The sequence below is a fragment of the Coloeus monedula genome (assembly GCF_965178545.1).
Source record: "Coloeus monedula genome assembly, chromosome: 3".
In the NCBI taxonomy this organism is placed as follows: Eukaryota; Metazoa; Chordata; class Aves; order Passeriformes; family Corvidae; genus Coloeus; species Coloeus monedula.
In genome coordinates this window covers 104,699,227-104,805,190 of record NC_138783.1, presented here as the reverse complement: position 1 = coordinate 104,805,190, position 105,964 = coordinate 104,699,227, and the positions used below count along the sequence as shown (strand labels likewise).

Genomic DNA, 105,964 nt, shown 5'->3' with positions numbered 1-105,964 from the left:
CTGAGAACTCCTGACTCACCTCCCTGTTAGAGAAGGTAACTGAGCAACTGACTGAGCAGCAATGGAAAAATACAATTGGGAAGGATTGCATAAAAAATGTAGAGGTTCTCTTTTTTGCATTTTCTTTTTAAACTAGCTTTTATCTTCAGTGGAATTAGAAGTGCCTGTATCTCTATTGAAAACTGCACCACAGACTATGGTACTGGTTACTGTCATAACCACAGGTAGATAGATCTGAAAGTGTTTGGGAATCTTAGAGCTAAGCTTCAAAGGTGTGATTTATATCTGCTGAATCTTGGCTCAGAAAAGTAAATTCTGGTATAGAGGGTAGGACATATGTCTCATACCAGAAGGACTTTCAAAGGTGTACTTGCTTGAGCTGTGAGGTTCTGGAGTTATTTCTAAGTTCATACGTTTAAACAAAGTATTTTTCTTAAGCCTAATCAGTCTGAGTGTTCATTCTGCAGGATCATTTGTTCATCCTTTTATTTAGTTGGCTTGCAGCCTTTCTTCTAGGGAGGTGCTTTCTGAGGAAATAAGTGCAACCGCTGGAATAATTTAATTGTTGTTATTCTGAGGCTCTGTCTGTCCCAGCCCCATTTTAAACTCCCTTTCTGTGTCTATCTGGATTTGATGGGTGGACTGTTTGGTGGAGGAGAAACTGGTTGGATGCTCACATCTAGAGGGCAGTGTTCAGTGGCTCAGTGCCCAGATGGAGAACAGTGTGAAGAGCTGTCTCTTGGGGTCTGTACTGGGACCAGTGCTGTTTAACGTCTACATCGATGACATAGTAGGGTCAAGTGCACCCTCAGCAAGTTTGCAGATAACACCGAGCTGAGTGGTGTTATCTCACCACGCCTGAAAGATGGGATGCCATCCAGAGGGACCTGGATGAGCTCAAGGAGTGGCCCATGGGAATCTCAGGAGGTTTAAACAAGATCAAAAGCAAGGGGCTGCACCTGGGCTGAAGCAATCCCCAGTATCAACACAGGCTGGGGGATGAACAGATTGAGAGTAGTCCTGCTGAGAAGGACTTGAGGATACTTGTGGATGGAAAGCTGGATGCAAATGGGCAATGTGCAACTTGCAGCTCAGAAAAACAACCATGTCCTGGGCTGAATCCAAAAGCAGTGTGGACAGAACAGTGAAGGAGAGAATTTTGCCCCCCTACTCTGTTCTTGTGAGACCCCACCTGGAGTGCTGCATCCAGCTCTGGGTCCTCAGCACAGGAAAGACATGGATCTGTTGGAACCAGTCCATGGGAGGGCCATGACTACAATCCCGGGGGTGAAGCACCTCTCCTTATGAAAAAAGGTTGAGAGAGTTAGGGCTGTTCAGCCTGGAGAAGAGAAGGCTCTGGGGACACTTTCTGGACAAGGGATGATGGTCCTAAAGTGAAAAAATTTAGTTTTAAATGAGTTATAAAGCAGAAGTTTTTTACAATGGGAGTGGTGAAACACTGGAACAGTTTGCCCAGAGAGGTGGTGGATACTTCATTCCTGGAAACATTCCAGGTCAGGTTGAACAGGGCTCTGAGCAACCTGGTCTAACCGAGGATGTCTCTGCTTATTGTAGGGAGGGATGACTAGATTATCTTAGAGTTCCCTTCTAATTCAAACTATTCTGTGATATAATCAAAAGCACTATTTATTTGTCACTGCCTTAGTGTCGGGAACCCCTGAAGTCACAGTTTTCTGTCTGCAATATTTAAGACAAAAGAGTCTTCAGCTTGATCTTCTAAGTGTGAGAAGTTGAAAAGCCCTTCCATGGCCAAGTACTCACTGTCACAGACTGGTGAATAGGAACAATGGTCACCAGGGGTTCAAACAGCACCAGCTTTTACTGAACTACTGGATCAGGTACTGCATGAGACAAGTGCAGGCTGTCTCGGTTTTTGAGACAAAACGTCAGGAGGAAACACTCCGGAATGAGTGTTCCTCCCCTTTTCCTCCATCAATGAGACAAATGGATCACAAGAAATGAAAGTGGGAAAAAGAAACCAAACCATTTAATAAGATGAAACAAAACAGGATAGAACAGGATTTAAAAAACCCTCAAAATACAACACATTCCCAGAGAGAGAACAGACACCCGGGCTCGGACCAGCCGGGGCCACCCTGCGGGCCCACTGGGGCCACCCCCGCAGGCTCCCCAGACCGGCGAGGAGGGAAGGGAGGCAGTGAGGCAAGGGGAAGGGAAGGGAAAAAAGAACAAGAAAAAACCAACAGATCCTTTTCCCAGCTAGCTGGAACACAAAGGAAACCCGAAAGGCAGCACAGTGCTCCCAGCGCACTCCCTCCCAAACCCTGCTCAGACCCTGGAGCCGTTGGGCCGAACCGTTCAACGCCCCCTCGGGTCCTGGCTCCGGCCCCATCTTAAAGGCAGAGCATCCTGGGGCATTGAGCGGATGGTTAAGGAATAAAGCGGCTTTATAACATCACCCCAGGACAGCAGGTAAAAGGACATTTCTACTGCTTGGACCTCAAGAAAAGAAAAAAAAAGGAGATCAGACATAGTGTTCCAGTCCATCCTCAGGTACTTCACTTTTTCTCCCCAGGTGGAGCACTTGGCACTTTCCTTTCTTGAATTTTATAAGGATTCTGTTGACTCATTTCTGCAGACTGTCAGAGTCCCTTTGAAAGGCAGCACACTCATCTGATGTTTCACCTACTCCTCCCAGTTTTGTGTCATCTGCAAAGGGTACAGTCTGTGTCATCATCCAGGCCATTAATGAAGATGTTAATACTACATAACTCCAGGGTTACACCACAAGTGACTGACCTCGAACTTGAGCTCATGCCACTGATCACAACCCTTTGAGTCTGGCAGCTCAGTCAGTTTTCAATCCACCCCACTGTCCATTGATTTTGTACACATTTTATCAGTTTCCCTACAAGGATGTTATGAGAGACCGTTCTGAAAGCCAACACAGATAACACCCACTGCTCTCCCTTCCTCCACCAGGTCACTTACACGATCTCATCACAGAGAGGCATAATCTCCACTTTGTAAATCAATCCTCACTACTCCCCAACACCTTGTTTTCCTTCATATGTTTGGAAATCATTCACATCACTTTCCCAGGGTCTGATGTGAGACTGGCTGCCCTGTACATTCTTGGATCCTCCTTTTTGCCCTTCTTGAAGAAAGCAGTGACATTTGTTTTTTTCCCAGTCCCTAGGAACCTCCCATGATCACTGGCACTTTTCAGAGTGATTAGTGAGAGTGACCTCACAATGACATCAGCCAGCTCTATGCTGTTATAACTTACATAATTCAAATCTAGAAGAAGCAGCACATTCCATGAATTGCAGAATTTGCAGGGAGGAAAAAACCTCATCCTTAGTTGTACGTGACAGTGAACTTTAACCTTTGCAATTAAGGTAAGTTAATGTTTGATTAATGTCATATGTTTACTCAAGTTTTGACATGTATGACAAATATCTAAATGCAGCTCTGTAAGACTTCTGTAAAGTTACATTATTTTATCTGCCAGGTACGTGGATTAGGTGTATTCCATCAGATACATTCTAGTTTTAATGTCTCCACTATGGCTGCTCTGCTCCTCTCGTTTGGATACATCATGTCCTACCATCTCTCCACTGAAACTTTGAATACTGAACCCAAGATCTAATCCACAGTACAAGAAAGGATTCAGATGTATGGCATATATGGATCTATACTATCCTCCAAGAGCAGGGGGTAAAAGATTCACAGTTCTAAACAAAAGACAAGCAGGTTACTGCTCCCCCCCCAAAAAAAAAGTAAAAATAATTTCTTTTGGTGGTGTTATCAGTGTGGGAATCTACTGGGCTGAGGTGTTATGGAATCAATACAGTTCACCACAGAATATGTCTATGTATATCAAATAATTTCCTACAGAACAAAGAAGTTGGATACTACTTCCATAACAGAAGGCCAGAGAGAGGCTAATTACTATTTGTTTCAGATACGCTGGAAGGAGCAGCTGAGTTTGTATTTAGATTTTAATGTAGTAGAGGCCTAAGTCAACTAAGTTGGAAAGGTGAATGGGTGCCAGGGCAAGGGAAAGAGGGATGTGGAGCAGAAGTGTGACTTGAATGCCTTTCCTTAGCGGAAGTCTCTTGCTACATTTCTAACTCCATAAAGTAGGTTGGTGAGAGGTGTTGTCCCGGTTAGGTAACTCACCAAGGTGTTTCCCATATATTGAGTCTTCTCTCTCCAAACAGGCTAGGTGACAATCTTTTACCACTACTCATTAAACCAAGCAAGTTAATAAATAGATTATTTTAATAGTAGGCTTTATTAATAAGATGTGAAGACCTGAGACCTGCTGCAAGATCATCAAAATGTTGGTTGAAAGGTACCTCTGAAGGCTGTTTTTTAGTTGGACCAAGTCAGCACTAGACTATATCAATCTTGGCTTTGCCTGATTCTTGAAAAGCCTCAGTGACAGAGATCCCTCCTCTCCTCTGGACAATCTATTCTAGTGCCCAGCTACTCACTCGTTGATTTTATTTCCTGATGCTCAGTCTGAACCTCCCAAGTTGTAAACTGTGCCAATTGCTCTGTTAGACCAACTGGCAGTGATAAGAAAAGTTTGGCTCCAATACTTTTCAAATGATCCTTCAAACACTTGTAGGCTGTTATGTTACTTCATAGCTTCCTTTCTACCAGCTAAGTCCAGCACCTTCAGCCTCTGCTCAATAACTTTATCAGTCCTCCACTGAACATGCTCTAAACTTGCCCTGTCTCTCTCAATCAGAGGTATCCAAAACTATTTCAGGCATGGCTTCACCAGTGCCCAGCAGAGATTATCAGCAAATTCCCTTTGATGTGCTGGCCATGGCTGTAATGCACGTCCTTCCAGAAGAGCTATGGGTTTCTGTTCACCCCGGTGTGTGCTGTGACCCACAGGATTGTGACTTCGCCAGCCACTTCCCACTCTGTACCCATACATGGGGCAATCCCAGATGTTCCAGGGGCAGAACTTCATACTTATAAAGATCATGACGCCTCTATTTAATCCTTAAGCTTTTCAGGGTCCTTCTGGATTGAACCAGCAGCTGCTCCCTGACCTTAGTGTTACGTGCTCAGAATGAGCTCTGCATTGCAGCCAGGTTATTGATGAAGGCACTGGATATGGGCACGAGTATTGAGCCCAGAATGCTTTGGTGATTAACAACCAAATATGGAGTTATTGATTGCTACCCTTAGAGCTTCCAATTCATCCATACAGGTGGCTTGTCCAGTCCATGTTTCTGCTGTTTCCAGATGGGAAGGGTGGGAAGGTGGTGTCAAAAGCCATATTCAAACCAAGGTATGTTGTAGCCACCACCCTGCCCTTGCCCACAGGGCCGGACATTTCATCACAGCAGGCACTCAGCAGGTCAAGCATGGTTTGCCTTCCTGGGCTGACTACTGCTGATTATTTGCTCCCTGATCTTTACATTGACTGAGATGTGGCTGACTGGCCCATCCAGAGGGCAACCCTCCAACCCTTTACAACCCCTTCCAACCCAAACCATCCTATGATTCTATGATTCCCAAGTCTTCCTTCTTGCCTTTTTTTTTAAGGATGGGGTTTGATAGTGGCCTCGCAGTCAGGCCCAACAGGTCTCCCAGTAAGCTTGGGGTGATTCCCATCCAGCCCAGTGGATCTGAATACATAGAGCTTCTCTAACCTCTTGCTCCTCCATTGCTGGCTGCCCAATTCCCTCCCCAGTTGTGTCTGTACAGGTAGGAGTCAAGGAGCTGGCTTTGGCTCCGGAGACAGAGGCAGAAAAAAGGCACAGAGTTCATCAGCTTTTTTGTCAACACCTGTTGTCACAAGGGGCCTCTGTCAGCAGAAGACCATTTTCCTTGAACTTGCTTTTCCAATTAGCCATCTCCAGAATCTGCTTTGTTCCAGCCAGTGCCCCTCGGCAGTCTCAGCTCCATCTGGACTTTGGCTTTCCTGGTTTTGACACTAAGTGCCTCACACTGTGGGTGTTTTTGTCTGTCAAGTGGTAGTGGTTTACTTAGGACATTAAAATACTTTTTTTTTTAGTTTGGCTAATCTAAACCACATAGGAGAGATGGTCTTTCTGACTCTTGGACACTTTTGTTCCAGCAGGTCAACACTTATGAATGAACATGGAAAAATTGTTCCAACTGCAGAAGCAATTGGCAGCTAGCAGGAAGACATGGAAAAAATGTCTGAAATTATAACCCAGTTAAATGTGATTAATACAAATATCAATAAAAACTGAATGGAATTCTTTTGTTTTTTAAAGCTTTAGAAGGAAGATGGAACTAGACAGTGAAGACCAACAGATGACCCTATAGGAAGGCTTAGGGTTGATCTGCCATTGGGAAATGTTCTTGGAAGAGGATCATACACACACTCACAGAGATTAGTTTGAGGTCTGGACTGGGGTCAAGGCTAATTTGATTGATAAAAGCTTAAATTTTAAAGTAGGGAACAAAGCTGGGAAAGGTTCATTTAATCTGCATGATGATAATGTAGTTAGAAAGGAGTATCAAAAGGAATATCAGAGGAATGAAAGTGCCAATACTGATATGTGGAGTGAGAAACTGCTGGCTAAAAATTAGCCCCTTGTGGTGGCCAGCATGAAGTTATTGGATTGGTACCAAAAAACAGAGGATCCAAAACTATTGTGTCAAAATGCAAAACTAGCTAGTATGGAGACCTGTGGAGGATTAGCAGTTGTGGCTGGAATAATAGGATGGAATTACATGCATAATTTAGGGAAGATGGAGGAGAAAAAAAAGACGGTGAAACAGCATTATACATTAATGACTTCACAGAAGGGGAAGGGATGGTGTGAATAACAGGACATTCCAGTAAAGATTGTTTAGAAAAAGTTAGAAAAAATACTGTACTGTACTGGAATATCAGAGAGCCTGAAGTATCCAAGAGAGCCTGGGAGCTGGATTTAGATAGGGGTGTAGATGTCTGTCATGTCAATTGGAAAAGAAAATAAGTACCTTTAGTTTCTCTCTAAATATGGAGATAAAAGATTGTAAGACCTATTCCTAAGTGTACTAACAGACCACTACACTGCAGTGAGAAGATATGCAAGAGTGCTATGAAAACTTTGCCATATTGCTAGGAAGAAATTTGTAGAAACATTAAATATTTTTAGCTACAAGTAAGTAATTTCCATTACTTCGATTTGAAATAAAAAGGAATTCTGAAATGTCAGAATTCTCATTGAATAGAAACACTGTTTTTAGCCATCATAATTTTCCCCAGTTAATTGTGGTAGTTGCGTCAGGTTGTATCCTCAAGTTGAGCTTGAAGACAGAGTAAATGTCTTCTCTCATAAGTATCACAAATTAATTTAAACACAAACTTTGAACATTCTAATATGCAGTAAATATATATAAAAGAGGAAATTTAGAAAATACATACTAGGTGTAATTCTGATTTTCAATGGGGTGAGAGGTAAAGCTAAAGAGATAGAATTCAGAAAACACACAAAATGGCTACAAAACCAGTACTATGCATTTGGGACCATCCTCAACATTATTTCCACAGAATCTCTCATCTCAACCATCTCAATCAGTTATTCAGTAACTAGCAATTAACTGGGTTTTTTTATTTTGGTCTCTCTTATGTTGGCTACAGAGGTTTATGTACATGTACAAAATGCATACACTCTATTTGCTGACTTGTAATTCCTATGAAATTCAAATCTAGAGGAAGCAGCATGTTCAATGATTGGATTGGCAGGCAGGCAGAAAATGGATCCTTAATTGTTCATGAGAGTGATCTTTAAGCTGTGAAATTCAGGTGAGCTAATGTTTGATTAATATCTGATGTTTAGTCAAGTTTGAAACACGTGACAACCATCAAAGTGCATCTCCATGAGATTCCTTGAAGTTGTCATTTTATCTTTTTAGCATATCTAGGTAGGGTTTCTTTATCAACAGGTTACACGTTATAAACTGAAGTAACTGGTTTTTCTCTTCAGAGACAGACTAATTTGTTGTAGCTGTGTTGAAGTCAGTGAAGCTTAGCCTGAAAATCCATTTCATTCTTGATGAACAAGTTTTATCAATAGACCCTCCCCTTTTGTGTTAAAATGCCCAGTATAATATTTTATACTAATTGATTTCAGATTCAGCTCAACCATTTTTCAAACACTACTTGCTTAAAAATTATTGATCTCCCTTTAATCACCAGGAGGCCTTCAGACTGTAACCATCTCCAGGCACAGCCTGATTTATCATGCTTTGAAGGAACCACAGAATCACTGTGACCAGCATTGCTTCCTCTGTGTCTGAGTGTGCCAAGTCACATGGCACACTCCTTGTCTGTGGAAGTTAAGGAAGAATGAAAAATTGATTACAAGAGTAAATATAATCCTTACAATGTTCTTTCTCCCTCTTTCAACAAAAGCAATTAGAGTTTGACTTCTACTTCCCTATGCTGGGCATGTATTAAGTATATTCTTAAATTACATCTGGGTCTGTCATAAATTCCTAAAAGATAAAAATTCATGAATGTTTATGATTTAAAAAAGAATTGAAAATTATTTATGAAAGCAAACCTAAAGCACACTGACTTCTGTCCTAGAATTATCATGTCTCTCCCAGTGTTATCTCATGGATAGCACTCAGAGAGGCTGAGGCACTGGACTTACCAGGCATTTAGGAAGTGGTGAGCATGGAGCATGCAAATGGTCTCACTGTGACTGTGAGGCAGAGTCTGGGTGTGCAGATGCAGTGCTATTCCTAAAGCTATGTAGTCACAAGACCACACAACTTCTTGGAGTACCTGGTCTATATGTTGCAGAGATTCCCTTCTCTTCAAAGTGACTGAATTTATCATACTTGGGATGCTAGTTTAACCAAAAAAGTAAAAAAGTAATTCTCTACTGACTGACTGACATCTGATGCAGTATAATTATTACTCAATGATAACTAAACTTAATTCATTTAATGTTATTTTAGGCATTCAGTCAGAGTAGAAACATCTTAGGATTTGATATTCCATAAACTTGAGAACAGTTCATAATCAATCTGAGGTAGGAACATTCCTGCCCATGCTTCTCTCCTATATAACATAATCTTCTCCTGTATGTTTAGATGAGGTACTGCTGGGGGAAGAATGTTCCACTTACTGGCAAAGTATCCTGGTGCAGTTAAACAAAAGTATTACAAATAACTGCAAATCCTTCAGGCAAATATCAATCACTTCAGCAGGTGGTGAAGAGAAATGGAAAAATGTTTCTATGGCTGCAGGGCAGACATTCTTCCCTTCTGAAGCAAGACTTATCTTCTCCTGCCTCTCCCAGCAAAAGCTAAGACTGTGTCACATCCTCTTAAAGCATGAAAAACTGACACAGCTTTTGCCTTTTCTTTGCCTATTGCTGCACAAAATAACTTTTAGCTGTATCCCAGAATCAAAAGCAATCCAAAACTCATCAAAATCTAACTTGTTCATATTCCCCAATGATACCTGCCCACAAATCTGCAAAGCAATTCATAACACAGCTTTTAAGATTCAGGACTCACAAGGTTTTGAATCTGGAGGAGAATAGCTGGTATTTGGTGGCAAATATTTAAGGACTTATTTACAGGAGAACTGGAGATATAATATATATCACTCTTACAATGAAATACTGATGAAAAAATATTCAGTTTATATCAGTTTAAATCAATGTGAAATAGGTTTCTGCTGCATTCCACTACTGATTATCCCATTACCATGCTCAGCAAAGCAGGGTGTGTATACACGGCTATGTTTGTACATGACTTAAAATGCCTCTGCTGTCAGTAAATAACAAAGGACAAGGTGATGAGAGAGTTCCTCTCTTGCTCTATTTTCACTTATTTTTGTGAAGATCAACCCTGTTAGTGCCAAGCTTTTCCAAATCAAATAGCTATGACTGAACTTCAAAAGACGAAAGTGTGAGGCAAGTGAAAATATGCCCCTAGTTCAAGGCATTTGGGGAGTACAAAAAATCACATATGGCCTAGGATATTGGGGTGTGTGATTTAACAATTTAACATTTAACAAGGTTAAAAAAACATCTACTTTCACATGAAGGAGAAATAATACACTTTTCACACGTCAAATAACAAATACAAAAGCAATCCATTATGATTCATCCTAAAAATTATTTTAATATTGGGCTGATATTACTCACTGAATGACAGTTCTTAGATATGTAAAGACACAAAAATAAAGCAGACAGATGTCGTTCAAGTTTTTCCAGACTGAGTTGCACATTGTTCCTGGTCTTCAATCAAGGGAACCTAAAAAGACAAGTTTAATGCTTGTGAATATCTGTGGCTTCTTAAACAGTGAGAGACAAACAGAAACGGAAGCCATTTCACCTGGGCAAATTCAACTATTTTTTATAAAAATATTTTTGACTAAAAGGTAGAAGTCCTTCAGAAATACAACCATGAGTTTTGAATTCAAAACTGTGATTTTGAAACAGAGCACCATTTTGCAGTTTGTATCTACCTTCAAGACTGCTACCACCAACACATTTTATAGAAAGATTTCAAGTGACTGGAAAAAAATATTTTCTCTGTTATCACAATGTGCCTCAATTTATTGACTCAGTGCCCATGATATTTTTAAGTAAGATTCATCTCTCGTGAGGAAGATTTCTTATCAGTCAATTACACCATGAGTGTTTCTGTCATTTGAGTTGGTTTGACCTTTGAATTGGAAGTTTGAGTTGGAAACCTTTTAGTTTGAGTTGGAAGAAACCTTTTAGAGCTCATCTAGTCCAACCCCCCTGTGGTGAGCAGGGGCACCTTCCACTAACCTGAGTTGCTCAAAGCTTCATCCAGCTTGGCCTTGAGCATTTCCAGGGATGGGGCATCCACAGCTTCGCTGGACAATGTGTTCATGTACCTCACCACCCTCACAGTAAATATCTTCCTAATGTCTAATCTAAACCTGCCCCCTTTCAGTTTAAAGCCATTCCCCCTTGTCTTACCCCTACATGGCCTTGTAACCTATTTTAGGGCAATGCTAAAGATTCCCCTAAAATGCTGAGTTTAAAGATGATGAGTTAATATTTCAATAATCAGGAACAACTATATTTAGTTATATCCACCACCTTACTTCAGTCTCTGATACATGTGCTAAAACACTCTTTCCAACTTCTGAGTCATGTTCTGTTTATCTCAGAGAACACGAACTTACCTGATGAAGAGGAGAACTTCTCCTCAGATGAATTTGCACTGCTTATAAAAATACTTTGGTCTGAGCACTTAATTTCACCCAGAGTTTGTGAGGCACTGGACTTCCAGGAGTTTCAGAAAAGGAAGGATGATTTTGAAGTTAAAGCAGACAAATACTGCCTAGGAGAAGTGGATTTACCATCTCTGACACGCAGCGTTTGCGTGACACTGGGCCAATTGCTCCAAGTGAAGTACCCCAGGCAGCCATTCTACTTGCCTTACTTTTTTGGGCACTCAAATTCTCAGCTGTTGATTCAAAATAGCAAAATACAGCAAAAACTATGGACCAACATAGATTTGTAACATTGCAAATTTGGCTAGTTTGCTCAGAACTGACTGTTTTCCCTCAGAAGCATTCTTAGGGAGGGATGGCTTTGGTTGCATAGATACAACCATCTCAAAAACACTGAGAAAAGAAGTCAAGATTTTCAAAATTAGTTTACACTTTTGACAGTTTTTATTTGAATGTCTATTAAGGTGGCAAAATTATCAGTCCCTCCAGCTTTTTTCTGTCTGCATCCTGATCTGACTTTAAGACTTTACTTCTCTGCAGATTTACCTCTGAGATTTTCACAGGCTTAGGTTCACCACCACCTGTTTAAATACAGCATCTGCTGGAAATATGTGGTAAGAGAGGAAAAATGTTTTCCACAAAAGAAACCCAAAGTGGTGTTGATTTTAACAGTGTGCAACACACCATAAAAGAAGGAAAGAACAACACTTTAGAACACAACCATCTAGAACAAGTATTACCAGAGCTTCATTCATAGCAGGACAAACTGGGCTTCAGATGAAGAAAGCAGAATAAGCAAAGTGTCTGCAATAAATGTTTTCCCAATTGGAGTGCTCAATGTGATTTGCCTTACAGAGATTGAGTCGTGTGTTGGGAAAATTCCTGCACTGCTTTATAATTCACGCCAGAGAGCTGCTGATAAGAGACCGGCAATGCCCAGCAAACACACAGCTTCTCCCTGCTGTCTCATTGCCCTTGCAGGCAGGGCTGTGATAATTCACATTCCTGGCCCTGGAGGTGAGGAGAAACTTTCTAATCCCATCCCTCAGCAATCAAAGGCTATAGGACTGTCAGGTGGTATAATCCTTCTCCTATCACTGAAAAGCAGACCCTCGCATTCCTCCTGGTGATGTGCAACCTCTAGGATGCTTTCCTTCTGCTGATAGGAAGGGACATTAAAGAAAGGTGGGCTGTGGAGAGTTAGGGGGGAACACGGTGACATCTCCAATTCTGAGCATGCAGACACTGGCCGTAGTCCCACCACAGCTGGGAAGGCCCCTTTTGCTGCTATAGTCAAGAAAATAATCTTGTTATGTGAAGTATGGGCAAAATTAAACTGTTCTTAACTTCCATTTTAAAGGTTGAATATGAAAAAATTTCCCAGAGTTCCTCTATCTGTCATAAAGAAGGATACACAGACATGCCTGAAATCAGCTCCTGACTCCCAGGTGTAAGTGCATACCAAAGCTTTGTAGACTGTAAGTAACCCACTACATCCAGTGCTTAAAGATCTATAAAGTATTTAAAGTCAAACCTGAGCAAGAACAGTTATGCTCTTGTTTCTGAGGTGCTGGTGGATGCACACTGTATTAAATCCACTATTTCCCTCTTTAAAACAACCTTCCAGCCTCCACAACATTAAAGAATTAACAAACCACTACAGACAACCCCAGACACACTACCTTCCATTAGCTCTTCCCTGTGTGTAAAATATGATAATAGTACTACTTCAACTTAGAAGGCTGTACAAAGTTAAATTTATGAATGTTTTGAAGGAGTTATGAAACTACCACAGCAAAGTCATCATGGAAATTAATTAATGTGCCTTCAAGGCAGGGTTTGAAGAATGACAGAGAATATGACATGAAAGATTCCGCTTTACATGATGAAAATGAAGGGAAACATTGAAGAACTATACATTAATTAAAGACATCCTTGTACTGAATGAGGCAGGAGTCTTGTGGAAAAAACCACTCTGCAAAGGTAATTGAAAAACTGATTCATATCACATGCAACATATAATACTGTAGAGGAGGGCTTTGTCTTTGGAGCTTTCATGTTTTCTGTATAGTTTCCTTAAGATTTCTTGAAAATCTCTTTATTTTTTTTCCCAACTGCATGACTCCCAGTCTGAATGCTGTGAACCAACTATCAGAGGAAATTACAGTTGTAGAAGAACACTTCTTTCTCCATGTGACATGCTGTGCTTGTGGGCTCTACGACCACTTGAGAGCTAGCACTGATAGGCTCATGTTCCTCGGGGCAGATTCTCCCATGCCCCCATCCATCCCTCTCCTCCCAGCCACTGGCTACTGCCTGAATACCCTCCGTGTAGATACCCTCATACCCCTTTCTCCAGCTTCCAGCCGTAATCCTCCATCTTTTCACACCCCACATCCATTCTCTGCTATCCTATTTCCCAGTCCTGGGAATCCATCCTCTCTGTTTCCTTTCCCTCATCACTAAACCCATGTATCTTGCACTGAGACCAGCCACTCTTTCCCATGTGTTCATCAGACAACAACAGGCTAAAGATTAATTAATATTACAGAAGATTCTTCCTTCTTTTGGTTTTGTTGCCAAAGGAGACCCTGGAAATTAGGAGGCACAGCTACAGTAAGACAGGTGGGGTTTTTCTTCGGTAATATGACCAAAACTGTGCAGTTGAGTCTTTAGATGGGTAGAATATTAAGTGGAGCCCCTTGACGTAAGGTTAGCGTGGGAAACAGCTGAAATGAAAACATCATTTGACACTTTTTCGATTTGGCAGAGTTATAAACAATGAAAATTAAGTATTTCATTGATAAGGCAACAGTAGGAATAATTATTACTGTATGCACCAGAAACCCTAAATCTGTGTAGCTAGACTTTTATTGAGGTGTGTGAACCCAAACATGAGAACACCACTTGAATGTGTAGATGGAAAGATTGTTGCCCAGCACCCCAACAGAATAATTGCCTCTTAGGAAATAGTGATTTAGTAGGAGACACATCAGGAATACCAAAGTAAGTGCTTTCCTCCTCCTTCTTATATTGACTATGGCCTTTCAGGTAAAGTTTATAAAGGTGATATAATTCCTTGGCAAAAAGAAGAAAACAAAAGGAGTAAGAATGGGAAGTGGAAGGATTAAATATATCTTACATTTAAATTTTGTTAAATTGGCAGCGAAGATGAGTCAGTGCGGTGTTTGGCATCTAACACCAGTTCTGGCAACGTTTTGAGCAGGAGCTGCCCGAAAGCCACAAGCCCCGGGGCCGCGTGCGCTCCGGTAGCACTGCTGTGTCTCAACGTGCTCCAGAAACAGCAAAGCCAGTAAGGGGAGAGCAAAAGAAGAACTCAAGGTGTGTGCTAAAATTTTGGGGAGGGGAGTTCAACCACTAGTATGTGAGTGATGAGGAGGAACAAAGATTATGTTTATTTCTCCCCTTCTAAAACCGAGTACTAAGTGGTCCTGCTGCTGCAGGGCCAGCCCGGCCTGAAGGGAGCCCGTGGGGGAAACCGCGACCGCAGCTGGATGGGAGGGACACGCTTGTGCCTTTCCCCGGTGCCATCGATTCATCCGAGGCCACAAGTGGCTGCAAACAGCGCACGCAAACACCTGGATGGGAAAATCTGGGAAAACGGCAGGATCCGACCGGAAAGCCGGAGGGTGCGTGTTGTTCGGCTCTCGGGGATAACCCGACTGAACGCGCCCGAGCACCAAAGGGCCGCTCGGCCGTCCTTCTGTCGGAGCGCAGCCCCGCAGCCGGAACGCGGACCCGCGACTCTCGGGGCGCTGAGGGCGGGGCGAGGCCCCACCTGGGCACCGGGCCCGCCCCGCCGCGCCGGGCCCGGCCGCGTCCCGCCCCTCCCCTCCCCGCGCCGTCAGGTGCCGGGGCGGGCACTGCGCCTGTGCGGCGGCCGCGGGCGCAGCCAGCCCAGCCGGCCCCGGCGGGACGCGGCGGCGGCACCACCGGCCGGGGAAGATGGCGGAGCCGGGGGCTGCGCGCAGCCACCCGCGGGCCACAGGTAAGGGATGGGGCTGCGGCCCCGCGAGGTGCCGGGGGACGGCGGCTCCCCTGCCCGCATCCCGTGGCTTCCCCCGGCGCCGTCCCGTCCCGTCCCGTCCCGTCCCGTCCCGTCCCGTCCCGTCCCGTCCCGTCCCGTCCCTTCCCTCGCCGCCTGGACCGGTGCTGCCCGAGCCCCGGGGAGGGGGCAGGTGGGGGTCGCTCCCTGGCAGGTGCCGCCGGTCCGGCCGCCATCTCGGAGGGATGGGGCGGCTGCTCCCGGCGGGAGCCGCGGCGGTGCCGGCGCCGGGCGGCCGCTCCCGAGGGGACACGGAGCGGGTCCCGCCCGCGGCTCCCGGCGAACCCCGTCCTTCCCCTTTGTGGTGCGGGAGGTGTTTGCCATGAGGTGGCTTTTGTGCCGCCGCGATTTCCCCGGCCGCCGGCGGCGCTGCCGGGGCGGGCGGGCGGCAGCTCGGCCGTGCCCCGAAGTGCGGAGCGGGGAGGCAGCGATTTGTAAACCTTGTTCTCGGCGGTGCCTGGGCCTGCCTGTGCCGGTGCTGCCCAGCCCGGGCAGCAAACTGGTTGAGCGGGTATCGAGCGTGAGCGCCGCACACAGAGCCCTTATATAGACACGGCTTCTGGTTAAGGTCCCTCCTCGCTGCTCAGCGAACGTAACTTTTAATTTCCGAGGGCGAAAAGGACGTGTGAGATGTGGTGGAGGTTGCTGCAGTGTATGGAGTAGCGCCTGACATGGGATCAGGTCCCCCAGCACCATGAGATGTTGGGGCCAAGGCTGGTTGTCGTGACCTTGGCTCTTGGCTTCACATGCAGGTGTTAGGGTGGGTCTGGCTGCGGTGTCTTCACATGACTTCCCCTGGGCTCGAGTGTGAGATGAGTGGTGATTAAGGTGTTATGTAGGTGCTCATTACACTTTTACCTTAATTATCTGGTATAGAGCCTCTGCTTTGTGGATGGTAAACCATCTAAACCTGATGCATAAGAGGGAATTAATTTCCCCGTTTGTCCTAAGCCACTGTAGTGACTAAAAGTAGCTTTACAATTGCTTTGGGAGATAAAGAAGGATTACTGTCCCGAATTTATGGAGTGGGAATCTGAGACTTTGACTTCTCTGAGGTAACACAGTGTGAGGAGCCAAGGAAGACGTTGGGAACACCTGCATTTGCTGCTCCTCACCCTTGTCCATGTGCTTAGCAGTTGTGGCTTCTGCTGTAAGGCTGTTGAGCAGTCAGGCACTTCTAGGGCTTGGGTTTCCATTTTTAAGTATTTCACACGGAAGACAGGAGAAAATTAATGCTTAGAAATCATATTTGTGAGGGTTTTTTTCACCTCTTTTCTAAAGTATGAGGAATTCTTCCCAATATTCACTTGCACTCTTCCCAGATATTTGTCTTTCTGTGTCTTTCTAGTTTATCCTTTCTAGCTTCAGCGGCAAGTGTTGTGAAAAACCTTCACTCCTTATATTGACCAGTATGTCACCTATTTTTCACCCTGCATGAGATTGGGAATCCACAGAAAAGGCAGCAGGTGCTATCATTAAATGGGCCATGTGTTGTAGAGCATGGACAGGCACAGACAGATGTAATCACTTGTGGCCAAGCATTGGCATTTGAACACTAATGCCCAAGCAAGGCAGCATAGAGTGGTCTTGGCCAAATTTGTTATGTTATTTGAATTGTCTGCTAGAAGATAATATATGATATGGAATAAAAGATTGTGTATGCGTGTTGTGTGTTACAGACAGCAGAATGGATGGGATTTGGATCTGCTGCAGCAGAGAATGAGGCTCTCTTTTGTGGGTCTTCCCAATTTTGTAACAAACACAACAGCTACTAACACGAGTCATTAATACAGATGTGGAAATGATGCTCTCTTGATTCACGTGTTTGTACATATGTCTTGGTCCTGGAGTCCTCATAGGGATAGGAAGAATCTTACTTCCATGTTCCAAAGTAAAATGCTCCTTCCCACGGTGTTGTCCCCCAAAAGGGAGACTGCCCCAACAACAGGCAGTGACTCTAACCACTGTTCCCCTTCCTGAACTTTGTACTTCTCTGGCAGCATCTGTGTTTTGATCTGTAGCATCCTCCAGTGCTGAGGGAATTGCTAGAATGGCAGTGCAAATGAGGCTCTTAAGACTGTCTGCCCAGACCAAACTGTAATAAACAAGCCTGCAATAAGGAATTTTTTTGCATCTCTTGGCTACTAGGGGAGAGAATATTGTTAGATTGTTTATAATGCTGCAAACAAGGAGCAAAATTCTGTGGCACAAGCAAATAATATTTGCAGAGCTCAATTATATCCCTTTGCCAAAAATCAAAGGCATGAGGCAAACAATAGCCTGAGAAGACACTGTAGGAATCTTTTTGTCAGGGAGAGTGTTAGGTGACCAAAATGTAGCCATTATTGCTGCTGCTGTCTATAGTAAAGGTAGTGACTAAAGAGCATTTGAAGGACAAATGGCTCAGTATTGAATCTCTCGTCTTCCTTTTTACTGCCCAGTGAGATTTGCTTAATGTATGTGCTGAGAGATTGAAATATTGGACACTTTGGTTTTCAGAGTAAAATGTGTTTGTTGGTCGGCTGCTTTTTTTCCTTATAGAAAACATGATCATGCCTAAAAGAATTTAAGAGGAAAAAATCATATGTTGTGCCATCTTAGACTGTATATCACTAAACCAGTTTGTGTGAAAGGAATTCATGTGTGGATTCCTTTAAAAATACTGTGTGGGTTCTTGATCTTAGTGCTTTTCCAAGTGATTTCTTATAGGCCAAAATGACTTAAACAACATATAGTTACACTCTTCTTTTTGTACTGTACTGTTTTCTCTCATATATGGACACTCAAGGTTGTTTATCCCCAAGGTTAATTCATGTGCTGCTTTTCATGTGATGTTACCATTTGCATGTATTTGCTTTAGTTCAGGGCAGTTTAATACCCTACATCCTCTCAAGGTTACTATTTCGGTATTTAAAGTATTGTAACATTGTCAGGCTTTGTCCTTTAAAAAAAAAAAAGTCAAACCTCTTTCCAAAAAAGTTAGTTAAACTGCAGTGAAGAAAAATGCCTTTGAATCCCAGGAGTAAAAGGAAGGTATATCACTTGCAGTGCACAGGTTAGGAAAGTGAAGCCTCTGAAAACTTTAGTGTTTATAAGACACCATTTTATAGTGTCACATACCTCCATCTGCTTTGGTAGCTGGTGTATCTGTGTAGCAGTGGAAAGGCATCAGGAATGCTTTTTTTTTATATTAAGTAATTATTTCTAGACATGCTAATTGAAGAAGCATGTGCATATTTAATGTAAATGAAACTATATGTCCTATGTGATGATATTGTATGAAGATTTATGTAGTAAGGCTTTTTTTAATCTCATGAATAAATAAAACACAATTATAACTTTCTTGGTTATCAGTCATTCAATGTATGTGGAGCAAAACTGACAGTGGAAATTCTTTAAAAATCTTATGTCTGTCATTCACTTGCAAATGCATTCTAAGGCTACAGAATAGAGCAAGGCTTTAAATTCTGTTCAATTCTGGACTACTCAGGTGACTGGGGAAAAAAAAAAACCTTACTTCCTTCTTGTGTGCTTCACCTTTGCAAGAAGGTCCCAGTGTCAGAATTACTGAGTAGCTTGTTTGGCTCTTCTCTTTTAGTTGTCTTGACTACTCCTCATGAAATCAGGTTTTTGCAGCAGCTCTCTGATAGGGCATTGCAGCTTTCAGCCCTTTGTTTGTGACTTACTTAAGATGTTGAGCAGATCCTAGAAGCAGTAACCCCCAGTTTAAATTCTATATCCATTTATGTAGTGCTTTTTTGGTTTTTTTTAAAGATACTGTTTTATGGAATTTTTATAAGTAACTGGACTGTACGGATTGGACAAAGATGAAGCTGATCAGGAAGCTAATGCAAATTTTGGAAATACTAACTGCATTTAATTACTTGTATTACACACTCAGATTTAACTTTCTTGTGGACATCTACTGGTTGAGAGGGAAAATCTGGATGATATGCTTAAATAGTGGAAGGAATAGTAATGCTCAGCCAAGGTTACCAGAGTAATTGAATGCAAAGGTCAGTACTGTAACAGGGGTTTTTTTAATCTGCCTGTCTTAGGACATTTCTCATAATTTCTGAGTTATTTTGCTGCAATTGACTCATGTTTGGTATTTTCATCACAACTTGATATATTACTGGTGTATTTTCTATGCCTGGAACTAGTGCATGTAGGAACATGGTATGTATCAGTTTTCCCATTATACTTGTGTTCAGGCAGCTTATCCAGTGAAAAAAGTCACTTGAAATCTTGGGTAGTCACATTGCCCTGGACTGACTTTAGATAGGCTATTTAGAAATACCTTTCACTGTGTCTTATCTCCTCAGTGATTAATGATGGTGATGTGTCGCTGTGTAAAGATAAGTGGGTTTTACGAAGTGGAAATCTAACTATTAAAATGGGGGAAAAACCATCCAAGATTATCGTTATATTGTTTAAAAGACTGTAATGCATCTGACAGACTTTGTACATAATACACTTTTGTTTTTCTTCATTTGTATCATGAAGCTGTCAAGATCCTAAACCCCTAGTGCTCTCTGTGGGTCTGAATATTGTAAGAATTTTAGTAAAGTACTTCTTGTTGCAGTTTAATAGGAATCAAAATGTTTCATATGGAGTTACTTATGGTTTTGAGTTGTTTTCTGTGTATGTACATACATAAAGCATGTACATTTCAGGCTTTCTACAGTTGTAATGAACTAATATATTCAAATGCTTGTTGGTCACTTCCTTAGTTTTCTTAATTTTTGTCTTGTAACTCTTAAATGCATAATCCACAGAAGTTACATGTTCCCTTAACTATTTAATATCTATGTCCTCTGTGATCTGAAGTTTTGTGAAGTATTGTGCTTCTTTTCATTTAATGTATTATTTGTGTGCGTGTCATCTTTGTTTGCCAAATGCCATATCAAACTGTTCTGCCCTAAATTCTGGGATGTTAATTTCACTTTTGCACTTGAATACCTGAAGGTTTTTGCTATTTCTTTCACGTGTTTGTGTCTGTTTTCCTTTGATCAAGGGGAATCTGATTATTCTTGTGATATTGAGGTGCTGCAGACAAACGTCTACTTTGCTGAGATTGATAAAGCATTTCTGTGATCTTTGCATAAACTTCAGTCACGCAGCAGGTAGATGCCCGTTTGATTTTTTAGCAGCTTTTCAGTGAGAAGGTCCAAAGCAGTGATGAATAGAAGAGGTATTCCTGATGTTGTGCAGGGTTTGCACAGTTGTGTTGTGGTATCTGTTTGCTTTAAACTGTTTTTCTCTGTGTGCTAAAGTTTGTTTTTTCACTGTGTTTTCATGTTACTTTCCTTGGCATAAAGATACCAGTAGCAAACTTCTCGTATTAATGTTTCATTTTGTTAAATTCATTCCTTTACAATATGTAAAATGCAACTTTTAGTGTTCCAGTGTTACACGTATGTGCTTTTTGATTGGACGAGTTGGAAAAACAATGTTGAACTCAATTTCTTATAATAATTCAACAGAAGAGATTGTTTCCTGTGCATCATATAATATTTAACTTTTTGAGCCCTGTTTTTCCTTATAAGAGTAAATACATGTTTGGTGCAGTGTTGGACATTCAAATCCTTTTTTCTGGTTTGTGAAAAATCTGGAAACTCTCATTTGTATGTATTTTGAGTACAGAAATAGATGAAACTGTCCAAGCTTTCTAAGTCAACCCCTTCAGTAGTAATTACATCTGTTGTTTTGTAAAATCATTCCTGTGGGCTTGCATTTGCCTTCCAAGAGAACCAGTCCCTGGAATATGTATTAACTTGGTGTGATGTGATAAGCATTTTAGTCTGGGGTGTCTTCTGCATTGGTACTTTGTGCCAGAGTCAGCTGCCTTGTTGGTCTTGTGCATGGTAATACATCTGCTTGCACAAAAAGGAAAGTGGATTTTATGCCCTGTAACCTTATCATCTTCACAGGTGTATTGTGCATTCAACCAGTCGAGAAGAAAGTATATCTAGTTTTCTTTGTTGGATAGTTTCTCTGAGATACTCCTTTTTCCTAGTAGCAATCTCAGTAAATAAAAAGAGTGAGAATTTATCACTTCTACCTAAGATTTTGATAGGATGGGAATGAGTGTGTTAGATAAAAACACATGACACCATGTATCAATTTATGGATGCCACTGTAAAAGCATCTCAAAAAATCTTCAAGAAAATAGTAGTAACACTACTACAGTTGGTACATCTTTGTCTGTTTTGATGCCAGGTGCCGGAGGTTGCATTGTGGTTTTGTTTCACTTAGGGAGATCTGGAAGGATGCCTTGCCCAGTTCAATGCATATGAATTATCAAATTACTTGTCTCGTGCCAAGCAGAAGCCATCAAGGCTCTGCTTTATTTCAGAAAAATGCTCATTCAAATATTTATAGTTTGAAATTAATTTTGGTCGTGGGTGTGGTGGAATACTGAAATTCTTCATGTGGTTAAAAGAGAAAGATACAAACTTTCCGAAGGTGCTGCGGCATGCCTGGGTTTGTAACCACAGCAGGAGTGCTGAAAGGGTCCGGGCAGAGCTCTGCTGCCTTCTCACTTAAGCAATAGATCAAGTGAGAGCTGGAAGAATACTCTAGTTTGAATAAACTAGCCTTGATTGTTGAGTTGGAATAAACTTTCAATATACAATTATATTGGGAGTAAAATAAACTTAATTTTCAAAAAACTCTGGTCATGTGAAACAAAAATATTTTTTTATGCTCCTAAGTTCACTGCATGAAAAATCACCCAAGAAAGGCCTTTCCTTTTGTCCCAGAAAGGAAAATGGGACAATACTGTAGTGTTTATCCACACATCATTACTGTGACTTTTACATATTTTAAATTAAGGGATTTAGTTTCCCTTCCCTTGGGAGGGTGGTATCAACACATGGGAGTCCCTTTCCTGTTGCTGGTGACTTGCCTGCATCTTGCCAGTTTTCATTCCCTTGTTTGTGTTGAATGTGGCATCTGTGTGTGTGTACAGACCTGCTCAGTGTCAGGGGAAAGAGACCTCAGGGAGTGGACTGGAATGTGCTGTTGGGGCTCTTAAAATGTTGACAAACAGTGAGATATTATGGCTCCCAAAATAAATGATGGATGAGGTAGTTGTCCTTTCCCTCTCCTGAAGGGAAGGGAGAGAGTAGAGCTTTACTTTCATGCTTAGTTTCTTGACTTTTGATACCGTGCATCAGCCACAGGGCGTATTTTTCGCATATGCTTAATGGTCTATTAATAGATGTAAGTATTTCCATTATATTTCCTGGGTTTAGTGGTGCTAAGTGCTGTGGTTACGAGTAAACAGGACACTTTTCAATAGTCAGAGGAAGTGGTTTAATGGTGCAGTGAAATAAGAGGGTGACCTTCCGCTGGCACAAACAAGTTTTTGATGAGGTTCTGGATGTGAACGCAGTGTTGCAGGGTTGTGGGCCAGGATGTGTTTTGTGGCTTGTTGAGGCCAGATTATGGCACTGAATGAAAATGTTTGAGCGCTGCATAGGGAAGAAATTGTTTTGAGACAGTATTATGGAGAAAGGTTGGTGGTTTTTTATGGCATAATCAAGTGACAGAACTGAAAGAAAATTTGAAACAGAAATAACTGCACAGATTGAGGTATTTACAGATGATGGGAATAGCTTGGTTTTCATAATAATTTTTATATTCTAAGGGCAGTTTTGATCTCTTTCCTGCCTTGCAGTATGTTTTCTCTGTTTTGGGCTGGGCTTTTTTTTTTGCCTCTGAGGTTTTGTAATCTCTCTTCTTATAACAGAGGTACTGCCTTTATGCAATCTTCCTTTAAGTCTCACACAGCCAAAGGATGTAATAAAAGAGTAAGTGGCCTATCTTTGAATTTTAATATATTTAATCTGTGATGAAGTTGTCCAAATCACATGTGAATGGAACTGAAAGTTACACAGTACAAGCACATCCACTTTCAGATCCAATTTTTGTCATGACTGGTCTGTTTGAAGTGCTGAAGATGAACTGAATACTATAAAGGAAGCCTTCATGCAACCAGGGTTCCTTGTAATGAGTGCTCCCTAAAGCATAGTGACAAGCTTACAGGCCATGTAGCAACCAAAAAGGTGTTTAAAATAGCACAATGATGCTCCTGGAAGATCACTAAATTCTCTGTTGATGAAAACCCCTGCACTGCATAGAGCTTCTGGTGCCTACTTGCTGATAATGGTGCATCTGTGCGATTGATTAAATGATAACCTACTAGGAAAACTCTTAAGATTTTAGAAGTTGGCTTTTTTTTTTCTCTGTAATGGAGTTTTCTTCCTTCCCTATTCTCATCCACTCACTCCTGCCTACAAGGTCATAAGGCTGGCCACATTAGTGAGAGAAACAGTGTCTCTCTCACTGCTGTTCTCCCTAGTGTCTAGAAAAAGTCATTAAGGGTAGGATGTAAGATCACAGCAAGCATACAGTATGCTTCCTAGAGTAACACAGATTATGGTTACAGAACTTAGAGATGTATCCAGAAGATGTATCTTGGCTATTTCTTCTATGTGTACGTATTCCCATGATCTAGCCTGCTTCTTGCTCTAATTTTGCAATTACTCAATACAGTAATTCTTGCTCTTGGTGCCCCAGCAGAGCTCACTCCAGTCCATTCAGCCTAGGGAGTAGAGGGAGAGAAGCTTGATGGAGGAGACTGGGCCCATCAGATGGGCTCCAGCAGGAATTGACCTCTCACCAGCCCACCTGCCTCCTGCAGTGGGAGCCCAGGGGGCTGAAGTAGCTCTGAAAATTTTCTTGTGGCAGCTGCAGGGGAGGCAAAGAGACCATGAATAAGAAAAAGGTGGAAAGGAAAAGAAAATGCATTCCATGCAATTTAACCTCTGCTTCAGGCATTACTGTTCAGAAACAGCGAATCACCATATCAAAGAGCTCTTTGAAAGGTAACAAAAACAAATAGGTTAAGGAATGTTTTCCTAGTCTTCACAGAAGCTCTTGATTAACGGTGTTGCAGTGTGATATACTTTCTTATGTTATAGGCTTGGAAAAATAGAGGGGCAAAAGTCCTCAAGATGGTTTTCTGATGGCTATTCTGCACTGAAATGAACCCAGATATCTCCTAGTCATGCACGCATCTTGAGAAATTCTGGTCAAAACTTTCATAGTATAAGGTAGTACTTGGAAGATGTAATTTTCATATTCTGACCTTCAGTCCCAATGGCTGCGAACTGTTGGATCTGATTCTATGAGCAATGTTTCAAGCTGATTTTATTATACAATCTTTCATAAATTTGTACAACTAAAAAGTCCCAAGAAAGAAAACTCTTAAAGGAATATAGAAAACGGCTCAGCAGCTAAAAGCTAGCTTTAATTCCAACATTTTAGATTTGAAAGCATTCAGCCACCCCTATCTGTCTCCAGCTGTGTAATCTAGTCCTTTACTTTGTGCCTTGCCAGAATAAACCAAATTTGTTCTTCTTGGGTGTCATTTGGTAAAAAAATGTAGTGTCACCATTGTCTGACAGATGCCAAATGCTGTTATTAGGGAACAGTGAAATAAATATACTTTTTTTTTTGTCGGTAGAGTGGCATTCTTTGAGTATACAGTTTGGGGTCTTTGGGAATTTTCTGTGTAGTAGTTGACACAAACTGGTAAGAACTGATGGTGTCAGGTTTGTAGAGGAAAAGATTTTCAGTGTGCATCATCTAACACTGCTTTGAGAAGGTGGAACAGGATTTGGCTCCTAGTTCTGGATTTAATGAAGCATGTTACATTGAAGTAATCTGCCCCTGAGTCTTCAAATGTTTCATCAGGCACAAGAATCTCTTCATCTTCTGCTGCTAGCTGTCTCCTTTTAATTCAGAAATGTCCACTGCATCAATTAAAAAGTACTAAAAGCAAAGACAAAAATATTTCTTTCTTGCCAGTTAGATGGTCCTCTTGCCTATGCACAGAAGCCATACCAAAATGTTTGCTTGCTTGTTTGGGATAACTTAATTTCAAATCGCATTTGTATTCTCAGGTAAGAAGTTCGGACACTGATCTACTGAAAAAAAAAGTGGGATTTTTTTTGTTAGTTTTGGTTTTTGTTTATAGCATTAACCCTCATTGAGATAGAGGAGGTGGGTATTGTTGGCTGTTTGTGATGATACACTGTAATTTTCTTTGTCCCATTGCCTGTTAGTCCAGATGAATCTATTTTTCCTTCTACTGTCAGCTGAGGCTTAGAGAGCAGCCTTCTCGAGTGTGTGTAGACTTGCACTTCCTTCTTCCCGACTTTCTTCTTACATGCACAGGACAGGATGTGGCTTTTGCTGCATCTCCAACTCCTCGTCTCCTTTCCCAAAATGTTAACTGGTTTCTATTACTTCAGCCAACTCAACCTACTCATCTCTCTCCTCTTTTCCCTTGCTATGGGTTGGCAGATTTTTCAATCTCTGACTCTGTATCTTTTGATTTGTATCTACATGTGAAACAAAATTCTGGAAGAGTGTAGGATTCCTGTGTAAGGGCTGACTTTCAGCTGGAGTGGTTGGCGATCTGGGGCCCCACATTCAGCAGAGCTACTTTCTGTTGCCACTATCAAACAAAAGCCTTTCCCTGTACAGGTGTATCCTGAATTTTGTTCTGCCCACAGTTAGTCTGTGTCAAATCAGCCCTGGAAGGAGCTCCACAGTCAGCTGCCTTTGCTGAGAATCCTATGATGAATATATCTTTCCAGTGAGGCAAGGTTTGGTGACTGATAACCTCTGCTTATTAAACCAACCAATTACAGTCCAAACAAGGAAGGTTCCTTGCCCGTTGGTCTGAAGAAGGAGCAGCTTGGTTCATGATATGTGGAAGTGGAGAGCAGAAAACAGGAAAAGTGGTATAAGCCTTGAGGTTCTTGAGGCAGCAGCTGATTCCTGATTTAACAGACATGTGGGATGCTGTGGCCCAGCCTTTTATACTGGGATACAGCACCTGTGATCTTTTACTCTACTGTAGCTGTGCTGCAGGGCAACTACTGCACAGGGTGGTTCTATTCAACTCAGTTCAGGTTCTAGAGAAGCACTAGCCAAGAGGGTGGGAATGAAAGTTCAGATGTCTAATTTGCTTTGAAAAGTATTCTAGTGTGGTTCTTGGTTTTGTGGGGTGAATATTTGCTATTATGTTTCAAGAACTGACTAGGTGAAATTAAGACACATCACTTGGGGGTTAGAACAATGTGTGGAACCCATTGATGTATTTTGGTCTTTCTGTGCTTACATCCAAAACTACTTTCACCTAATGAAGCAACCCTGGTGAGTCATTTTATTAACTAAAGTTGTAATGGTGGAGTTCCAGATTAGCAAAGGAAAACAAACCTGGAGTAAAAAAGAAATAAATTTTGAAAATCCAACCCAAACATATCTTTCATGTCATTATGTTTTGGATGTATACTTCATGATTTTAAAAAGTAACTAAACCAAGAGAGAATTGCTGACATGTATCATCATTGTATGTAGTTTTCAGAGGCCTTGTAAATGCTGCAGCTAGCAATCTTTTGAATGTACTCCTGCAATAATTGCTAAATATTAATCAATTTCTAAGTCTAGTAAGTGCATTTTAGGAGGCAGGAAACCCTCTTTTTTCATGTACTGCTGTTAATTTGTTCCTAGGTTTTTCACCTAGGTTTGCACTGTATAGCAAAGATAAATGACACTACTGGTTCGCTTCCATGGCAAAACATGATGCAGTCTCCACTTTCCTGGTTTGAGACCTTCCTTTGTCAAGGAAAAATGTCAGATGAAAGCTTGCTGGAAGAAGTAAAAATGTCAGCCATAACACTTAGCAAGCTTGAATTTTTTGTTCTTGATAGAGTGGGATTTATTGCACCAGGCTGTGGGCACATCTGGAGCTAAACGAGCAGACAAGCATGTTGCTGTGACTCTTTTTGCAGGGACTCTGCTGTTATAGGCTTCTGCCATTTCTTTAGTAGAAAGGAATTTGATAGTGTCAAGTGTATTGTATCACTAAAGCAGTGGTAGCTTTGCTGTTTTTCTCTAAGATTTTTCTGGACGATGCCCGAGTTAGGAGAGAGTAAGAGATCCTGCTGCCACCTACAGCATCAGCATTTACCAGATCTGTTCTGAACACATACATGCTGTCCTTCAGTGTTTCAGGATTTAAGTTACTAAGAGAGTTAGGGATAGCAGCAGTTATCTGAAAAAGCACCTTTTCTCTTACTTACCTGAGCTGTGGTTCTCATTGGGAGCCAGAACTGGAACCTACTGTCAGAGCCTTACATGCCCAAGGGCAGATTTTTTTCAGCAAATTTGAGGGGAAGGGAATTTATGAGACCAAGTACAACTGCTTAGTTTCAGATTTAAGAGCTTTCAAAGTAATTATAAAAATTTTCTTGTTATTTAGCTTTGTTTTATTCGACTTGACAAAAAATTCAGTGCAATATAAATGGGGGAGGGGAATCAGGTCATGTTTTGAGTGTTATGTAAAATATCCTTAAATTTTTTTGCCTTTGGAAATAGGATATATTTTAAAATCCTATACAGATTGCCTGTTAAGTATAGAGAACTATCAGCTCTTAACACTTTGCTTGTAGCATGAGGGTGTGTGCTTTTTAAAATGGCTGGCAGAACAAATTGCAGACAGGAGGAGAGGGGGGTTTTTTGTGTACAGCACAGACGTCTAGGAGATGGAAAGTTAAACTTTAGAACAGTAAACTATTGAGAAAGGTGGAGATTTCCCTTATTATTTTCACGTCTCATCTTTTAAAATATAGTGAGATGAAAGGTATTGTAGTTTCATTTGACTGACAGAATGAGAGTAGTAGTCAAATGTGTTTCGGGAGAGGAGGTTTTTAAACTGTGTCCTCATACATGTGTGTGGAGGCGGGGGTGCACTACAGAGCAGTGTATGTTGGCAGGGATAGTATGAACAGCCCACTTTATTTTAGGAAGAGTTGGAAGGAGTAGGTGTGAAACTACATTTTTTTGAGAAGCTGCAGAAGGAATGTAAAGCTGAAGGTAGCTGTCTCCCTTGGAGTCCTGAATACTTAGGGAAGGTGATAGTAAGGAAAGGAACAACCCCAACACAGGCAAATATTGTGCTTGATTTTAGGAGGAGAGGAGGTATGGGGTATCTACAGTTCGAAGCTGAGACACTGAGCATCCCCATGTCTTGTGGATGGACCTTGTGTTGGTGTATAAGCAACTGTGAGGCAGCATGGGGTTAACCTCAACTTGTTGCAATTAAGGAAAGCTTTCAGTTTCAAAAACTTCTCTGTTTGAAATAAGTCATGAAAATTTTAGTGATCTGATTTTTATGCCTCTGTTAATACTACTGTAGCCTAAGTTGTAAATGATGACCAACATGTACCACAGTTGAGGTAGCATGCCTAGGATTGACAGCTGTGATGTCAGTAGTAAGGAAAGAGTCCATTTTTTCATTTTTTTCTGCTTCAGATATACTTAGGTAAGTTCTGGCAAGTTATTCAGTGATTTCTCTGTGCAGCTGCCTGTTCTCTGAAGAACATTGTCAATGAGGAAAAAATGGTAGGAAGCTCACACTGATGTCTTGTATGGGAACTACAGAAGAGGGATTATTTAGTGCTATTTACATGTAGTATGTTCCTTTGGTAGCCGATGCTACCAAGACATGGCTGTGGTTATGTATATGTTATCAATAATGAGCAATTGGTATTGTTTTCCTTTATCCTTCTTATGAGGCATTGATACTTTTTTTTTTCTCCAATGTTGAGTACTCTGCTGTAAAAAATCTTTATTAGCTGAAGTCACTAACTCATGACATTTGTTCTGATGTTTCCCTTTCTACTTAGTTTACTTATAGAGGTTTGAGTTTTGCAAGGAAGACACTTTTGCTAGTCAGTGACTGTAACTTGATCTCCTAAAAGGGCATAGAGCTCTTTAATCATTTGAGTTTTAAAAGGAAAACAAAAAGGTGTGGGGGAGGGAGAGGAGACAAGACATTGGAAAGCAGGTGGGTATGTTGTTTTGTTTTTAGAAATGCTGACTTAAAAGCAAGAATGAAGCTCATCATTTTAGTGTTGAAACCCTGAAAAACTGTGGGGAATAAATAATAAGACACTTAAGCTAAAATTGAGCAAACCCGTGCTTAATAAAGAATTTACACACATTAATTAAACAATAAACAGGGTCCATATACATTTTTATTCTGTGAAGAAATGTCATTAGGAGAGCATAACTCATCAATTTTCATCATAGTCCTGTTACATATTTATTTATAAATGTAAAAACGTAAGGGGTTTGAGTATTGATTTTTTTCTTTCCTTTAGTCAAATCTGTGCTTTTGTGAAAGAATATTTTAAAAGGAGCATCCTGCTTCTGTTAGATGATCCTGAAAAGAAAATCGATGTATGAGGTTGCATACCGGAACATCTACTAGATATGCATTGACTTAGTAATCTTTAATCCTGCATGTAAACAGAAAGAAAAATGCTGTTCAGTAAGACTGTTTTTTTCTTACTGTTTGTTATTTTTCATCTTCTGGTAATAGATTTAACTTCAGAAGTTTTTATGTGCATATATATATATATCTATACACACACACAAGAGTTGCTCTGAAGTGCCCTGTATGTATTTGTACTTAGAATTCTTCTTCACAGAGTGGCAGGAAAGCAAATGGTGTGCATCCCTGTGGTTCAGTGGGATTTATTGTCATGATGGGAAAAAGAATAATGGGATTAAGATTAAATAAAGGTCAAGAATTTTATGTTGGCATTACTGCAGTGCTGTTGTTTCCTAGTGACCTTTTACAAGCATTGCTCTTGCTGTGCTTTCATTAAAGTATGAAAACTCTGAACTCTCTTTGGGTTTGTTTCTTATCTCTGAGGTTAACAGGGCATGAGTGCTGTCTATTTCATGCTGCTCTGAGCATTCAACTTGAGCAAGTGCCGAACCTGGAAGTGTATATTGGAAGGCTGGTACTATTACTGTATTAATTGGTTGAAATTCTGTTAAACAGTACATGCTAATGAACATTTACACAGGTTTGTCACAGGTGAAGAAGATACTGTCAAGTGCAGATTTGTCAGCGTTACATCAGGAACTGGTTCACTTCATCTATTTTGGGCATTCTGCTTAAATGTTTCAGTTCTGATGAAATTGGTTTTGAGGCTGTGAAATACAGTACCCAATATTTCAGTCCTTTGCTAAGATGCTTTAGCTGGTTTCTTCCATTCTTCTCAGTCCTGCTGTTCTGTCCTTTCATTCCCTTGAGGTCTGTTCCTCTGACAATGTAGAAGTGCTGCCGTCACTCAGGAACCCAAAGGCTGATTGGTGCTGTGTAGAGTAATATGTAATGGAATTGAAAAATATGAACTTTAGATAGTCTAATTGTTAGAACCCCTGATTTTAGAGTGTGCTCTTTTAGAAGAGATCCTTAGCTGAAAACTGATGATTAAGTGTCCCTTCCCTGAAGAGATCTATGTTCAGCTGCTTAATGTTCTTCGTCATCAATAAAAATGTAGAGTTTTGAGATTCCCCTGCCAAAAAGGAAAAATTTAAATAAAAACTTCCTCCTTTGCTATTACATGTGCAGTGTCATTTTCCAGCTGTTAATAGCAGGCAAATGAAAACAGTTGGTATTTTGAAAATACCTGTAGAAAATCCTGCCATTCCCTGTATGTGCCCTAATGCCTCACTGGCGGGAGAGTGCACAAATTGCATTACTGTGCACAATTAGGTTCTCTGCAGGAATTCATCTGACATCTGTTTACCATGGTTGTCTTAGGCTCCCTTTGAGTAGAGTGGAATAGGCACTTCTAAATTCCTCCCTCAGGAGGAAGTGACAGGATTGAGAAGTACCCTACTCACTGTAAAGCGAGTGAGAGGGAAGCTGAGAGCTGCTGCCTCTCGAGGTGAGTGTCTGTTTACTCGGGCAGCTGAAGTTAGACTGAATCTCACCCTTCCTGGTACTGTAGCTGTCCTAATGTAGTGCTCTGTAACTGAGACGACAATCTGTGAGCTGCCGTCCACTTCATGATATGCTGACAGCTGTAGGAGTTGCTTCACTACCCACACTGCTCAGGCTCTCAGGATGCTCAAGAGGCACAGGGCTGGTTATGGCCCCTCTGTACACTGTTGGAGCTGCTGCCTGTGTGCCAGGAGGCAGGAAGCTGGGTGCTGTTTACAAGTCGGGTTTACCATTTTTGTTGTGAAGGTTAAGTGCCAGTCTGCTCTGACATTTTCCCCTCTGTAGCAGTGTGTTGCTACTGGTTAGCAGTTCATGGAGCCACTGCTCAGTCATGGCTTTTCTCAGAAACCTTTCACTGACTCACACAGATGTAGTCAGTGGGACTTTTCCAGTGGCAGCAGTTTGTTCTGAGCTGCTGTCTTCCTTGGTACACCTATGGCCTTCCCTGGTGTGTGACTTGAAATGCCCCATCTAGGCAAGGGGAAAATGCTTGTGATCTGTGTGACTTGTATGATAGTCAGGATGTGGCCAGGAGACTGTTGGTGCAGTACCGCTAAGTTGGTTGTCGGTAATAATTTCATTCAAACCACTTATCACTTCATTTAAGTCTCTTCTTCATTTAAGAAGGCAGGCAAATTTCATAGGATGTTCTATTTCAATTAGAGATAGGTTGATGTGTTGTGAAAATATTTATCATGCTCTTGCTTCTCTGGCTCTGAAAGCTTATTTTAATCATCAAAAGAATTACTGTTCCATATATACTGTATATCACTATAACTTTTGACCACTGAGGTTACAAGTGCCACTTAAGCAAACACTATCTGTGGTGTTTTAGCTTATTGCAATATAGTAATTAGAAATGTGGGATAGAGGTTATGAGAATTGCAAATCCCTGTTTTAGAAAAGTCTGTGTAAGGTAAACTCATATATATATGGATTCCTGTGTAGCCTGTCAATTCAGCAAAGCATTTGAGACAAGGTTTGAAAACACTTAAAAAAAATACTGAAAATTATCAAGCTTCAGGCTTTTTATTTGAGTTTTGTTTTGATTATACAAGCTGTTGATCCATGTAGGGTATTTTTATTGCTAAATTGAGGATAGTCATGAAGACTAAGACTTAACATACTGTTGTCTTGGTTTGAAAGACAGGTGTCTGCTAAGGAAAGCAGGAGCCCCCCTTGGAATGGCCGATGCAAGCCCCCTTCCCTCCGAGTTATTATAATTTTGAAATGAAGGGCTTTTAGGCAAAGATGTGGGAAATAGGAATAACAGTTCTTTGCTATTATATATCTGTATGTGTATAACCAGTCAAACAAACAGCAATAACCATGGCAGTACCAGCAAACAATCCCAAACCCAGTGCCAGCCTTCTCGGCTGTCGGGCCCTTTCCCCTCGGGTGCAGTTCCGCTCGCAGCCGGCAGGGGCGCTGGCGGCTCCCGGTGAGCAGGGCAGGTGCGATGGTTCCCCCGCGGCTGCAGGGGGCGCTCCGGAGCGAGCTCGGGGAGCACGCGGCACTGGCGGCCTGGGATCCCGGGAAGGGATGGGACAAAGGCTTCACAAACCCCTGGGCAGCTGATCCCGGTGTCCGGGAACAGTTCCTCGGGAACAGCAGCTGGAACGGCAGGGACGAGCACAAATCCCGGGTGGCAGACGAGGTGTATCCAAGCGGGGAACCCCCCGGAGGTCTGGGCAGGCAGCGCGAGCGCGGCTACAGCGCAGCGAAGGCTCGAAGCAGCGGCGGGGCAGGGCGGCCACGGCCCGGCTCCCAGCGGGGCAGGGAAGGCGGGCTGGGGATCCCGGGGCTTCTGCAGCAGAAGGAAAAGCAGCCGAAGAAAGCAGCCTCCCTGTCTGTCCGAATGCCGGAGACCGACTGCCCACACACCCAGGTGAAACAAAGTAGCCAGCTCTTCTGTTTTTCTGAAGTACCCAGCCATTTGTTCCCTTAGCAACACGTATGGGGGAAATTCCTTTAACAGAAAAAAAGCCCCCAGGAGAGCTCCTAAAACCCCAACAACTGTATTAATTCTGTTTATTGGACCTTGATATTGGGTACATGTTTTGCTTATTATGTGCTTCCTGGTGAATGTAAGAATACTTTCCAGATACAACTAGAAGGCCACAGACTTAGCAGGCTGTGTAGCCCCCTGCTTTGGAGATGAAGCCATTACTGATGCTCCAAAACTCTGAACAAATGAAACCTCTTTTTCTGCATCATTTGCTAAATACAGGTAGTATTTAATCTTTGACCAGTTTTCCTGCCAGAGCTGCCTTATGTAATTTTTAATGCCTTATTACTATTATAACTGTAATCACTGGGGGACAGGGACTGCTTTTTATCTTGTGCTTTTAATGCACAGTACAACTCTGAGCCAAATATTAATGACTTTGTGCATTTTCTTCCTACGATAGCAAAGAATATTTTTTTTCTCCAGAAGAAAAAACAAAATCTATCAAAATAATATTTTGTTTGAATTCTTAAAACATGGTTAAACAGCAGAGTAAAGGAGTATATTGAAAATAAAGGAACAAGTGGGAAATATATCCAAACTAGACCATGGAAGAGAGCATAATCTCTGGAAAGTTAAATTTTAAAATTGCAAGACAAATATTTTTGAGGAGCAAACTGGCAAAGGCATAAAAAGAACAGTGAACATGTCACCCTTCATACAGACCCTGCCAGACTTTGTGGTTGCTAAATGGTCCACGTGTGAAAGAACAGTCAAGAAACATAAGGCTGTATCACTGAAACTTAGTTACTTGTTTAGTGTTCTGTGTGGAGGAGCTTTAGGGTGCTTCTTATCCAAGTCTTTCTTAAAATGGAATATACTTTAATCTATTGCTTCAAATATATTTGATGCTAGAGGAAATTAGCCTTAATACAAAGGTTTAAAAACTCTAGAGAACTGAAGAATGAAAAATGAAAGTTTTCAAGCAGAAAACGAAGTAGGTGAAATATGATACACTGGGAAGAGCCTATGAGCTTTCTGTAAGGTAATATATTTTGTACAATTGGGCTTCTCACAAGAGGTCCACAAATAGGCAAGGTGGAGTGAGGCAGAAGGAGTATGCTTGGCTTGTTTAAAAGATGTTTGTAGACACCTTCATCAAAGACACTAAACATCTTGAAAGCTCTTTAGTATCTGGTGATTTCATGATTGATGTGAAAAAATGTGTGAATACTGTGATGGGGTTTCCTGTTGATAGGGTTTTAAGAATAGTCATGTAAAGTGTAGTCACTGAAGTTTTTTAGAAAAATGAATACCAAGTGACTGAGCAGTAAATGGCAGATAAATTCCAGTGTACATTGGTACAGGTGTACGTCAGGAGTAATGCCTGTGGGGTGCAATATATAAACAATGAGGTATTTTGAATTACCCAGTAACACTGGGGAGGGTGGTCTTGGAGGAGGGCCAGTTGGTGGAGGATGGACCAAACAGTGGGGGTGACAGTGTATCAAATGGGGGGATTACAGCCTTCCCTGCAGAAAGTCCCTAAGCTTGTGAGGGTGGGTTTGGCTGGGATTCCTGCCCGTGCCTCGTGCCTGTGTCTTTATGAGAAGGGAAGTTGCCTGTAGCTGGGAACAGTCTTTTGTTCTGAGTGGTATTAATGATCTTTCAGAAGCTGGTTTTCTGTGGAGGTTTTCTATGCAATACATGTGAGTGAAACTTTTTTTAAAACCAGTAATTAAGGGTTTGTGATAGAAGTATTTCCTAAATATATTATTTATTTTTAGAGAGAAACTCTATTGGTGATGTTAGAATTATTGATGATAATTTTAAATAATTTAAAAAACATGATCTCTCTACAAAATTTGGCATATGTGAAAAGATTGACTATTAAAAATGCCTTTAGCCATTGTTTGCACTGTGAAGTCTCAAATATATTTGAAAGGTAACTTTCTGCAGAATATATGCAACAAGGAAAACTTTGTCAAGCCTGTCTCTTGTAAAATCTACAGGTTTACTCTGTATTTTGTGGTTTTTTTCTTGTGCAGATTAGGCATCCAATTTCATAAATATGTGACCATAGTGTAGACTTGCAGAGATTTTCAATTATCTGGTATAGCTAGGAGTAATTTTGAGAATGAAAATTTAATTATATAGAAAGCGTTCTCGTTTCTTCCTTATTCAGTATTTTCTGTTTTAATCAGATATAAATGTAATCCTCCATACCAAAATGAATTCTTTCTTATTGGTTTACATTCAAAGGGACTTTATAAGTTGTCTTTTAAAATCCTAGGGTGGTTTTAATCAAGATTAAACAACTTTCTTTTTTCCAGAAGCCAGAACTTTTTTTTTGTTTTTTGAAGATTATGATGGTGTTACTATTAGTAGTTTGTCACAAAACATCTGCAGTAATGCTGTTTCTGGAACATACATTGTCTGTTGCTTCTGAGTAGAAAAGCTTGTGATTTGTCCCATAGATAATCAGATGATCTTGTAATTGTGTAGTGGTATAAAGTCAAGTCAGACTTCTTCGGTCCTGTTTTTGCTTTAGGAAGTTCTTCGGTCCTGTTTTGCTTTTTTTTTTTACTGTGTTGATGTTTCAAATAAGGCAAATGGTGTTTCTGGTGGAGTTAAAATATCATGGCTTTTACTGTAAGTGAGCCAGTTCTTAATGAAGTTCCAAGATAAGTGGAGCTAGTGTATTGAACACCATCCAACATTTCCATTTTTCATCCTTGATTTCCTGCCCCCCGACCCCCCACCAGTTTCCTGCATATAAATTTGCACACATGACCTAATATGCTTTTTCTCCCTCTGTCTCTCACCTTCAGGAATGCAACCACAGTATTGTATTTGCTTGTTTTTCATCCTTGTCAAAATGTCCACATCTTTATCTCCTCTCTGTACTGTTATGTATGTCCTAGTTGTCCAGAACTGGTCTCTGCAAAGGAAAGCAATCCATGCATGTCACTTCCATGCTTGGCTCTGTTGGTTTCAAGTTCAAATCAAGAGCATTGCTAGGCTGTACTGCAAATCTACGTGTTCTCTTTAAATTTTGAACTGTGTTTGATGAAGCAGTATCTTACTGAAATCCTATTCTTACATGTCTGTTAGATGGATATCTTGTTTTTCCTTCAAATATCCCTGTAGTGTACAGAAGTTAGCTTCTCATTCTTGCATCAATTGGACAGGATTGGAACACTGTGTAAAATGCTGGCATCTCTGACTACATTTTTGCTTGTTTTGTGAATGCCTGTTCAGTCAAGACAAGGAAAAAGGGAGATCCCTTCCCTACTTTACCACATCCCAGGCAGCAGCTTTTGGCACCCTGCTGGTGGTGTGTCCCATTTGTCTCCCTGTGCAGCCCTGAGACTGCCTTCTGCCTAGCCCTGGTTCCTTGAGCTTGGCTTTTATGCCTGTTTTGACTACCCTTAGCCTAAAGCTGTACAGTCTGCTCTAAGTTTGGCTCATTTCATGATGATGCAGACTATTTCTTGAGCTTTTCTTCTTTGACCCACAGAAGAATTACTGTTAACAACGTGCAAAAGTACAGTGATATCAAAGAACTGAAGTTTTGACCCTTGAAAAGGGGCACAGTGCTCTGAACCCCTCTAGGCCTCTGGGATGTGCACATTAAGGGAATTTTCACTGGATTACTGTAAAAGATTGACTGGCTTTGTAAAGTATTTTGAACTAGGGCTTGAGTGACTGCAGAGTATACAAACTAGAATTTTAAGAGCATGTATTAATTCCTCTTATAATACCCTAAATTTGTCTTCCCACATACACTATTTGCTTCTGTTTTTCTTTTTAAAAGCTTTTTTTGCCTCTGGAGGCTTTCAAAGTGATGCTCTTTCTTCCCTAGGTTCCATATGCCAAAATAGTTAGCTTGGTCTGGATTTTTTTGTGTGCACATGATGGAGGATGCAGCTGCATGCTTTATTAATGTGCTCCTCAGTGTTCCCAAACAAGTAAGATAAATAAGTAAAATAAAATGGTCTCAGTTACTCCAAGTAAAAGCCCTTCCTCCTTGCCCTGTAGAGCCATCTGTGTCCTGGATTTTGATTTACACAATGATGTTCTTAAGCAAAGACCAGGGCAGTGATTGTCCCCCTGTACTTGGCACTGTTGAGGCTGCACCTCAAGTCCTGTGTCCATTTCCGGACCCCTCACTACAACAAAGACATTGAGGGGCTGGAGCATGTCCAGGGAAGGGCAACACAGCTGGGGAAGGGTCTGGAGAGTAAGTCAGTGAGGAGCAGCTGCATCTCTTTAGCCTGGAGGAAAGGGAGCTCAGGGGAGACCTTACCACTCTCTGAAACTACCTGAAAGGACGTGTAGCCAGGTGGGGGTCAGACTTGCAGGCAGCCAGTGACGGGAGTAGAGGAAATGGCTTCAAGTTGTCAAGGGAGGTTCAGGTTAGCTATTAGGAAGAATTTCTTCACTGAAAGGGTTGTCAGACATTGGAACAGGCTCCCTTGTGAAGTAGTGGAGTCATCACCTCTGGATGGGTTCAAGGAATGACTGCTTTAGTTAACGGGGTAGTGTTCAGTCAAAGACTGGACTCAATGATCTTGGAGTTTTTTCCAACCTGAACAATTTTATGATTCAATGAAAAGGGTATACATTTGAGTGTATGGATAAAGTTGAAATACTGCAACAGATTTAACAGTATGAAAGAAATTAGTTTTCATACATACACATAGCATTGTGTTTAAGTGTATGATTAATTAAATAAATTCAAGCATTAGACAAAATCATAAATCAGGCACATCAGGTTGTGTGGATTAGGTATAAACTTCCCTAATTTAGGCAGGTCAACCCTCATCTCTTAGCTTTAAAGACCTATGATGTCACCTCCCTCTCATGGGTCAGACAGTTGCCTGCTCCACCTGTAACCTGCCAAACCACTCCAAGGCAGAGGTGATGGTGCAGAAGTGCTGTGGGGTTGGGTGTGCTGCTCGGGGTGTCTTTTACTTTCCTTGCACTAGCAGTGCACAGGGTGGCCCTCCTATACCTCTCTGCCTTGCCCAGTCAGTGAACAGTCCAGTCAGTGTGCAGTCATTCACCTTTCCAGGGCAGGCAGGAAGGTGAGGGATCTGCTTTGCCTTTGTGCAAACGTAAAACAGAAATCCCCAAACAGGATCTGCTGCTTGTCAGCTTGGGCTGTTTTGGTTAGGCATACTCTGGACTGCATGTACCTACACACACACACAATTTAGTAATTCTGTTCCCAAGGCGAAATATTTCTACTTGAAGCTATTTTGGTACAGTGAGTAGGATGAAAATTTTCTTACGAAGCCTTAAAAAGTAGTCAGAAAACAACCTAGTATTTTCAAATACCACACTTGAGTGTGTGACAGACTTGCTGGGTGAGTAATCTACATGAGTTATCTGCAGAATACTCATCACCATGGCATTGGAATACTAAATCATGCGTGGTGTAGATTCATAGACTCTCTAGGGACTCTGATGGTCTGTTCTTTGTTTCTCGGGTGCCCAGCAGCCCTGCAGTGTAGCTGCACATTGCTAGGATGTTATATGGAGTAGGTAATTCTTCCAAATACATTTCAGAGGGGCAGCCTGAACATGAGCCTTGCTGCAGCAGTGTGGAGGTATTCCTAGCTGTCACAGGCAGCAAGCCAGTCCTCTTTGAGACACAGTCTTGCATGTGGCCACTAATGGATTTCTGCACCTGCACAGAGCCTTCCTGATTGTGGCTGCGGGAATCCAACTGTACAGATCCATTGCAGGATAAAAGCACATAGCTATGTGATCCAATAGACCTCCCTCACTCCTGGAGTACATCTGATATGTCAGGTCTACAATGTAATGGCTGGTAAGTCTTTTTTTGCTGTAGAAGTTTTAAAGCAGAGCTGTGATACTTCAGGCTGCAACTACTCACAAAATCCCTTAATTATGTCTTGGTATGGTAATGTCTTAATTCCTTTTAAATAAATTGACTCCCCAGGAAAAGGTGTTATACTGAGAATGAGCTTCATTTACAAATAAGTGAATTTCATAACAGCTTGAATGCCTTATGTTGAGCTGATTATTTCTGATTTAATGAATAATGGAAGAACTGGAGGACACTTCATGGTGGGTTTTTTGTTTTGTTTTTTAATTGCATAATTTGATAAACCTAGTAGATTTTAATAATTATGAAATCAGAGACAAGCTCCTGTTGCCCAAATCAGTATCCCACATTTTGGAAATAAGTGGGTGCAATTCACACTTCCTCAAGCCAGTTGACTAGGGCATATCTATAAAATTATGAAGATCCATTGCACTTGCAAAAAAATGGGTATTTTTGTATGGAAATTAGATTCTGAGCACCAGAAGGCAGTTATCAAAAATACCATTTGCTCGGCTGCTGTAAGCTGGCCCAGTTCCTCTCCTGTGGCTTGTATCTTGAAATGAAAGCAATACAGTTACTTCTCACACTGCTGTGGTTCCAATCAGATATGTAGCTGTGCTGATTATCACTACTCAAATGTGCCTGGTTTTGGTTGCCCTATTGCCCTAGGAAAATAATGCCCAGTATGTTGGTTATTTTTGTTACTGAATTTGAAGCTGCTGTAACATAGAAGCAATAGTATCCAAATTATCTCCTCTGCTATAATTATGTGTAGTAGATGAGTGCCTAGTACTACTTACTGCAAAAGGGAATTTGTTCTGAAATTGACTGTAAAGTGCTATAAAAACATTCCTTTAGTAAAGAGGCAATTTTCTTTTTAAAGGACTGTGTGCAGGCTCATTCCAAATTAGCTACATTAAGGTAATCACAATATTCATGAAGTAAAATCAGTGTATGTTTTGTGTACAGATGCTCAAGGGCATCCTTTTGCGTTGAAATGATGGCTGCAGGACTAGTAACTGAAAGAACTCTTTTGTTGTGGGTGGGTTTTTTGGTGTGGTTTTTTTGTTTCTTTCTTTTTTTTAATTTTTACTCTGATGTTATTTATAAAGGAGCAGATCTGCAAAGTTGAGTGTGTTCCTTCTTGCTTTCAGTGATGTAGAGCGATAATGTGAAGCTTTTAATTGGCCTGTAAGTTGGGCCTCCGCTATGTGTGTGTTAGCTCCTTTTGCTCACTGAAGCAGTAATAAACTCCCTAAATTGTTCTGCTTGCTCAAGTTCTCACAACTGACAAGAAGAGCCTGCAGCGCCCACAGCCTGCCTGCAGGGACCCCTGAGCCATTCCCCTCTCCTGATCCCATTTATTGGGGAAAGTTTTTTTACATCTTTATAAAGCTTTTCTCCTCAAGCAAGCCTGTCACCCTCAGTTTCTGAGCATTGCGTTGAAGTGGCTGTGGTACCCAAAGATGTACTTTGAAAAGTGGTGTATGAAGTAGAAATTATGGTTGTTTTGTCTGTGTAGCATAATAAGATGTTGTTTAGAAGGTGGCAAATAAGGCTTTAAAGGTTAAAAGCAGAGAGACTTGAGGGCTCAGAAATGGTAACTTTACAGAATTAAATGTCTTTGCAGATCAATATAGGTGGAGTGAAAAAGGGAAGAAATATTCCTTAAAGGGGGTTCAGAGACTGTCAAGTCAAAGCAGCTTTAGCCAAGGATGAGAAAGTGAGGTGATTTTCCAGTATATCATAATTATAAACTTACTGGCTTGTTATTTCTGAATGATGTAATAGTTTCAATTTATAGTTTCAAAATTGTTATCAGTGATTTTTTTCTATTGAAACAAATAGACTGAACACTTTAGAAAGAAATACATGTTGGATTTGCTGATTGTATAAGTAGAAACAAACTGAGAATTCTTCTGTCCAAGCAGGCAATGAGCAAACTTGGGAAGATCCATTTGAAGTTAAGGTTATAGTTCTTGCACTTAAAAAAATAAAGTCATCTGCACCTTTCTACCTCTCATGGAAAACATAAAGCCAGATAGAGTTCTGAGTAATGCCACAAGATAAGCCAACTTTAGTCATAAAACAAAGGATTTCCAGTACATCATCTACATATCCTTGAATCCTTTTAGACAAAAACATACTGATGTTGTTCTAGTTTGGGTCAGGTCATTGCAAGGATATTCACATGTGCCAAATATTTTCAGATTACTTCTATATCATGTTGGGGTGTGTGTTAAGTGTTAAGAACTAACCAGAAGTACTTTGTAAAATCAAACATTGTCTTTGCTTTAAGGTAGTTCTGGTGTACTGACATTACTTTCTAAGTTTTTAAACTTCACTTTTACACTTTCCCTGTTTTTTAAGCAGTCAAATATCAATGCTTATATACACCTAAAGTGTAAGGCAAGGCTTGCTGAAAACACTTCAAGTTAAATTTTGCTTGTTTTTCTGATTGCCACATTCCCTTTAGCCAAATTGTTTCAATTGATCTTGCAGAGATGGTGCTAGTATTCTCTTTTAATAGCTCAAACTATTACAGTTACAAGAGAATTATTTATTGAAGAGTGTTTAACTGGGTATAACAAATTAATATTCTTTCAAGTATCCACCTATATATATTTTGATTAAGATATGACTTGGAAGCTTAAAAGTAGAGTCATATGTGTATTTTAGAATCAAATAGAACTTGATTTTATGGAAGTATGATATTGAAATATTGATGTGCACTTTTTATGTAGGAAATCACATAAATGATCTAGAATTTTGAGGCATAAAATTCAACAGATGGTTTCTAAAAGCTCTGTATGATTTAGGATCAGTTTGGGTTTTAATTTTGTAGCTGAATAATAATCCCTCAGTGAAGTTTGAGTGATGGGGGGGGATCATAAGGAGTGATTCTTAAACTTGGAGTAAGAACAGGTTTTTCACTAGAGGATTTATTTCTAAGTTTAGGCTATTTTTATTGAATATTTTATTATTAAAATAGTACTGAAAGCTGTATATTGACATCTGGGTACTGATTAGTAACTGACATTTTTTCCATCAAATATTTCTGGACTAATTTGGTTCAAAAAGAAAAACAGACCTATTTTTCTAGTCAGCTGAGTACAAAACATGTTTCTGATTCTTGTCAGGGAGCACCTAGATAAAGCTCTATAAAACGTAAGCTGTGAAATCTTTATATTTTAGTGCTGTGTAATTCATTTGTTTGCACTGATTCTCTGTTTTCTTCTGTTGGAAATCAGAGAGACTCTTAGTGTAAGGTATACTGGAGAAAATTATGCTTGCACCTCTCTTAAAATTGACAATAGTACCTAATCTAGTCAGCTAATGTAAGGAAACAAGTGCTCTTTTCTACTGTCATTTTAAGTCTGTTCTGTCTTAATACTGATGGGAAAAAAAATCAGCAGTGGGCTTTTGTGTTGTGTTACAAACGTGCAAAATTATGATAATTCTTAGACTTATAATTAGCACAGTTGCCTCAGATCATTTCGATACTCCTGACTAGGCTGCTGTCCTCCTTAAAATATACTCCAGGACCCTGCTGCAGGTGTATTCCTAGGGTAGTAGGAGAAGAGCATCCACCTCTTGTTTCTGCCCTTCCATCTGTGCTGCAGCCTGGTCTTCTGCTCACATCTTTCTTCTGCCCCCCTGGGTATCAGCAGGAACTTGTTTTTATTTTCCTGTTCTTCCTGTTGGAGACCATGCATTGACCTGGGAGAAGAGGAGGCTCAGGAGGACCTCATCACCATATTCCAGTACTTAAAGGATGGCTACAAAGAGGATGCAAATTCTGTCCTCCAAGTAGCCACATGGAGAAAGCAAAAAGGAATGGTACCAGCAGAGGCTTTACCTCAACAAAAGAAATAATTTTTTTTACAGTGACAACAATAACTACTGTAACAACCTCCCAAGGGACATAGTGGAGGCCCTATCACTGCATGTTTTCAAGATGGGGTTGGACAGGATGCTAGATAATCTCATCTGGGCTCCCTCTCCCGTGGAAGGTTGGACCAGATAATTTTTTGAGGTCCTTTCCATCCTGGGCAGTGCCGTGGTTGTATGAGCCTACAACCCTGCCTCACCTTCAAAGCACAACCTCTAGAAAGCAACAAGCAGATGACGTATTTGCAGTATCAAAACTGAAGTTTTGGAGTAAGAGCTGATGTATGATTTTTGTAAGGAAAGCCCATGTATGGTTTCTCTGTGAGGCCTGGAGCTGCTCTGGGTCAGGAGCAACAGCCTCATGGCTGGCAGGGTTTGTGGCAAAGTCCATGGAAGTGTCCAAACTACCTTCCCTTGTGAATGCAGTGGATGAATGCCAGGGAGAGACTTCATGGTCCTGAAAAATATGTCTGTTTTCTGGCTGTGGGCTTCTCAAGCTTCCCAAAACAGCGAGCACGTGTGGGGTGTGTGGGTTTGCTTGCAGCCGGTGTGCTGGAGCGTGCCAGCCACCTCTGACAGTAGAGTGCTGGTGGCACTTGCCCTGCCAAGGATGTCAGATCAGCCCCGGCAATCCCTCAGGAGCTTCCTGGGGCAGTTTGCCAATCAGGGGAGATGCCTGTGATGGTGGGGTGCAGGACAGGTGTGCTGAAAGCCGCAGGGCTGCAGGAACCAGTGTGCTGGATGTGGCAGATGGCATTCTGTTGGAGGGGTAAGGTTTTGAAGGGAGGCAAGAGCTCATGCTGATTTGTGCTGAGAAGTGGGGAGGTATGGGGCATGCCAGAGAAGGGGCATATATGCATAGGCAGGACCTGAAGGCAGGGAGCTGGTTTTGGCATAACTTGAATTATTTCAAAGAAGGGTGAAGGTAGGGAGAGGACATCTTTTTTTCTTGTTCTGTTTTTAATCATAAGACAAGAAAACTGCTTAGAATGAGGAGAAACTGCAGAACTCAGCATTCTGGTACTCTCTGCAACCAAGCTCCATAAAAGTGGAAACAGGTAATGATTCTAGTAACACTGAAGTGTCTTCTCAGAAGCATTGTATATGTACTTGTGTTGCTCAGGTGTATATAAATACAACTTTTTTTCTTTGCTAAATAAAGTCTATAAGTAAGCACAGGGTAACACTCACCACCACTGAAGCTTAATGTGTGTATTGTTCTTTACACATCAAAATTCTTAACATGGCTCTAACATGCTCAGTGCTGCTCATTTGGGCAACTCCCAGTCTGCCTTGCACAAGGAGGTTGTGGTAGTGGTTTTTCCACTGGTATTTGAGAGAACCTTCCTGCCTGTAACACTGTTTCCAAGCCAGGATGCTCACCAATTTTCAAGGTTAAATAAGCCTGCCATGAGATCTCCAATGAATAAACAAACACAAGAGGTGTTTGAAAAGACAGATGTTCACACAGCACTACTGTTTATCACTCTGCTTATAGAAAACACTTCCAGTTTTCATGGTTTTTGTTTTTCAATTTCTGTCCTCCCCCTTTGACCATATATATGTATGTGGGAGGAATCTTATCTATCTAGTCACACATAAATCTTTTTCTAAATCTTGCTGTTTACTCTTGATGCTGTGAATCAATCTAAAATGGCCAAGACAAATAAATGTAAGAGCTAATCCAGTCTTTGGCTCTTCGTATAACAGTCAACACTTCCGACAGAAAGTGTTGACTGCCATCAAGAAAAGTAATCTTGCATTAATGATGTGCTCACTATATGAGGTATATATATTTTTGTCTAGAAAGAGAGTATTTACAGAGTGCTACTCACTGATTCTTCTGTAGAAGTTAGCTTTGTATAAATCACAACAATCGACCTATTAATTTTTTATGAAGTATGGAAAGTATTTAGAAAAAACCTGCATCCACTTCCAGTGAGAGGAAGGAAGCTCAGTTGCCAGCATCACTAGCTGGAGATGTCTTTGTCCAAAGTAATTTTGAGTGCAATTGGATTGCCTGTATTCATACACTTTTTATATTCATGAGAGGAGGGAAACATATATGATCTCCTCAAATAGTGTTTAGGAGTGTTGTCTTTGAGGTTATCATGTTATTTGTTTAAGTGATTGTCAGAAACATCCTTAAGAGCTCCTTTTCAGCAGAGAGAAGGAAATCATTGTGGCTTGTCTGCGGCAGTGGCAGTTATAGACGAGACTCAGGAGAGGCTGTACTTTACTTTTTATTCAAAACAAACCCTGCAGAGTGTTTTCTGAAAACAACTCTTAGTGCTGGCTGTGGTATTACAGTTGAAAAGAAGAATGATATTATTTCCCTGCTGTTGTTTTTCTCAGCTTCACTGTGCAGGATATTGACTCCCGTATGGTTAGATCTTTATGATATTAATAATGAGAGTTGTTTGCAAAGCAGGCTGATATCATTTTCACCTTGACTGCTTCCTATTTTCAAACTGAAACCTTTCAGATTTCCTTCTGGCTCTTCCTTTATCAATTTCAGAACTTACTGTGCATGTTTGTATTGGGTTGTCCTATTTTGTTTTCATTAATATATGGATCTTTAACTGGCTTTTGATAGACCTATCACCTTGGACTTTTAGAGTTGCAGATTTTATTAGGCAAGTAGCCCATATCTTTTAGCTGAACTGCCATGATGGATTACGTAGGGTAGGAATCTGCCCTTCAGCAAACGTGTGTTCAAAAGACTCTTCATCCTAAGTCTTGTTTTTTAAGGTAGCAAAATAAAAATACTTGTATTTCATCACTCAAAACCTGATGATTCTCATTGACATTCCAACCTTTAGCTTGGGGAAATGTTGATAAGCAATATGACCAATAACTTAGGAAGAACGTGAGAGGTTAATACAAAGTGAGGTGGGGAAACCCTAAACATAGCTGTGTAGGTTTAATGTTTTCTTTTCCTTGAAATTGTTTTTATCTGATCACTTCTCACTCATTAAGCAGGAGTGGCTGCTGGTTTCTTGGGTTGTGCATTATGGAGCAGAAATAACTTTTCCTTCCCTTCTATTAGCAGCAGGTGGCCCCTGTGCAGTGAGCAAATAGATGGTTTGCTGGCTTCTGGTTACTTGTGCACCAGCAGCTGTTTCTGTGTGTTAAAATTGTTTATTTATGAGCATCTTTTATGTATAAAATATTTGACCCAGCATGATCATAGGCGTGGGTGATGGGCATGTGTTGTTTATTAAAATAGAAATATAAGAATGTAGTAATACCAGTTTTAAACACTTTAATTTAGTGATTCCTGGAATCCAGGAGTGGAAAAGAGCATGCAGGTTTCTGTTACAGTAAAAGGGATGAAAAATTAAAAAAATAGCCTGGGAGAAGGTCAGTATTTTTTGGTCCTGTGCTTTTACAGGATTGTTCAGTGATGGTGTGCAGCCTGTACTCTCCACGTACAGTGAAGGAGGTCCTGGGCTGTGAGTAACAGAGATGTGGAGTTGAGCCTTTTAATGGTACTCTCATGTGAAACAAAGGAATAATTCAGAGTTTTGTGCATCAGCAATAGTGCAGCACAGTTTTTGTGCTCTCTCCCCCAGCACTGCAGAGTGGACATAGCAGTCCCGTGCCAGTAGGGTGGTCAGCTGAATCCAGGGATCCAGCTGGGGTGAGCAGGAGTTGGGCTGGAGATGGGGCTACCAGCAACTTAGTCCAGAGGCACAGCCAATCTGCAACCTCAGTTTGGATCCGACCATATGGCATTGGCCCCTTCTCCATGCCAGAGGTGTCTTCAAGGGAGTGGTCTCCTGGGTAAAACCCCTCTTAATAAAAGAGTTAATGTGGAGGGCAGATGGGTGCAAGGTAATTGCAATGTTTACCCAAAACTCTTGTGCTGTCCGGTAGATCTGTTAGCGTGTGTGTGGTCAGGGTGCTTGGACCTTGGTGTCTGTGGGGACTCCTGAGATCTTGGTGTGTTCCGGTTTTTGTTTTGCTTGCAAATTCCTTTGGATTAACCCCTTCTGTTGCCCAGTGTCTGTGCAGTTTGTAAACATACAAATTTGTAATTAAGGGGTTTCCAAGTAGTTTTTGATACCTTTAGCAACTATTTATCACTTGTAATTTAGTTTAGATTGCATAATTCATGGGAAATTATTTCGGTCACTCATATGAAACTTAACTGCTACAGTCCATTTATTTTTGAGAGAGAACATAGCAATAGGACATGTTTATATGTGGTGAATCCTAAATAACTATATTGCAAACAGCAAAAAAAAAGTGTTGAAAAGACAGTCTAACTTGAATAAGCTTGGTAGATTCCTGGAAGATAGAAGAAGTTAGTCCATTGATAATTGTATGGTATTTCCATAATTGTGTTGCACACTTGCACCAGTTTATCCCCGAGGTTTAGCTGAGAAGATATTTTTTAAATAAAAGCTTCTTTAGTTTTGTAGGATCCAGACTAGGAATTGTTTTAAATAATTGAGGATGTATAGTACGAGGAAAGTTTTTTATGTGTCTCTACTCTGTAGCTGTAATGTCAGCTCTGGCAGCCCGAGAGGTGAACGGTCTCACTGGAAACCACAGTGAGATGTTAAGGGCAAAGATAAGGAGTAAACTGTAAGTAGATACTCAGATGCTGAATTACTGCACAGCAAGATATAATGGTGCAAATGTCAAGAACTGAAGTACTGTATATAAAACTAGAACTTTCTTATTGGTTTTGTGACATGAAAAGAAAAATAATCAGGAGAGAACATGGTTTGGGATTTAAAGTTGACATGGGGGCAGGAAAAGGTGATGAGACAGGTTGTTGCAAGAATTAAACCAGGATTATTTTGCTATTTTTTGGTGCAAAGTTTTAAGCATTTGACTGTAAATTCCTAGATTTTGGTGCCAAATAAATCTATATTTGTTTTATTTGCAGGATCAGTCAGGTTAAATTTTCAGCCAATAATTGCTTTATTAAAACCACAACTGCAACACATCAGAAAAGAGGGAGAAGGAAGAACAAAGAATAAGAGAAAATTAAAAAGTCAATTTTAAATAGAAAATACCAGCTAACCCATGTACAGGCTAATTGTAGACTTGCGAAGTCTAAACACACATTAGAAGGAATTAAGCCAACTGTCCTCTATCTTCCAAAATGTATAATTACGTTGTATTACAAGTAAATAATTTAATTGCGAAATCATCATTCAAGTGTTTTCAAAATGAATTAGAACAAAGTATTGCCTGCCAAGAGCATGCAACCTTCAATTCCTCGCGTTCATCACGCGTTTATTGAAGAGCTTTCTTTTTATCCCCACGAACTCATCCACACCACGTGTTACTAGACTGTGTCATAGCATTAGAAATCTGTGTGCCAAAAAAGAGTCAGGCTGTGTGATTAGATTTGGTGGATTCAGTGTGGCATCTCACACAGGAGAAAGCTGAGTGGCAATTCAGCCATCATCAACCTTAATACTTTTATGCTGCTATTCACTTGTGCAAATATCTTTGTTTCCTTTTAGAGCTTGGTATGTTTCATGCAAATACTTTTTTTCAAACTCATCTGTCAGCCTCCACTTTTTTAGCTAAACAGTGATGTTTTGATAAACTGCAAGCTCTCAGTTTCTAGTCTGCTTTTTATAAATAACCTAAAAGACATTGCCACTGAAAATTATTCTGCCATTACTGTTGGTCAGTTTATCTTGGCAGTTTAACATTGTGACACTGCATTAAGCTGCTTTGGCAGTTCTCATATGTTGTCTCTGCCTTTCTTTAAGCCTATCAGTTTAAATGTCAGGCAGTTAAATAAATGCTCTGAATATCAGTATAGCATAACATCATATGTATTTTTCCTGAAATATTTAACATCCGTGTTTAAATCTGTTTTTTGACTAATCTATGTACTGTCATTTTTTTGGTTACCTTTATTCTAGGTGAATTATTCAGAAAATGTGCAGAAGATAGAAATTTTTCTCGGAACTATTTTCTCGGAGGTTATTAAAAAACATAATATGCAGATTTCTGTATTTGTTGTTTTTAGAAACTTGCATGACTTTTGATAGCTTTTCTTGAGTTCTTGTGGGTTTCCTTTTTACCCAAGGCCATCATGCTGTGAGTAGGTGGGGCCTTGAAGATAGAAAGCCTTTATTGATGTAGGGCACCATATACTTAATATGCTGTATTTCTTGAGGCATGCAAATGAATAAGGATTTTGCTGCAGGTTTTAAGTATCTTGCTACAATTTCAAGAACTCAGTTGTCTGTATTTCTTCAAAAAGAAATTAAATGTAGAGGATCGCACCTATTTGTCTGTCCATCCTTTCTTCTCACCAATAATTAACTGTTGAAACCATCAGTCACCTTCAACCAACTTTGTCATAAATGACAGTCTAAAGGGTGCTGTGTTCCTGCAAAGATGATGAAACCAGGTGATGCCATGGGACACATTAAAAGCTCACCCCTGTGTTACATGGCCTAAAATTTAACACTTTCAGGAGGGAATTGTTTATGAATAACCCTGACTTCTGGGAACATTTCATCAGAGAATCTGGTGTCAAGTTACAGCCCTTTAAGAAATGAGACTTTTCAGTGCCCTGTAGAGGGTTTTTTTTGAAGACATTTGTTTGAAGAATTTAGATTATCAGAAAAGTAAGATTCTATAGGCCAGATTTCTAGCTCTGTCCTTACATATGAATGAGAAAGGAAAGTTGCTTTGCAAAGTGCTACAAAATTGTGTGAAAGAGTATACAGAGGCGGAAGGAATAAAGTAATAAAATAATTTTGCCTTTTCTCATACTGTGGTGGAAGACCCATACTAGCATCTTAAGACCCTCATAATAGATGTCTGTCATTTTGGACAAATATAAGCCACTTTTTTTTTTTTTCCTTAAAACATTTAAAATCACTTTCTGCTTGTTTTTGTGCCCAGAAAGCATCTGGACACTGATGTTGAATTACTGACTCTAGCATTTATATGCCAGCTTTGGACTTTGTTCTGAATCAAGTCAGTCTTCTCCAGATGGCTGAAGGATCAACAGAAATACTCCAAGAAATGTCATTCTGTAAGTACCTGTATTTTCTTAAAAAACAGTGTGCTGGGCCAGTGCCTCTGGTCTCTGAAATAAATTCAGGTAACAGTGAAAAGAAACCACTGTGCCTATAGAGTGCATGTGTATGTGCAAGGGCCTGTTTGTGCCTAAGGGCTCTAAAATGCTCGTGCCATGGGAATACCAGCTGAGTCTCCATAGTTCTCCCGTGGTGCCTGCAGTGGCTCCTCCTGCACAGGACTTCCCTTGAGCGAGGGCAGAGGCAGACCTGTCACAGCAGTGAAAACTGCACGTTGTTGACTGTAATATTAACTCTATCTCTTGACTTGTTTCTCTGTGGGCCACGAAGGTCACAAAAGAGGACAGGAGACACCAGTGCAAACTGGAGTTTCCCTTCATCCTGTGTAGTTTTGCCACACATCACTGTGAAAGTTTAGATGAACTTTGACAGAAAATACTGAATACAGGATCTGATCTCTGTGCTAAGAACTCCTTACTGCAAAGCTTAGTGACCCTCTATGTTTTAATTGGCCTCTTTGTGTTGGCATAAGTGCGCTGTCAATCCTGGATTCAGTGTATGTTTTCATCATAGCATATCATTTAAGTACTTTGCATACAGCTTAGTCACTTTGTATTCTGATTTATCCTTTAATTTTATAGATTTTTGTAAATATTTGTAAATGCTCCAAATTCTTACCCAGAAAAAAACCCAACCTTCTTTTTGAGACTTGAAAAGTCGGTGGATGCATAATCCACTCATCTCTCTTGTGTAGAAAAGTTTGGGTTTGGTAAAGTATCTTTATTATTCTGTAGGTTAAGAGCTCCATGAATAATGTGATTTGTGTTCTGAGTTTGCATAAATAACTAATACAATTTCTAGCTGGAACTCAGTGAATAACCCTCTGAGAAATTACGGATTAAACAAAGATTTATCTTTTGCAGTGATAAAAAGGCAGACTTAATCTTTTTTACATTTGTTAGGTATTGAATCTCCAGATAAATTTCACTTAAGAACATCGGTTCACATAACTCTTTTAAGGGATGCAGAAATATTCAGCCTTATTTTGTGCATCAGTCCATCTCCATGCTGTCTCCTGCCCTTGAAAAATAATCTTCCAAGTGCTACCCTAATAGATCCAAGGTCTTCTGTTTCCACGAAATCCAAACATTGTCAGAATGGAGCAGGATTTAGGCACGGGTGGTAGGACCCCAGCATGTCTCAGTTCTCACTGTTCCCTCACTGATCTGGACTCCTTCAAGAGACTGCACCAGCCCCATGCATAAATGAGGGTGCCTGGGTGTCATAGGTTAGCAAGCATAGTCCCGGAAGGGACGTCCTTGCTAAGGGGTGCTTACAGTTTCCTCTGGGAACTGATAGAACCTATCAGCTGGCCAGTTTGAATATGGACAATTCTCTAAGCCACTTAAAGTTGTGAACACCTCTGTGATCCACATTTAAGAATAGACAAACTCCCCCTCCAAGCTCTCTCTCGTTTCCGGCGCTGGCACAGGTGGCTGCGGGCCCCGTGTGGGGGCCAGCGGGCCCGGCCAGGCCCTGCTTGGGCCAGGCCGGGCCGGGCCACGGCCATCCTGGAGCCATGGACCTGTTCCAGCCGTGGAACCCCCCCCACTGCCTTGCCGTGGGCAGCCGGAGCGGCTCGGCTCTCCCCCCTCTCCACTGCGATAAGAAAAATTCAACATTCCAGCTGCAAAGCTGCAAGGCCGAGGTGAGATTAACCCTTTTACTGCTGTGAAGAGCTGAAAACCTGAGGGAAGAGAGAGAGGAGATGCTTAAAGCTGAAATTCTGTTGTGAAGCTATGATATATCAGAGTATCCTGTTGTAATTTCATGAAGATATGGGGGGTGGAGTGTTCAACTCGTAAGCAAAAGCACCTGCGCTGAGATAGGCAGATGCTGACGCAGCTGTAATTTCATGAGAAGTTTGAACAGGGAGAGATGAACCAGATGAGGACTTTTGCTCCAAACGGGAAAGGAGAAAACCTCAGTCCCTAGCGATGAACCAGATGAGGACTTTTGCTCCAAACGGGAAAGGAGAAAACCTCAGTACCTAGAGATGCTCCCAGAGATAGTCTTAACGATGAAGATGATGAAGACCCTTTGCTCCCAGGGAAGGAGAAGGGCCTCTGTTTTTGTTTCTGAACGGCTCAACCTTAAAACTGTACCCCAAGAAACTTCAAGAGTGGACCCTCGAAAGCAGTTGCGGGAAAAGCTGCAAGTCGGGGGAAAGGACTCACACGCAGGCAGAGAGACTCCTCTTCCTAAATGGACTGAACAATATTTGGAAGTGGGCGGCTGTCTTGTTGTGATAATGTTTTCATAGCATGAGCAAGAAGAGACTTCTCTTTCTAAATGGACTGAACAAGGTTATTATGGAAGTGGTAAACAGACTGAACATCTTAAGGGTTGTTTTTTTTCACATTGTCAGTGGGAGAAGGGAGGAAGGTGGGGGGAGGAGGAGAGTTCTGAAGGTGGTATAATTTTTTTTTCTTCCCTCTTTAGGTCTGTTAATAAACTTTATATTCTTTCAAGTTTGGTGCCTGCTTTGCATTTCTCCTAATTCTTATCTCACAGCAGATAAACAGTAATGAGTATTTTGGACCAAACCACTACACTAAATTGGTGTTTCTGCCTGGTTTCAAACCGAACCCGCGACAAAATGGTGGAGAATGCGGGCAATTGATGAGAGCTGTGAGATAAAGATTGATTAGGAGGAATACCGGGCAAAGCAAGTATTAAGTCATAAGTTAAGTAGCATGATAGTGAGAAACTTAATTGTAATTGTATTGAACTATCTAGGGGTGGAATATAGTAGAAGTTGAATGTAATTTTGACAATAATTCTTAAATGTGTCTTCACAGAGGTGAGGGGTGGAGAATGTCATAGGTTAGCAAGCATAGTCCCGGAAGGGACGTCCTTGCTAAGGGGTGCTTACAGTTTCCTCTGGGAACTGATAGAACCTATCAGCTGGCCAGTTTGAATATGGACAATTCTCTAAGCCACTTAAAGTTGTGAACACCTCTGTGATCCACATTTAAGAATAGGCAAACTCCCCCTCCAAGCTCTCTCTCGTTTCCGGCGCTGGCACAGGTGGCTGCGGGCCCCGTGTGGGGGCCAGCGGGCCCGGCCAGGCCCTGCTTGGGCCAGGCCGGGCCGGGCCACGGCCATCCTGGGGTCGATGGACCTGTTCCAGCCGTGGAACCCACCCCACTGCCTTGCCGTGGGCAGCCGGAGCGGCTCGGCTCTCCCCCCTCTCCACTTCGATAAGAAAAATTCAACATTCCAGCTGCAAAGCTGCAAGGCCGAGGTGAGATTAACCCTTTTACTGCTGTGAAGAGCTGAAAACCTGAGGGAAGAGAGAGAGGAGATGCTTAAAGCTGAAATTCTGTTGTGAAGCTATGATATATCAGAGTATCCTGTTGTAATTTCATGAAGATATGGGGGGTGGAGTGTTCAACTCGTAAGCAAAAGCACCTGCGCCGAGATAGGCAGATGCTGACGCAGCTGTAATTTCATGAGAAGTTTGGACAGGGAGAGATGGACCAGATGAGGACTTTTGCTCCAAACGGGAAAGGAGAAAACCTCAGTCCCTAGAGATGCTTCCAGAGATAGTCTTAACGATGAAGATGATGAAGACCCTTTGCTCCCAGGGAAGGAGAAGGGCCTCTGTTTTTGTTTCTGAACGGCTCAACCTTAAAATTGTACCCCAAGAAACTTCAAGAGTGGACCCTCGAAAGCAGTTGCGGGAAAAGCTGCAAGTCGGGGGGAAAGGACTCACACGCAGGCAGAGAGACTCCTCTTCCTAAATGGACTGAACAATATTTGGAAGTGGGCGGCTGTCTCATTGTGATAATGTTTTCATAGCATGAGCAAGAAGAGACTTCTCTTTCTAAATGGACTGAACAAGGTTATTATGGAAGTGGTAAACAGACTGAACATCTTAAGGGTTGTTTTTTTTCACATTGTCAGTGGGAGAAGGGAGGAAGGTGGGGGGAGGAGGAGAGTTCTGAAGGTGGTATAATTTTTTTTTCTTCCCTCTTTAGGTCTGTTAATAAACTTTATATTCTTTCAAGTTTGGTGCCTGCTTTGCATTTCTCCTAATTCTTATCTCACAGCAGATAAACAGTAATGAGTATTTTGGACCAAACCACTACACTAAATTGGTGTTTCTGCCTGGTTTCAAACCGAACCCGCGACACTGGGTCAGTGTTAAGGCAGTCTCCACTTTGGGGTATTTCCTAGACTTCTAGAAGCTCTAAGTAATTCAGACTCTTTAATGCAGTTCCAGGGTTGAATGAGGTCCTTGCTTTTGGAGCCTTGCCCTTCAGGGGGCTTGATTGGTTTCTAACAGAGACAGTTAACACTTTCTGTGCACAGTGGCCAATATTAAATAGTTTGACCAAGAACAGTCATAATAAATGATCATACAGAGATGCATACATTATGTACAAAAGGATGTATGTAAATGTAATATTTTTGTTCTCTGTCTGGGGCAGTGAGGTTGCCAGCACAGGGTCAGGTCTCAGCAGTGTCTTGTAGGTGGACTTGCATGCACTGAAAGTTTTGTGCTTGGAATTCCTTGAGAGTCAGAAGCTGACAGCTAAAGGACAGGTAGAAAAGTAAGCAGAAGTCCCAACAAGGACCCGTTAGGCTCTTGATGGAAGACCTAGAATGATTAGATCTCAGATGAGATTGACTGCATAAACGCCAGAGGGAAAAGTTCATGTTCTAGATTTAAAAATGTATTTGGATACCACCATTAAATTATATGCTTTATTAAGAATTATCTGTAAGGGCCAAGACTGGGGGATGCAAAAGCAGGAGCTGTGGGGGATATGCTTTGATGAATTGACCATAAACATAGTTAAAACTGTATGTACTTGCATAACTTTATAAATATGAGCTATTGGTGTAGTACATCTACTAAAGAGCAAGAAGAAATGTTAAAGACACACATTGAATTGTTAGAGCTTTTCTTCCCTGTGAAGACTTACTGTGCATGTTCCCAGAATAAATTGTTTTGATTTTGATAGTCAATGGGTGTTATCCCTGAAGTAAATAACTGGGAAACATAATTAGTGTGAAGCGCAGCAAAAGCAATATTTTAACTGTTGCTCCTAAGCATAGCCAAGTCCACAGAGGATGAATTTCACTTGATCATGTGTGCTGTGGATTAATCAGCTTTGCTTCTTTTTATTTTGGAAGCTTTTGCCACATCACAGGGAAAATGTGTTTTCTACTTCTGCTGCTGGTAGCTGCTTCTATTTGGAATAATACACTGTTTCAGCAATGTACAAGGTGTGGGTAGACCAAAGTGGAGGTTATTTACGTTAGTTCTTGATAGCTGCATGTCATGTTAGTAAGTCATCAGCACTTTTTTTTATAGAGAGATATATATAAATGGAAAATTGCAGATGGATTCTTCTTTTGTTAAATGCTTTATATTCACTTTGCTCACCACAAAAAACAGAACAGAAACATCCTGAAACTTTCTCCAAATCTTCAGTCATGGAGGAGAGAGTATAGTGGTAGATGACAGTAATGTTAAAAACTTAATTTTAGTGTCTAGAGAAAAAAAATTTAGACCTGCTGTGGTAATAAAGGATATGCTGACAATACCTCATGCCTCCATAAGCATTGTTAGGAGACGAGTGTGTTTTCTTGGTTCTCTAACTGTACCTTTGCTGCAACTCAGAATAAATCCCAAAGTACCAGTATCTCTTTTGCAGTTTCTATTAAATTAGACTTGCAATGAAAACAAAGCTAGTAAAAGGAATCTGCAGAACTATCCCTGTACATACACATGCAGTGATAAGTTTAAGGTTTATGCTGTGCTGTACAAATTGTTGCCTCTGAAATGCTCATTCACCAAACCTCTGTCTTCCAAGTGTGAGCCCTTTATTTGGAGATTTGTTTTGTTTTATCGTTTCTTCTGTGACTAGTCTTAATTTTTTTTAATGATAGTTTATGAGACCATACTGACATACCCTCGTTATTTTTATTTCAGGCTCCAAAAGAAAACTTTCTGGCTGAAGTTGGTTTAGAAGCAAGCTGTAGTTTTTTGTCATGCTTTCGTTTGCGTACCTAGACATAGAGGTTAATTAGGAGTTTGATTATAGGACTTTTTTTTTTTTTTAATCTTTATTGGCTGGCCCATCTGCAGGCAGTTACTTTGCTGCAGAGATCCATGGCCTGCAAAAAGGCCACAGTGGAAGGCAGGGTGTACATAGACTGCTGGGGCTTCCTCCAAAATGCTGTCCTGTGACCCTTGAGTCAGCTGGAATTAGAGATTTGCAGCTGCCATGGACTGGTGCTGTAAAAAGGAGCTCTGGTAACACAATAATGGCCTTCAGCAGTGCCCTTTAGTGCCTTGAGCTGGGCAGCTTGACATGCTCCAGGTAACTGCCACAGTGAGAAAATCATTCCAACTTCCTTCTTCGCCATGTAGCAAAATTTTAGTGCTGGGTGCTGGTGTGGGGGCTGTGGGGGTGTCTGGCCTGCGGCAGGAGGCAGGACAGCCGCCCACTGCAGAGAGGAAGGTGACTGGGGTCACACACCAAAGAGCCTGAGCATGAAGATGGGAGCTCAGCCCCGTGTGCTCCAAGTTACCTGGGTGCTCACGTTGGGGAAGCTCTGTTTTCTACAGATAGTATTTGCAAGTACTGGCTCCTGCACCTTTGGTTTTAAATTTGCAGCATGGGGTGCTGCTGTGAAGGTTTGATCAAGGGGTCAGCAGGGAGACACCCTTCAGGAGAATGAACTGTGGTGCACCTCAGCTGTGGTCAGCTCCTCGCCTGCCTGAGGGCTGTGCAAGGCTTCCACTGAAGCTCTTCCTACCTGATATGGGAAAGCAGCTCAGTGCTCCCTTCGCTTTTGCTGTCTTCATGCACTTCAGCTATCACTGGAGAGTGCAACACAGCAGTGACATTTGTAAAGCCACCAAAGCACAAGATCACTATTCAGTGCCATACACTAGCAAAGCCAATTAACTTGAACAGGAAGTGGGGTTTAATGTGCATTTGGGAATTACAAGCTAGCTGGAGGTGGGAGAAGTGGATACTTACGTTTCCCATCTGGTCTTCTCATGCTAAAAAGATCCGAATTTCTCATCGAGATGCTAGTTTTTTCACTAAGTTCTGGTTATCTAATAATCAATTTATAACATCAGCAGATGCTGATACATAGATATGTATTGTCAGTCCAGAAACACTTTTAGTTAGGAATTGAATTGTGCTAGACTACAGTATACACATAAATACAGCTATAAATGTTAATGTGTGTTAAATCTGTGAGAAAGACACTGTCAAGCACTGGTTAAGCCTCTGGACTCCTTTCTGCCTGAGAGATTACAGAAGCACATTAATAAAACATCAGTGTAGAACACACATTGGACACAGTGCTGCTGACTACATCAATAGATCCAAAACTTCTTTCTTGTTCATTTTGGTAACAAAAATTGTTACCAATAAATTGAATTTCTTTAATTTTGATGTGTATGTTCCTAAAAAGGAGGCTGTTCAGAATTTTCTGTGATGGAAGAACAAAGTTATCTGATCCTAAAAAGTTTCCTTTAGATAATTTGGGAAAATAACTGTGACTTGAGGCTTATTGTCTTACACTGAGGCTTTTTCTTGCAAAACTCAAAGTAAAGTGAACCAGACAAGCAGTGTCTACAGTATTTTTAGCTACTCTTCTTCCAAAAAATAAATTTTCCATTCAATATGACAGTACATAAGTGATAAGATCTTTTTTTTTTTTTTTTCCCCAGACTTGGGGGGGATAAACATGGGCTTCCTGATTTTAACAAGGTATTTCCATATTTTCTGTTTTAAGTCATTCTGCTGAAGTCAGTGAAACTAGTCTGTGCAAGTTTATCAATGCAAAATTGTATATACAAGTTGGGACTATTGCTGATTCAGGAGATATGCAGTGAGTGAGAAAAAGAAGAAAAGTATTTCAGTCATGGAAAAAAATTGTATATTTGAAATGTTTAAAGCTTTGGGGTTGATGGGTTTGCTTATTGCTTTAGTATAAAATTTCCAGCTAGTGCCACCTTGGCAAACCCTAGAAGTTTCAAAATGTTAGTTGTGACTTAGAAACAGTAGTTCTGTTTTGTTTTGGTTTTTTTTTTTATCCTCTCCAGAATGCCCAGTGTTTCCTTTCAGAAAGTTGCTGGACAGGGTATAGAAGGGAAGATCTTACCTACAGATGCCAAATGGGTCTGGGGTCTAGTGGTGCTTGAAAAATACAGCTGTAAACGTTCATGTGTGTTAAATCTGTGAGAAAGACACTGCCAAGCACTGGTTAAGCCTCTGGACTCCTTTCTGCCTGAGAGATTGCAGAAGCACATTAATAAAACATCAGTGGAACACATTGGACACAGTGCTACTGCTTGGTATGGGCTGTGTGGGAGGCTGTCTAGCAGGGACCTGTTCAGTAAACTAACTAAATAATAACACTAGATTAATTATCTAGTGTTTTCATAAGTAAAAACGTTCTGCTAATGTATCTTACCATTCTCTGAGTGCTACTGAGGTGCATCTGCTGTGTCTGTTTGATACTGGAGTCTCCTTGGGGCACTGTTAGGGCTGCACACACATTTGTACACAACCCCATGTAGTTGATTATGTGTCTGTGGGCTCATGCAAAACTGAGAAGATCTGCCATTTATATTTTAGCAATTTTTTCCTCCCCGTGCAGTAATTAAGATTTTTCTATTAATATATGTGTTGATAAAATGACCTATGTATACTCTCTGTATAATTCCACGGTTATTTGGCCAGCATTTTGGAGCAATTTCACCCTAAACTTAAATAAATGTACAAGTAGTATATATTTAGCTACTGCATTCTTTGTGTAAGTATGTTTTACAGCTAAAGTTCTTGATTCAAATGGATAATTTGAAAATCCAGGATGGGGACCAGGAGCGTAAGGCAGGTGTCCTAGTTGTTTAACCAGAGCGTGCAGTCCCTGACAGCTTCTCTGTTCTATCTGCCAGGCCATCTCTCAGACAATTAGCCTGGGGTTCTGAAATGTCACTGTTTGGCAACTGTTTGCCTTTAATGACTTCATCCACTTAACATCTTTATAACAACAAATAAATATCCTGGTATTTTAATTAGGCATAATGGAAAATACTCATTTTTCTCTTCTGGTTATATTTGAAATCCAGCCTGGTGAATTAAGTAGCTGAAAGTGGGAAAATTCTGATTCTTTGTATTAAGATTTTTGAATGCAATAAAATAAAGAGCTTTTTTAATTAAAGAAAATGTAGAAAAAGACCATTATCAAAAAGGACAATAATCCACTAAATCTTACTGAACCTACCTGCAAAGCCTTGTGGTGTTCACATGTTGCCTCTACCTGAAAGCCTCTCAGCTATATAATAATTAAAATTTAGAAAAGTGCTTCTTAAAATTTAGAAAGTGTCATCCAGGTACAGTCACATGTAACCTTTTTTCCCCCTCAAAGTATAGTTAGTAGCTGAAAACTTGAACATTTATTCATTCAGAAATACCCAGAGGGAAACAGTGACAGGTGGAAAACGGCTGTTCATTATCGTCTCAAAGAACAGTCCCAAGGGAGAGAAAGCAGGTTTTTAGGGAGCAAAACCTTGTTTTTGTAGATGAAGGTTACATTATTTGAAACAACAGAGTTTGCCAGCAGAACAGTGGGTATAAGTGCAGTGGTGTCTCAGGATCATCTGGTCCCACGCAAGGCCACCCATGGGCAGAACTGCATCCAAACTGGGAATGCAGCAACATCAGCGTAGGTGACACACACTGTGGCACAGGTCCAAAAGTGTTGGACAATGTCAGGTAGAATGGACAAAACTCTAAATGTGTTGAATGTGGTCATGCAGGAGGGCCAGAAGTCTCTGTGTGGACCACTGTTATGTAGAACTGGTCTCAGATGCCCAGCTTGCTCTTCTTGTGTCAGGATGCCCGACAAGGGCTTCAATATCTGCTGTGTATAAATATATTGTGAAACCAAATACCATGGGGTATTAGAGAGGACAGAAGGGGTGGGGGTTCAACAACAAAGTAGAAAAAAATAGAGACCTTACCTGCTGACAATTACTCAGGTGTGAATTTCAGGAGAGAAGATGCCCAAGCAGCCTGTTGATCCTTTTGAAATGTAGTCTCAGCTTCCAATAACCTGATTGTCCTGCTGGAGTACTTGTCTTCTCACCAAAAACAGGATATGGATTTCAAAAGACAGAGCTTGCCTTGTGTCTCATCAGCAGAGGACAGCCTTCCTCTGTCTTGAGCAACCACCAAGAGACTTTCACAAGCAGTATGTGGAGCAGTGCAGTGTGTGGACACATTCTGGCACTGTTTCATCAGTCTGAATAGGTTCACCTTGCCCGTAAAAAAGTGTTGAAGCAGTGATTAAAATGTTGGGTTTTACTTCTGTGAATATTTAATTTCAAATATCATGAAAGTATTGAAGGAATCCTGCAGCCTTAGCTGTTATATTATTGCTGCAGGTCTGCTGCTGACATTTGAACTCGTTTTACATTACGGTCTTTTTCTTTAGAAATGTTCATTGTAACAAAGTCCCAGATGAACAGCTGGCCCTCCTCAATCAAAAAAATGAGGCACAATCTCAAGGAATTGGCCCAGTGCCTAAGTGCATACCTTTGAGAGTGGAGACGGTGCAAAGGAGACTTTTGGGGAGGGCCAAGAGGTAGAATAAGAAGTAGCAGCAATTTGTGCATGTGCATTTCCTAAGAGTAAAATCTTTGATGTTATTATTGCAGTTTCCTTATTCCTCTGCAAGTCTGGGAATAAAGGTTTATTAGAGAATTTTCTGCCATTATCCCCTTGTATTCATTACTCTGGTTGGCAGAAGAACAACCAGCCTGCATTTATGTCCTGACTCTAAACATGTTGTTAGCTGTTACGTGCCTCTTTAAGTGGGGGATCGGAGGCTTAGCTGTAAATATGAGGAAAGCTCAGGATAAAGCTGCGTATGCAGACTTAACCTGAGGTCACTTAGCTCAGTAAGAGCGATTTTGCCGTGGGGTTTTGTTGTTCATTCAGACCTTCTCCTGCCCTCTGCTGGCAGTTCCTTGTTATGGGACAGGAATGCGCTTTATTCCCGGGATAGTTACCTGCGCCAGCTTGCTGCTTGCAGTCTCCTTTGACAAATGGAATTTGAATTCATTAATGAAATTTCTTGCCACAGGTAACTGCTGTGCCCACTGCATTTATAATGTCTTATGAATGTTATATGAAGATGCATAAAGTACAGTAGTTTTGGCCTTTGAAAATCATCTTAAGGTACAAGCTATCACCCAGGGATCAGTTATTCTGTCCTTCAAAATTGTATTTAGTTTCTGAAAGCAGGCAAGTTTCTGATTTTTTTCAGGCATGCTGATTTGCAAAGTCAAGTACTTGAGTTAAGAAATGCCAGTATTGAGGGTGGCAGTGCTATTTTAGTGCTATTCTTGCCATCCTGTGTTTGATGCCTGGAGGTATTAGAATGTACTTTTCCTCCACTGTTTTGGGGGGGGGGGGGGGGGGGCAGTGTTCATGTTGTTTTTTTGCATGTTTAATGAGCAGTAATTCCGTGTATTTGTAGTTTCACCTGTGATGTAGCCAAGTCTGGAGTGCTGTTCTCTAAAAAGCCTTCGGGTATAGAGCTCTGTCTACTTCTCAGTTTCAGAAAGAAATGAAGCAAGAAGCACTAATAACTTTGAACTTGTTTCAACTCTTATGCACTGAATGAGTAAGCAAAGTGATCTAAAAGGAAAAAAATATATATGTAAGAGCAGGCAAAATAAAGAATATAGACTGTTTCAATTTGGATACATTCTCATTTCTTAAGTATGTTATATTACAGCCTTGATCATCTTTTAGTATTTTCTGAATTGGGTTGAGATATTCAATTGCTTGAGAAAGCCAACCTGAAAAATTGTGCATCAGCTTTGGATAACAATGGCAGTTGTGTGCAAGGCTTTTAGATCTACTTCTACCAGTTGTGTTCATGAAGCAATCGAAGTAGAGATGAGTTAGCTGAGATTTTATTGATAGGCATAATGGGATGTATTTTTGCTGATGGGTTTCTGAGATAGTTACTGTAAGCAGGACAGTGATGAGAATCAGTGCAGGATTTTGTGAACGTAGTTCATGGACATGAACTCTCTTGCTGTAACTCTCTTATCCCTCCTACTTATCCCCAGTCTAGTTTCTGTACTTTAGGTTCCACCTCTCCATCTGAGTTACATCCTTTGCCACAGAAGACCTTAAATCATGCCTCTGCTAGTTTCTTTCCCTTTCTCCAGTCTCCTTGTTCCAAGCTTAGTCTACCATCTTTGGGCTCTTGATCCAATCTGAATTTCACATCTCTCTGCTGCTCCTATCATGAGTTGTAGGTCTCATGTTTGTTTGACTTCGAGACCACTGAAAAACTTTCCACTGGAGCTGTAATATACCTATGCTGACAACAGGATTCACCTTCTTGTCTACTTATTGCAGGCCCCTTCAAAGCAGTTATAACCCTTTGCTGTGGTCGCTTTCCTGCTACCTCTTGTCTCCTCCTTCCTTGTCAAATCTGAAAATAAATGTCAACCAAGTGAGCAAACAAGTGAACTAGTATGGAAGTAGGATGAGTCTTTAGTAATAAAAAAATATGTATTTGACCCACAAATTTAGTTGTAATTAACCAGCTGGGAGCTATAATCTCATTTTTCCAGGAGCCTGGCTGCCTTCAGGTAGTCACAGTCTATGTGTGCCGAGGAGGATTAGAGATGGTCTTTGAAGGTGCTGCTTGGGGAAAAAGCAAGCTGTTATTGTAATGGGGGACAGCTGAGACCCCACCTTTGTCACCAGTCACCAGGGACCACCGAGACTGGCTTTCACCCTTCCTACAGAACAGTGCATTTTATAGGAAGGTACTTGCTGTGCAAAATCCTTGCTCCCACAGGCAGGATGCCTTTGGAAAGGAACCTGCAAGTGTGACTTTTCAGGAAGTTAGTTGGGGTTACAGTCTATGTAATTTTTCCATTCATATTCATCTGATAAAATTAACAAGTACAGTTCTCAGAGCAAAAGGAAGGGAACTTAATTAGAATTCAGTAACTCAGTAGGGAGCCCAGATAATGATTGCAAAGGATGTAAACTGTGCTGTGAGACACCGTGCCTGTTTTCACTGCAGCACTGCTCAGACTGCAGGAGATCCTGAGAAGAGAGGGAAGGAAGGGCACTGGAGGCCCTGTCAGCTGTTTTAAGCAGGTACCATCCTCAAGGCACTCATTGGTGGCCTTACCCCTGCTGTTGCAGAAGGTCCACCTAAGGTCCATCTGGTGCTTGTTCCAGGGCATGCAGGCAGGTGTCTCCAAGGCACCTGGTGTGTCACACTCTGCCTTCCCACCTCCTTAAACTGGGCTTTTCAGCTTCTCATGCTGTGCAAAGAACTGGGGTGTCCAGATGCAGGTACGAAACCCTTAGGCAACCTCCTCCCAAACAAGCATCCTACTTCCAGATACCAACTCCAGGAGGAAACAAAGTATTTCCTGCCTGGGAAAGAGGGGAGGAGGGCTGCTGCTTCCATAGTCCCACCCAGCAGTAATTGCTGGCTGTTGAAATGAGCTGATGCTGAGTGAGTGAGGAAACTGGGGAGCTGTGGTCAGCCATAAATATGAAGGCTGGGACTCCACATAGCTGCTTACTGCTTTTCTGAGCCACCTTTTACTTTCTAGCCAAAAAATTTAAAATTAGCTTATTAACAAAGATAAATGCATGTTAATTGCATCTTTATGGTTTTTCCCAAGGAAATTTCAAGTTTTGAAACAAGCACTAACAGCATGCTTGTTTGCTCTGAGGAGTCAGGCATTTACGCTGAGGAACCATGCTTGGAGTTCAGCAGTAGGTGGGAGAATGTGCTCAAGAGGTACCCAAATCCCAGCTCATTAACCCACCTGCATACAAGAGCAAAATTGTTTTTGTTATTGGATTTGTTAAATGCAGTAGTTATGACTTCTTTTTTGATGGATTTTTAAAATTTCTTTTGAATGTTGCTTTAGTTTTGCTAACAGCTTTTTAAGGCTTTTTTTTCCCTCCCTCTGTCTTCAGCTATTGATGGATTTCTGAAAACTGATGAAAGACAAAGACTGGCAAAGGAAAGAAGAGAAGAAAGGGAGAAATACCTTGGTAAGTTGGCAGGAGGTTGTATGTATTATTTATATACACATTTTAATAGGCTTAACTAACTAACATAGTGTTTTTTCTGTTCAGAATTTTAAATCTTGTTATTCAGTCTGTTCCTAGTCTTTACCACTTCTTTTAACTCAAATTATAAAAAATAATCTTTCTGGATTTCCAGTCAAATATTTAATATTCTATATTTACAAGTTGACTTTCTTCTTTGATTTGTGAGCTTTTGAATATAAGTTTGGGTTCAAGATACTGCTGTTATGATCCTGGTTTGTGAAAATACCAAATAAGCCTTGAATAATAGTCAGAATAATATGTAGGATGATTTGGTAAAGCAACCTCAATTTTAATCTGCTCAGTTTTAGCCATCTTGAAATATATGATAGAGTTGTTAAGTACAGCATTAAAGCCTGTACTTTTCTGTAAGTTGTAAAATGGTTAATCTTTCGGGAGAATGATAAAAAACATTATTCAGTTCCTGAATAACATAAGCAATTATTTCAGATTTTTTTAAAAATAATCAGTTATTTTTAGTCTATTAATGGGACCAGGGAAATGTTGAGAGAATTGTAAAATACATATGTGAAAAGTATAAATATATATTTAAGGGGAGTGGGTGTATATACAATTAAAAGATAAACATGTAAGTATATGTTTGTGTGTGTATGTATAGATATACACTTATGTGTACATAAATGAAATTAATTGTTCAACATTGGTTTGGACTTCCTATATCTCTCTCTATGGATATAAAAAAAGTGTTAAACAGTTAACTTCACTTTTCCTTGTTGTAACGACAAGAAAGGTCAGTAGCAATGTTCCTAGAGATTACCTGACAATACCTAGCAGAAGGAATTGTCAGTATTTTATGATTTTTGTAAAATTTAAGATAAGCATATCTTTTGAAGAAATGTCAACTAAGTAAGTATGGGCACCTGTCAAAAGAATCATAGGAAAATACTGTTTTCCTTCATTAAGTAAACAAACTGTTGATTGTTTCTTGACAAAGTCTGGGGCTTGAGACCAGTGACTTGACATTTTTTATTACCATGGACTTGGTCAGCAAGATTCCTTTTTGTAGTTCTGGTGAAAATCTGCTGCTCTTTAGTACTTAATCTTGCCTGAGCTTCAGTCTATCTGGGGCTTACTTCTCTTCCAGGTATGTTCAATGTAGGCTATTTCTTCTTTCCTCCTGATTATCCCTTCTTTTCTTGTTCCCAAGAAAGTGATATGATGATTAGATTTGAAAGGACTTGGAGCAGAAGAGGAGATGAGAAGGAAACTGAAACCTGGAGAATTTGGGAGTGGTTGGCCCAGGGGATTTAGAAGGTGGTGTCTGCAGTTTTCTCCCAGACATCATATATGCCTCCTGGAAACATTTTTCTTTAGGGTTAAGACTATTACTCTAATGGGGCACTTTGGGTATTGGTCACAGTTTGACTGTGACAATTTTCTTTTAGATGTTTGGAAAAAAAGTAGCATGTTACCCAGAAGGTCAGGTCTTTAAGCAGTAAACAGGTACTATGTAGCAATATGAAGTAACATTTTCACCCAAGACAAAACTCACTAATCAGTGGTTTTGCATCCCTAAATTAAGCAGCAAGAATGGTACATGTGTCCATGATGACAGAATTGTTTATTTCTCTGTCCAGAATCAATCCCAGGTTTCACCTACTTACTCAGAAGGTAATCTTAGCACAATCTCTGGACACCTCACTTTATTTTTGGTTTTTATGAACTCCAGCATGCTTTTTTTCACCTGCTCTACCTGTTGTGGCTAGCAGTTGGAACAATTAATGCCTGGTCACTTGTTATCCACTGTCTCTGAGGTAACTTTTTCTGTTGACAAGTCTGAATCTTCATGCATTCAATCCAGGCTCACTGCATCACTGACATTCCCCTCATACAGCCCTGTCCTGAGTGGGGAAGATGAGTGGATTTTCATAAGGCAAAAGGTGAAAACAACAGCAACTGTATTTCTAACAAGAATAAGCTAGAAGGTGTTCTGAAAAGCAGACTGGACTTGAGGAACAAGTATTGTAGAAGGATTCTGTATTCAAGGGAAAGAAATGGAATGTTGGAAAAGGATCTGGGTGTTGGAAGGACTCTGGTTTTCACCCGGGAACGTTGGGATGGAGTGGAGCTAAGCGCGACTGGAAGTCACAGCTGTGGTTAAAGAGCCTGGGGGCAGGAACTGAGGGGAAAAGGGTGATCTGAGAATTTGGGATGGGGTTTGGGGTGGCTGGGCAAGAGCCTAGGAAGGATGGGAAGATAATGTGAGAGAGTTAGAAGGGTGACGATGTGCCACACAAGGAAACAGGAACTGAAGAAACACAGGCTGAATAAGTGAGCAGCAAGAAGGACTAGCTCTAATATAAACAGTGTTAATTCTGGCTTTCCCTGACTTTCAAGTTCTTAGCCTGGCACGATTCCTTCTTTGATATTGGCTGTATGTGTGTTGGTATGTGACACTACTGGCTTGTGTGTATGTAGGCATGCTTACTGAGCTCCTCTTTCCTGCCTTTTTATGGAATACACTTGCATGGAAAATGGATTTTTCCTCTCAATTTGCCACATCAATTCATACTACTTGTTCTCCTATGTACACCTGAAGCAACAGTCCAGTTGTTGGAGTCTGAATTTCTGGAACATTGGGGTAATGTCCCACGGAGATTATTGCTCCAGTTGGAATAAACAGCTGGGCAAACCCTCAATAACAGAAGTAATTCTTTTTTCATGTGAAGAGGCAGAAGTAGGTAAAGATGTAGCTTTAGTTATGCAAGTTATGAGCTGAAAGATGTATTTTCAAAACTTCATAGGAAACTTAGCATATATTATTTACATGTGTCTATTTTGAAGACAGCTCCACAACAAGAAGCACAGTTTTAAAGAAATCCCAAGGGCTTTTGCTTCAACCTATGTAACTGATTTCCTTCAAAGCTTACTAGGAACAGTACGTCTGAAAAAATAATTTGGCTTTAAGCTTCAGAGGGACTTGAAACATAAAAAAAAAAGTTGTTAAACTGTTCTGTACACTGTTTGTACATAGGTAAGGGGTACAAACTGGCACCTTGTGTACAAGGGCTTCCTTTTTCATTTATTGAGCAAATCACTTAGATTTACTAATAGTTTCAGCACTTCTGTGCACTATATTTTTAATCTTAGTGGACTAAAACCTTGTGTACTTGTATTTTAGACTATTGTTTCATGTTATCAAATAATTTTTAAGCAGAAGCAAGTTTGCATGAAGTGAAATGCACCTTTTTCTCTGCACAAGCTGCTAGGGAACAGCAGATACTGGAGAAGGAGAGAAGAGCAAAACTTCAGTATGAAAAGCAAATGGAGGAGCGATGGAGAAGACTGGAGGAACAGAGGCAGAGAGAGGAGCAGAAGAGAGCAGCTGTTGAAGAAAAACGGAGACAAAAGCTCAAAGAGGAGGAGGTAAGGTCCACTGGGAGATGTATGGCAGCATTAAACATGGCTGAATATTGACATGCATTAAATGATTGGGGGTGGGGCAGGACTGGAGCAATTACTGCAGGAACTGCAAACCACATCACCACAGCTGTAAGTAGTCTACCACTGTACATCAAAAACACTTTCCAAAACAATTGTGTTTTATTTTTGTCTGATCTCCTGGAATATTTGTCTGCTGTTGGTAACGTATCTGGGAGTCTGATTGTCAAATATAAAGCACCAGCTTTCTGGAAAGAAGTCTTTAAAAATGAGTGTTTCCAAAAAGGGAAAGATTTTTCTTACTATTCTGTTTACTGTCCATGAAACAGAAATAATGTTTGTGAAAATGTGTTCTTCCATTTTTCCTTGGCGACAGAAACTCAGAAATTTGTACTTAAAGCACTGAAGAATCTAGGCTGTTTTTAATTCTAGCACAGAACAGAATCACATGTTTTTAAGCATCTTCATACCCTTCTTCTCTTCTATGCTCCCTGCTGAGATCATTTAAGGTTCTTTTTTTGCTCTAGTGAGTCCAATTTCTGGTACAGCTCTCTGAATGCAGGGTGTGTGTGTATATCTCTGCATGACATTATGTAGAGAACACTAGCACTGCTACCCACAACTGATAAAGAATTAATGATTTTTGGAAAAGGGGGCAGTGGTTTAAAAAAAAAAAAAAGGCCAAAGGAAAATATTTCCCCAATTCCTGGATAAAAAAGCTTTAGAAATACAAAAATAGAATAAATCTTAAATTCCTATTTTCTGCTCCCTGTCCTTTCATCAAAATAACTTTTCAAAACAGATAAAACACTTCTGCAGGATTTCAGAATAACATACAGCTGTTCATTGAATTTTTTGTTTGATTTTTCACTTTAACTTGAAGAGAAGATTATATCCTGTCATTTGTCATTCAACTTTAACATGCTCATTGTGGCTTCTATGTAATGGCTGAGAATTAATTTTAAAATATTTTGTCATATGGTTTGTTTCAAATTCTTTTAAGAAAAATGGGAAAAAGCAGAAACAAAGGGTGGGAGGTCTCTCTCCTCTGGTAACAGCATTGAAGTCATGTGCTCCTTCCCCAGCATTTCCTGCTGTAATAACCTTTTGTAGCTAAGCAAAATTGATTCCCTTTGTGAGGGTTGTAAGGGGAGGGGACAAGTACAAAGACTTCCAAAATTCCGTCCTCAAAATTTTCAGCAGAGCAGGACAGAGAGGCAGAGAGGAGTAGAAGAGCGAGTATCTGCCAGCTTTCCCTGCCTGCATGGTTTGTCTTTGCTGGAGAAATGAGAGCAGAGTTGTTGGATGTGAGAGGCTGTGACAGGTCAGACCCAAAGTGTCTGTTTAGTGGGGGCCGACCCCATCTCCTGTAGTGGCCTCCTGCACTTCCCCAGAGATGGGCATAAGAGGCTGAGTACACTGTGATGTTTTTCCCAAGCATCAGCAAGCCTGTTCCAGGTCCCCAAGACACTGCACATGTGAGGGGAGACTTCTGTAATGGTGAGGGAGAGGCTGCTTCCAAGTGTTTGGTCATAATGTGAATACCACTTGTAGCTCTGATCACCAGGCCGGTCCTTTATGCTTGAAGTGTCCAAAGCCTTTTTGGAAGCTAAAGCAGGCCTGGGTCTGGATTCTTTCCCTTTCCTTTCCTCCCTGCTCCTCCCCCAGGCTAAGGAACCCGAGAGAAGGCTATGTGGGCAGGAAGACAGGAGAGGATGCTTGCTTATTTGGGGGTGGATTAAACCTGTTAGGAGGAAAAAGTCCAGGAGCGTCTGAAGGAGAAGAGGGTGCACAGGGGAATAATTTATAGAGCAGGGGAGGGTCAGAGAAGGAGGAAAGCAGGAATAGGAGGCATCTTCACCTCCTAGCTTCCCTTCACAGTTTCTTGTCCCTCATTTCTCAAATTCTGTTTGAATTCTACTAAAGGTTCTGCCAGTTTAGCCCCACCTTCCCCAGCCCTTGCTCTTGTGATGAACCCCTCAAACTCTGTGTGCATAATAACAGTGCAGGTCTGAGTAAGGATGATGATGAACTTGGAGCTCCCTGGGCATTGCAAGTTACTCACTGCTTGTGAGTCATTCTGGCCATTTAAAACCATCTTTACTGGAGGAGCTTTGAACGTGTATTTCCCACACCTGGGATGTGGGCTGGGTGTGTGCCCCAGCCAGTGAGCCAGTGTACAGCAGCATCTTCTCAGTGTTTCTCCTTTTAACACTGTTTTGTACTGGCTGGGGACTGGAATACCCATTTTACTTGCTCATCGGGTGTCTGAAATGACAAGTAGAGAGATTTCTTCCTTGCTTTCTGCCTTACTGGTTGTCCTTTATATTTTCCCTGAGTTATTTCTCCTTGTTTTTTAACACAGCAGAAAGTAGTGCACATTTGTGATAGGAACAGATTATATTAATCTCTCTCTCTACAAAATATTGTTGTTGCACCTGAAAGAATCTGAGAGGAGTAGCTCTTAACAAACTGGTGGGAACTCGTTGGCTCCTATATCAGAGCATCCTCTGCTTGACTGTTTTGCATGCAGAGGACTTCTTGAGGAGGTGGCTAAAGTCCGATTTATTTTGCTTACTTTTCCCCCTCTACAATGCCAGATAAGAGATGGTGGTTTTAAAGTCTCTCTTGGTAGGAGACGAGGTATTCTGTCAGAGTTCTTTGGGGCAGCTGGAGCTTGTTGCAGAGCACAGTGGAAGTGTCTGATTCTTCAGAAAGAAATGAATAAATAATGTTTAGAAATTATTCTGTCTACGTTGGCTGCATCTTTCTTATCTGCAGAGGTCTTCAGTATCACTGCCCTTCCCTTTGTATTACTTTTAAAGCTGCCCACTTGTTTTAGTAAAAGCAGTCCCTGAGTCTTGAGGAAAGCAGCATGTTGTTCTACAGAAGAGATTTAGAAGTTTCTTCTAGCAGGGAACAGGACAAAAGTACAGCTAGTCCTTTTTCAGTTAAAATAATTTTTTTCACTTTTCCTATCTTGAACTTCCCATGTGACTTGGAAATACCTTGTAAATAGATGTCTAGCTCTACACAGGTTATTGGGAAGAGATTGTTTTGATGCATGTGTGTTTTGTTACATTTGTAAAAAGTATGTGCTTAGACACCAGAGTGGGAAAAGCTGTCAAGGTGTTATAGCTTTAATGACTTACTGTACTCCCCTCCAAAGATGAAGCCAACTGATAGTGTCAGGAAACAGTGAGCTACTTACATACACCGCCGTATATAAAGTGAAGAGGAAGAGATGGTTTTGGGCTCTTTTAGATGTTTGTGTTGTACATATAAGATTAGTTTAGAATTATTTGCACAAATTATTTTAAGTCATAATACTTGAAACATTGTTTTTTTCCTTGTTGTCACATGTGTTATATTTTACACAGAGAAAAGGAAAGTATTTAGTCAATTACTTGTCTTCTCACAACTGAGTTTTGAGGGGGATTTTTTCTTTGTTTTTAATTCAGACAGTGCAAATGTTTATTCTGTTGCTCAGGCTGAGGAAAACTTGCACGAATAACTGGATTTTGGAAAGTAATGTGTATTTTAGATACTAGCAGTAGATGGCTCTCTTTTATGATTTTATTCATTCTTAATTTAACCTACATGCAGTGCTTGTGCATTATAGGGTTTTTTGTGTGAAAACTCCCTATATCTTGAGAGTAGGCATTGTTTGCTCTATCTGTCGCTGTTAGAGTTCCCAAATGAGATCACATGGATAGTTTGATACGTTTTCAAGAAGGTGCTTCATCTATAACATACACTGGAAGGGTTTTCTGCATTGTTTGCTGATGAAGGAAAGCTTTGTCTTGCGGTTTAGTTATCGTCATGGAACAAATTATTAATGTATGAGTTGTTTATGCTAAGCTTCCTTATGTCTTATTATTTTCTTTGGCTTTTTAGTTTTGTGCCAACTTAAAATGTCTTATAATAACTATCCTTTTTTTGTGAAAAGCAGCCTTCATATTGTTCTTTATCTAACCTATATCTGCAGAGGTTTCGTGAGTTTCGATAATTATGTTCTATAGAGCTTTAATGAAAGGCTCTTTGCAAATGAAATGAATGATCCTCTCTAAAAAACATAACTGAAGATTTCAACCTCAGACTGTAGGTAACATGGGCTTTCAAATGTCTATGAAAAGTCATTTAATTTCTTTAATCTATTTCACCATGCATTTTATTCTTGAAACAATACTTTGATAGTGGGTGGTGTAAGTGTATTCTGTGGTTTGCAAACCATAGAATATTGCTTACTCCAGGCATCATTTTAAAAACCCCAAACAAGACAGCAAACAGAAATATTTGAAACTTGACTGCTTTAATCTTATCTTTTTTGATTAATGAATAATAATATTCATTAGAAATGGGGGGGAAAAAAAAGAAAAGTTCTGTGTAAGAGCATGTTTTAATTAAAAAGAAATGGGAAGGTGATTTTTTTTTCCTTGGTAAAGAGTGTGGGTAGAAAGATAGATTGGGGTAAGATGCATAGTAGAAGAAAGTGGTGGAAAGAAGCAGACTGCAGAGAAGAAATGGTGATGAAATATGTGAGGTTTGCAAAGACTAAGTACAGAGAAGGGACTCAAACAGAATTAAGTTAGAGAGGTGGGAAGCTAAAAGTAAAAAAGCACAAACCTTGTTATGCAAAGGCAGCACACGCAGACTTTAAATGTGAAAATTGCATCATTGAGTAGTAAGAGGAGAAAGAGAGACTGTAGCAAACTAAAGCAGAGAGGAGTGACTTTGGATTCCAGAGAGTTGAAGATTGTCTCCTTTTCCCTTGCAGGGTGTTTGCAAGAAGCCAGTGGGGTGTTCAGGGCTGTGGGGGTTTTCTGTGCTGTTGCAGAAGAGGCTGCACTTGAGCTGTGTGATGCTGTGTGCATTTGCTCTGTAGGGAGAAGGAGAAGGAAGGAGGCAGAGCTCTCATTTTCATGCCTGCCTGGACACTGATGGCACTGAGTAGACAGAGGGGGGAAGAAGGGTGGGGGGGAGGGCAGGGAAGCAGCTGCCTGCTCTCAGTGGTCTTTGAATGATGTTAAGTGATAGACCGTGGGCTTACAACAGGACTGAAACATCGTCTTCCTGGACACAGCAGCAGAAATTGTAACAGCAGGGTGGGTCACCTGGCCAAAAGGTAACAGGAATAGGAGAGATAGGAATTTTAGAGGATCCAAGACTTTCCTTTTTTCATTCTTTATATAGATGGTAAGAGAATATTTTATAGCACAAGTGATTTGTAATAAAATTAGAAGAGAACTTAAAGATTAAAAGATAGTGTCTTGCTGTTGATATTGATGGATAACTGGTAGCAGGCTTGGATGTGGAAAAAATTAGTTCAGAAATAAATTACTGCAAGCCATGGTAGTAGAAGAGATTCTTTAAAGATATGGAAGAGGCTAAAGTATATTGTAGATAACCAGAAGATGATGAGAGAATCTGGCAATATAGAAAGTCAGTGACCAAGGTCAGAACCGCAGGAAGGTAAGACAAAGTTTATAGGTGCATGTATGTGTGGAATATGTAAAGTATGGAGATTACTGGAGGTGCCTGATGTTAGTGTCTGATGTGCTGAAGGAGCTCCATCAGAGACAACTGGCTTGACACCAGTGCAGAGCCTGAAGGAGACATACTTGAACAAAGACTGAAATTTTTTGGTAAAATATCTCAGGAAAGGGCAACAGGAAAGCCAGACCAAAGGTGTTAATCAGTGAAAGAAAGTAATCTGGCCAAGAGATGTATGAACGTTTTTCCACACAATTTATCTGAGCTGCCAAAAGATATTGGAAGATAGAGCAGGGGATTGATAAAAATCAGAATGGGTATGATGTAATCACAGAAGCCTGCAGGATCCAGTTTGAAGTGAATAAGAGTAGGAGACCAGAAGGACACAGCAAAGGTAATAAGGAATAGCACCAAAAATACTAATAGGATCAGAGGGCTGAAACTCACTGAGGCAGGAGCTGGAGGCAGCAAGAGCGGACTTATCTTTCACAGTAGGGGTTGAGCTGCTGAAATGTGAGGGTGAGAAGGTTGCCAGATGCGAATGAGGTACTGGGAGGAGGAAAGGAAGAGGCTGTTAGATGATGGAGCTGTGGGTGGGGAAGAACCACATTTTATCTGCTTGAAAGGAGGAAAAGAAAAGGTGCAGGGATCATTGCCACAACAATAAATCACTGAGAAACTAGCAGAGGGAGGAGGTGGGAATGAAACTCGGTGGAGGTCTTTGAGAGTCAAGAGGTGATGGAGAGGGAATAAAGTGACCATACTTAGCTGTAAGTTAAAGGTAGAGCAAGATTTGGGGAGGGAAAAAATTAATTTTATTCTTTCCCCTGTGAAAATCCTAACTCATGGAGAAGAACATGGGGGTGGCAGGGAGGGAAAAAGATAAATCTTGGAGCAGTATGATCTAGGCATGCACTAAAAAAAATACACAGAGAAGAAGAAGAAATCAGAAGGTCTTAAATGCCTAGACTCAAGGAACATAATAGAAGAAAAGAGGGAGTTTTTGTAAAAATAAAAAAGTCGGGCATCCTGCAAAGTAACCTACTTTGGGTTTGAAGTGATCATTTATCTGAGTGACTAGGTGGAGCCACTGGCATTGCAGCAATTTAACTGTGCTCAGAAAGGGATGGGAAAAAATCCTGATGTCTGCATAGACAAGAAGGAGTTAATGCTTGTCGAGCATTATTCTTATACAAATTAAGTCCAGGGCACAGCAGCAGCCTCACCAGCAGGAGCAGATGCTAGGCAGTGATGCAACCTGTGTTATTTACTTAGGCCTCTGTAGTGACCTCAGTGGCTTGCAGACAAAGGATACGCATATCTGAAGGTAGGTAGCATGCTGATACCTTCTTTATTCAGTTCTTTTTCTTTTATTGCGAGCAAGCTCCTGTAATCATCTTGTGTGGAGCAACAGGGGGACTGTGTATTTTTAGCATGGTTTTGGAAGGTGGGGGAAGGAAGCCCCCAAAGAACTGATGGAGATTTGTGTCTGGGTTTGTACCAATATTACCAGGAACGTTTAGAAGCCATGATGCGCCGGTCCCTCGAACGCAGCCAGCAGCTGGAACAGAAGCAGAAGCGATGGTCGTGGGGAGGAGCACTGGCTGCAGGCTCAGGAGGCAGAGATGGTAAGTGAAATAGGCTGCCTGCATTGCAGATCTGCAAGTGCAAAATGCATGAGATTGTGGAGATAGTAAGTATGATGGGTTTGTAGTTAGGGTGGTACTGTAGGGGCTACTGCCTTGGGGCGTGAATATGTGCTTTGTAATTGCTTGCCAGGCTTCCTCTCCCTATACCTTCTGTGGAGAAAGGTTCCTCCTAACTTTAGGAATGCAGATCATTTTAATAGAGTAACCAGAATCTGTTTGGAGGATGCTCAATGCTAAAATTAAAATTGATGCACTGTCTCCCTTTTTAGCTTCTTCCACATTGTCTTCCCATGCACACAAATAAAATTTAGCATTAAATTTAGCAAATTTAATATTCACCAAAGGACTGAGTGCTGTCTAAGGCTTGCAAAAGATGATCTGTTTTTGTTTGGTACTTCTAAAGACCTGATGGGAATTTCTAGATGACTATGCAGCATGTGCAGTTTAAAATAGTTTGGGTTTTTTCCCCACATACATTCTGTTACTGCTATTTTTGCTTTGGCTTCAGAGGAAATTCTTCTTATTACATAATCAGTAATGTGCTGCTTTTGTATTTCAGAAAGATGCATGTTTTCTCTTTTAAATCATACAATTTATTTAAATTTGTCATGTTTGAATAAACTGATGTTATAGGGAAAAATATCCATGTTTGTGTGTTGATGAAGTATAACAGTTACTCTCTTTTTAAACAGTGTGTAAGTATACTTAACTTTAAAAAGGCAAACTCTGTTTCATATCATAGTTTTCATGATATGTCATTTTAAAAAGCCAGGAAATTAAATATATATAATAGTAAAAGAAGTCTCTTATACTTTGAGAAAGAAACAGGTTTTCTTTGTGATGCAGTTTATGCTTAATTCCAGCTCCCCCAACTTATTCAGTAATTTCTTTCACCTCTTTTTGCTCTGATTTCTCTGCTGTGTAGGTGAATCAGAAAATACCCCACCCCCTGTTCTAGGTTTAGCTGCCAACACCCTTCCTCCAGACCCTGTGACCTCTACTGCTCCTGCTGATTCCTTCAATGGTATTTCAGAGAATCACAGTACCATCGTGTCTCGTTTATAACTGTTTTAATCACTGTAATCCATCCACTGATCTTGTTCTTCCTAACCACTGTTTTCTTATCATTTCAGTCTGGTACTCTACGGCATTACCCTTAGTGATGTAGACCAGTGTCTTTTTAATTTCCTTTTAATTTTGCCATGGTGGAGCAGTGCATGCCTCACATTCCAGCACAATAGAGGCATTTCATATTTTTCTCAGTAACTGTAGACTTCTACTGCTCAGATTCTCATCACTGTTAATTCTGTGGGTGCCCTCTGTGTGTGTCTATAATTACACATATATTTGACAGTTCTAATGGATGTGCACAGTTCTAATGGAGGTGCTGTTGAGAAAAATTTCAGTTGCACAGTAGGAAAATGTGTTATGAAGACCACATTTCATCAAAACAGCCCTCTTTTTCCATTTCAAGGGCCTTCTGCAATATTTTAAGAACAAGTAAATTTGGTATAAACAGCCATGTTATGTTTTCAGCCTCCTGAAATGAATTTTGGCCAAGCTGGTATCTGTAACAAACTCAAGCGGTTGACTTTATTTAAGCAATCATGTTTTATATTCAGTTATCTTTTTTTTGGTGGGGTTTTAATTGTAGGGTTGGTTTTTTTTTAATTATTATTCCTATAGAAGGACTCTGCAGTAGATGAGTCCTCCAAAATTACAAATGGATTGCATATAGGATTTCTAATCTTGATTGCAAATGTACTTGGCATTTTGAAAAGAAAACACAGCCTGTGCTTTTGAGAAATAGGTTCCTTCTCTCCCCCAAAGGAGGAGTTAGGCTTGGTATTACTCCTGCAGAATTCGCAGTAAATGTTGTTCTGCTTATGATCTCACAGAACTATTATTTCTGTGCAAACAGATTCAATTTTTTTTACTGATTGTTGTTCATGTCCAAAGGTATTTGCCCGTGCAACTGATGTTTTGCAGCATACCAGCATTATATGTGCTTTTATAAAAAAGCAAATGTAGTGAATTGCATTGCTTACTGTAGTAGATGGAGGAAAATCTTGGAAACCCCACTAAGACAGTGGTTTGATGGACAAAATAGGGAATGCAGTAACTTAGAAGGTGCAGAATTAGGGCCACATGCATGTCTCTAGATGAAAATATTTTTGCTTTTGAAAGAAATAAAATTCAAATATAGGGGACAAAGCATCTCTGCTTTTAGCTTCTGAGTATCATACAGTGATCATTATGTACTAGTACTCTGTAGTAATAACTTGAGTAGCATTTCTCTTTCACTTAGTTGAATAAATGCCAAAGTAGGAAATGGGTATTTTGCTCAAGCAGACTTTGTCAAATAGTATTTCAGAAGAAAAATGTACCAAAAAAACTGAGTTGTCTTTTTGATTTTTTTTTTTTTTTTAATTCTTCTCCAGCACAAAAAGATAAAGACAAATGGCTGATGCCAGCTCAGTCATTACAAGAGTGGGGTTTCATACAGATGCACAACTTTTGGTTATTTCATTTTCTTATTGGAGTGGTATCTGATGTGATCCCCAGCTCTTCCAGACTGAAGATAGAGGGGAGGGGGAATGAAGATGAGTTCAGAGTTGTCAGGTGTGCAGTTCGTTTTGTTTGGGTAACTTTATGCTTGTGCTGGTATTAAGTATCTCGTATCAGAATAGCTTCACTCATTCAGACCTGATATATAATTATTTGCCAGTGTCAGTATAAAAAACAGGCTGTTAGAAAACTGGAATTTTAAATTCACAAGCAGAAAAGTTGCATGCCAAAGCATGTGTCATAGGGTGCTGGTCCTCAGTGCTCAGAAAGAGCTCACCTCATGCCTAATTCAGTGCTATGATCAGTGGCAAGGGCCACAAGTACAAATGCAAGGTTAATTTTTGGAGTTTATCAACACTGTGGTGTGAATACAAATATCTTCAATGCGTTTCTCTGCAGCGTGTGACAAACTTTCAGCTTCTACAATGAATCTGCCAAAGCAAATGGAGTCGCCAATCAGTAAACGCCTCTCGTCCTCCACAGCGGCCATAACACATTCCCCCGACAGAGGCAAGTGAATGTGCTGGTCTCCTGCCAGCATAAACTCTCCTTCTGCTTAAAGCACTTCTTTCTGGTCCATGTAGCTTTGTGGTTTGCTTATGTCTGTTATTCAAAGGAACTCAAACATCTGCAAGGTTCTGTATTATACAATAACCTGGTTCTGCAGCCTGTCCCAAGGCTGTCCTGCTGAGCTGGAAATCATAGTCCAGCAACAAATGCTGAGGGATTTTTACTGATTCGTTTTCAACTTTTGATACTCCAGCAAACAGGGCTGTAAGTACAGGCTGCGACTACAGCCATTTCCTATATCTGTACTGCTTGTGACCTTCTAGCAAAATAAGGAAATACAAGCAAACCAAAGGTGTGGCTTGACAGTAGATATGGGATGTACCGTAGGCAGGAGTACGTCTGATGAGCCACCTGGGAGACTTCAATCTGGTGACCAGAGTTGTGGAGCCCTTTAATTTCTTATGAAACACTGATCCTCAAGAGACTCCGCAAAAGATGATCATTTTGTAGGATTAGTGGTTGCTAAACACTACAAAGAGGACTGAAGGGTTTATCTCACTGTGAACTCTTTGGATTTTTTTAGGTTTATTTTGTGTCTGCTTTTTTTGCTTCTACCCCTTTTTTTTAAAGTCTAATGGGAAAAAAAAAATATATTTACTGAAATAAATTACTATGAAGGCTTGTTTCTAGAATGAAAAAGTAAATTTATTATGAATAAAAATTTTTGAATTGCTTAAGGAAAGCTCATCAGTAGCTTTGAGGGTATTATGACAGATGGCTATATATACATGTAATAGGACCATCTATAAATATGTCTTATATAGTTGACACTTATATTTATGGAGTAGGAAGTAATGCAGGCATATTGTATAAATAAGACTTACGTAACATGGTGAGACGGCAGATTTTAAATGCAACCCCTGTATGGGTGGCACATTAGTGAGCAGCTGCACTGTTCTTCCAAGTGTTTTACCTTTCCTACTGGGGAAGAAGACAAACCTTTTTCGTGCTGAGTCATGAAAGTAACCATTTTGCAGAATGGAACATGCCTCTGAGTAAAACCAAAATACAACACAATCTTAACCTTACTGTATGTATTGTAAGGTGAACTTAATAGAGAAATTAGAAGGTTTTTTCCAGAGGAAATGATAATTATCTTCAAATATTTTAAATACCAAAAGCTTCAAGGTTTTTTTGTCATTTCATTTAATCATTTCATCATTTCGTTTCAGTTATTTTAATGTAACATTGTTTTATTTCTTTGCATTTTAAATTTTATTTTATTTGCTCCCATCCTTCAGCTCACCGCATGCATCTTAGTCCAATGGAAAACTTTATTGTTTCTCGACTGCTGACTCCCACACAGTCATCTCTAGCCAGAAGCAGAAGTACATTAATGCTTTCTGAGCAGTACAATACTCCAGGTAAAAATGTGACTTCCTCACTTTGAAACCATTGAGATATGTTTTAGCTGCATTTGTGTAGCTGCTGAAAGAAATGGAGTACTATGAAACAAATGACAATTTACAGGATAGTACAAAATCAATGATGAACTAAGTTGTTTCAGACAGCAGTCTATTTAAAATCTTTGAAAAGGACATTTTCTTGTCTTTGCTGTTCTGAATATCTGTTTTAGAAAAAAAAAATAAAAACATTAAAACTGGAGACTATAAAAAAATGAATATATTTGTTTAACAAACATGTTTTTAGACAAGGATGTGACAACTCTTGGAGGCTTTGATTGATTTATTAATGTCAGCCCTGTCATACCCAAAATAGTACGTAGAACAAAAATCCCAGTGCACCATTGAGCCTTAATTATTTTTACCAGGGTTCCAGTTCCTAGCTGTTAAATATCTTTCTGCCTGTGTGTGACTGTGTGTATTTTTATATCTATATATATATAGGTGTACATACACATATGAAAGAACAATATTGATAGGAAGGTGTCAGTTCCAGAAATTATTGATCTTTAAGGGGTGATAGTTACCATTCCTGTGTGTAAAGGATAGTCTAATAAAAACATTATATTGCAAACATCTACAAAAATAATGTTTCCAGTCCTGGAAGTGCCTGACTTTGAGTAGTTTCTGCTTATAGAGCCATACCTGGTCATAGCATGGGCTGAAACGAGACAAAAGTTTAACAGCCCTTTTTACTTTAAAAGAACAAACAAACAAAAAAGCACCGCAAAGCACACACCCAAATGCCTGTCTGCAAAAGGAAACACTTTTCCAGGATTAAACTGTTTAGATGATAAAAGACTGATCATCTTTATGATGAATGTTTTCACACATCTTGGTTAAAATTGGCTTAGGTTCTGTATCTGTGCTTTTAGTACAAAGCTATTTAAAAATGAATTGCTTGTGTGTTACTTCTCTGTTCAGTGCATAGGGACATTGATATTGAATGCCTCTAAAATTGCTTGCCTTGTTTCTGCATTAAAAGCAGCCTCTACTGGAAGCAGAAATGTTGTCATATAGTACTTGAGAAAGTTCCCAGTTTGCTTACTGCTCAGAGACCAACTGCTGCCAAGAGTGAGCAAAACCCAAGTCAAAATTAGATCAGTACATTCTCCTTATGATTTTGAGCTGAATTGCTGAGGCCACCTATGGATGATGTTTTCTGTCTTGTATTTGATATCAAAGAAATTAGTAAGGATGACTTTTGTCCTTGCTCATTTATTTTGTTTGTAAACTCTCAGGTTTATCTCTCTTTATCACAGGATGTTTAACACACTGGCATGTCTGACAGGGCTACAATTTGTTCTGCAAACTGCTTTTTCACTAAGCTGAAACAGGGCAGCTGATTTTGGGAACAGCATTTTGAACAAGCATCTTCTTGTCATTTCCTCACAAGGCAATCAGGCAGTAGCACAGATGGCAAACAACAATCTCAGAGTGGCCATTAACATTTTGTCAGTAATTGCCAGCAAAATAGTTGAGGGAGATCTCCCATTTGTTATGTACTTCTCACCATAGAAGTAGCTTCCTGAACAGGGAAGAGGATTCTTCCTTTCCAAGAGCTCATACTGTGCCTCCTGTCGTGATGCTGGGGTCAAAATTGCTCTGCTACTGCATTTTCTATAAGCTTAGAAATGAGGAACCTCAAATTCAGACTCTACAGCAACACATTATTAATGTCACTCCAAGTCAAGGCAGTCAGGCAAACAGTTGTTACTGGACACATGATTAATTCTTTTAACAGTTGAAGTAAAAATATTTCCCTTAGTCAGCTTTTAAGTTTCTAAACATTTTTCTTAATATTCAGTGACCTTATGCCAACTGGCTGGGAAGTGGGTCAAAGAATACAAAGGTCCAGTTAAACTTTAAAGCATACAAAAAGGCTTCAGAAAAAACTTGTTAGGGCTGCCTCCAAGAAAAATTTGGGAATGTGACTTTCTTTACATTAGTGCATAATTACTACTTTTTCAAAGTCAATATCCTTCTTGGCTTTAGTTGACTAAGATAGGAAACACTATCACTTGATTGTAATTAGTGTCTGTCTTATTGATAAAACATATACTCTGTTGATTGTTCTATATGTATGTGAAAGTTTCATCTTAGAAGGCAATATGAGCAAAATCAAGAGTAAAATATCCCATTTAAAAAAAATCCTGTTCATATTGCAAATAAAAAAAAGGACTTGCCCTGTAAGCTGTAATGTATGTGTCACACTCAAATTGATGTCTCCCTCAAGTAACAATAACTGAAATACCTACAGCAGCATTTAGTTTAGGTTTGGAGGATTTTTTTGTTAGTTTTTTAAATTAAGTATTATTTGGGAAAGTAATTAAGGTATTTCAGAGCCTTTGCATGTTAGGCTTTAAAAAAGACAAAACAAAACTCCCTATGCTTCTGTCACCTTTCCTGTTTTGCAGTATGTTTTCGAAAGTCACCCAGCTAGAATTATCTGCTTACTTTTTTATCATATGCAAAGGCAGCTGGACTTCTTAGAAGAAAAAAGAGTCACAGTATTAGTCAGGTGATTCAAAAGGTATATGAGTAAGAGAGAAATATTTTAGAGATAATTTTTTTTAAATCTTGTAAAGTGTTTCAGTAGAGACATTTTTAATAAACATAGGATCATCTCGAATGCGTCATATGTGATATTTTGAAACACTAAAAAACACTTTAAAACTACCTTTGAACATTGTAACATAAAAGTATGCTGTTTTCTCCCCTCCTTTACTTCTATCTGTGCTCCCTTTTGCTCTTGCTATTGTACTATAACTCTTTAGTATTCCATATCTGTCCTCGTGTAGCACCAGCTAGTCCTCTTAAATCTCCCTACAAGCCTTCCCCCACCCGAAGCACCGACAGGAAGAAGGCAACTTCACCCTCCGCTGTCAATGCCATGAAAGGGGCACCTGCAGCTGAAGTTACTCAGGTGAGTTTGTAATGGTTTTGATTTCACTGCTGGGTAAACTGATGCAGCTTCTGCTTGTTATCTTTCCCTTTGCATGAATACAAATGAAGTGCTTCCCCTGCTATAAGAAACAGCAGTAGGGAAGTAAGCCATGCCAACACCTGTTGCCTTTGTGCTCCTGTTAAGGAGCATTTCAATATCTTCTTCCTCCTGGGAATCAGTGTTGAGTGCTGGTACTGGAACACCAACACCCTTATTTTCAGAGAACCGAGGCATTGAAGTGTATGGTTTTGGACTTGCTTGTAACTTCTGGGAATGAGGATGACAAATAGAATTCCCCCCTGAGTATGACTATCCACTCTTGCTAGTTAATGAGCAAGCTTCATATATTTCAGAAACTCTCTAAGTGTATTGATAATGCCTCTGTTTTACATCAATTGCTTTAACTCTCTTTGTGGACATTTTTAATGCTGTTTGCTTAAAAGATGCATTATCGATCCACCGTAGTTTACAAAAAAGAAAAGGCAAATCACTCACCTTCACTGAGTCTACACAGTTTAAAACATGCTTTAAAAAAATCTATGTTAGGGCTGTAAAATTCACATAAAGTCCTGTATCTTGTAATACTTAATGATAGGGGAATTCATGCCATCTAAATTAGCTGCAAATGAGAGACCCAAAGCTGGGAGGAAAGATTCCTGTAATGTCAGTCTTAGGTGTGATTCAGTGTTGCATGCAGCAACATTTCTGTGAGGTGCCTGTTTGCACTGCTGATCATGTCTAAACAGGGGCATATGGATGATTTTGGAGATTCCACCCAGTGTCACCACTCCTCCCAAGAGGCCTCTTGTACAGGCTCTGATGTGGTATTATTTATCTGCAATTTGGCATGCTCTGTCCGTGCAAGACAGAAGTGGGTGTGTGCTATGTCTGTGTAAAATAAAGAACTATTAATAGCACCTCAGTTGTGGGCGGCTGTTTAAGAAGCTTTTGCAAGTATGTCACACAAATCTCTTTATATGCCATCTTGCTAATAAAACAATCAAATGCATTTTTGATTTATTGATCCTAACTATGAAAATTAAAACGAACTGTGCTTCTAGACTGAGAAGATAAAGAAGGAGAAGCGACCTGCAACACCTGGTTCATCATCTGGTATGGGATCTCCTCTAAGAAGGTCTGATTCTCCTGCTTCCATGTCCAGAAGATCTGCATCACCTGCAACACCTAAGTATGCATTTCTCATTAGTGAACTAATACCTGTGAACCTCTCATTACCTGTAAATAAGGCATAGATTCTTGAGGAACTTCCTTTGAAGTGTTGTATAAAATCTAGTTAATTTTACTTATACATACACACATATGGGCGAGAGGAGAGAGAGGTGTAGATAACAAATCTGATATCTGTAATATTGTGTTAGTGCCCACTAGAGACACTTCCCTCTACCTTTCCTCAGTCTTGAGACTATGGTGCATTTCATAATTCATGTGAAATTTTATTTCACATGTATTTTTAAATATGGTTTTTTTGTTCAACTTTGAAGAAACTGCCTAATGTGAAGAAATGCACTCATCATGAATACTAACTAGAAATTCCAGCATTTAATATATGCATTTCCTATTGTTGGCATGACCATCTGGTCCCATAAATACACTTACATATGTGTCATCCAAACCATTGGTTTTAACCTTTGCTCATTTGCAAAGGTTTTGTTTGCTGTGGTTTTGTTGCTTTTTGTTCTTTTTTTTTTTTTTTTAAGCAGAGCTATGGACCTATAGCATATCTGGGCTTACTGGCAACTGACTTGCTTTTCTTGATTGTCTTTTGCTGAAAACTGTGTTATGTGTACCACAGCTTGCAACTCAAGTCTAAGCAAATGGGTTTCCAGGTTTCTTAGAACCGAGTATTAAGTCTGGCTCTAATGTAGGAGTATGCTAAAGTAGTCCTGGTCTACAGTAATTGCCTGATTTTTTTGGCTGGTTGATTGGTTTGGGGTTTTTTTGGGACCCTGTTTGTGGGTTCCACTTGTGTCTTGAAAATTGTCTTATTTATTTATCTTTTTTAATCTGAAGCTGGCTGTATTTTGAACCAGGCTTGATGATCCCCTTTCTGACAAATTTCTTCTGCCTGAAAAACCAGCTGGTGTTCCTTTTCTGTTTCAACTCTGAGAGCATAGCCCTTTAGTGGGGGATGATTTTGTGTATGAATCTGATGTTAGACAACATAAGGAAACCATCTGACTCTCGGCATTCTTTCTGGTTTAGACATCCCTTTGCATGTAACTGGGACACTGCAGTTTTTGGTTCATATTGTAAGGCTACAAATTCTCAGACTTCCAGTATTAAATATGTAATTCATCAGAGTCTGTGGTATGAACTACATCCATTTTGTGCAAAAATTGAATGAAATGCAATGTTAATGACAATCAGCTTTCTTATTACAGTTTTGAGCAGATCATTGTCTAGTGGCACTCTGCAATGTAAAGTAAATAAAAAGTTTAAGCTCTAAAACTGTACATTATTCTGTAAGTACTGATACTCCCTGCTCAGAATGCATTTTTCAGTTTGTTCAGCCAGTATAAGAGACAAACCAAGAGACACATTTAGTTAAGCAAAATGATTGGTGGGAAATGAATAACTGGGAATCAAGTGCTTCTTGCTGGGCAGGTGCAGTTTAGTGTAGAGCATCATAGTGGTTGAAAGAAAAAGTTCTTGGGAGACAGCTCTTTAGTGCTTCATGAAAAATGTATGCCCAGTCTTAATTTGTAGCACTAATTTCCATAAAATATTAGGAAATGATGGAGAACTTTTCTTCCCAGAGGTGCAAATTATGATAACCTTAGTACAGAAAAATGTTTTCATGCCTGTAAGGAATACTCTTTAGAGGAAGAAACAGATGCTGTGTGGAGGAATTAAGAAGCCTGCTGGTGGGTTTCTCTGTGATTGTGAGCCATAGTAGTGATCTCTTTTTTTCTTCCTCCTTCGCCTTCTCAAGGGAATCTGATTCTGACCATGGCTAGAAATGTATTACCGAGCATTTAATCTTAATGTGGCCCGATTAGAACACCCTCCTTGACCTTATGAGAGATACAGTAAATAAAGTTTAAATCCATGTTTATTACTGATTGCAGAGAGTTCTGCTTCAGCACTTTAAAAACTTCCCCTCATAATTCTAAAATAAAAAAGATGCCCTAGTCACCATATTGTATTATTATATATAGATAATAATAGTGATAATATAGTATATGCATTTTTCATACAACTCAAATTCCACTGTTAATTTTAAATTAAGAGATAAAGCTCCAAATAAATTTAAATTAAGAGATAAAGCTCCAGATAAAGTTCCAAAAGTCTTACTGCCTTTATTTAAATCCACTGACCAGCAAGATCATTATCTGACATTTAAGTATAATTTTAATCTGACTAAATATGTATACAAATACTTGTTCTCCTTGCAAACCTAATGATCTTTTACAAGTTTAATCTTTCTCCTTCTAGCACATTATATGACTGAAAAAAATACCCTGGAAGAAATAAGAATACATATTGTACAGCAGTAGTAGTTAGTGATCCTGCATAGCACCTTAACCTCTAAAGCTGTTGAGGAAAGAATCAAGTATGGCCAGTGATTTAGATGCCAATTAGCTGTATGCATTTCTTTTCTAAGAATGTGTGACTTGGCATTCAAGTTTTTTTGGTATTGTTCTAGTTATTAGTTCTTCACAGTTGTCATCTTTGTTTCGGACTGGCAGTAACTTGTCTCCTTAATATGTTATTTCATTATTTATTAAATAAAAAGCTGTTTTTATCATGGTAAAGTAACTGACACAGGATCAAACAAGACAATAAAACTTCAGCCTGAAGAGACACAGTGATTAATGGCAGAAGAGAGCTGCAGTAATGACATAAATAAAATACTAATGTTTTGAATGTGCAAATTTTGCTGAGAAAGCAAAAAAGGTCAGCCCAAAAACATAGCATCTGAGAGAAAATGAGTCAACAGATATGGATGTAAAAAGGAGAAAAGGGAAAAAAAATATGTTGAACAACAATTAAAAGCAGGAAAGGAATTCAAAACTTGAAGTTATTTGGAAAAGTAAATACATCAAGAAATGTCACAGAAAGGAATCCAAAACAATTATTTTGAATCTTAATGTGGATCAGCTGACAAAGATGAAAGTTAATGGATTAGAGAGTTGGAATAATTGAGAAATTGTCTTTAATTTTTTTCAATTGCTATTGGATGCTGATGGTGTAAAGTGCTCCTTTTCTTCAGATCTTTCACAAGATCAATAATAACAGGATGAGGGCTTTGGGTAATTTTTTGTTTTATGCTTTATCTTCAAAGATCTATACATTAATCAGTTTATTCTTGCAGTATCCCTCAGAGAATAGGTAAGTGTGCTTTCTTATAGATCAGGAAGGCAATAAAGCCTGTGTCCTTCACATGTCTTTGGGTAAATAGTCCCTAAAATAAATCAGTGGCACCTGACTGAATCAAGGAGTAGGATTTAGTTTTAGGTGTCTTCAGATGAACCATAGCATAAGCCAATGAATAAAAATCGAAGGCTCTGACAAGCCTCTGTGTCACATACTTTTGCCAAAGCATTACCTCATGAGAGAAGGAGAAAGGGGGAAGGGAAAAGTGTTTGTAGTGGTGCTGATGGGTTGTGGTTCATGTTTCCTTTCCAGATCCCAGGCTGGTCATTGTCCTTTGCTCATGCTTTTACTGAACCCCTCACTTGGTGGGTCTTTTAGGTGACAGCCCCCTGACACTTTTGACATCAGAAATATGCATGCTCAGTCAAATTGCAGAATACTGACAGAATATGAACATAGAGTAGTACAAAAAAAGCTCCCCAAACTTGTAAAGTGTTTAAAAATGAGTTATTGGAAAGGTGTTTGCATGTGGTGAATTCCCCACAGAAGTAGCTTCTATGTCCTGCAGTGGCCTATTTTAGATTTTATTTCATATGTGCTACTTTTACTACTTTTGGTTATTGTTTTGACTTGGAAAGATAAAAACAATGGGTAGAATGTTGAATCAAGAGTATTTTGAGGGATTTTTCAGCAGTTACCTAGATAATGGGCAAATTCAAGATTTTGAAACACCTGTAATAACGCAGCTATTCAAAACTCTATTCTACAGACCTATGCTGAGTTTATTCTCTTTTAAGAAATGTAAAAGAGAAATGAATCTGTCTTTGGCTACAAAAGATCAAAACTAAGAGTGAAAGAAAACTGCTTTTGAGAAAGTGTTACAGATAGAGCGAAAATGTCAGAACCCAGAATTAGCTTGTGATCAGAGCAATGTCAGAAAGCAGGCTTGAGAACATGCAGATCCTTGGTGTGGTTTCAGCAGAGTTTTTGTTGAATTAATGGGGAGAAAGGGGAAAAATACTGCCACTCTGGCATTGCTGCAGATTTCTGATTTACAGTCCATCTCGTGGACAGCCATAACCAGTGACCTGTCATGTAGGTGGCTTTTCAGGAGAGCGTGCTGTTCTCTGCCCTGCTGTTTATGGCCAGAGCTGGATGTGACCTCTGATTTGTGTGCTGCATGTACTTTATTTTCTCTGCTTAGCAAAAGTAAGCTCAGAACCCCTCATATGCTCTTCCTGGGACATTGTTCTGCAGAATGGACTATCCCTTTCATAATTAAATAGGAGCCATTGTAATTAAGAGCCAGTGGATCCTCACACCTGATAGATGTTCTAGCAGTGCATGTGGGAGGCAACTTCTTACATGCTGCTGCCCCTATGTCAGCTCAGGGCAGTTAGGTCAGAAAATTAATGTATTCTTGGAGGGAGGAAGGTACTTCTGGTACTTCTGTATTCCCCTGTGAAATCCAGTTACTGAGAATGAGTGAGCTGTCTGACAACTGGCATGCTACCCCTTCTTGGATTTTAGTGATTTGTCATCTTAACTCTCTAATCCTTATCAGGCATGATTCTGTGTTTCCCACTTTCTTATCACGGTTTAAACCTAAACAGGCTCCTATACAAGTGATTATAAATTTTTTTCTTAATAATTCCATTTTTCTGTCTTCATAATCAAGTTTGGCCCTTTCTGATGTAAAGCAGCATAACTTAAGTATTATTTAGAAGGAGTGTTCTTTCCCTGTGTCAAGAAATGTTAAAGATGCTAAGTTGAGAATATGTTTTAAATACAAGGGGGGAAACAATGTTGATTTAATACTTTCTACTGGTATCCAGTAAATGATACAAAAATTCTGAAAAAATATTCCTGATGGACTTTCTCAGCTTTGCACTCCACACACTGCACTATTCTCATCCTTGCAGTAATCAGTGTTTTCTATTCTTCTCACTTTTAGCTACTTTATATGAAGCAAACTCTACTATTTTCTTATTCTTCTGGTCCAAGAGCCGTAAAAAAAAAATACTGTAGGTCTAAAAGTTCAAAGATGCAGTACCTAAATAACACATTCAGCACGTTTCTAATCCACCAGCTAAGTTGTACAGCCAGTCTGCTCTAATGCCTATGCAGTGCAAGATATGTGACTGTCATGACTAGACTCCTTCCTATCGACCTCTTTAATTGTCTTGTCTTTATTAGGGAACAATTACTTCTGTATTAATACTGAGAATGACTCAGCCTTAGTTATTAGCCTGTTTTGCTCCTTCTGTCACAACAAGTTAAATCAAAAGCATTGCGAGGAACGTGTGGTAAAGTTGGAAATGTAAACCAAAGGCAGCAAGAAGGGACTCTGCTTTGAAGAAGTGTCTAATTAGCAAGAAGCACCCTCTGTGCTGCAGAAAAACAGGAGGAAAATGTTTTCTTTTTATTTACCAATTATATTTTTATGAAGTGCAGTTGGAAATGACTGCAATGATGAGGCGTGTGTGAGATGTACACGTGTGTGAGATGTACACGGGGCCTTGAAATCTGCCTTTGCCTTCAGAAGGACCTGGAAATCCATCTATATCCTAAAGAGGAATCTAAAGACAATGCTAAAACCAGATTTGGTCAACACCAGCCAATTTCATTGGCTTCTCCCTTTGCTGTTTTTTTCAAGAACTGGAAACAGACTTGCCTGTTGACATCTTCCAAAGCCTGTTTCTGTCACAGAACAGCAGGATGCATGGGTAGCAGCAGGACAAATGAGGACAGGGACCTTGCCCACAGCACCCCATCCCATAGCAGACGAAAGAAGTGACCAGGGTAGGTCTGGTGATGGTGACCAGCGTCAACCAAGAGCCCAGTGACCACCAACAAAGGCCTGACTGAGGCAAGTCCAAGGACAAGCCAGGACATCATGTCAGGATCAGCAGGTTAGGAAGCTAAGAAGAACTGGCTTACCTAGAGCTGAGCTCAGGCAAGGACCAAGGGCAAGGACCTGAGCTGACAGGGAGCTCCTGGGCCTGCGGGCAGGGGGTACCTGAGATGAACTTCCAATTTAGTTGGGTGCTACTCTTCCTGCAGCCCAAGGGCTTTTGGAGTCTGTAGTGGCTCTTCAGTGGGAGTAAGAAAGTAGGGATGGTGCAATACTCTGCAGCGTTTTCCTCCCCACAAACCAGGCAGCTCTGAGTGAGCTCCTTGCATTGTGATGTCTCAACCTCTTTCAAATGCAGTCTCCTATGGTAGAAAAGAACCCTTTCTTCTACAGAATTCATGAGTTTGGGGAGGAGTTGAAAGACATCTTATTTTTATTGTCTGCTCTGTAATGCAAATGCTGTTCTGGTTATAATAGTCTCCAACCACACAATACTATAGCTAGATCTATACAAAACTTGCCACTCCAGTCCATTAGTTTTCAGCTGTTGTTCATGTTTTTCATGCTTGTGGTCTGCCAGAATGAGTGTATAGTCCAGAAAACATGTTATAGTGTATTAAACTCTATATTGTGTAGATGAAAAAAGTGATATGGGATAGTACATTTATATCATAATTGCATATCCAGGAAGAAGGTTAGAAATACATGTGTAATGTTCACTTTAATGTAAGATAATTTATTCTAGTGAGACTCACATAAATCATTATTTTAAGATTGTAATCTCTTGATTCTTTTAGTACTTAGTCACACATCCCAGCCTTTCTTAACGTTACAAGTGCTAGCTACTGGTGTTACATAAATAATGAATGGTGTTTGTGTGTAGTTTTATGTTTCCTGGTATCTGTTCTCTTTATGTGCAACTATTTTTAGTGAATATCAGGTATCTTTACCCTTCCACTTTCCCAGAACTGACTTCAGGGTTATCATTTCACCTGAAGTGTGCAACAGCCAGATGAGCAGTGGGCTGCGTTGCTGCTGTGCATCACCATCACCACAAGTGCAGCTTGTGAAAGTCTACAGGGGTTGAGTTTGGAGTCTGTTGTGTTGGTGCTGAGAAAAGCACTACCTCAAACAGTGTTGCTGATGATATAATGGTTTGATTAGTTCTGTCTCTTTCTGTGGTACCCAGCCTTACCTTTGTACATAGTGGTATTTGATGATTTTTTGGAAAATCAGATACTATGAGAAAAAGACCATGGTTGGCAAGGTGGTATTCAGATGAAAGCAGCACACTGTAGCTCATTTTAATTTCTACAGACAGAAAGCAGCCATAGCTTTGGTTTACATGTTGAGAAGGAGTGTAGAAACAGTAATGTTGACAGAATTCTTTTGAAATGGTAATTACTAAAATCATTGGTTTAGGTAGTCCACAATTTCCTATCTCTCACCTAGACCTTAGACAGTGTTACTGGTTTATTTTAATGAGAATTTTCTGTAATCATGTGCACTTCCATGTAATTTCCATGCATTTCAAGTTCTGATTGCATCCAGGTGGTTCTTTTCAGTGTTGTGCAAAACAGCTGATACTCCTCTGTAGCCAGAGACAAGAAAGCATGAGAAGTGTGAAGATGGAGTTTGATTCCAAGCTGTGTAACATCTGGCCTGTTTTCATTTTTGTTTTCCCTCATCAGGACAGTTGCAAAGACTTATCCTCAGTCTCCTAAAAATGCCAAACAATATCCAGCTTCTCCTGTGAAGCATCGTGCCACTTCCAATCTCAGCCAGGAAACACCTAAAAAGAAAGCAGACAAGGAGAAAGAAAATGTCAGTCACCTGAAGTCCCCAGGAGCACGCACTGATGACGTGGGCCAGGTGGCTCCTGAGAAGCACTTGCCCTCTGCTGGAAAGGCTGAGACCAGTGAAGGTGAGCCTTACTGCAGGATGTTACTGCAAGATATCCTGGGACCCTGAGACTTTTCAACAGTGATGAGCGGTTCTTTTCATGAAGCTGCTCAGTTATAGGCCTATGAGAATGTGTAAAGATACATACTGGAACCTGTAAATACATAGTTTTCACTAATGTACCTCACTGTTAATGAGGATGTGAAAATGCTGACATCCAGGGATGCCCTTATCTATTTCATCTTCTCTCTGCTGAAAATGCTGAAGTGTGCTCTTAAAAAGGTGTCTTACCACTCTGAACCAGGCTCATTTCAGCCTCTGTACAAACCTGGAATTTCTGGACACACTCTTTGTTCCCTGCCTGACTTTCCACCCTTGGTTATCTTCTCCTAGGGAAGATCACAGCAGGAACAAGTGATGCAGAAGAAGCTGCAAAAATTCTAGCTGAAAAAAGACGACAGGCCCGCCTGCAAAAAGAACAAGAGGAAAGGGAGAGACAGGAAAGAGAAGAACGGGAAAGGTATCTCTATTGCTTTGTGAAAGTTATTACCTAGTAGTTGAACCTGTATCACTGAAGATGCCTGGAACTGTGGAAATTTTGGAATCAAGTGGGAGTTTACATGTATTTGTTAATTTCTTCAATTTCAGACTCATGTTTCATTAGTGTCCTTTGCAGTCTGTATGACTAGTGAAGTTGGAAAATAATAATTTGGCCTCTTCAAGAGAACCCTGAATAAACTATTACTTTTCCAAATACTTTAGGCATGTCCATGCTGAAGTGTACTGCACACTTCAGTCTGGACATACCTGAAGTATTTTACATGGTAAAAAAATATTTGAGGTGCCTTTAAATTGAGCTAGATCATGTAGCAGGAACAGTCTTGCAGCAGCAGGATATGCATTAAATGGTAAGGCTTGAATCATTCATAATTAACCTGAAGTTCATCTTCATGCCCAACTCTGTTGCAGGCATTGAGGGCTTTGAGTGTGGCAGAATGAAGGTTGCTGTGTCTGAGCAGTGAAGTTCTGGTTATATTCTGGCAACAGGCTTTTAGGTGGCCCTCTGCATGGGATGCTGGTTGCAAGTGTCAGTAAATCATGCACTTCCTTCAAACCCATAGTAGTAAATCACTAATTCTGCATGTCTAGATTCAAGTTTGGTGTTTCTTGTTAAAAACACGGTGGGGTGGGAGTGGAATGACCAGCTCCTGCCATTTTGGCCCTGATAGAATGGTAAGAACGATCATTTGCAGAACAACTCTTAAGGAGCATGATGTCCCTCAGTGGGCCAGGGAACAACACAGGTGGAATTTAGACCCACTCCTTCCAGTGTTCCACTGTGTTTTGTGGACTTTGCTGCTACTCATCCCATTTATTTATCTTCAGATGAAGCAAAGGATAGAAGAATTTGCTTATTTATAGATACCAGTATTCATTCTGGGTGTCAAGTACAGGGGAAGAGGGATGTCTTTATTCTTGAAACTTAATTTTGTTATTGACACTCTAATTGAAATTTGAATAGAAATCTTTTCTTTAATCACACATGTTTTTTCAATGGAAATAATAACTTCTATGCAATATTTTAGGCATTAAAAATAAGATTGGAGTAAAAGCTTGATAGCAACCTGAATATTGAGCATGTTCTCAATGAAGCCTTTTAAACCTTCTGTTGTATTTTTTGCAGGCTTGAAAGAGAAGAACAGAAAAGAAAGGCAGAAGAAGAAAGACTTCGTCTGGAAGAAGAAGCTCGTAAGAAGGAGGAGGAAAGAAAACGTGAAGAAGAGGCAGCTAGAAAAAAGGCAGAAGAGGAAGCCAGGAGAAGAGCTGAGGAAGAAAAAATGCTAAAGGAAAAGCAAGAAAAAGAGCTCCAAGCCAAACTTGAGAAACAGGTATCACCTCAAACAGAAATGCGAAATTTTGATACATGTAAAAAAATACTTCTTAATATTTGGTAGTCTGCCCGAGATAAATAATGACCCTAAGATATTTTACACATTTTAATTAGAGGGAAGAAGCAGAAATCAAAGCCCGTGAGGCAGCTGAACAACTTCGTCTTGAAAGGGAACAAATCATGCAGCAAATTGAGCAAGAAAGGCTGGAGCGGAAGAAGGTGGGTATTTGCATCTCGGGATAACTATTTCATTTCTTGTTTAAATACATAACCCAGGAAGCACCCAGTAGTATCTACTAACAATAATCTGGAGGGATTACAGGTGAATAGTTATGCCAAACTTAGTATTTACTACTTGCCTTGTTAGGGGAACATGGACATCAAAATTTGTAACAAAGTGGAATTGCCTAAGGCAAATGACTTTCTACTGGGCACTGACCAAACACAGAGCCAGCCTCTGCCTGAAAAGTTAAATGCCTGAGACAAACAGGGAATGGCATGCCAAGGCAAATGTCGATGGCTGCCCAACCCAGGACATCACAAACTACTGAGAAACATGAGTGACTTTGTTTAAAACTTACTCAACAAAAGCTCTGTGTCATTAATTGAGAAAGTTTGTGAGTAACAAGCACCTTTTCCTCCACCTGGCTGTCTCTGGTTGCATTATGCAGAGGAGCAGGTCTGTCTGGCCACTGCTGCACATGGAAGTGACTGAAGCTGCATAAATTAGCTTCGTTTACAGCTGTGTGGCAGGAAAGAGAGAACAGCTGCAGAACCCCTGCCTGGTTACAAAAGGTCATCTATCCATGTATGTTATTCCAATAGGTTTTAAACTGTTCACCACTGAACTAGAGGCACGATGCAGTTGCAGATTAGAATACCAAACCAAAGTGTTTTACATCTCAAATAATTTCCTTTTTTTATAATGAAGAAAGAAGGAAAACAAAAGTATTTTAAGATGATGCCTTACACGTTTCCAGTAAGAATAACTTAAGATATTTCATTTTGCCCTTCTTTTCCAAAAAGGATAGCTATTTTTAAAGGAACTGTTTGGAAATAGTTGGAAAAGCAACTAGATTAAAATAACCACACTTGGTTTTAAACAAATGTCTTGTTCCAGAACTGAGCATAACTCATAACTGCAAACACCTGGTATTAAAATGCTTGTTTCTAAAGTGCATCTACTGAGAAAGTAATGTTCTGTAAGATACATGATAGATGAAAGCCAGCTCCAAGATATTTTTTATCTTTCATTTCTTTATTTTTCTTATTTGTTCTCCCTTTTTCAAGATAGGCAGAGATCATGTCATGACAGTAAAGAAAAGTTTCTTTTCGTCTGTTTTTCCCCTTTCTGTCTCTTGTGTTACATATTCTGTCCGCCATCTCATCCTCAGATTTATTTTGCTTTATAGAGAATAGATGAAATAATGAAGAGAACAAGGAAGAGTGAAACCCCAGAAATAAAGGTATGAAACAGTATGTGGATTTTTTTATTTTCATATGTGGAAATGAAATTGTAGGGTAGTTCCATCCTAGTAAGTGTACTTAGGTACACTCCAGACCCAAATTTTAGATGCATTTCAAACTGAGAGTGACTGTTGCTGTGTCGCAGTCACTGCCACAGAGACACAGCTTTTATGCAGCTTTTGCAGGTAACCCCCTCACTATCTAGCAAGGGGCAACAGCACATTCCTGGATGCTGGAGCTGTAATGTTTGCTGCTGTTGATGTGTCTTCCTGCTTTGTACCAGCCAGTGAGTTAGTTACTGAGCTCTCTGTTAAGCCTGTCAGGAATGTAGGATTAAAAAGAAGGCAATTGTGTCCAGCTAAGAAGTGACACTCAGGTTTTCATTTCTAACCTACAAAGGAAACTGTTTGTTCAGTTAACTTTCAGAGAATGTTTTCTTTTTGAATTTAAGAAAAATGCTATGCCTAACTAAAAAGGGAAAAAAAGTCCTGTCTTGCTGGTCATGGTCTTTGTCACCCTGTGGCCCTGGGCAGTCTCACAAGTTTTGAGTCCAGCTAGTTCCATGAAGGTTACAGTCCTCTCTCTAATACAGCTGAGTCATTACTTGATTTCAGAAGGAAGAGCCAAAACTGGAGATACCATCAACTTTGAATGTGGAAAAGCAACCAAAGGTCCTTGTTCTCAACAAGCCAGGTAAAAATTGCCATCTTTTTCTGACCTATTTTCACAGTTGGTTCTCTTCAGAATTTTTTGATCTGAGGCAGAGCACTGTGTATTATCATAAGTTCTTTGCTTTCATCTCAAAAAGAACAGCTACATTTGCATCAGTGACAAATGTTAGAAACCAGAGACAGCTTTGCTTTGCCACTTGAGCAAAAGCAGAATAAAGTTGCTCCTCCATTTTAGTACCTGATGTAGCATTTTTGTAAATGAAAAGTTCTAATCTGCCAATATGTTTGATTGCTGCAATCTACCTTCAAATTTTGTAGGCAGAAAATCTTTGCATACAACCAAGCTTTTCATAGTATGACTCTAAATTTTACATTTAATTAGACTTTATAGAAAAAAAGCGTATTTATTTAAAGGACTATTAAATAAAATATGCATATCTGACATTTATCTGTATTTTGCTTGCTTCCCCAGGCTAAAGTTTTTAGTACAGGACATAAAAGATAAAGTATTCTCTTCCTATTTCCTCAAATTTAAAAAATGTAGCATAAAGAACAGTTTTGGAGTGGAATAGAGGAATGACAGTATAGTATGATGAGTCATGGATTAAACTGAGTCTCTACTGCATTGTTAGTCTTCCTTTCTACTCAATATATAAGGTAAAACTATTTAAATAATGAAGTTTCTCCTGTCATAATTTCTAACCTTCCTTTATAGAAATCAATGGATTGGCGACCTGCCTGAAAAACAAAAGCTTAGAAAGTGCTGCTTCTGTAATCCCTTCCCAAGATGTAGTAACTAATGGACTGAAGTCAGTTTCAGGACTTATTCAGCTGGAAGCTGTTGATGGGAAATCTAACAGCATGGAAGATTCAGCAGATGAGGTTCAGTCCATGGATGTGAGGTACAGACCAGATCTACCAATAGGGGTTGTGCAACTCATGAGACACAGGATTTTGGGTTTTGTTTGTTAATACTTTACTGCTTTGCTTCTCACATCCTCCCCAGGGTGGCAGCTGGGTGTTTGCTGGGTGTGCTCTGCTTCTGCCAGGATGTTTGAGACAAGAGCCACAGAACCTCATCTCACTCTCACATATTTGGGAGAGAGGACTCTGAAATCCTTCTGCAGTCCTTACTTATGGATTCCATGCAAGTTTGCCCAAACCTTTCAGACTGTTTTGTGAAAGCAGCTACTGTAGATATTGTTCTGATGGCACCATTTTTTAATTTGGCTGCATAGCTGTGAGGCATGAGCATTTCTGCCTCCATACAAACAGAATAAAGAAAATAATGGATTTAGAATTTTAAGTACATAACAAGTAGAAATGTGTAGAAATCAACTAATAACTTTGTGATTTTAAATACTCTCACATTTTGATGGCAGGACGTGCAGAAAAGAAGGATTTTTAATTTAAGTTTTTTTATTTACATATTTTTGTACATCGGAGTTAATTTAAGGCTGCTAACACAAAGCTAAGTCTGAATTTTAAACATGGAATTTTTATGCTCTTCTCCTTTAATTAGTAAGCCAGTTGAACCTCTCATACTGTTTCTGTATTTTCAACAAATATGCATAAATATGTAGAAAATGCCCTACTGGGACAGGTTAGAAGTCCATGTAGCCCATTGTTTGGTTTCAGAGAATATCAGCAAGAAAAACTAGTGAGGGAGAGCACCTGAGCCCACCACTTCCTGCAATCCAAGGTGACACTGAAGTGTTGCCTTAGGGATATTGAGGGTGCAACTCTGCCTTGGCCTTGTAAGTGGCCACTGGCTGACATGTTGTCCATGAGTTTATCCAACTCTTTTTTTTTTACCTGCTGATGTTTGTGTCCAGGACCTCTCCTGGAAGCAAGCTGTACAGTACTGTCTCACTGGGTAGATTTTGTTCTTTGATCCCTATTAAGCCCAGTTTCTTACTGGTGACATTGGGCACCCCTTACATTTTGTGTTGCAGGATTTCATGCACAATAGTTTTGCCCTCAACTCATCCACCACTACATCATGGTTTAGAAATGGCTGTGAAAGCCTTACTCTGCCTTCTCTTCTCCAAACTAAAATGCACTAGCCTTGCTAGTGTCAGCAAAGTGGCTGGTTGCAGCATTTCTTAAATTTAATTATGGGATTTCTATGTCTGAAGTATATCATAAGATCTTAAGAAGCAACTTTTTATTTAAGTTGTGAAATGTTTTAAGTGTTTGCAGGATCAGGACAGTAATGTAAAAGGTGCAGTAAACATTTATGTAAAGGAATGGTGCAGGGGCTGAAATAATGATCAGTAAACGCAGTTCAGTAACCTGCCAGAGATGTGGGTTCAGGAGATGAGTGCTCATGTCACACAGCTACACCAAACCTTAATCATTAAGGGACATAGGTTAGCTTTGACCTTCCATCCTGAACAGGGCAATATCTTTTTCTTTGGACTAAGACATTCTTTATGTAAAGGCTTGCTGCAGCTGCCTTAAGATGAGTGATAGTTTCTGAACAGTCAGAGGTTTAATTTGATTGTCACTTAATGAAAAGTTATACATACCTTATTCTGTATCTTTCTTTCCCTTATTTTTTGTTCAGCCCGGTTTCAAAAGAAGAACTCATCTCCATCCCTGAATATTCACCCATGAATGAACTCATGCCAGGTGTTTCTTTGGACCAAAATGGGACAAGTAATGCCAAGGCTCTTGAAGACCTCTTGGATTTCACAGGCCAAGCTACCTACTCCAAGATGTCCAGTGATACCCTTAGCCTAGATGACTGTAACAAAAACTTGATTGAGGGATTTAACAGCCCAGGACAGGAAAATACACTTAATTCTATCTGTTGACAGCCTCGCTTTTCAGCAGAACAGATACAGGTACAGTACTGTGATAAACATCTTAGGTATAATAAATTGCTGTGATACTGGCTTCCCGGAAAATTACAGAAGTTGTACACAGCAGTGTGGAGAGAGAAAGAAAGCTGTTCTCCTAGGTATTTAAATTCATCATAATCTTTGATATTTGCAGCTGTTTGAAAATTGGCGTCATATGCAAACTGACTCTAACATAGCAACCCCAAGTATCTGGTAAATGGAAACATTTCCTTTATGCATCCAGAATTTCTTCATTAATACAGTACCTTTCCTGTATATCTTTGGAGTCCATTTGCATGAAGAAAACAGTTAAAAGCGGGGCCAGTCTAGGGAATGGTAGTTATTGCTGCTGCTTACTCTTTGCTGCTGCTATAAAACTTGCAATGTAGAATCACATACCCTGAAATCTCAGCATAGTAAAACACCATAGTAGGCTTCAGTGACAGTTTCAAAGTACAAAGCCATAGTCAGGTTTTTTGGAAGAGTCTATTCTAAATTACAAAACTGAGGTCATCTAACTTGCATAGCTGACTTGATATTCTTCTCTCTTTTTAATTGACAGAGGTTACAATTTCTGGAGGATATATATCCCCGTGATGCTACTGGCAGTAAAATACGAGCTTGTCACTTGAAAAAGCTTCTGCAGTCCTTGAACACTGGATTTCAAATAACCAGAGCTGAATATAACTTGTCTTCCCAGGGAATATGTTGAATAACTGGCTGCTTTTGGTAGAAACCAATGATCTAGAGCCTTGATGGTTTCAGGGAAGACAGAGCTTATGCTAGATGCTAATAAAGCACTTATTTCTTCTCCTAATTTAAAATTCATCTCAACACTTCACTGTGATTTTTACCTGTGCATTTTATTTTTAAATAATTCTTTCCTAAGCTTGATCATACATCCATTTAGACATCTTTTTTCTTGTAAATAATGATGGGGTTTGCCCACAGTGCATTGAAACAAAATAATATACCGTACTTTAGTTTTGTGCCTATCTTTTTTTGTCTTTAATAAGGAGTTACTGGCAACTTTTATGAAGTGTATAATTCAAAACTGTAGCTGAAGAGGCTTGAAAAAAATATAGCTGCTGGAATCAAAAAGAGCCTTCTTATTGATTGTGGAGTGTGGGAATTATCCCCTTATGATTAGGTTGACACTGTTAGTCACTAGTGGCACTTACTGGTTAATATTAATTAGTCTGGGAGCAACTATCAACTGTGTTTAAAAACGTATTTGTGTAACACCTGTAAGCAAAGTAGGCAAAATGCCAAGTGTAACCCCTTGATATATATGTAGTATAGCTGTAGTAGATCCGAGTGAGGGTGAGGTAATACGCTAACCTTTGATGATGCAGACACTTGATTGTTACCAGCAGGCTTTCTATCACACAGAGAAGTATTTTGTCTTCCTGTAGGCTCAACAAAATGGGATTTGGTCAGCAGCAAAACAATAAGTGAATGTCGGAAACACAAAGGCCAAGAACAGCATGCAGGGAACACTGGGGGCCCTTAATGTTCTGTAAACATCTGTGTGGAACAGTCCACATCAAGATGTACAAGGTCAGGACGTCATGTGCCATACAGTGTTAACCTTATTTCTGTTGGTGAACCTTTATGCTAAATCAGGTGCTGTTTTGAGGGCATTTTGTCCAGTCCCTTATAAGAATAAATTATAAATACAACCCTCTTTGGACACTGACACAAAAGATGTGAAAACCTGGGGGGAGGGGGTGTTTAGCTTGGTTTTTTTTTTCCACGTGTAAGAGTTCACAGCGTAGATTGAGCTCAGTTGTAGCACCATTCTTGTGCTCTTAAAAGTCAGCAATGGGAAAGTAACCAGTGACATGATGTGCAATGCCTAAAAAAATCATACCTACAACAACCCAGCTCTATTTATGTTAGTGTACTTCAAAGAAATACTTTCTTTTGACTGTGCAGTAAGCTGTAGCATGATACTGTGTCTTCCAAATTAGTCCTTCATCTATTTCCTAAATAATAAACAGAAACAGTTTGTTTTGCTGTAATACATTGTGTTTGACAAATGTCATATTATATTTTATTATGGTGTCATTGTATAACCTGTAGATTTCTGTATTTGCATGACCTGTATAGCATGTATAAAGGTGAAATACATTTTCATTTATGAATCTGACTTGTTTCTTAGCGCTTTTTATTCCCACAACAATATGACTGATTTAAAAATGCACATATGTTAATTTGTTCTGAGGTGTTTTCTGAAGGAGGGTGTAATGCTGAATGAAGGAGTGGTTGTCAAAACCTCAGAATATTTCACCATTTTTGCCACTGCCATGTATTCATTTGCTTTCTGAGGTCCTGCCAATACACTGAGGAAATGCAGGCTGGTGGCTACAGAGCGTTAAGGTGTGGACTCCAAATGGTGGCATCCAGAGGGCTGGTGACAGTATAGGGACCAGTTTGCAGTCTCAGCCCCTGCTCTCTGGCAAAGAAAATAAGCAAAAGAAAACTTGGGAGCTGTGGTAAGAAGACACTGTTCTGTTTAGTGTGCAAGAGCTGTTCTGAAAGAGTACACGTGACATAAATGCTGAACTTCTCTTCAAGCTACATGCACACACTGCTGCTTGGAAAGGGACTGGCCTGGAGCTGCTGTTAGTTCTCTAGTGAAATGCCGAGGGGAAATTTTTTAAAAATATCTTTTTAAAATCGTTGCTTCAGTCAAAATTGCAAATGAGAGAATCTACTTTTATTATGAAGTATATTAATACTTTCCGTGGTGACAGTTCATTTTGTTTGTATTGACTCCTGAAACATTCATATTATTTGTCCACTGAATTATTTACTAAGATTGAAGGAAGCAAGATGAGTATTTGTGAAGAAAGATATTGCATATTTACCTTTGTATTTGCTTTTAAATGTAACTTTTCAAATTTGGCTAAATATCTGGAGCAGGTATTGTCAACTGAGGGATTAAATCACTTCTTTTTGCTTTTGATGATTAACTTCTTCATGCCAGCACCATCCCAGTGTTTGCTGCTGTGATTCAAGATTCTGCAATGAGCTTTACTTTGAATTTGTCACTGGTCTTGCAACTGCAGTGGAGGATCTCTAGTGATTCATACAAGTCCTTGATAGAGCTTTTCTACTATTATTTTACATAACTATTAGTAAGTTTCTAATACATAAATAAATAACACCTGTGAGGTAATTGGGCATCACAGTAGCTTTCTGATTAGGTTCAGCACTTTCCATGCTGTTGCCCTGGGAAATGGCACCCAAAGCTTGTCTTGGATCACAGCAAAGGCCTGAGCAGACCTCTTGTCTCCCCAGGGAGTTAATTTCAAAACAAAATTGCATCAGTGAGGGGTGGATCTGGACCCCCACGCTGCATTTTCATCTAGTGATGAACAGCTAGAAGCAAGGGCAATAATCCTCTCTCCTTTAATTGTACAAGTGAGATGTGTGCAGAAAGCTGCAGAAATAGCACAGATTGCTACTCTGGCTGGCAGGGTGGGGATCTTCTCTGCCACCTCTCATACAGAGCAGCACCTTGCCCTGCTTCCTACCCCACCCTCAGTCCCAGCTTGACAGCATCTATAGCTCAGGTGCCCCTGCCACCACCCCGCTTCTGTTCCAGGCATTGTCAGTGTGGCACTGCAGCTCTTGTACTGCCCAAGGTAGCACAGTGGCCGTCAGCATTGATCACGCTGGTTGGAAAAGCCTGAGATCCCAGGATAACTGTGCGTCAGTGCTGCACACCGGCCTGGAAACCCTATAAACCCATCCTTCCCATTAAGGTTTAACTGCATTAAAATGTCGATAGTAGTGGTGGTCTGTTTACCCACTCCTTTTCCTATCCCATACTGTTACCCCCGCCCGCTTTCCCCTGCCCCTAGCCCTGGCCGCTCCCTCGGGTCTTCCCTGTTGGTTCCTGTACCCCAACTCCGCCCATGGACCGCCCCTGAGCCCCTGACAAAATCCCCCAGCACCCAGATCACAAGGTCTCGCTGCCACTGGGGATTGCTGGGACAAGGTGTAGGAGTAAGGATCCTCTGAAACCCTCATGGAGGGACCCTTCTCGCCTCCTTCACCGTCACTGTGTTGTAAAGCTGACAGCTGCTGGAGCAAAACCGCGGAGCAAAACCGAAATGGGCTGCGGGAGGGTGACAATGGTCACACTGCCCTAAGCAGCCCCGCTGAGCTCTCAGCTGCAGGCTGCAGCTTGCTAAACTAAACCTAGCACTACAACAGATAGTTCAATATTCAAGAGCTGAAATCTAGACTGAGGTTCCTATCTTGTTTGCGCTAAGCCTGGCCTGTGTCCTGCACAAGAAGGAGACTCTCCTATAAGTGGCACAAATAGTGGTAATAGGCTGCTCCTTTTCCTGATTTAGTGACCTGTGGGACTTCTGCCTTACTTCTCTTTTCTCCCTCCCTATTCAAGAACAAGGTAGAGACTGAAAAAAGTCTCTTCATTTGCATTCATTTCAGGATAATGTTGTTCAGGCTGTTGGTTGCCTCCAAAACCAGTGTGGAGAGTAGTGGTTCACTTATGCTGCCACTGCATTTAGGTGCACAAATAGACCCAAATGGCAGTTACCTGACGTTGGGGATGTTGGTTTTCAATATCAGTATTAAATTCTGAAAAGTGTATTATTACTGCTGAGCTACTATGCTAAAATCTGGAAAATATATTGTATGTTATGACTGAATGCAATTTTCTCTGGATTTTCTTTTTAATCTTCAGGAAAGCATTTTTTAAAATTCAATCTCTCCAGAATACATACACTTAAAAATAACAGAAAACTTATAATATTCAGATGCATTTTTGTTATTACTGTTAGTGCAATAATACCTGTCCAGAAAACCATGAGACACAATGTTCATTTCTCCCCCACTTTATCTCATCATTTATCTTATTCTTATGGTCTCCTACAGCTGAAGAGTAGGTGATGCTGTTCACTCCAATTTAACGTGTCTGTTGAAGCAACTTGTGAGGCGGAAAAGCCCTTAAAACTGCAGGCAGAAACTGTAAGAGAAAGGATAATTAAGCTTTTAAATAATTGTGTAAAGTATAGAAGAATGGTTTGTTGATCACCAGAATTCTAGATACTTGTTTTCTTCCCAGCAGCCTTGTTTGCTGTCTAGCTTGTGTTTGTTTTATAGCATTTTGATTATTCAAGACTGAGCTTAGTAATGTTTTTAAGCTAGTGGTTTGATGATTACCTGAGGCCTGCAATTTTCAGGATCAAAATAGAGGCTCTGGAAGATAGTGTGTCATGTTCACTTGGGAGCTTTACAAAAATAGATGTGTATCCTTGCTATAATCAAGCCTTAATGATTTCCAGAGAAAAACCAACTATGATGCAGGAGAGATCCAATGAATAGAAGGAGCAGTAAGCAATGAACCAGCAGCTTTGCATTATCACTTAGATCTTCTTACTCTGCCTACAAGTAATAACTTGAAGTCCACTGCAATTGTAGGTGATTGATGTTGTAAAATAATGGATCCAAGGACATAAAATTGCATAACTGAAGAAAAAAAATTGTGTGTAAGAGATGTTCAGAATCAGGGAAATTACTCTGTCAGTATTTCCTCATTTTTTTTGTAGAAATAATAGCCCCTCTCACCAAATTCAGTAAGCAGCACAGTAAGCAGGATCAGGGCAATACCTGTAGCCTCATATTAACATGCTTGCACATCCCTTTTCAGAGTAACCTCTCTTTTAAAATACAGATGGCAGCATTGTCTGAAATATGATTTTTAGCACCTTAAATATGCAAAGCTGTGGGGGTTTATACCACTAAATTCTATGGAGTTACTCCTAATTTTCCTGGTGTGAAGTCTCAATCAGGAATAATTTTCACTCCTTTTTTCTTTTCTTAAACTTCCTAGCAGTCCAAATACAGAAATTGAAAAGAATACAGATTCTGGCCATTGCCTGCTGGAATGGGTTTGTTCTCTCAGTTCCTAGACAAAGACTGCCCACACCACAGCTGGCAGAGAAACAGAAGTCTGAGGAGTCTTTCAAAGACTGATTGTGTGCAGAAGCGTGTCAGGGACAGCAGTGAAACCCTGCTGGCATGGGCAACACGTACAGTCCTGGTCAGGCATGGCTAAAACTTCCCTGGCTGAAGACTGGGCCAGAAGTTCTTCCCTTTTGGCAAGCAATGTTTGCATTTCTAATCTACATTTTTACAAGGTTAATTTATGCTAATGTTCTTGGGCCAGTGTTGGGCTTTCGGGCAGGTGTCCTGTAGCAAATGAAACTGCTGGTGGATTTAGCAAATAAATGAGCTTTTGAATGGGTGAAGGTCACAGTCACTAAAGAATGCTAAGACACTTTGCACATATTTACTACCACATAATTACTATTAAAATTCCTAAGGCAAATCAGTATCAGTCATGCCCACGATGTTGTCTCAAGCTGGACATTTTGAAATTTTATCTCTGCTCAGTCAGACTTTCATCCTGCTGTTTTACTGCAATTTCTCCTTCTGTCATCTTTTCAAGACCTGGCTCTTGCACAAGCAAAGAATTGCAGCCTTTTTGCGCCCCTGCCTTCCTCCTCAAATTATCTGCTTTGGCCTCTTGGGTGATAAGCTCAAGGCCTTTGCTTTTAAAATCCTCTTACTGCATTTATGTCACACACTGGTGTTAGTTCATACACTGAGATTGTTTTCACTGGTATTTTGCCAAAATCCTACCAAGTTCACACAGGCTGTACGCCCAGCAGCAATGGCACATTCTCATGTGTTGTTACAGGAAAGCCACGATAACCTTATAAATAAAACACAGGCTTTGTTACATCATGAGAGCCCAGGCTTGCTGGAGGCTCTCTTTGAAGAGTAATTTGGTGATGCTATCAGAGCCAAGTCATGCAGTTAGTCATCCTCTCACATTCCTTCAGGTTTTAATTAAACAATTACTTTCCAGCTTTCCTTAAATTTCTAGGCTAAAGAATGTAGGACATATTTCCTCAATAAAGGAGGGAGTCATTACCTGTTGCTTTGAGCCTAGACTGAAAAAAGTATCATAGTTCCACAGAAAACTGTTAAAGTTCTTACAACTGCATTTGGGGGTTTTTGCTTCTTTCTGGAAGAAATTCTTGTCTTGTCTGCATAAGTTATTACAGACTTGTAGTTCCTTTGTCAAATAACCTCAGGAATTGACTTAAACCCCGGCATCTAGTTTTTTATAAATTAAGAGCTGATGCTCCTTTGCTGGGTACTTAGAGGGTTAGCTAATTTTCCTCCACTGAATGATAGGAATATTTTTTTTATTACTACCATTAGAAGAAGCAAATGACCAATATGCCTGCAAAGAATTAGGCAGCTCACTCTCATTTCACAGCAGGAGACACATTTTGTGGCTTGGTGAAAGCATTTTGATAAATAAGTGCCTGACTGCATTAAGGTATAGGCATGGGTGAGAGGTGGAAGAAGAAATCATGAATGTGAAACTCCTTCAAAAGCAGAGATCCAAGTTAATGAAGCCATGCAAACCTAATCAGGAGGCATAGCAAGATAGTGAAGTACAAAAGAAAACACTTCCCTTTAGGTATTATGAGAGGTTGGCTGGTAAAACTATGATTTAACCTTGGTCAGCAGTTCTTGACAGTGGATCAAGATCATCTTGTGGGTGTTGACTTCACCAGACCCTCTCTCACTGCTCGAAGATGCTTCTTCCCTTTTAACTGTCACCATCTACAGGCTCTGTCTGCAGACACCGAAACGAATTGTATATGACAACCAAGCCAAGCCACTCCTACAACAAGATTTTAATGACATTTATCTGGTGCACCTCAGTGGAGAGCATGTGTTCAGCAGCAGCTGCTGTGGTGGTCAGCCCTGGCAGTGCAAGAAAGCCCAAGTGATGCTCCCCAGCACAG

General features: G+C 40.2%; 1 protein-coding gene across 1 annotated transcript; it reads left to right on the top strand.

The window, feature by feature from the left end:
* Positions 1–15,172: 15,172 nt before the first annotated feature.
* MAP7D2 (MAP7 domain containing 2) lies at positions 15,173–98,069 on the top strand (the record flags this gene model as incomplete). Its single annotated transcript, XM_082278118.1, has 17 exons — positions 15,173–15,215; positions 63,961–64,038; positions 67,319–67,482; positions 74,504–74,618; positions 75,565–75,663; positions 77,607–77,717; positions 79,019–79,141; positions 81,958–82,106; positions 83,189–83,316; positions 91,011–91,243; positions 91,615–91,741; positions 92,906–93,110; positions 93,227–93,331; positions 94,525–94,578; positions 95,194–95,272; positions 95,966–96,152; positions 97,820–98,069. The coding sequence occupies 17 exons, from the start codon at positions 15,173–15,175 to the stop codon at positions 98,067–98,069; spliced, it is 2,250 nt and encodes a 749-aa protein (XP_082134244.1).
* Positions 98,070–105,964: the final 7,895 nt, after the last annotated feature.